At 39.8% G+C, this 111462-nt stretch overlaps 2 protein-coding genes across 2 annotated transcripts; both read right to left on the bottom strand.

Moving 5' to 3' along the window:
- Window positions 1–22438: 22438 nt before the first annotated feature.
- CLCA1 (chloride channel accessory 1) lies at window positions 22439–52529 on the bottom strand. Its single transcript, XM_010963309.3, has 14 exons — window positions 52318–52529; window positions 47972–48112; window positions 47505–47652; window positions 45058–45163; window positions 42712–42889; window positions 39410–39628; window positions 38625–38852; window positions 32511–32685; window positions 30588–30694; window positions 28411–28626; window positions 27543–27804; window positions 26269–26439; window positions 23794–24033; window positions 22439–22980 (listed from the first exon to the last, which is right to left on the bottom strand). The coding sequence occupies exons 1-14, from the start codon at window positions 52477–52479 to the stop codon at window positions 22604–22606; spliced, it is 2730 nt and encodes a 909-aa protein (XP_010961611.1). The 5' UTR covers window positions 52480–52529; the 3' UTR covers window positions 22439–22603.
- Window positions 52530–65763: 13234 nt separating this feature from the next.
- CLCA2 (chloride channel accessory 2) lies at window positions 65764–99427 on the bottom strand. Its single transcript, XM_010963310.3, has 14 exons — window positions 99114–99427; window positions 98088–98225; window positions 95084–95234; window positions 92357–92465; window positions 91186–91345; window positions 88943–89170; window positions 87112–87342; window positions 85585–85762; window positions 84610–84716; window positions 82510–82734; window positions 79612–79882; window positions 75973–76143; window positions 72457–72690; window positions 65764–66295 (listed from the first exon to the last, which is right to left on the bottom strand). The coding sequence occupies exons 1-14, from the start codon at window positions 99297–99299 to the stop codon at window positions 65853–65855; spliced, it is 2832 nt and encodes a 943-aa protein (XP_010961612.2). The 5' UTR covers window positions 99300–99427; the 3' UTR covers window positions 65764–65852.
- Between the last annotated feature and the right edge of the window lie 12035 nt (window positions 99428–111462).

Genomic DNA, 111462 nt, shown 5'->3' on the forward strand with positions numbered 1-111462 from the left:
CTGTTTGCTTTCTCTCCTCCCTTGCCATTTTTTAAGTCAAGAACTTCCTTAACAAATTGCTTGTACATAAATCCTTGTCTCAGGGTTTGCTTTTGGTGAATCCATTCTGAGATAGAATGTCATTTCTTAACTTCTCAAATAATAATATTTATTAAGCACTTACTATATGCCAAGCACTATGTGACATTCTTTAAATCTATTAACTTATTGAATCCTCACAAGAACCCCATGAGTAGATACCATTCCTCATTTTACAAATGAGAAAACTGAGCCTTAATAGCTTGCTCAAAATCACACAGACAGTAGGTGTCAAAACCAAGCTGAAACCCTGATCTGATTCCCAGTCCATATTCATAAACCTTATACTGTACTTCTTGAGGACATGTCACTTCTCCTGGTAAGAAGGCCACCTCATAGTCAACTTCTACATCTGTGGAAGAATACAGAAGCAAATGATGAAAATTCCAGAGCAAAACCCAAATTATCATATATTTTACAATTTTCTTTTCCTAATCCAGAAGATCTAGATTTTCATAATTGGGCAGAGCAAGAAATCTTGTCTGGGCAAAACATATTATATAACACACATATAGTCTGTAGACCAGTCCCTTGAATATTTATGGAGTATTTGCTTTGTGATAAGCTCAGAAGATAAGAAAGTGCTTGCTGTTAAAGAATCGAGCAATTTAGTGAAGAGATTGACCTACCAAGGTCTACAATACAATCTGATAAATGCTGTAATAAAAATATATGATAGGAAGGAGGAATGAGCAAAGAATTCCAAGTCAGGGCTAGCGATAGAATTAGGGAATGATATATTTAAGATGAGTCTTAAAGAATGAATAGGATTTTAATGGCTTATCTCATTTTAATTTAATTTAATTATTTAATTTAATTTAATTTTACTTTATTTTATTTTCTTGTTTTTTTAAAACATTTTTTATTGACTTATAATCATTTTACAATGGTGTGTCAAATCCCAATGTAAACCATAATTTTTCAGTTATACATGAACATATTCATTGTCACATTTTTTTTGCTATAAGCTACCAGAAGATCTTGTGTATATTTTCCTGTGCTATACAGTATACTCTTGTTTATCTATTCTACAATTTTGAAATCCCGTCTATACCTTCCCACCATCCGCCCCCTAGGCAACCACAAGTTTGTATTCTATGTCTATGAATCTGTTTCTGTCTTGTATTTATGCTTTGGGTTTTTTGTTTGTTTGTTTGTTTGTTTTTAGATTCCACATATGAGCAATCTCATATGGTATTTTTCTCTCTCTTTCTGGCTTACTTCACTTAGAATGACATTCTCCAGGAGCATCCATGTTGATGCAAATGGAATTATGTTGTCGGTTTTTATGGCTGAGTAGTATTCCATTGTATAAGTACACCACTTCTTCTTTATCCAGTCATCTGTTGATGGACATTTAGGCTGTTTCCATGTCTTGGCTATTGCAAATAGTGCTGCTATGAACATGCTGCTATGGGGTGCAGGTGTCATCCTGAAGTAGGGTTCCTTCTGGTTATATTCCCAGGAGCGGGATTCCTGGGTCAAATGGTAAGTCTATTCCTAGTGTTTTGAGGAATCTCCATACTGTTTTCCACAGTGCCTGCACCAAACTGCATTCCCACCAGCAGTGTAGGAGGGTTCCCTTTTCTCCACAGCCTCTCCAGCATTTGCCATTTCTGCACTTTTGAATGATGGCCATTCTGACTGATGTGAGGTGATACCTCATTGTAATTTTGATTTGCATTTCTCTGATAATTAGTGATATTGAGCATTTTTTCATGTGCCTATTGATCATTTCTATGTCTTCCTTGGAGAATTGCTTGTTTAGGTCTTCTGCCCATTTTTGGATTGGGTTGTTTGGTTGTTTCTTATTAAGTCGTATGAGCTACTTATATATTCTAGAGATCAAGCCTTTGTTGGTTTCATTTGCAAAAATGTTCTCCCATTCAATAAGTTGTCTTTTTGTTTTACTTATGGTTTCCTTTGCTTTGCAGAAGCTTGTAAGTTTCATTAGGTCCCATTTGTTTATTCTTGCTTTTATTTCTATTGTTTGAGTAGACTGTTCTAGGAGAATATTTTTGAGATGTATATCAGATAATGTTTTGCCTATATTTTCTTCTAGGAGGTTTATTGTATCTTGTCTTATGTTTAAGTCTTTGATCCATTTTGAGGGTTTTGTGTGTGTGTGTGTGTGTGTATGTTGTAAGGGAGTGTTCTAGCTTCATTGCTTTATATGCTGCTGTCCAGTTTTCCCAACACCATTTGCTGAAGAGACTGTCTTTATTCCATTGTATATTCTTGCCTCCTTTGTCAAAGATTAGTTGACCAAAAGTTTGTGGGTTCATTTCTGGGCTCTCTATTCTGTTCCATTGGTCCATATGTCTGTTTTTGTACCAATACCATCCTGTCTTGATGACTGTAGCTCTATAGTATTGTCTGAAGTCTGGGAGAGTTATTTCTCCAGCCTCTTTCTTTCTCTTCAGTAATGCTTTGGAAATTCTAGGTCTTTTGTGGTTCCCTATAAATTTTATTATGATTTGTTCTAGTTCTGTGAAATATGTCTTGGGTAATTTGATAGGGATTGCATCAAATCTGTAGATTGCCTTGGGCAGTGTGACCATTTTAACAATATGATTCTTCCAATCCAAGAGCATGGGATATCTTTCCATTTTTCAAAGTCTTCTTTAATTTCCTTCATCAATGGTTTATAGTTTTCTGTGTATAATTCTTTCATCTCCTTGGTTAGCTATATTCCTAGGTATTCTATTACTTTGGGTGGTATTTTAAAGGGGTTTGTTTCTTTTTTTCTTTTTCTATTGATTCATCGTTAGTGTAAAGAAATGCAACTGAGTTTTGAATGTTAATCTTGTAACCTGCTACCTTGCTGAATTCTTTGATTATTTCTGGTAGTTTTTGTGTGGATCTTTTAGGATTTTCTATATATAGTAACATGTCATCAGCATATAGTGACACTTTTACCTCTTCTTTTCCAATCTGGATCCCTTTGATGTCTCTCTCTTGTCTGATTGCTGTGGCTAGGACTTCCAAGACTATGTTGAATAGGAGTGGTGATAGTGGGCAGCCTTGTGTTGTCCCAGATTTTAGTGGGAAGCTTTTGAGTTTTTCACCATTGAGTACTATGCTGGCTGTAGGTTTGTCATATATAGCTTTTATGATGTTGAGATATGTTCCCTCTATACCCACTTTGGTGAGAGTTTTCATCATAAATGGGTGTTGAATTTTATCAAATGATTCTTCTGCATCTATTGAGATGATTATGTGGCTTTTGTCCTTTCTCTTGTTGATGTGATGTATTGCATTGATTGATTTGCATATGTTGAACCCCCCTTGTGTCCCTGGGATGAACCCCACTTGGTCATGATGTATAATCTTTTTTATGTGTTGTTGGATTCTACTTGCTAATATTTTGGTGAGGATTTTGGCGTCTATGTTCATCAGTGATATTGGCCTATAGTTCTCTTTTTTGGTAGTGTCTTTGCCTGGTTTTGGTATCAGGGTGATGGTGGCTTCATAGAATGAGTTTAGGAGTATTCCCTCCTTTTCAATCTTCTGGAAGAGTTTGAGAAGGACTGGTATGAGTTCTCCTTTGTGTGTTTGGTAGAATTCCCCAGTGAAGCCTTCCGGTCCTGGACTTTTATTTGTAGGACAGTCTTTTATTGCAATTTCGATTTCATTTCTAGTGATCGGTTTATTCAAGTGGTTAGTTTCTTCTTGATTCAGTCTTGGTGGACTGTATGTTTCCAGAAACTTGTCCATCTCTTCTAGGTTGTCCAGTTTGGTTCCATATAGTTTTTCATAATATTCTCATATGATGTTCTGTATTTCTATTTTATTTGTTGTAATTTCTCCATTTTCCTTTCTTATTTTGCTGATTTGTGCTCTCTTTGTTTTCTTCTTCGTGAGTTTGGCCAGAGGTTTGTCAATTTTATTTACTTTTTCCAAAAACCAGCTTTTGGTTTGATTGATTTCTTCTATGGTTTTTTAAATCTCTATTTTATTTATTTCCTCCCTGATCTTTATAATATCCTTCCTTCTGCTGCCTTTTGGGATTTTTTGTTCTTCTTTTTCTAGTTCTTTTAGTTGGTGTGTTAAATTGTTTGAGATTGTTCTTCTTTTTTGAAGAAGGCCTGTATCACTATAAACTTCCCTCTTATCACTGCCTTTGCTGTGTCCTATAAATTTTATGTGGTTGTGCTTTCATTTTCATTTGTCTCAAGGTATTTTTTAATTTCAGCTTTAATTTCCTCATTGACCCATTGGTTTTTTAATAGCATATTGTTTAATCTCCATGCTTTCCTTTTTTCTCCTTTGTTTCTTTGTTGTTGATTTGTAGTTTCATGGCATTGTGGTCAGTAAAGATGCTTGAGATAATTTCTATCTTCTTAAAATTGTTGAGGTTCCTTTTGTGCCCAAGTACATGATGAATCCTAGAAAATGTGCCACGTGCACTTGAAAAGAACGTATATCCTATTTTTGGGGGGTGTAATGCTCTGAAAATATCCACCAAATCTAATTTTTCTATTGTATCATTTAGTTTCTCTGTTGCCTTATTTATTTTCTGTCTGGAAGATCTGTCTAGTGATGTTAATGTGGTGTTAAAATCTCCAACTATGTTTGTATTCCCATCAATACTCCCCTTCATCTCTGTTAGTAATTGTTTTATGTACTTAGGTGCTCCTATATTGGGTGCATATATATTAACGAGGGTAATATCCTCATCTTGTATCACTCCTTTAATCATTATAAAATACCCTTCCTTATCTTTCTTTATGGCCTTTGTTTTAAAGTCTACTTTGTCTGAAATCAGTACTGCAACACCTGCTTTTTTTGGCTTTTGCATTTGCATGGAATATCCTTTTCCATCCTTTCACTCTCAATCTATGTGTCCTTCTCCCTAAAGTGGGTCTCTTGTATGCAGCATATTGAAGGTTCTTGCTTTATTATCCAGTATGCCACTCCATGTGTTTTGACTGGAGCATTTAGTCCATTAACATTTACAGTAATTAATGATAGATGTGTGTTTATTGCCATTTTGAACTTGTCTTTGCAGTTGATTTGGTATATCCTCTTTGTTCCTTTCTTCTTCCTTTTGTGGTTTGGTAATTTTCCTTCGTATTATCATGGATTTTACTTAGTTTTTGTGACTCCCTTGTAAGTTTTTGGCTTGTGGTTACCCTTTTCTGTAAGTCTGTTAGTCCATTACTATATCTCGAACCCTATTTTATTGTTTTACAATGAAAGAATACATACCAGAATTGTGTTTGAAATAGAGACCAAACTCACAGAGGTAGAAAATGGCCCATATATCTCTACTTCTAATTAAAAATCGAATACAAAGTCCTAGATCCCATGTATTTGTTCTGGTGGGCAGAATAGTAGTTCTTTTTCTCTGGTTGACTGGTAGAGTCTGTTTAAAATGACCCAGAATTATTTGACAACTAGAATGTTCACTTCCAAAGCAGTGATCTCTGATATTCATAGCTATTTATAGCTACACGTGATTCTAAGATTGAGGTTTTAAAATTTTAAATGTTTTTAATTTGGAGATGTGAACTTGGCCACATTAATGGCCGCACTGGATGATGGGGAGTGATTTCCAATCTGTGGATTAAGACCTTCAGGCGACTCAAGTTTATTGAGATGGATATTCAAGTCCATGTGCATATATACATTACTTTTCTAAGCTAGAGATACTAGAACTCTTACCGTGTGGGGCAGCAATAAGACAAAGTGGTTAAGAATTTAAGGGTTTGGAGTGGTACTGCCTGAATTCATATTCCACCTTTATTATTAAGGAACTGGATGAATTGGTTTAACTGCTTAACCTCTCTGTGCCTCAATTTCCTCATCAGTAGGGTGAGGATAATAATAAACCTGCCTTGAAGAATAGTTATAAGACTTAAGTGAATCAAATATATATACATATGGGGCACTTAGAGCTCCATCTGACACGTGGTAATAAATATCAGTTATTATTGTATATATGAGTTGGGAAAGCAGATCACTGACATTCTTTTGACATTAAAACAAATAATAATCCTTACTAGATTATTTCTGAATGAGCTGGAATTACTCATCTACAGTAGATCTTGCCTATTCAAAGAAGCTTATCTCAGTGAGTCACCAGGCACTTAGTACTTTGCTTCTCTTCCTACTTCTTCTTCTGCTAGCTTTTTTGTCCGTAGTTCACACATTAGTACTTCTAGCCTATGTGTATTCATTAGGAGTGTTTGCAGTTGTGAAATATATTTAATTAATAGTGGCTTAAGTGAATATGGTTTTATTTTCCTTACTAGCCAGTTCAGGGCTTGTGCAGTAGCTCACTGGTGGCATCAAGGACAGAGACTCTTTCTAAATTTCTTTTCCACCAAGCACTGATTTGTGACTTTTTACTCATGACTATGAGTGGCTGCTGCAGCCACAGGGCTCATATCCATACTGTAGTTAGATGAATGTGGTGGCCCCTGCAATGGCTGCTCTTTTATTAGAAAAGTAAAAGTTTTACCTAAAGTCCCAGAGATTTTAATTTCCATCTAGTTTACCAGATCTTCTGATTGTGTGATCATCATGCTATTAAAAATGTAGATTATGGCTCACCTGTATTGACATCTCCTGGGAGCTTGTGAGAAGTGCAAAATCTCAGGCATTAACCCATTCCAACTGAATCAGAATCTGTATTTTTAGTAAGATTCCCTGGAGATATATATGCACATTAAAATTTGAAAAGCACTAGTTTTCATCATATTAACCATAGTTAGCACATTTTGACTTTGTGGATACGACTTGGATGCAAATGCATCATTATTAATTACCTCTCTCATAAGGTAAAATAGGTTTCTGGTGTCAGCCCTGGCACCCACGTAATCCTTCATTCTTAACCTGGTTTCTTTGCTAGATATTTACATCTTTGCATTTCCTTGGTTGGCATTGTCTTCGTTCTTGGTGCAGAATCAGCTTGTGCCCTTAATGTCTTATTATGGCTTGTTAAATATTCTTGTAAAGTCTGCTCAGATGCTTCTCTTGTTCCTGGCTAATCCCTGCCAGCCAGTTTAGTGGTGGTTCAGAGGGGAGGTTCCTCTTTCAGTGAACTACTCGCTCAACTAATTATTGGTTGGGTTGCTTGCTTTTCTTCTTTTTTCACATAAATGCTTCACAGTAACCACGTTCAAAGTTATTATTAAGCTCCTTATTTAGTGAATAGTTTATTCACTAAACGTATTTAGTTTTGTGCATTGGGTTTTCCCTGTAGAGTATAAAAATTTAACCTGTTCCTGTATACTTTCAAACTTCTTATTCAGAAAATTGTCAAAGAACAGATCAATTTTAATTTTCTTTTAGGAAAAGTGCCTTTCACACATGAGTCAAAAGTATCTCTTCCATTCCTTTTTAAAAGCAAATTTCCTTGGGATGGTGATTAAAGGGAATAGATCTATAAGGGAGATGTCATAAAATTATAATGACAACAGCATAATACAAAATGTTTTAAACTTTGCCCCTATACTTTAAAAAAAAAAAACAATTTGTATGTAGTATGTTTCTTCACTAACATGCTGGTGACTCTTGAGTAGGGTTGCCTGAAGAGCTGGATAAATAGAATGAAGGTATAAACCAGGCTAGGTCAAAACGAACTCTACAATTGAAAAGAGGACAAAGACTACTTTAGGGTTAACACAGTAGGAAAAAACTGTGAATTTTGTATGTTAACCACAAGTCAGTATTTTAGCTCCTCTATATCATTATGCATAAATGATGAGAATATTATCCTACAGCATGTGTCCCTCATCCATATGATTTCAAAGAAATTTTCCTTCAATTTAAGAGGGATAAATTGGGAGTTTGGGATTTGCAGATACTAGCTACTATATATAAAATAGATAAACATCAAGGTCCCACTGTATAGCACAGGAAACTATATTCAATACTGTGTAATAGCCTATGATGAAAAAAATATGAAAAATAATATATATATATACATATACACACACATGCATAACTGAATCACTATGCTGTGCACCAGAAATTAGCACAACATTGTAAACCGACTATACTTCAATGAAGAAAAAATTTTTTAAGTAAAATAACAATTTAGGATTCAAGAATATTATGAGATGTATAGAGAGGGTTTATCATGACCAGAAAGATAACTGCTGGTCAAAAAACAAAGAACTTCACAGTGAGACATGATTTCACACCCATTGGGATAGCTTTTACCAAAAAAAATGGAAAATAACTGCTGGTGAGGATGTGGAGGAATTGAATCACTTGTGCATTGCTGGTGGGAATGTAAAATGGTGCAGTTGCTATGGAAAACAGTATGATGGTGCCTCAAAAAATTACACCCAGGATTATCATGTGATCCTGCAATTCTGCTTGTAGGTATATGCCCAAAAGAATTGAGAGCAGGGGCTGGAGCAGATGTTTGTAAGCCGATGATGATAGCAGCATTATTCATGATAGCCAAAGATGGAAGCAACTCAAGTGCCCATCAGTGGATGAATGGATAAACAAAATGTGATCTATACATTCAACAGACGAATATTATTCAGCTTTAAAAAAGAAAGTAATTCTGGCACCTGCTACAACAAGGATGATCCTTGAAAATATTACATTTAGTGATGTAAGCCAATCACAAAAGGACAAACACTGACAGAGTCCACTTATGTGAGGTACCCAGAAAAGTCAAATTCATGGAGACTGGAAGTAGAATGAATGGTGGTTGCCAAGGTCTGGGGGAGGGGAGGTGCAGAACTGTTGTTTATCAGGTGTGGAGCTTCAGTTTGGGAAGATAAAAAGTGCTGGGTATGGATAGTGGTGATAGTTGTACAACAATGTACATAATACGGCAGAGCCATACACCTAAAGTGCTTAAAATTGTAAATTTTGTGTTATGTCTATTTTACTACAGCAAGAAAAAACAGATACTTAAGAGGATGAAGGTTTAACTTTTTTTTTTTTTAATTATCTCACATGTTTAAGTGAATAACTTTAGAACATAGCACAGTGTTCTTTCCTTTATGACACTGGGGTTGCCAGTAATTCAATAAATATTTGTTGAGTCCCTACTGACTATAAACCCTCACTGTGGCAGACCTTAGGGGTGCAAAAACAAATTAAATATAGCCTTTGGCTTTAGTGAAGTCACAGATTAGCGTGGGAGAGAGACAGACATGGAAATCAATGATTGCAATTGAGTGCAGTGCTATACATCATGAAAATATATATGACATTGTGGCTGAGACTGTAGGTTCTAGAACCAGACTTCCTGAATTTGAATTCTGGATTGATCACTTTTACCAGTAGTGTGATCTTAAACAAGTTGCTAAATTTGTTTGTACCTCTGTTTCCTCATTTTTAAAGTAGGAATAATAACGATTCCTGCCTCATAGTTGTTGTGAAGATTTAATGAGTTTGTAAAGTGCTTAGAACAATGTCTAGAACATGGTGAATTCTCTATACATCTATCTGTCTGCGTTGGTTTCATGTATAGAGCAGGAGTAGTGGAATATAACGTAGAGATTATGTCTTTTTTAGCCACCGCTGAATCTGCAGTGCCCAGGAAGTTATCTGACACATAGCAAGTGCTTAAGAAATGTTTTTATTTTACAGATGAAGAAAATGAATTTCAGAAATAGTACAAAGAAAAGAGTTTGAGGCTGATTAGGTAGATGGTTAGAGAAAACTTCAAGAGGAAGAAGTGTCTCAGCAGAATTTTGATAGATGTGTATATTTCCCTTGTAACAGCGGGATGCGGTGGGATAGGCATTCCTGACAGAGGGGACAGTATTGTGGCCATGCAGGTGGAATAGCATCGACTATTTGGGAACAATGACAAGTCTGATGTTGTCAGGTTGTAAAGGATAAGGTAAGGAATGGCCTGCCAGGATGCTGGAAAAATAGAAAAGTTTACTCTAAAAACTGATTTAGTAATTACTGTACACCTGCCACTACGACAGGTGTCAGGACTGCATAGCAACATGGCACAGTTCTTGTCCCTAGGAGCTCATGCGAAGGACCCGAAATGCTGTGCAGCAAGGATTAGACTTTGTGGAGTCAACTGTGGAGTTGATCAAGAACCTGGAAAAGCTTTTAAGAAAAGATGTGACCTGACTGGAGTGTATAGATGGATAGCACTCTGGTAGCACGTGGAGGAGGAACTGGGCAGGGATTCGGGTGGGGGGTTCCTGCTGCTGGCGTGGCCTGGAAGACAACTAGTAATGAGGTTCTGCTCCAACCCAGACAAGAGAGTGTACGGCCCAAACTAAGGCGGTTCCAGCGGGAACAGAGAGGAGGGAAGTGAATTTAAGAGGTAACTGCAGGATACATTCTCTAGAACCTGGTGACTGAGGGTGAGAAGGGAGAGAAAATCAGATGACTCCCAGTGTTCTGACTTGGCTGTGTTGGTGAAGAGCTAGGAACTAAACGTCAGTAAATAGTTTAGTAAAATATCTTGTCTAAATAGGCAATGAACAACACAAAAACCTGTCAATTCACCATTTAAACCCTAGAAAAAATACCGACATGTGGGAGGTTGTTGCTGGAATCCAGAGGCAGACGAGGGCCTGCCAAGGCATTTCTGCTGGAAGTAAAGGGGAGAGGGGGGCTATAAATATTGCTCTCTTATTACTGTAAGAAATAAATACATAAATAATAAATATAAAAACGGGTCTTAACTTGTTGAGATAACCACTAGAACACTAAAATCATCATGTGTGATTTTCAAACCACCAGAGTAAAATTCAGTTTCTTTGGTGGAAGTTAGGAAAAGGAAATACATAATAGGAAATATGAAAGAAGGTGGCAAAAATAATTTCTAACAAATAAACCTACGTGAATTCATTAAACTCATTCTTAGCAAGATAGGGGCTCTCAGTTTAGATTTTGAAAAGATGCAATAATATACTATTCATAGAGATACACTTAAAATGGTAATATTACAATGATTCCAAAATTATCTATGTGTAAAAGAAAATGTAAGAAAGGTGGGATGTTTGTAACAGGTAATGGAAAAGACAAAGTCAGTTGACCCTGAAAGATTTTATTTTACCTCATTATTACTTTACACAATAGCTCACTAGCTCAAAGACTACAGTCTCTGCTCTCACAGAGCCCCTTGTCTTTACCCTGATCCTCCCAGTATATTCTCTAGTATGATCTTGCTAAATAAAACATCTTGCTGCAGCTTTTTAACTATCATTTCCCCATTGCCTGCAAGCTAAAGTTCAGGACCACTGGGATTTTATTCAAAGCCTTCTTTAATTTGTTAGCTTAGCTACTTCCTCATTACCTTCCTACTCCTCAGTCTCCTGCACTCTGCTCTTCTGGCTTTGGGTATACAGAAATGTTTACTTTTCTCCTTTATGCTCCTATAATTATTTAACACCATATCACATCACATTAAATTACTTTGTCTCTCTGACTAAATCGTAAACCCCTAGAAGAGCAGGAATGGGACCATGTAGTTCCAGACTCCAGCACAGTGCTGGTCACATGGTACAAATTGTACTCAATGAATAAATGAATCCAAGTCAACAGATATTATGTTCCAGATGTTAGGCTCAGGTGAATAGGTAAGAAACAAAAATTTAGAAAGTAGGCTCTTGTATAAAGGTTACAACAGATTTTAAAAACTTTTTAAATTATCTCAATTTATTTTTTGGTTAATGGAGGTACTGGGGATTGAACCCAGGACCTGATGCATGCTAAGCAAATGTGCTACCACTGAGCGCTACTACCCCCAAAATGAACTTTTTTTTCAGCTCAAAAAAGATAATTATTTTCTGAAATTTTAATTATATTGTATGACTATTTTAGACAGCATTCTGGGTGCATGAGACAGAGAAAACCAACTCACATAAGTTAGTTAAATATTCAGTTGTTTGTTTGCTTGAAGGAGGTTGGGCATATCTCACTCACATAGCATTGCAAAGGTGAAGAAGCCCTTTGAACTCAGGTTCAGAGGGAACTGAGAAACTAGAGCTGTAAATGTAGTCAGGTCTTTGCCCACTTCGCTTCGTCTAGTGGGCTAATCGTTTCATACCAGCTTTTCCCTTTAAGCAGGAAGTTGGACAGACAATGTTCCTAAACGTCCCAACACATTGTTTTGCTGCCAGAGAGACTCTGATCATTTTTCCTAGTTCTGGTTCCAAAAGTCCTGGAGAAGAGCTCTAAGTTTGTTTGAATCAGGTGCCCATCCTGAATCAGTTAACTCTAGCCAAGAGAAGACTTTCTGCCTGAGTCAGGCGCCCACCGTGGGTGAAGGAACGAGAGCAAGGAGGGCAGGGTCAGAGATAAAAGATATGAGAAGCGAGGCAATCTCAATCCTTGCCTCTCAAAGTGAGGTCCTCCAGCAGCATCTGGAGGTTGTTAGAAATGAAGGATCTGGAGCCCCTGAACCTACTGAACCAGAATCTATATTTTAACTACTTTCTCAAGAGATAACACTCACGTTTGAGAAGCACATTAACCAGGAATGGCTGTTCTCTATTTCTCCTGAGGCTGGAAAAATTAGCACTAGTTTCAAGTTGTAGCAGAAAGTGTTTCAAGGAAATGTTTAAATTTTTAATCATCCTAACTAACTGCAATGTTTTGAAAAGTTTTGTAAATTTCTTTTGGAGGAAATTTCACAGAGAAACATTTACTATTTTTCTCTGGGAAAGTGCAAAGAAATAGACATTTCAGCTTCCTTTGCTGTCCAATCATTTTTATAACAAATTTACTCACACTTATCTCATAATGCAAAGACTTAACTGGAGGTTCTTAGAAACCTCCATTTCTCTACCAGCGACCTATTTCCTCGGGCTCCACTCTCATTATGTTTTCCGTGGGTGATCTTGATTTAACAGTTGGACATTGACCGTAACAATTCCTAGAGTGGTCCTGTGGTGGTTTCAATACACTTTCTGAGCTTACTGTTCTTACATGGCCCGCAACCTCATTGACCTGGATGATTCCAGTGGTAGTGTAATTTTAAGGACTATGGCTTGTTAGGTTTATGTTGAAGCATTTCCCTTTTCATTTTCTGAACACATGGTTGTACTATTTTCAAAGCAGCAACTATCCATTTGAATTGTAATGAAACTAGAGTAGCCAAAGGCCCTCTCCATTTGGTCCAGAGATTTACTGGAGGCAGCTAATTGTTTCTCCTACAAGATGTAAGTCCCTGAGCGACCTCGGAATCAGTCCTACTACAGATTATCCGGGAAAAATACAGAGTCAGTTTTGCCAACAAATTTGTCTAACTAGGTCAGATTCTGAAACTATGTGGGAGATACTTCCTAAAGTCTGAGGCGATCCCGAGGTGAAAATGGCCTGGTTGCAGATGCATCAGGCTGCCATGCAGGCTGTTCTGGGAGACCAGTCTCCACCACTCTGACATTCCCTGTTATGACTTGTATGGGTGTTTGGTAACTAAGCTTGATTGTCTGGCATCAGTCAGGAATAAATAATGTCACAGAACTCTCCAGATAACTGAAGCCTATCTCATTTAGTTTGAAAACTTAATTTTAACTCTTTTCATGCCTATCTTTCTAAAAGTGAATATATTGAATGGAATGCACATTGACGATAACTTGGGTAATGTAACGAGACCTAAGAGTGAGTGCAGACGGCAAGAGTCTTTACGAATGCCCTCCAGTAGGCCTCAGGAGGATAATATACTCCAAATCTTTATCCAAAGGGACTCATTTTTGTTGAAACAACAAATATTTTCACAACAGGAAGTGCCAGAGTTCAAATTTTTTAGGTATCCATTTCAAATAAATTAATATGGTAAGGAGTTATGGAGAAAGGGGGAGAAGAAATTTCATTTACTCGTCATCCTCTGAGTGTTTCTTGGGCTTGCCTCTCTGGCATCTTCTATCTAATGTCAGAATTAGTTTAGTTGCAAACTCAGGATCATCATTCTGTAAATCAACTTCAGGATCTTTTCTGGAGACCAACACAATGTTCTTGGAGATTTGCTAATCTCTGTAGAGGTGTGAGGTGTCCCATGTGCACTCAGGGGACTGTGGCCCCAAAGGCACTGCTGAGATGTCGTCCATTTGCTGCAAAACCGTATATTCCCCATTTCCCTCATTTCTGGCTCTTTTCTGCCTTCTCAGGGCCCATTCTTTGTTGCCATTTTGAGTTTCTGGCATCACTTTTCTTTTTTTGTTTCTCAATATCTTTTGGCATTTGTACTATGTAGATTTTTGTTTCTAATATGTAAGAATCTTTGTTCTGATTACAAATAATTCATGTTTATTGTAAAAAATTGGAAAACTTTAATGGTTTAATGACCAGCAGTACCTGACCCTTAAAGAAGGAAATTTTAATGACCTATTTATTTATATATATGAATGACCATACTGTGTATTCAATTTTTCCATTTTGCAAACATTTAAAAACTGGCCATATTGTAAGCATTCTATGAAAAGTCTGTTTTGGAATGAGAATGAAGATGATGGAGGTGATGAGATAATTAATACTGACTTAGTGATTCCTCTGGGCCAGGCCTTTATCTTCATGCGTTAATCTTCACATCAATCCTATGATGCCTTCATGCTGTGCTACAGATAAAGAAGCTCTTGTACAGAGAGATAAGTAACTTGCCCAATGTTCCAAAACTACTGAGCAGATGTGTATTTTTAAAGCATTTTCTTTTATTAATAAATATTTCATAAGCACAAATGATTGACTAGAAATTCATCACATGAATATAACACAATTTACTATTATTGTTAGACACTGAGGTTGTTTCCAGTTTGGGTGCCTTTCAGATGCTGCTGCTGTAAATGTTGTCATTGGCAATTTTAGTTATTTCCTGGTGATAGATATCTGGACATAAACTGATGTGTTGACGGGTGAAGATTTTTATGGCCCTTGACATTGCCAGTTGCTTTCTGGAAAATCAGTGCCATTTACAGTCTATGAGCTGGAATTTGAGAGTATACACCTCATTACACTTTATAAGTATTTACATGTAATGATATCTTTTTGTTTGAAAAGTAAAGTCGTGTTACGTACTTTTTTAATTTGGTAACGAGGACTTTGATGTTGTTGTTGTTACCAGTCAATGCGGTTGCTCACAGCACTTCTCCACCCTCATTCTCAGATAAGGAAGTTCAGTGAACCAATCAGTCCTGGTGCCCAGGATCTTCTGTTTGTTACACTTGGTTACCTTTGTCACTGTTTGTTACACAGGACCACTGAATCACTGCTAGGTATGCATATTTGATATGTGAGTTTCCAGATAGATTCAATTCTATCCAGGAGTGAACAGAGCAACAAAACTAACTAGAAATTAGCCATGCTATCTTAGCAAATTTGATCCACATACTATTCAGCATTAAAACAGAAAAGCAAAACAAACAACCAAGCTAGGCAATAAATACTGTATTTTTATAGCAAAATTGATTGACAATTCCAAAGTTAATAGCTATGTTGGCACCAGTGCCTTGTAATATAGTTCTTTAGTCAGTGGGGGTTTCCCTTTGTTTCCTGGTTCCTGGCCTTACTATGAGTGTAGATAAGGAAGGTACACAGGACATTGAATTCAATGTAAAATGTTTCCTGCATATGGAACCTTGGCTACATGATTTTTAAAAATCAGATCTAAAATGAAAACTTTAAAAAAGTCTTTTCTGGAAAGTAAAATGTAAGAAAAACTGATAAATGTGAGATTTTAGTTATGTCTGATAAAAGAAAATGCTATTAAAGTTCCCTGTAATATTATTCTAGAACTATTTACTGTTCACCTTGCCTGGGTCAGTCGGCTTAGTTCCACCTGCCTGCAAGGGGACCTCATAGTAAAGGGACGGAGCTATACGTAGAGAGAGATGGTTCAAAGTAGCAAGACTTCCTGGGTTCAAAATACTGACTTTGTCACTAACCAACTGTGTGACCTTACTCAATTTGTTGGACCACCCTTAGCCTCTCAGATTTCTCATTTGTAAAATGTGAACAATAGTATCTCCAACCTCATAGTGTTTCTGTGAAATAAAAATGAGATAAAATAGCAGAAGCTCTCAGAGCAGTACCTGACCCTTAGTCAGTGCTAAGTAAATGTTAGCTATTTTTATTATTACTATTAAATAGTAATTTAATACTCTTGTTCTTATTAGAATGAATGTATTCTAATTATTCCTACTAAGAAAAGTTGCTTGCATCTTCTCTCTTCATCAGGCTAATATTTTATGAATAGCATTAGTATAATTGCAACTATGTTTCTGGAGTCAACTTACCAAAGAATCAACCTGGAAGTGCTTCTTGACTCTAGGGAAAAGAATACCTGAAAATCTGAGGCTTGTATGGTGTTGGTCCCATTTATGCAACTGGGCTTCTGTTTCAGGAGGAAGTATAAACAGATTGAAGAGATTGGCCTCCAGATTTTGACTAACTCTGGTTTAAATGCTGCTTATGTGACTTAACCAGCTGAGACAGATTGCAGATTGCAGACAGATTACTTAACTCTGAGCCTTAGTTGACCATCTATACCCGCTTTTGACACGACACCCTTTCCCTGCAGAGGGCCCTGCCCTTGCCCTCTGCTGGCTGTGCCTCTCCTCGGGCTAGCTTCACGGGTCTGAGACTTCTGTAGTCACAATCTGCCCTGCACTCCAAAGGTCCTGTGCTTGGTTTAATGCTCTGCTGCAGCTGTCTTGAAATTCTTAATAATTGTCTTTGAACTTATGTTTTGTAAGTGGAGTCTGATGAGACAATAGATCATACATTTAAGCAGAGAAGATACATGCAATATATGTATCTACCATTTCTTGCCACTCTGTGTGCTTGTAATAGTCATGGTGTCCATGGGCACAAATTTGAGTGAACCCACCAAGCGTTGGAGTTCAGTGAAACTCAAAGTGAGCACAAGGTAAACGTGTTGCGTCTATGACTGAGTAGATGATGGCCTGACAGCCCGAAGAGAATGTGCTTTCAGTTTAATCCAGAACTCTAAATGCAGAAACAAGGCAATGACATTCTAAGAAACACGAGCAACCAAGACGCTGTATTGTATCCTTTCGTATGCATGTTATTTTCCTTTGTTAGCCAACTACTTTTGCTGGGAAGGATGACATAGAAGGAAAGAGAAAAATAAGGCAACTCATAGTTCCTTTCCCTTTCAGTTCTTCCTTCCTCACCGGCGAGTCAGAGGGAGAGAGCATATGGCAAAATGTGAAATAAAAACACTTGAGCTAGTTCTGTGCAATGTTTTCACTATGTTGGCAAGAATGAAATACATTTGCATGTACAAGCTACACAATACAAATTATGTATTTCATATACAAGTTAAAAACTCTTATATGTGCACTTAGACCTAGCATTGCACAATGTAAAGATGAATGGTAAAAGTCATATAAATACTTTAAAATTGTAATTTTTAAAAAATTTGGAACAACTTTAACAAATTAATAAAACACCACGACAAGCCAAGAAGGACTATGGAAGAGAGGAGAAAGCTTTATATTTTAGTAGCTCTAATAACATTACTTTTTACTGCTGCTTAAACAAGGTGTCCTGCGTTTTTATTTTGAACTGAATCCTCCAAATAATGTATCTGCTCCTTTCTTCTTTCTATGGAGTAAGGAGTCCACAGGGCCAAGGGGTTGTACCCTCTTCTAGGACACACTATACATTATTGAAACCTGAAATTCCCTGAGAAGTAATTGATGCTTCTTCCGTGGTCTGCATGGGCCAGAACTAACTCGCATGCCAGGGTCAGTTCAATCCAGGGCAGATTGCATCAAAAGTGCATGAACTTCCAGGCTTGAGAGGTGGATGAAAGGCAGCTATTGATGTGCTGTGTGGGTTGACAGGGCCACACCCATGTACATGAGGTCCCTCAAGGTGAGGACTGGAGTTGGGGAGGGTAGGAAGGAAAAAGGGTGCTCTGTGGCCCATCTGCTCCTGAGCTGCCATGTCCGGGCATGACTCTGAGGGGGTTCAGAGGATTTTAAATTTGTATCTGGCTTTTCAAGTCACTATGAAAGTATACTTGTCAAGATAGGCGATAAACACATCTAAAAGCTTGTTAGACTGATTTATAGTATTTGCATATTTACAGACATGGTATGTGGATCTCCACTTATACTTTTGCCTCAGGCCTCTCAAATATTAGGGGAGGGTCTGGATGTGAGCATATAAGCACTCAGTGCCTGACATTTAGTAAAAACCCTGTAAATGGTGGCTATTATTAATATCAGATAACATAACAAATAATCATGGTAATGGCGTAGCACCATTCTCTTCTTGGACAAGGCCCTGAAACCCTGCTCCCCTCTTCCCGCCCCACACCTCTTCTTCACCGACTGTCCCCACCCCCGGTGGGTGGGGTGATAGTGGTAGTGGTAATATTCTGCTTTCCAACCCACGTATGCTAAGGCCTAGCTCTAAAGAGTCTGGTTACCTAGATCCTTCAAGTGCCGCCTTGGGCCCCACAGCCTCGCCCTGTAAGCAGGATTAGCTGAGGCCCAGTGCCTGTCTGAATCATGCATGAGCTTGGTTGCTATGCCCCCTGCAGTTTGAATTGTGCTGTCCATTATGCAACACATCATATGCTTTTTTTTTTCTTTCTAATGGATTTGGAATTACTTTGAAATTTAGGAAAATATTTATCTCTGTGATAGTTAAAATAGGCTAAGAAGAATCATCTAACATTTTCCTTTTCAAATTGGGTGCCAGGAACTAGGTAAATCAGAACTTCCTCAATTATAATAATTAGGCATTGCTTAAGCTTGCTAATTCAATGAATCTCCTGTCCTCATCATTCAGTTCTTAGCTGGATTGTCATCTTTGTTTCTGTGAAATTTTACTCTAAGCCTTCTTGAACACTGTTCTATTGATTTGTCTTCTCTTTCTTTGTTTTAGTGAATCGCACTAAACAACATGCTTTGGAAAGCATGTTCTTTGGAAATATTTTGGCATTTCTTCAAAAGTCTAAAATGTAGAATTGTTTGGGGGCAAGTGGAATCCATTGAGGATTTATCCATTTATCCATGAATCCATGTCGGGTAGTTTTTTATTTTTAAGAATAATTCTAAAAAAACACAGTGCTTATATTCTTTCTCTCTTTCTCTCTCTCACTATTTTGCTGGTTTTGATATCACCAGAAAATCATCGATTTTCCCTCCTTATTTTATACTTATAGGAAGACATCATGAAAGTGGAAGCATCACTTCCTCTGGCAGATACCACATGTGGATTAGCTGCCAAACCATCGGTTCTTAAAATAGATGTTTCCCCTAAAATAATGCCTGCATATTGTGCATTGTTAATTGCCTGTTTTCTTGTTTACATGCCAACTACCTATAAAACTTTTGAGAGCAGAAATCATACCTGGCTTGTTTACCCATTTTATCCTTGTCATCTAACAAAGAGCCTAGGATACAATGTACATACTTTAAAATATCTGTTGAATAGATAAATGAATGCCTCAAGCACACAGACATTATGCATAATGCAAAGCTCTGGATTTTCAGAGAAGGTGTGATGAGAAGATAAATCAATGAAGGAGCGAAGGGGTTGTGAAGGGAGGACTTGAAGTAACACACCAAGACATGGAGAGGCTGCACAGAGAAGGTGATGATGGACTGGGTGAAAAAGAGGCAATCAAATGATGAGAGGTCATCATGACCTTTCAGAACTGTCGGGTAGTAAGGAAACAGCTCAGAGGACATGACCAGAATAAGATAATGGATTTAAAGATTTCACAGGTAGAGCTGTTTTAGGTCTTTACTGTCTAGATTGTGGCCTTGAAAATATTAGGTCAAATCATATGGAATTGCCAGTATTCTCCCATTTTTAATTTAATAGTTTGCTAACATTTAGTGGAGATGGGGTGAAGATCAAGGAATTTTGATGCTAAGATAGTAATTGACTTATTCATGTAGATTCTGATATCAGGTGGAGTGATTTTAGAAGACAAAGGGGGAAAGAATGCTGTAACAGGTGCCTGTCTTGGGTGAAACTGGTAGATGACAGTGAAGAGAAGGGATGAAGGAGGGCGTGGATCATTGGAATAGAGTGGAGGCTTACACGGTGATACCATAGAGTAATGGTCTAGTCTGGAAGTTGTAAAGGCAGCTTGGAGAATACTTCTCTCATCCAGCCCCTGGTATTCGGATATTGAGAGACAGAGCAGCCTCTTCTAGAGAAATGGGAGTCTTTCAATAAGCATGCAGTCAAGTAAAGGAGGCAGAGAAGACGTTCACAGAGGAAGAAAGACAAAGCTGTGGCTCCAGCTGAGAAAGTCTAGGCAGGACACAGGCCTTTATCTGAAAACCCTAAGTTACCAATGCCTGGGATATATTCATCACATTTCTACACTCACTTAACTGACCTATCAGAAACTTAAAAAAAAAAAATGTCATTGTGGAGTAATGGTGGCATAAAGCAAAATTTTGGTTTATTTTTATCACATATGACAATCCAGATCTATTTTGCAACAAACTGCTTCATAATCCAGAGTGCATAAGAATGTCTTCCTTTACTGTTCTCTGCTTCGTCTTATCTACACTCTGACATTTACCTCTGTTCCCTGAAGTAGCTTCATATGTCCCCATGTAGCTCCCCCTCCATGTATCCCAAGGTGCATTCCATTAAAGTACCCAAACAGGAAATTACAATCTCAATGAATAACCTTTTAGAAATTTTCCCGGCAGCCGTATTCTGTGGGGCTGAGTTGGAGGCCCCAGACTCTGTCCACGTGGGGCAGGTGAGTGACCCTCTAGCCAAACATGTGCTGTAGTTTGGTTTTGTAACTTTTCAAAAAAGACTTCAATCTGACCCCCTGTCCAGGTGATTGGCAAAGTACCTGGATGTGCCCTCAGCAAACAATACTGAATTTTAGGACATCAGTATCTTCCTAGCCTCAGAACTCTTTGCTGTCTTCGAGCAAGAGCTACTTGCTAGTTTTGCATCATTGGGGCCGCTATATATAACTGTCTTTCCTGCATGATGCTGGGGCGTCCCTCTATTGTAACACCACAGTCAGGTGTGATTCCGGGAAGGACGTTGTGATCAGTGCTCTATTAAACGTGTTGTTGTGATTATTACATGCATGTGGCTGAGGCTGCTGCCCTGAACATCAAGGTACCCTACTTTATGGAGGATCTGTAGATGAAATTCCACATGGGTTTCAACAAAAAAGTCATGCTCCTCCTGGACCTATGGTTTGTTTTTCATTGCAGACTCTGTCAGTCTTTGTTCTGCCTCCTTGGAAGCTCAAAATAAATGTGCTACTTGGCCGTGGCAACCATACAAAATATTATATTAGGCCTTGTATGTACTGAGTCTTCCTCCAGTTTTTATTATATGTTCACTTCACTCCATTTCTTTATTCCCTTAGTTTTAAAATTATGTTTATTGGATGTATCTCTAAGGTACCTCAAATCCTGTTTTGAAATCTTTCAATCTTCCTTTAAGCAAGAGTCTCTATAAATAAAGAAATACATTTGCAGTCTACGTAGAAACAATCTTTTAGGTTTTTTTTTTTTTTTAATTCAATCAGAGAGTCACCCACATCTTGAACACATTGTACTAACGAAATGAGAACTTGGAATGCCTTTCACAAGAATATTTTCCCCTCGAGGCACTGAAATGTGTGATTAGTCCTTGATGGGAACTGCCATACTCCCAAGTCCATCTGTCCTTTTCCCCTTTTCTTCTCCTTCCCATCCGCCATCCCTCTAGCCTCTCCCACCTTTATTAAGTCCTTCGTGTGATCCTCAAAACCGCCTCCCCAGCTACTTCTCAAGCATGGCTCTGATAATATCTACCTCCTGATTTACCCTCAAGTGTTCTTTATGGCCTAGAAGAAAAAGGCCAAATCTTACTCATCTTTTTGTACTCAGGAGCTGGCATAAGCCTGGAGTATAGTAGGCAGCAGATGAACATTTGCTGAATGAACTGAACTGCATTACAGAAGTCAACGCGTACAAGGCATCAGTAGTGCGTAGGAAGCAAGGTACACAATAGATGTTTGTTTCTCATCACTTTCCTTCCCACGTGGCCTCAGCCTACCTCTCCTACTTCCTGCCGCACCACTGCGACTTGAAGCGTCATCGACTCTTGCAACTGCGTGTACACAGCGTACATTTCTGTGCTTATGGGTCTTTTACTATGCTGCTATTTCCTTCTTCAGTGCAGTTTCTTCATTAAATGCATCATCCTTGCCCAAATCTAGAGAAACTGATACATATTCCTGGTGATGTTGGTCCAAATCTCCTCTGTAATGAGCCATGGCTTTTATATTAAAATAGTTTGATCTTGTGGGGCATTTCTGGCACCTTTTATATGCAATCACTTTTTCTATCATAACTGGAAAAGCTCCTGAAAGTGAATTAAAACATACTTCCATTTACTGATGCAAGCACTCCTTTCTAATACTCAGAATCATTAGTAAATGAGCAAATGATTAAACTTTTGGATTTAAGTAGTTTTAATATATGTGTATCTGATTGTTTGGCATTTTATTTCATTACATCACCCGGTACAGTACAGGAAGTCTAGAAGACACTTTAGAAATTTTTTTATAATCAGAAGAAGGGTGGATGATTTGTTTATCTCAGGAAGACTCAGCCCTAGGCTACTGATATATGTGCAATTCTCCCAGCCACTTCCACACAATTTTAAAAACATGAATGCCGGGAATGGTACTATTGACAGTAATAGCAGGACAAGGAGTCTCTGGAGGAGTCTCTGAAGGAGTCTCTGGGGGAATAAACAAAGATACTTGTGCAATGTTGGAGATTTCTGACTTCAGATTGACCTTGTCAACAGCCTGTATAGCAATGAAGAGATCTGTGCCATTTGTAAAAGGGATGTTTTCTGGTTTGAACACAAAGACTTCCTCTGAGTTAGCCTCCTTTGGGATGAGATCAGTCGTGTTGACTTGAAGTGAATCGTTGAACTTATCTCTGAGATCAAGAATATCTGTGCTTATTCCAATGATGTATTTGTCAGCTAAAAAAAAAAGATGTGACTTGTCATCTTCAAGTCTTAAAGAAACCTAAGAAATCTGTTAGAAACAGTATCACCGTCCCATAAAATTCTAATGAATAAATATAATTGATGGTCCATTATTTACAAGAATTAGTATCTTTTTTTTCTTCTTGTTTTTGTATCCTGACAGAGTGATAAATGTAACACTGGATTAGGCTTGACTTACATAAAGCCTTAGTCTGCATTTCTGGGCATAGCACCTAGTTGAGAGAGGAGGTTGTTGAAATACTGCTTATTATTTTATTATTTGTAGAGTTTCTGGTACTGGTGCTTCTCAAACTTGAATTTATGTACACAGCATCCAGCTTTGGTAGGTCTGAAGTGAGGCCCAAGGTTCTACATCTCTAACAAGCATTCATGGGATGCCCACCCTGCTGTCCACAGACATTACTCTAAGAGGCAGAATCTGGAGGAACCTGAGGATTCTTCCAAAGGACAGCTCTGCACCATAGATATCTGTGCTTTATTCCCATCCTATCTAGGAGTCATCACAAAAATTGGGGTTTATCAAAGCACAGTTTGGCACTTTTTCAGGAAAAAAACTGAGGATTGCCTATTCTTGGTTGAAACATCTCATATCTAAAGTAGGCCAGTTTTTCAGATTCTAAACTTCTCATATTTAAAAATCTCTAGCTTTCATCTCAGAGAATGTTCAAGATCCCTCCTGCCTTCTGCCCTCCACATGCATCATAACGTGCCTGCCTGCCTCACACCCTCTGCCCCTCTGCTTGGCTGCTCAACTCTCTTACAGGGTCCACACCCCGCTCAGCTTACCTCTTCCATGGTCATAATCATCCCCAGGAGCTGTCCAAGTCAGATTAATGAGATTGTCCCCTTGGATTTTCGCCTTTAGGTCAGTGATTTTACAAGGTGGAAAGAGGTCAGGAATGGGAGCCTGTGGGACCTCGGAGGCCACAAATGAACCTCCCGAGGCTGTTCTGCTGAAATACACTTGGTTGCCTTGAAGATCGTCCTCATTAATTTCAGGTCTCGGTGGATTCCATTTTACTTCCCCTGCATTAAAAAATTTCTCAATGCACAGCAAACAACTCTGTGAAATGGCTGTCCTTCCCTTTGTTTTGTAACGGATTACCTTCTTCCTAGTCTTCCCATCCCCCTCTTTCCTCCCAAACACAAAATTTACTTTAGCTATTTGTTGTAAAGCTTCCAAATCAGGTTGCATCCGAGGGAAAAAAGCAAAGAGAGAATCACCGTTCTTTCTCTCACAGATATTTATTTCCTGAATATTTAGTGGAATGGCTTCTGCAATCGATTTTCATGTTCTGGAATTGTTCTTTTCTTATCTTTTGGCCTCTCCTGACCTTAATCTTCCACAAGGTCAGTTTAAATACTGCCTCTGTTTTAAACCTTTTCAGACCACCTCAAACCACCTAGGTAATACTGTGGGTTTCATTGTCTTTCTTATTTATTTGTTAATCAATTATATGGGCCTTCAAGAATTACCTTGATAATTTATTTGGTGTGTTTTTCTCTCTTTCTTTGTGTTTGTGTTTTATCTTTCTTATTAGATGGCAGTTTCTTACAAAATATTTTATATTAGGGGTTCTAAGTTGTATACTTTTGAAAAACTTGATTTTCTCAATGAGTGCATGAAAACCTAGTTCTTGTAGTAATTCCAATTTGCTTCATTTTCTTGTTGAAAGGTTGTATAAAAATCATTCTGGAATTCAAAAAAATACCCCCTCTTGCTCATCAGTGGGGTTCTCAGGCTCTTTTCAATAAAAAATATTCCATAATACTTAACATGACATTACTCAGGCTTTACTTTCTCATAAACTCTACTTCTATAGCCCTTAAAAATTTTTGTCTGTAAAGACAGATTGACAATCATACCCATTAATCTGATCTTGGGCAAAGATGAAGTGAATCCTTTAGCAGGTTTAAATTTAGTTCAATTCACCAGTAGAGACTGTCTCTCTTGGTATCAAGGCTCAACAGGGGGTGAAGGGAAGAACATGGCATCCCAGTGCCAATCCAGTTGCTATTGCTGTTAGTAATGTGGACCAATAACCTCTCTAGCCTCTATTTCCCCATCTGTAAAATGGGATAATTAAGAGAAAGAGATCTACTAATACAACACTGAACATAATGCTAGATGTAGCCACTATACCAGTCTCCTGCGACTTCTTTCCCTAACTCAAAAAGGAGGGCAGGTGAGAATAAAATAAGCTGAGATGTTTAAAAGAGCTTTGGAAGCAATGATGTCTTTTAAAGCATTTTTCTTCCTATGACCACCTTTGCATGAGGATGCATCACGTTTCAGAATCCTCCCTTTACTGAGCACAGCCCAAGTAAAGAGACAACTGGAGGTTTCTTGGAGGAGCTGTTCTTACTACACAACAGTGCTGGGGCAGGAGCTGTCCAGAGTAGAATGGAGACCGATGGAAAACACATCCCGAAACTTATCAGGACTCAATCTGAGTCCTGATTCCAGCTCTAGTCCAGGCAAAGTGTTTCTAACCAAGATGAGCATGGCACTATTTCTTGGAGTACAATTTTCCCACATGCTCACATGTGGGCGCAGCGTGCTGGCTGTGTCAGTTCACTTGCTGTTCTCCCTGGTCTGAGCAGGGAAGAGGAGGAAAAGGGGACAGTAGGGTTATGGTGATATTGATGTGGATAACAAGCCCCAAATTGCTATTTTTTGATTCTGTGGAAATGCCTTTATCAGTAGAAAAAGCTTCATTACAAAATACTTTAAAATTATTACAAGTAATAACATTTATTGAACACATTATTTACCAGCAACAGCTTACTCGATGTATTTTCTTTTTCGTTCCTCGTGTCTATCCCATGAGGCAGTTACCATTATTACCTATTTTATAATTGAGGCAAGTGAAGCACAAGAGATCACCTAGAACACTTTATTTGGTAGGGGCTGGGATTTGAACCAAGGCAGTCAAAATCTACATTCAACCTAGCAGTTTTCAACTAGGGGCTGTTTTGCCACCTAGAAGACAGTGGATCATGACTGGAGACATTTTTGATTGTCTTGACTGTGGGAGCTGCTTCAGATTTCTAGTGAATAGAAACCAGAAATGCTGCTAAATATGCTACAATCCACAGGACGGCCCTTCACAGCAAGGAATTATGTGGCCCAAAATGTCAACAGTGCCAAGGTTGAAAACCCCTGATTTAATTCTACATGATTTTCTCCATAAGTTTAATGGTTTCCTTTTGATTCCAAGCCTTTTACTCAAGCAAGGTGTGTTATCATAGATTACTTACCATTCTCAATCCAGCCAGGTATGTACATGACTCCACTCTGCTGAGGTGTCACCCTCTGAGATGCCGTATTCACTCCTCCCAGAGCCCACACTTTTACACTGTATCTACCATTTGTATCGTAAGTTGTAAAATACCTTGAATAGATACCATCATTCTTAGTAGCATCAGCACCTTGACAGGGAAATGAAGGAGTCAGTGAATATCCTAAAGGTAACTGGGCATTTGTATATTTCCAACTCATACGGGGGTTCAAATTTTTCACAGCAAACGTAATCTGGTATTATCTCCAAGAGAGTTTAGGATTTGACTATGTTAAGGACGAGGTATAATTCTTTTACCAGTGAGTTTGTGTGTGTGTGTGTGTGTGTGTGTGTGTGTGTGCAATTTCATATGTGTACATCCTGTCTTCCTGAGTTGTTGTCTTTTGTTTTGAAATTAGAGGTCAAGTCATGTGTCTCTGTTACATCCAACATAGTACAAGGTAACTACCCAGTAAGTATCTGTTGAACTGAATTGAATCACTGTATGTTACTGGTGAGAAAAAGCATTACATGATCATTTTTTAAAATGTATCAGTTTTCCCCAAGGTAGAATTAATTAGGAAATTTATTTACAGAATTTGTTCTATTAAGGTTACTTGCTTCACAGTAAATAGTCAAGTTCCTTCTAAAAGTAAATGTAGATTTTTCTTTCTCTCTCCCTGTTAGACATCTTACATACAAAAATAATAGGCAGAATTTTTACCTTGGGTGCAAGATCATATAGAAACCACATAGATATGAGTCACATATAACCATACTTGAATCCATCTCTGCTGCTTTCTAAATGTGAAAACCTGTTTCTTCATCTGTAATGTGGGGTTAATAATATATCAAAAGTGTGTGGTGAAGATAAAAAAAAAGATCTATTTATCTATGTCTCTATCCATCTATCTAATTTTCACACAAATTCCTAACACAAAATAGCTACTCATTCTTCTCCTCCCCTTTTGAGGGGTGTGGAATACCCACTGACAACTCCTCGGAGTCTCTGAGCCTGTTGAGTTTGAGCTACTGATGTGTCTGGTCTTTATAGAAGTGAAGGTTGGCCTGTTTCTGTTTTCCAATGTTTTGAAATATAGGAATTGTGGGGCAGCAGAGAGCTCCCCCAGCCAGAACCCCGGTGCTGGACTCCCTGCTTCTAACTGTCCTCATCACATCATGCCCTCCTGCTGTTCCCTGGTTGCCTTCTGGAAAAGAAAGGTATCTTCCTCAGTTCCTTGGGTAGTTGGTTACCTGCTCCATTGTCCAATAATTCCAATGTAACTGTTTTCCCATTCACTGATTCTATCAGGGCTGTGACCTTGGCCCTGAGAACTGGCAAGTCTCCTTGGCGAATCTTTGCATAAACTACCATTGGGTGAGGGAATTTGCCTGTGTCTTTGTTCATTTTAGAGGTCACTGTAACTGGAGGCAAGGTAGCACTTGATGCACGGGAGGTGACAGTCAAAGTCAGGGTTTGTGAGCTTGCTTGCAGGCTGTACTTCCAAGTGCCAACCTGTCCAAAACAAATGGAGACGTTTCCAGTTAACAACCTTAGGTAATACAGACCTGACTTCAGGGCCACCTACAGGAAGAGCCCATCCGATACAGGTACATGGCAAGCTTATCTAAGATACTTGATCCTCTCTCAGCCAAGGGAAACTCTGGTGAATTTGGACTAACTTAGTTCTTATTGTCAAGAAAATCCTAGTTGGGGTAAATGAGGTCTGAAAGCTGTGTCATTATCACAGCCCTGGCTTCTCAAGGGCAGGATTCAATTGACAGGTTCCTGAGACAGAGGAAATAGTTTTCATGGTGCCAAAGCGTCAAGGATCATTACGCATCTTGCCTGCTGTGTAATCAGAAGGTTCTCCTTTCACTACCTGGAGAAAATGTCACCAATGTTCTTCTTGACTTTTTCGTGATTTACCATCACACTGAGTGATTTCCATTGGATGGTGATTTTTCCTTGTTCTCTCTTTTATTCAGTACTGGCTCTTTTTTAGCAACCACCCTCATTTAAAAAGCTACAGAATATTTATTTATAATTATTACAGCTTATTCTGCAAAAGTTTTACTTTATCTTGTCAAATTGTGTGAAGGCAAAAAGCCGGGTCCATACCTTGGCAATGCCTGGGATTTGGAGGTAGGCCATTTTGGTTTGCTTGTCCACTACAAAGCCATCTTGTTTCTTTCCACTGGGATCCCAGAGAAGGATTTGAGGGGGAGCAGTTGTCCAGGTGATGAGAAACAAAGTGTCTTTTCCCACAGTGCTGTCCACAATCACTGTGCCGTTCATCCACTGACTGTTCTGGAGGGTTAATCCCTTACTCTCAAGCTGTTAAGAAAAACAACTCTTTACTTTCTAGAGAATATAGCTCCCATCACAGTCTCTTCCATTCTGCCTTCAGCTCTCAGTTGCCCCCATTAAAAAGGGTTCAGTGATGCCTGAGCTCTTGGTTTGATATTTAGGATCTATTATGATCCAATTCTAAATTACTATTCCAGCCTTAGCGTCCACAATGTTGATTCCTACATTGCTGATTCAAACCAGACCACTTCCCCAAATGATTCTCATGAACTCCTGTCTCTATGACTGTCACATTCTCTGCTTTTCCTGGAAGTCTGTACGTTCATCTCCATTTGTCTAAGCCTTACCTATCTTTCAAAATTCAGTTCAAAAGTCACTTTCTCCATGAAGCTCTCACTGATGTCCATCTCACCTACAGCTGAGAATAGTGTCTCCCTCCTTTCATCTCCATCAATCCTTTGTTTCTATCACTCCTTTGATGTCCTCACACTGCATCTTGCCTTATACCTACTGCTATACACAGCTCATCTTGTTACCAGATTATAAACTCTTATGGGGATTGAGTAGGACTTATTTTCGCCCACATATGAATTGTCTGAATTGCAATGAATGAATTGCTAGGTCAAGTATTACTGAAGTCCTTATGAAGATAAATGAAATAAGTCAGTGGCTGAGGCCGATTTGTTGTTTGGAGCAGAATGAAGGAGTGGTGGAGCAGAGGTAGAGGCAGAGAAAGTGTGATTTTGAGGATCATTTCCTAGATAATTATTAATGGTCCTTAAATTGAGATCCTTTAGAAGATAGGGTGGCCTGATCATGGAGCCAGCCCTTCTAGTTTTGTAGGTAGATTGTGATCTAGGGTGTGGAGAAAGTGAGGGGTCCTGAGAGCTGATTCTTATCAGGGGGGTAAATGAGTCCTGCCCATGTGTCTCTCTCTCTTTTGGATTTCTTAAATGCAAAAGTAATGGGCAGAAACTGCTTGACTGTGAACTTGCCATTTCACCAGTTTACTTGCTTTTCTAATACATGTTCCTCCCACTTCCAAACTGGGCTCTTGAGTTGATATTCCAAATCTGAGTTAGGATAACCCAAATGAGTATAATTGCTGTCTTCCTTGCCTGAACAAATGCTACATCGATAGACCAGAAAGCCTGTTGTTTTGAATTCTGTCATTATTTGGCTTTGACGTTACATTATTCCTTTACTTTTATTCACAATTAAAGTTACAACTCACACAGGTGTGGTGCTGATTGGTCACTCGCTCTAGCTTAAAATTCATGTGAATAATGTTTACTACTGTTAGAGAAGAGTCATTAAAATTACATTTGTCCTTTTTAAAAAATTGTCCCAAGACTTCTGAAATAAATTTGGTTTTCTTGAGATTTTAGAACGAGAAGGGCCCATGGAAGTTTCCTGGTTCATGTCTGACTGAGAAGCTGAGGTGCAGGGTAAAGTTCTTCGCCCACGGTCACGGCGTCAATGACAGACCCAGGAACAAGATGCAAGTTTCTGGGTTGACAACATGGACTCCTTCCAGTACAAATCACTTTCCATCCATTATATGAAAATCTTGGCCAATACCAGGGACTTGAGGTAATGGAAAATAGTTCAAGAAATCCCTGAACACTTGTCCCAGAAAATTCAAACTGACACGATCCCCTCTGAAGAAAATTCTGAGCCAATTATATTGCTGCGGGCGCTCCTTAACAGATGTTTAAAAAGACCCAGTCTTGGACCCATTCTGTTTTAACGTTTCTGATTTCTAAGAAGTTATCACTTAGTATTGTTCCCAGACAAATAAACACTAACTGCCTTCTTTAAGTGAGTAGCGTTGCATAGTAGGAATGTTTAGTATCAGGCTGAAACTTGTATTTTATTTTTAATTCGCTGCTAGAAGAATGTAGAACTTAAAACTTTTAAACATTAAACTCTCTGTCTTGGCTATGATTATTTGTAAACAAGAAAAACTAAAGAGGAAAGACTCTGACCTGGATGGAGCGCTGGGAGACAGCTTTGTTTCCTGACGAGAGGGCGCCAAATGCATCAATGAGGCCGTTGTTCTGAGCCTGATCTGAAGCATATGTCTGTAAACCACCTAAAATGCAGCGACATTATCAGAGGCTATATTCCAGAAAGCAAGTATTTGCAACATTTTAGCTATTGTAAACATAGCAGAATACACAAACATGAATGTCCTATTGTGTTATTAAAGTATTAACAGATCAACGGCAAATAAGAGTCCAGATTAGCTCAGAAGCTGATACTAAATTTTTAATCCCACTAAATAGTAGCTTTAGCATCATCTTAGTTATTGGACCACTTCAGCTCTCTGGAAGGCAGCCATGAACCTCTGACAGACCGAAACTGGTAACTGAAACCTCATGCAGTAAGGGTCCTGTACTTCCACATGAGAGACTCCATCAAGCCTGACTCTGAGCCTACTGATTTATTCTTATTTTAGACAAAATCTTAGCGAGTTTGACTTTCAAGTTTTCTCCCAAATCAGAAAAGATGTTATAACAGCAGGAAATAACAGCTGACTAGGGACAGTTATAGGAAAGTATCATCTGTAGTAAACATGAGATTATATACCAGGCCATGCAGTCTCGGGCTGTTTAGAGCAGGTGTAACTAAGATAGTTGACGTGAAAGCACTTTTAAATTGTTAATGTCATCCAAAGTCTAAGGAGAGTGTTTTGGTCATCCCGTTGGGGCCTCACCCAGATCTCTTTGTCTGGGCTGGTGCATCTCTCCCCAGCTGCTGTAGGCGTTAGTGACTAATGGCATGGAGCTGCCTTCTTTTCCAGAGAACTGCCTTACCAAATGGGGCCACCCTAGCTAGAGAAATTACATGGCCCCTCACCTCTGTCCTGCCCTGACAGTCCATAGCCATTGACTGATGGACGCCATGGTACAAAAGGTTAGCCCTTTTTCAAGATTGGACCAAGCATGTGATCCAACCGAATGAAGAGCCCGCTGTGGGATGAGGCTTCAGCTAGCCTCTAAGTTCACATCTGTGCTTAGCTCCTTCCCTTGCCCCATCCTGCTCCCCACTGTCCCTTTCTCCTCAGAGCTCTCCCTCTATGAATCATGTGCACCCAAACCCCTGTCTCAAGCTCTGCTTCTTGGAAACCAGCCTAAACCAGGAAGTGTTAGGGGCAAACAGTCCTGTCATTTCAGCTGGCTCAGAAGGCAACACAGCATAATAATTGACACCCATCATGCTGGCCCTAAGTGAAAAAAAGTTTTTTCATAAAAACCTACTCTGCTGAAGCAGCCAGATTCATATAGGACCCATTTTAACCACCTGTCTGTATGTAGAAAATAGAAGCACAGTAGTTTTACAAAGAAACTGCATTGTACTCTGCATCTTCGGAGTGCCCTTCTGTTTGATTCAGCAGGCCCTTTGCCCTTCCCTGCTACTTCTTGTTCAAGTCCCAATTCAGATATCATCTTCCTAGACACCTCCTTCCCCTGATAAAGTCTGGGCTCCCTTCTTGGTGCCTCATTGTACCCTCTGTCGCAAATAGAGCACTCGTATCATGGTATTATATAGTTAGTGGCTTGTCCTCTGTCTCTCCTGGGTCTCCCGGGAGCTGCCAACTGAAGGTGAGTGGTTGCTGGCTAACCTCCTAGATTCTTTCCAGTCCTTATAAAGTGTCTGGGAAGAGTCTTATGTTCTCTCTGGTGCTGGTGCCATCTTCTCCAGATGGCTTTAATCCTAGAACCAAGGCTTTAAAATAAATGTGTGCAGTCAGTTCTAAAGGTCATTTAGGGACAAGGGCAGCTAGCTGGTCAATAAGTTTGCTCTCCCATCTGTCCCTGACCCATCCTTCCCCTACTGCCCAGTGCACCGGATCTCACAGTCCAGTGGAAGAGAAAACACAGTGGACTCAGCAGAGCACCCTTCACCTGTCATTTTAGACAGCTCCTCTAGTTCCTTCGCTGCAGAGGGTCCTAGGGCGACTGTGTGGATGATGGCTCCACTTCGTTTCACATCATTAAGGCATGTGCTTATAGTGTTGTCCTCCCCATCGGTCAGTAACACGATTTCAGATCCGTCTGTTGGGTATTTCTTCTTAATCACCTAAGGACATAATTTAAGCATAAGTTATCAGACTCAGGGTGGCCAGTGTGTTTGGAAAAACTTCATTTAAAGGCAATGATCACTAGAAATGAAACTGAATTAGCAATTAAAAAAACCTCCCTACAAATAAAAATCCAGGACCAGATGGCTTCACTGGGGAATTCTACCAAACACACAAAAAAGAACTCATACCAGTCCTTCTCAAACTCTTCCAGAAGACTGAAAAGGAGGGAATACTCCCCAACTCATTCTATGAAGCCACCATCACCCTGATACCAAAACCAGGCAAAGACACTACCAAAAAGGAAAATTATAGGCCAATATCACTGATGAACATATATGCAAAAATCCTCACCAAAATACTAGCAAATAGAATCCAACAACACATAAAAAAGATTATACATCATGGTCAAGAGGGCTTCATCCCAGGGACACAAGGGGGGTTCAACATATGCAAATCAATCAATGCAATACATCACATCAACAAGAGAAAGGACAGAAACCAGATGATCATCTCAAAAGATGCAGAAAAAGCACTTGATGAAATTCAACAACCATTTATGATAAAAACTCTCACCAAAGTGGGTATAGAGGGAACACATCTCAACATTATAAAAGCTATATATGACAAATCTACAGCCAGTATAGTACTCAACAGTGAAAAACTCAAAAGCTTCCCAATAAAATCTGGGACAAGACAAGGATGCCCACTATCACCACTCCCATTCAACATAGTCTTGGAAGTCCTAGCCACAGCAATCAGGCAAGAGAGAGAAATAAAAGGGATCCAAACTGGAAAAGAAGAGGTCAAAGTGTCACTATATGCCAACGACATGTTACTATATATAGAAAACCCTAAAAGGTCCACACAAAAACTACTAGAAATAATCAAAGAGTTCAGCAAGGTAGCAGGTTACAAGATTAACATTCAAAAATCAGTTGCATTTCTTTACACTAATGATGAATCAACAGAAAAAGAAAGTAAAGAAACAATCCCCTTTAAAATAGCACCCAAAGTAATAAAATACCTAGGAGTAAATCTAACCAATGAGGTGAAAGAATTATACACAGAAAACTATAAAACACTGATTAAGGAAATTAAAGAAGACTTTAAAAAAATGGAATGATATCCCATGCTCTTGGATTGGAAGAATCATATTGTTAAAATGGTCACACTGCCCAAGGCAATCTACAGATTTGATGCAATCCCTATCAAATTACCCACGACATATTTCACAGAACTAGAACAAATCATAATAAAATTTATAGGGAACAACGAAAGAGCTAGAATTTCCAAAGCATTACTGAAGAGAAAGAAAGAGGCTGGAGAAATAACTCTCCCAGACTTCAGACAATACTATAGAGCTACAGTCATCAAGACAGCATGGTATTGGTACAAAAACAGACATATAGACCAATGGAACAGAACAGAGAGCCCAGAAATGAACCCACAAACTTTTGGTCAACTAATCTTCGACAAAGGAGGCAAGAATATACAATGGAATAAAGACAGTCTCTTCAGCAAATGGTGTTGGGAAAACAGGACAGCAGCATGTAAAGCAATGAAGCTAGAACACTCCCTTACACCATACACACACACACAAAAAAAACTCAAAATGGATCAAAGACTTAAACATAAGACAAGATACAATAAACTTCCTAGAAGAAAATATAGGCAAAACATTATCTGACATACATCTCAAAAATGTTCTCCTAGAACAGTCTACTCAAGCAATAGAAATAAAAGCAAGAATAAACAAATGGGACCTAATGAAACTTACAAGCTTCTGCACAGCAAAGGAAACCATAAGTAAAACAAAATGACAACCTACGGAATGGGAGAACATTTTTGCTGATGAAACCGACAAAGGCTTGATCTACAGAATATATAAGCAGCTCATACGATTTAATAAGAAAAAAAAAACCCAATCCAAAAAAGGGCAAAAGAACTAAACAAGCAATTCTCCAAGGAAGAAATACAAATGATCAATATGCACATGAAAAAATGCTCAATACCACTAATTATCAGAGAAATGCAAATCAAAACTGTGATGAGGTATCACCTCACACCAGTCAGAATGGCCATCATTCAAAAGTGCAGAAATGACAAATGCTGGAGAGGCTGTGGAGAAAGGGGAACCCTCCTACACTGTTGGTGGGAATGCAGTTTGGTGCAGCAACTGTGGAAAACAGTATGGAGATTCCTCAAACGACTAGGAATAGACTTACTGTATGACCCAGGAATCCCACTCCTGGGCATATATCCAGAAGGAACCCTACTTCAAAATGACACCTGCACCCCAATGTTCATAGCAGCACCATTTACAATAGCCAAGACATGGAAACAGCCTAAATGACCATCAACAGATGACTGGATAAAGAAGAAGTGGTATATTTATACAATGGAATACTATTCAGCCATATAAATGACAACATAATGCCATTTGCATCAACATGGATACTCCTGGAGAATGTCATTCTAAGTGAAGTAAGCCAGAAAGAGAAAGAAAAATACCATATGAGATTGCTCATATGCGGAATCTAAAAAATAAATAAATAAATAAATAAATAGAAAACAGAAACAGACTCATAGACATAGAATACAAATTTGTGGTTGCCAAGGGGGCCGGGGGTGGAAAGGGACAGATGGGGATTTCAAACTGTAGACTATATAAACAAGTTAACACTGTATAGCACAGGGAAATATATACAAGATCTTATGGTAGCTCACAGAGAAAATAATGTGACAATGAATATATATATGCTCATGTATAACTGAAAAATTGTGCTCTACACTGGAATTTGACACAACATTGGAAAATGACTATAACTCAATAAAAAAAATATTTAAAAAAAAAGGCAATGAGAAGAGAAATTCCGGGGGGGAATGAACAGAAGTGTCTGGGAATGGTCAGATCTCTGTCTCTCTCTCTTGAAATGGTACAATTTTAAATCTGCAACATTCATCAAGCTTGACAGTGGTCCTTTCTCTCTGTTATCCTGCTGCAGAGAAGGCTCTATAAGGTCAGATGCAGGGCAGTTCCAGGGACGCCCAGCACTGGAGAAGCAGAAGAGAAGGTTCTTCTAGTTTCCTTCCTGTGATCTCTCCTTGTCCAGCTTTCAGAGGTTCCCAGATGCCTTCAGAAACCACCCTCATGTAATGAGGGTAATACTGGGGGATATTAGACTCAGGGCAGATTTTAGCCTGTGTGATGTTCACCAGTCTGACCATACCAGCTGTTTATTGGTTCTGATTGGCCAGTACTCAGGTCACATGAATTATTAAAATTTGTAATATCCCCTCTGCTTAAAGCAAAGCATTTTGCTCATCTAAATCCCCAGTTCCTAGTTGTCCTACGACGTCTCTGTCTTAACTATTCCTGATTGACACAGATTACAATTTTTTACATGGTATAGTGAGACTACTGCTTCTCCCAATGTTGGGTAAGATTGTGTTAGAGGAAAAATTAGATGAAAGACTAGTGCTATCCATTTAAGAAGAGGAAGGCAAGAACTCACGCTCCCCTAAAGAGGGTGGAAAGAGGGACCCAGAAGTAGGGGAAACAGGCAATCAAACTTAAGTAACCCCCCTCTCTGGACTAGACTCTCAGAAAGAGCAGGCCCTCATCAGTAGGTTGGAAGGAAAGCTGGGCACAGAGGTGCCTCTGGCCCACTCCGAGGCAAGAGAGCAGAGCTGGGACTGCTGCCGTGGGAAGAAGCCTAGAGCCCAGGAGCCTGTCCAGGGTGGCTGTGGCCTCAGTCTGACCAAGCTGCAGGGCCTGGGAGGCCAGAGAACGGGCTCAGTTTGGATTCCCTTGTCCCCTTCCCCACCACTGCTACGTGCTGTGGAAAACAGGCAGAAGTTCCCACATACCCCAGAGGGGAAGTAGAAGGCAGCTGACTTGAGAGTCGGTGGGCAAGAGGACAGTTCATCTTGCCATGGAGGCCGAGGGCTGGACGTAGGGCGTGGGGATGCTCACAACTCTGCTCCAACAATGAGACCAGAGTGGGGCTGAGACAGCTGGGGAGACCAGTGGTCCATGATCAAGCTAAGAAAACAAGCAAAGTGGCCCCAGCTCAGCAGACCCACTGCCAGACTGACCAGGGTCCTGCACCAGGGGCCAGGGGACTTGAGACAGCACAGGATCCATGGCCCTTTATCTCATCACCCTGAAGTCACACACAAGCTCTTCCTGCTCCCACACCCAGACTCTACAAGGCAGGAGGACCATGTAAACCCCAGCTGTCTCTCTCACCCATTTGAGTGGGAAACGTAGAACCAGAAGTTCTTTCTTCACCACCAGGCCACCTGGCATTAGTCACTTCCCCTCAGGCTTTGCATGGCAGAAGTTTAGTATGCCCCGTCAGTGATTTCATTGTCAGTTTCCCTCCCTTATTTGCTTCTTTAATCAAAGCTTGGGTGAGTGACAGAGGCAAGAGAACGTAGACGTACACAGGCGTCTGGAGAGGGGTTTTGCAGCTGACTGTGTATGCCATAGAAACCACTTACAGGGAACTGACTTTCAAAGCATAATAAAAGGGCCAGAGGGACAGGCTGCATGTGAGGGAACGGCTGAGTCCGCTGTCAACATGAAACAATGTGAGCTGGAAACTAAATGTTCCTGCTTCTGCTTGGGAATCAGGAACAGCCCCCAATGACATGTTGTGCTCCACAGCAGGCAGGAGGGCAGACCGGGCCAAGACCTTAGACCAGCTAGCTTCTTTCGGCCTCTTATTCTTTATTTTATGGCCCTAAATAGCCTCTAAATAAATATAGAATATTCTCTTCGATATTTGGAGCAATTAAGCATCAATTGTGATCGAATAACTCAATTCAATTTTATTGACTGAGAACCTCCTGTATAAAAGATATCGTACCAGCAGCCTGGGAGGTCAAAAGATAAGTCCTATCTCTGAAGAAGTTTTGTTTGAGCAAAGAATATGATAAAAAATAAGACAGAAGAACCAAAAATCATAAGAGACATTAAAAAAAGAAAAAAAGTTCATAGGATTCAGAAAGAGAAATTCTACACAGTTAAAAAGACAAGGAAGGATGTCAAGAAGTAGGTAGTGTCTGCGATGGTTATCTCAAGGAGTGTGATTTGTACAAAGGAAAGAAGAGAAGTTAAGTGGGGAGCTGGGCTGGCAAAGGACAGGTGATCCAATTTGCTTAAACACTAAATACTTGGAAGAGAGTGCCAGGTACTTAAGCCTGAAAAGGTTAGGCAGAGGCTATATTGTAGAAATAACTTAAATATTAGACAGAGAAAATTTTACTTGATTTTTTTGAAAATGGGGGGACATTGACATCTAAGCAGAGGGGTGATGTGACTGGCTGGTCAGGTGGGGTCTTTGGATACACCTGCAATACAATTATAATTACAGTTCCTAAGGCCTCCTATTTCAATAAGCAAACCATTTGCTTGCCCAAAAGGAAGTCCTATATACTCAGAATTTTGGGGCGTTAGGCTGCCTCAAAACTTTACCATAACTCAGAGCTCCTTTTTTTCCTCACAGAAGATATCCTCTTAACATCCCTGTGTGCCCTTCTTCACAGCGCTCATTACAGTTCATGTTTATACAATCACTTGTGTGATGATGTAGTTAATGATTCTCCCCCACATAAGAGTATGGGCTCCACAGCAGCAGGTGTGGTGTCTTAATGCACAACACAGTGCCCCGCATGTAGCAGGCACACCATGCGTGTTTCAAATGCATGCAGAAAAGCATGAATGCATAGGTGCAGAAAAACACAAAAGCGTGAATGAACTTGTTAACAAAAGCTTCAGGGGCCGGTGTCGTTGCATCATTGGAACCATCGCTCTGCCCTTGGTTGCCTAATTCAAATAGACACTAGACTGTATGAAAACACTGGAAAGCGGACATAGGAGACATAGATTATAAACACTGGCAAACTATGGTAGGGGAACGTGTCTCACAGTAAATGCTGATCGAAGCCCGGAGCAGATGGACGTTCCTCCTGAGGCCACCATGGGTAAGCTTCTGGTCAGCATGTCTCTTTCAGTGCCACTGTTTATCTGTATGAGTTGACTTTTCACATAGGCAGCTCTGTCAAATGTCACCATCCCAACCCAGGACCCTTGTTCAACTGTCTGCAGAAGGAAAAGTTTGCCTGCTTGATTGAGTCGGTTAAGGCGGTCATCTGCCTGAATGGAGGAGCAGAAGAAAAGCAGTCAGGCTGGGTTTAGATGGGCAGACTCACAACAGAACAGGCTAGAGGGAATCTGGAAGTGACGGCCACAACGTAGAGTAAATGACAACAAGCTGACTCAAGATATATCCTTCTACAGAGGAAAACCCCTCCTTTATATTTTGTAGAACCTTCGGACAGGATTTTAGGGCTTTTGTATAAATAGCCCTAAAAGATAAGCTAGATTTGACTTCAGTTCAGTCATTAGTTCAACGCCCTGTAATAGCTCCATAGACCTACATGTTGTCAGGGAAACATACAAAAATGTTAATGCCATGTAATTCATCAGATCTGCTCACAGATTGAAAGATAATGTAATTTGGCAAATGAGACACCTGATGCTGAGTTTCTGCTGCATAAAACCAAGGTGGGTATTTCTGGAAGTGTTGTTGTTCTAACTGTTCTGACCCTTGGGGTCATGTTTATTTTCAGCCAGTTCCAAGTTGTGGTCCAGATCGTACTGTGTACAAATATGAGACCCGCATCCAGAGGACCAGGACTCGCGGAACGTACCACCATGCTTCCAGACTTATCGAGGACTAAACACACGACTCTTTGTCCGATCTGCAGCAGTGAGAAGGTGGGCTTGGGTGGCTCTGCTGTCATAGGAGCGGTTTTCTTAAAGTCCTCAGAACCTTGGATCACTTCCCACGTGCTTCGGAGATTGCATTTTTGGTTTTGCTGGTTTGGGGCTTCTTTGTTGTGGTTTTTTTTGGTACAGAATTCAACCACCTGAAATTGTCAATAAAATGGTAGAAAGAACAATGAACTACTTGTTAAAATCCTTTAATAATTTACATTTAATTTTAATTAATAAAACACATCTAAATTGACATTTAAAATATTTTAATTCCCTGTCCTCCTCCCCAGTCTGCTCTGTTAACCCATAACCTTGGCTCAATCTCAACACAGTCATTTCAGAGCACTGCTAGGGAAAATCAGTCATAATTCAGAGTTTCTATCTCAAACGTGTCTTCGACCTCATTGGACCCCTCGTGCTCCTCAGCAATCTATTTACCTGCTCTTGGCTTCCTTCCTGGTTCTCAAATTTGCTGTTTCAAGTAATCACCATGATCTGCAAGCCACTTGCTTCTCAAAATTTCTCTCCTGGTACCGTCTTCTCTCTCCATCCTTTCACTTGCTGCTCATTTCCTTACTTCCCACTCACCAACACCCTGCATTCCAACTTTCAACAGCCAACATCCCAGCTCTCTCCAGAATCCACGGGGAGGTCCCACAGGCTCCTCAAACTTCACGTGCTCATTGCTGAACTCACCACCTTTTCTCCAGCTCTGCTCCTCCCCATCATCAGGTGTTTCCTAACTTGATGTCGCCACTGTCAATTCAGTCAGGAATAAGTAGGAAACTGAGTTTTCCTACCTTCTTCCCTCTACGAAATAACCGAGACCAATACATTTCACTCTCTCCAGCTCAGCATCTTTTCTCCTTCTCCAAAGGAACCTCCACCATTCAAGCCCTCGTGGTCCTTCCCTCAGACTGCTGCAGTCTGCTGTCTGACTTTTCCATCTCACTCCTTCTTACTCCTGTACTTCTAATCGTTCTGTGGCTCACTGTTGCTCACACACTGCAGTCTGGACTACCCCGCACAGCAAACAGCAATCTCCACGGCTGGGACTTACCCTTCGCTCTCCATCCTCGCCCTGGCTATGAGCTCCAAGTCTCTAATTTCCCCCCACTGAAGCCTGTAAGTGCTCAGACTTGCCAGACAGTTTTATTATCTCTGTGTCTTTGCTCAGGATTCCCACTTGGTCAAGGAGCTCCTCCTCCTCTGTCTTCTGCGTTGTGAACTTTACCTTCATGTTTTCAAAATGTTTTCTCATTTCATATCCTTCCGCAGAAGAATTCCCACTCAACCCTCCGGGCTTGCAGGACCCCCCCAGAAACTTCAATGAGGCCCCTTTAACCCTGCAGTGCGCTTCTTGGGATGTGGATCCGTCTGTGACACATTAAATGTGTCTCATTAAATATTCCTTCCTCAAAATTTAGCCCTATGCCTGACACATAAATAAAGCTGAATATAAGTTTGTTGTTTTTTAGTAATCTTAACCGATCTGCATGTCAGTTTTTTAATCTAAAAAATGGCAATAGTTGTGCAAGAATTATATGTGAAAATATGCAATAGTGACAATACTAATACAGCCAATGATAGTGTCTACCCCTTTCTGAAGTTTTCTATCCCTGGCATTTGGGGGAACAAAGAAGGTATAGCCTAGCTCCTCCTCTCGGTGACTTTACAGTATTACCATTCAATTAAAAAGATTAAATATCTGGGATTCTAGGAATTTAAAGAGTAATCAGTAGCTGTAAAACACCTGTTTCTCTCTTTATTTGCATTTTTTCAGATTGTTTTGGTAGTGTTTCCATATTATCATTATGGCTACTTATAGCAAGGGAACCTGAAAAACTTCCATGTAAACCCCAAGCAGAGTTTCCCAAACTTGACTGTGCATCAAATTTAACTATGATTAATGTAAAACTATCCAGGCCCCCGTCTGGGAAGCTTCTGAGTAAGTCTGGAAATAACTGTGAAGCCGGACTGAAGGGCAGCCCTGGCGAACCATGCGCATTGCATTTTTAAAGCTTACGCTGCATTGTTACAAACAGACTCTTGCAAGTTATTTCGTTCTCTATTCCAAAAGGGAAACATAATTTTATGTAAGAGACTGGAAGATAAGAGGCACTCCTCACTGAAGTCAGTTAACTGATGCACTTATCTTAGTTTGTGCAAATTTGCTGATGTGTATGCTTGGCATTGGTAAAGAAAGATAATTTGTCAAGTCTATTTTATGGCCAGTCTGTCATTAAAATAATCATTGAGTACTGCAAATGGTCCCTGACTTATAATGGTTCAACTTATGATTTTTTGAATTTATGATGGTGCAAAAGCAATACACATTCAATAGAAACCACACCTGGAATTTTGAATTTTGATCTTTTCCTGGGCCAACGATATGTGGTAGGATACTGCCTGGTGATGCTGGGCAGTGAGCCACAGATCCTAGTCAGACACATGACCATGCAGGTACCAACCTATACACTCACAGCCATTCTATACCCATACAACCATTCTGTATTTTACTTCAGAACAGTAGTCAATAAATTACATGAGATATGCAACATTTTATTATACTACAGATTTTTACGTTAAATGATTCTGCCCAACTGTAGACTAATGTAGGTGTTCTGAACACACTCAAGGCTGGCTAGGCTAAGCTATGATGTTAGGTAGGTTAGGTATATTAACTGCATTTTCAACTTACAGTGTTTTCAACTTACTATGTTTCATAAGTGGAGGAAGATCTGTATTTTAAAGCTATTAAAACTAGGTACAAACTTCCTAAGGGCACCAATACTCTTAAAAAGATAGAAGATGTTACTTAACAACCGAAAGCAAATATGCAGGCTGAAGACAGATCTCCGAAAGTTAAATAAAAGGCTACTGATCATGTCCATATTAACCAATAAAGGGAAGCGCCTGACCCCCGGGTAAATTTCTTACTTAACTGATTTTTGTGCTTGTCTGTCTTTAAGGACATTTAAAGTAATTCTGAGCCCTTAAACTAAAAGCTAGTGGGAGGGAGATGATGCAGAAGCAAAAATGGACCTAAGAATGGGACCTGGGGAAGATACGACTTTATCTCCGATTTTGTATTTCCACCTTGTCCCACAGAGACTCAGCTGCTCACTGATAATTTCCTAACGTTAGACCCTGTCTTGTAGAATCTGGGATTAAAAACCTCTTTAAATTCATATGTCAAGAAAAAAAGGAAAATAAGAGCAAACAGGGTACTTACAGAACCAATACTTTGTGAAAACATTATGGAAGCCTTCTCCGTCTGGTCCCTACCAGGTATGAACTCACAGCCCTTTTCGTACAGTCCTGTTACTCTGTCACGTTTGCATGGTTTGGCGACACAGCTGCCTCCCTGACACAACGGTCGTGCGGTTTGACCAGTAATACCTGCCGAGCATCTGAAAATATATTAAGGTTAGATGTCTAGGTGACACGATAGTTTTGAAGGGTTGAACTCTGTGGTCACGTTCTACAGATGGCCTTGTCTATAATCTCCTTTCATAATTCAAGAAACCAATATATCCTCCTAAATAGAAAACTTACTAAATTCTCATTAATTTCCATTTGCCAGAAAGTATCTGAGCGCTTTCCAAAACGATATCAGAGTGTTTCTGTGTAGCAGAAAAGCTGAGGCTGGCTTACGGTTGCTGTTAAGAATTAAGAAGAATCAAAGTCCTAAAGCACTTTCTAATTTAGTCCCCTCTTTCCTGGAAAATCAGGAGCCCTCTGGTTTCCCTCAGAAGTCTTGCTGACATTGCTGTTTGTTGTTTTGATCTAATTAGTTTATGTCATATAATTTTTGCACACTTCTTATATGTTGATAGGTATTTTAGATTTTTCTTTATATGCTTAAGAGTTCTGTTGCTATTATAAATGGAATGCTTTTTACCCACATCTTATTTTTTTAATATATGAATAATATACGAACACTATAGAAAATTTGGGAAATAGCAAAAAAGTATAAAGAAGAAAAGAAAAAAATCATGTCCCACCATCAGTCAGAGATAAACTACTATTAACATACTGAAACGTTTCCTTCTCTGTATATCAGCATAATATTCTGCATACAGCTTTGCTTCCTGCTTTAAAGAAAACTTAGTATTTTAGTACATTTAAATTTTTAATGTATTGTTATGATTCATAATATTCTTTCAAAATAATATTCTTTCAAAACGGTCTTAATAATTTCATGTTTTGGTACTATAATATGACTTTAGCCTAATTTACTTAATTTGGTCCCCCCTTCCCATTTGTCAGTACTAAAAATAACATTTCCATGAATAAATAAAATTTCACATAAAATTTTGACTCTGTAGCCAAAAGCTGCCTACATGACTGATTCCCGGAGTGAATTAGCAGACCCCCAAATCTGAGCGTCTTCTAGCTTGTTGATGGAGCTCGTTCTGTCGCTTCCTTTAAGATAGATTGTCAAATGAGAAATGAAACTGGATCAAGAAATAGGAGTTTGAACGTAACCCAGAACTGGGAAGGGGGAGAGCAGTGATGCTCCCGCGGGAGAAGTGGGAAGCCAAGGCTGAGCTCCGAGCCCAGGGCAGCCTCCCTTGGAAACTGCCGAGTAAAGACAGTCACAAACGGAAGCTGAGCGCGGCTCCTTAAACGGCCATCAGGGGAGCAGAACTGGAGGCAAAAGTGAAGAGGGGCGTCGTGCCAGCTTCTAGTCTCTACAAAGAGGTTGTGGTTTTTAGTTCAGGCACAAATGTTCAAGGTTATCAAAGTCCTTTCGAGGACCTATTGGAATAATCACTGATCTTCCTTCTTTACTTGGTACGCCGTGTTATTACTTACCCAGTGTCACCGCACTTTCAGATTCCTGGAAGGCATCCTTCTTGGCCTCAGTGTGTTCGTTAATCCCTTAACTCTGCCAGGTGTAATTTACTATGCTTTTATTTAAAATCATTTTAGAAAGCTGTATCTACAGGATTCTTTCTCATGCCACCTGTCAGGTTTTAGTACCTGAATTATGCTAGCTCTTTAAAATAAATTGGGAATTTCCCTACCTTTTATGTTTGTACTAAAGTGGTATATATTCACTGAAACTTTTGGTTGCAGGAGCTTACCCATAAAATCATGGCAGCCAAGGTACTTTCTATGTGTTCAATTTGCTTTCTACTGACACCACTCAGGGTTTTATTCAAATTGGGAGGAGTTTTCTGTCTTGTTTCAATATTCCGGCTGTCTTTCAGCTAAGTTCCCGCCTCTCCCGGGCCCATTCATACTGACATAGTCCACAGAGACGGCGTTCTACCTTCCAGGCACTAAAGCTCTGCTCACGTCACTGATTATGATACAGGAGGATGGAGACGCTGAACATAGCACCTGTGGATTTCTTCTAGCCGTACACACACTAACTGCAGAGTAGAGAATTCAACTAATGGAAGCACTTGTAAAGTGAACAAAAGTGGCAGTTTTTGGGGAATTTGAAAAAGAAGGTACTAAGAGAATGAGAGCTAGAAAATGAGACACAAGATTGATATTTTAAAGTAGTCAAGACAAAATTGGTTGCAATTTAAAATAGTTTGGGAAGAGTTAATCAAAATATACACACATGACTGGTTTGATTCTCCTATTGGATAAGTAGAACTTCTGGTCAGTGTTGTACTCGTTAAATACTCCCCAGCGCAGATGAGCCCATTCGTGGACAAATGTCCTTCCTGTGAAAAAATATTTTAAACACCTGATTAGCAATAAAAATGGCAAAATTAGCCTCTTAAAAGGAGAAAAAAGTTCTTCTGAACGTTATTATGCTTTGCTATGTTTTTAAATTAAGAGTGTGATTTCCTTAGAAAGAACAATCTAATATGACAATTGCACGTTTCTGCAAAGTACAACTACTTATTTTGGGTTAGGAAGTGTTAATTAGGCTCCTAGGGAGTGCCGGGCAGCTATTCATACAAAGAAAACACAACTGCCCTGTCCTCACCTAGCTCCTGGTCTAGCAGATGACACACAGCATTTTAGATAATTAAAATCCTTGGCAGTGCAAGTGTAATGACGGAGGTCGGTGAAGGCTGCTGTGAGAGCCAGAGGCATGCACAGGGCAGCTGGGGAGGCACCCTCAGTAGGTCCTTCTTCCTAGTGGCTCATATATGGACAAACCTCAAGGCCTGCCTACTCCACATCTGCCTTTTTGCTTTGACCTCATCTTTCCAGTCTCATTGCCACTTAATCCGGAATTGCTGCAAGTCACCCATTGGCCTCCATGTCTCCAGTCTTCAATGGCTCCCCTGTGGTGCTCAGTATGCATACAAAGTCCCTGATGACTCAGGCCCTCCTCCTCTCTGCAGCCGTATTTCCTGCTGTTCTCCACCCACCTCTAAAACTCTATAGTGACAGTGAATTCCTGAGCTCCTTTTACTTTCTAGAGCCACACCATGCTCTTGCTCGTCTCTGCTCATTTTTACGTAACTTTCCTCTGCTTGGGATACTGTCTGCGTATCTTGACTGGGTGACTCCTACTCTTCTTTCAAAATTAAGCTTATACCCACCTAGACGTCTTCTCAGACATCCCCAGGCTGGTCCAGGTACCCCTCCTTTTCACTCTTACTATATGCCATGATGGCATTTATCATGTTCTACTGTCATTGCTCTTTATGTGCCCGTCTCTCTCTGCAGACACTTGTCTTCACAAGGACGAGTATCGTGACTAATTCATTGTCATGCCTTGGCACGTACTGTCTAGAACTTAATAGGTGCTCAGTGAGTATTTGCTAAATTTGGATGAATCTTTGTGACTAATGTACAGCTCAGTTTTTCTGGGCTGTAAATCCCTAGGTAGGCTGAATTTGGAGAGTTGAGAAAGGAGGTGCATCTTAAGTAAGCCCTATATCCTCACATTAAGGCTTTAGACCGTTCCAGGTGCTAGGGAACAGCTGATGGCCTTTTGAAGATAAGGAAAGATGGTGAGGGTCAGGCGTGGAGTCATCACACAGGAAGGAGAGAGTATAAAGGAATGATGTTATATACGGTGACCTTGATGGCCAGAGTGGGCTCAGGGGTGGGATGGCATAGTTAGGTAAAGCAATTCAACACAGGTTTTTTGAGCCATACGTTGGAAATTTTCTGTTCCTCTTATAAAGGTGTTGTTAAAATAGCAACAAAGAGTCTTTCTGATAAGGTCTGTAAGTTCTCTAGGGTATTTGGGGTGGGATAGGCGCCTGTGCTCTTTTGTTTGCTTGTTTGTTTTCTCTGCCTTGCCTATTTAAATCAAGAAAATCAATCTGGTTCTAATCTTTTCAAGCGAGTAAAGAAACCTAGTACTAATATTATTAGTTAATCTAATTAGTTAATGCTAATCACACTTGATTATACTTGGATAGTACATATTATATATACTCCATTGCTTGCTTCTTTTAATATTTCCTCCAAAGATTGCTCTATTTGTTTCATATGGGAATGATAAATGATATTTTTGTGAAGGAAATTTTGACTTTTTCTTTAGTCATCTTTCTGAGAGCTGAACAACAAAGGATATTCTGTCTGGTACTCAAAGTGTGGTCCATGGTTGGGCAGTATCAGCATCACCTGGGAGCCTGTTAAAAAATTCTGAGTCCCAACCCACACCTACTGAACCAGAATCTTCATTTTAAAAATCTGTTTATAATTTGAAAGCACATGAACGTCCGAAAACATTGTGCATCTCTGCCATCTGGTGGATACTATCTGAATTGCAGGCAGGGAGGGTCGATCTGTTCAGGGGTCTCCCCACAGAGCCATAGAAACCTAACACTACATACTAGACTATTTTACACTTATTATCTGACACTAATTCTCAAAATTAAAAAAATTACACATATATGCAAAATATGAAGAAAATAAATTTCTAACTGAGAAATGCACTATTCTGAATCTATTTTACGTGGAAAAAAGCGCTGTAGTAGTTTATTTGGTTTATATGTGCTTACTCAGAAAGATAATGCTATTGTTGACTTACTTGGAACATAAAATTTATTCAACTATGAGAAATATAGCAGAATAGCTCATCTCTACCCATACCTTGTGGTCCATACTGAGGCAACTTTTTTCCTGCTACAAAGTCAGGAGTGAAATAAATTCTTTCACCCTTTTCTCCACAGTTTCCCCACTGCTCAGTATAGGGTCCATCGTTACCTGGAGAATTAGGTTCAGCAACCAGAATATCAGCCTGAAATTTAAGAAAACATTTCTTTCATTACAAAATTTCAGCAAATGAAGTGACCTCATTCACACTACAGCATTTTGAATCAATTTTATTAGACTCTAGAATATTTAGATGAAAATATTCTGCTAACCTTTTTTTTTTTAAGGGGGCAGGTGATTACGTTTATTTTTTTAATGGAGGTACTGGGGGTTGAACCCAGGACCTTGTGCTTGCTAAGCACACACTTTACCACTGATCTGTACCCTCCCCCTAGATTTAAAAAAAAAAAAATTCTGAATCACTAAAGAAAACTGAATTTGAAAAAAGAACTTGATATTCTCACGTTTTTGTAGGTCTCAAGTTTGGGTTTCACATATTCAGGTTTTGTCTTCCAGTTTTCAGGAATCAAAATGGCAACACTTTTGAAATAGAACCTTTTTTCTGTAGCTTCAAACAGATATGGAGACGCCTGGGTCACCATATCCTGGAAAAAAAGAAAACATAGCAAGCACACTTACGACAGAACATAGATGAAAGTACAAACTTGCATTTGTATCTGAACATTTCCAAAAACTAGTTACTTATTAAAATGGGAAGAAGAGATTATTTTGTTAATAATAATGGCTAACCTTTTCTAAGGTTTTACCATACGCTCTGTGTCACAGTGTAATGGTTGACAACGAAGACTCCAGCAGCAGACACCAATCCTGGCTCTACCACTTATGGTGGAGCACCAGGAAATTTCCTTGAGCCTTCCTGAGCCTCGGTTTCCCCACATATAAAATGGAAACTACTACAGTGACCAGGCTGTAAAGTTGTTGTGACGATCATGTGAAGTCAAGAAAGCACTTGGAACCATGTTTACTCGCACAAGTGCTTATCAAGGATGAGCTGCTAGTTTCATTTCATTTGCTCCTTTGAGAATCAATAAACCTTTAAAGGAGAAATTGAGAGTTCGTTTCACATGAAGTAGTGGTAGGGGAGAAACTCAAAATGAGTATGACTTTAACACCTGCTGACTCCTGTGATAATTGGGGGGCCATCTAAATATTAGGATAGTATTTGTTTCCAGTATAGCACGAAGTGTTAGGTAGAAGAAAATGGCATAATTACATAATTTCTTTTCAAATTATACCTAACTCTAGGTCTTTGAAATGAAAGAGCTGTAGTGTTAAATTCTAAACGCCTCTGCAGATCCCCTGAGATGCATCATGACAAGATTGCAGAAAGGGTATTACACGGTATTTATTATAGAAGGGAAATTGGGTCTATGAGGGCTGAAAACCACTGAAAAACATAAAAATGAGTGTGGACAGAGGAAAGAAGAGGACTGAAGACTGAGCTCCAGGGGCCCCCAGCATTTAGAAGTGGGAAAAGGAAGAGCCGGCAGAGGAGACTCAGAGGGGGCAGCTGGTGCGCAGGAAGGAAATGAGAAGGCATGGGGTGAGAGCGTTTCAGGAAGCAGAGAGTGGTCATCAGAGTCACATGCTGCTGAGCAATCAAGTAAGAGGAGGACTGAGAACTGAGCGAAGGATTTGGCACCTGGAATGAGCTATTGCAGTGGAACGGAGATGACAGCTCCATGTGAGTGAACTGAAGAGAGCAGGAGGCGAGCAAGCAGAGACAGTGAAATCAGACGGCAGGTCGAGGAGTTTTACTGCAGATTAAAGGGGAATCAAGAAATGAAGCAGTAATGAGGGCAAGGGAGCTTCGTTTGATTTTTAAATGGAAACTATTATAACATATGTAGATGTTAATGGAAAAACAAAAAACCTGATAATGCAGGAGAGAAAGGGGATCATTGCTGGAGGGATCGTCTTAGGAGCAGAAACAGTTCCTCACTCTACGGGGCAAAATAGCACTTGGGTATTGACGCAAGGGTGAATCCTGCTCTGCCTCTTCCTAATGGGGTAAACTTGAGGAATTTGTTTGATTCTCTGAGCCTCAGTTTCCATCATTTCAAATGGTGATAAATATAGTTGCCTTGCTAGTTTTAAAAAAGTTCTCAAAATGATTTGCACTTTCTTCTTCCAAAAAAGAAGCTGAAGTTTTGACAATCACTAAGAGAATTTAACATTGTATCATTTAAAACAATACAAATACTGAGTCAGTCTCACCAAAAGCTGTAAAGTAGGTGTAAAACTTCCTATGTGAGAGTATTAGATTACAATTTGACTTGTGAAATGTAAATTTTCAGTGTCTCCTAGGAAGAAGAATAAACAGCATAAAATATCTTCTGTGTTTTAATAGAAACATTAGTAGGAATCTTTGCTTTGACGTTTCAGTTTCTGAGAAAGTGACCTCACACCCAGGTAGACACTTACACTTCTGAGATCTGAAGAATGTCAAGGATGAAGGTTATAGGATGGGTGGTAATTCCTTAAGGACAGGGATGGTGGGATGTGCACTGGATTCCTGCTAGCTGACATAATGTAAATGCTCTGGAAGTATTTGTGGGATTAATGAACAAATGAATGAATGAAGTGGTTACAGTGAGGGGCAAACTGTCCAGGAGAGCAGAGACAGGCAGTCCCTGGGCTCCCATGAATTGAGAAGACCCCAAACTACTCCCGTTGTGTATCTTTCTTTCATATGTGTGTGTGAGAAAGAGAGAGACAGACAGACAGAGAGCGCGCGCTCCTCCCCGACTCTCACTCCCTCGTCTAGTGAGGGGAGCTCCCACCGCTCCTGCGACACTGCCTGTCGAGCAGGTGCAGTGGGTGGAACCAGCGCAGCGCCGCCATCTGCGGTGCTGGAGGTGGGGAGACAGTGGGGGCCGCCCTGCTGAAGCGAGTAATTAAGAGCTGACTTGAAGGCTTCCACCTACACAGGGGCACCGGGAAGAGTCTCCCCGAGAAAGCAGAGGGAGGAACGGCCAGGAAAGTGGCACAGCCCACAGTGAGTGCCCTCGACCGCAAGTGTGGAACATCAAATAGGGAGGAACTCATTGTATTAACTACTCAGTCGGGGACTCTGAGCGCACTGTTGCCCTTCAGTGTTCCTGCGACAGAGAAGGAAATATGCAAACGACTGCTCTCATAGCCCGCTCACTTAGGACTCTTAGCAGAAAGCCAACTTAATAATTGTAGTGAAAAGTATGTTTCTCAGAAGGAAGCACCCCCTCCTGAAAGACAGTGAGGTGAAAGTCCTCTTGCTTTTGCTCTAAAGCACCGTATAAACATAAATCACCGTTGCCATTAGAGATAAGGCACCTACGTGCTCCCTCCAGCATGTTCCTGAGCCCCCGTGTCCAGCCAGGGACAGAAACATGGTGGCCGCATTTCCTCCCATGCTTTCCTTGCCTGTTGCTCCAAGTGGCTGCTTCATTTTTTTGCTGATGCCATCTCTAAGTTTAGAGGCGATCAAAGTTTCCCCAAGTCTTCTGACTGTTGAGAGGTTTCAAAGGTATGAACTTCTCTTTCACCAATGGCAGTAATAGCTGACGGTCTTCTGGTTAAACAGATGGACTCCCCGCCCACACCCCCAACTGCTACACTTGTCCAGCCCCAGACTCCTCTTGGTGGTGGAGATGGTTCTCTCTCCAAGCTCCATCTCTCTGGGTTCGCTTCTCTTTACAGCAAGGAATCTTTCGAAGCTGCCCTTGGGACCCTTGCACTACTAACTTCTGAGATCACACTGAGAAGTAAGTCTCAGTCCCTTTGGCTTGGACAGGAAGGATGAGCCCTTTCCATCTGGGATGAGAAGGGGGACTGGAGACTGAGGACCATGCCTACCATTTACTGAGCTCTTCCTGTGTACCCAGCACTCTGCATGCATTTTTAAAGTTTTTTTTTTTAGTGTCTGAGATAATTTTAGACTTATAGATGATATGCAGAAATTGTACAGAGTTCCCACACACCCTTCGCCCAGGTTCCTTTATATGCATGCATTTTCGATCCTCACAAAGTCCTGTGAGGAAGGTACTTACTACTATCCCCGTGTTACAGACCAGTACTCTAACTCATTATGCAATCCTGCCTCTGGGTGGGCTCCAGCCGCATTCCAGGCTGGTTTTTTAGAAGCTCGTTCCGTCTTATTCTAGCTGTTTGCAGTTGTACACAAGCTGTCTAGTCCCTCCATTTTACAGCAGGACAGGAAGCCTCTCCTCCCTAGTTCTTCCTTCCCCTGCAGAAGAACAGCAAGTGAGCCTGAGAGGACCCCTGGCACTGGGGCTGGCAAAATGCAGAGCTTCCTCCCACTGGAGGGGTCTGTCTTGTTCCTGAGTCAGAGATCTGTATCCTGAACTCCTACATTAGGATCACAGAGGAGGGTTACAATTAGGAAACTAAAAGGAGAATCTGACATGAGCCAATGGTAAAATCAGGCAAAGAAATTATCTTCTGTGCGTCTCACAGTATCTGCTAAATGTAGCTGCCTCGGCCTTAGTCTAGGACTAAATAATTTTCGATGAAATCATCCACAGCCAGTAAACGTGGGCATCATTTATTAAGCGCCAACAATGTATCAAAGTCTGAGTCATGTGCATTGCATTTATTATCTCATCCCTCGGAAGAATCATAATGGTCAAGTGTTATTATTTCCATTTTATAGCTGAAGAAATGAAGGCACAGATATAAAAATAACTTGCCAGTATCATGCAGCTGGAGTTAGGAATCTCATGTTTGCTTTTTCACATATTATGCTTAATTAAAAACAAAAAAGCACGGGTCATTACCATTTTGGACTTACCTTTATTTGTTGAATGAGTGTTTCATCCTCTGGCACATTAGGGTCGATGGCAATGACAATGCCTTCATAGCCATTGTTATTCAGCTGAATGAGCGACTCACTCAGGGCGCCTGCCAGAAGGTGAAGGACCAAGATGAAAACAGAACTCTTAGAAGACCCCATTGCTGTGCATCTCCCTTTGAGTGCTCTCTCTGTGGAGAAGTGTCGGTTATGGAGGCGCCTTTCCTTACTCCTATATATATGAATACATAGACACACAGTTTCCCAAGTTATCGGAGGCCGTTTATTACAGGAATTTAACCCCTTGACCCAAAATAGTCTCACTATTGCACTTGTCTCCACTATGAGGAACAGTAACCATAGCTTAGTCTCAAATTTTGTGTACTTTTAAATATTTTATTTTGAAAGGGTCATTTATCTTGCGTTTACCTTTGCCAGTAGCTGGGAACAAGGGTGGGGAGCTACATCCTGTTCCCTGGAAGGACTCACAGGTGACAAGCAGCTTTGCCATTGAAAGATGTTTACTTCTTAAAAATGTTTGCCCAGCCAGGGACACTGACCCACCCAACCCCACGCTCTCACCCCTGCCTGCCCCGTGGAGAACAAACTGTTCTGCGTTATGTGTGAACCAAATATCGGTTAGCCCTCACGGTGGACTTTATCTTTACCTCTTCAATCTCTGCGTAAGCTCAGCACCTCTTGTTACTCCCTTAGACAATCCACTTGCACCAAAACAATTAGCAAGCAACATAGATATTACTGAATATTTTATAATGAAGAGAAAAGATAAAATTTATTTCTCACTGTGCAAGGAAGACTCCCTCAGATTTCCTCATCAGACCTTCATTTCTCTATTCCATAGCTTCGATTGCCCAATAAAATTCCAAATTAAATTATTTTACTGAAATTAAATGCCTCTCAGAACGTGAATTGTGGACTGCCCACTGCTGTGTAGATTTTTTTGAGTCTGCCAAACCTCCGATGAAAACCCAAAGTGGTCCACTGCTTTCCTGTGTTTAAATTACTTGAAATATCCTTTCATCCCATGACTTCATTTGATCTCCACATGGTGGTAACCATCAATTTCATCTTGTCTTTTTTCTTTGACTTTGACTCATAAAAATTAAATTAGTACATGTTACTAAGAATTAGTACTTACGGCTTAAGTATATAATCTTTAATCCATCAAAAGGGAAGCATTGCACTAGAGGGGAAGTACTCAATTATAAAGTGGTTGTCCAGGTGATCCAAATGTGCTTGTAATATAAAAATAATTTATTCAATGCTTATTGAATAAATGTATGCATTTATTATACATATGTCATAAAAATTTAGATTCTGAAATATCTCAGACCACCAACTATATGTGTCTCTCCTGAGTTCCCTAGAAAAGAGAGCTAAATGCAAGCTTGTATGCTAATGATTTGCAGAACAGTGAGAGTGAGTGAAGGGGGAAATGAGTCAGGGAAGCCGGGAAGCAATGGAAGGTGCTGACTAAGCTGGCCACTGTGGTTCAGTGGAGACCCAGCAGCCCGCCCTGCCCTCCGGGATGTCTCCTAATGGGCTGTACAGAGACACTGCACCTTGGAAGAGGCCGCTATAGGGAGGAAGGGGAAGTGTCTGGCTCCTGCTCATCTCCTGCAGGTGCTCGGCTCCCCTGAACATTCTGCCCGTGTCATCCAGCCCCTTCACAGCAAGCTGGAAAGGAAACCCCATGCCCTGCGGCGCACAGGGGGTCAGAGCCTGACTGGCCTCTGGCAGTGGGACCCCGTGGGCTTGCAGGGAGCAGGCAGTGACTGAGGGGGACCAAGTGCCCGCGGGGCCACGTAGACAGCTGGGGCTGAGAAAACCTACAGAGGTTCCTTGAGGTGAGTGCAGTGCAATTTACTCGTTGGACTGCTCAGATCCACTCCTGTCCTTCCATCCTATCTGGCTCCCACAGTATAAGGTACGGCTGGAATTGGGGGGAGCACACGCTCTCTCAGGTCTTCCTGAGGGAAGGTATACACCTACTCACTCAGAGAATCTCTGCCGAGGTCGTGGGCACTTGCGATCTCCTCACCCCAAGCAAGAGAGTTACTGAAACAAACTGCCGTGCCGCTGCTACCGCTGGTCGCAAGGCCATCACAGGTACGTCGTTCCGCCTCCTCCCTTCGCCTCCAGCTTCTCTCACTTTCCGCCAGCATTTTGGCTGATCTGCGTCTTTGTTTACCTGTTAGCACAGCCCAATCCTCCATTCCTGAGGGGTCCGGGCCCTCAGTTGCCCTGCCCTTGCAGGGCTGTGCCTGGGGCTGGCACCCCCGCCGAGGGTCAGCTGGTGTGCCTCCCACTTTAGCTGCCTCTCCGGAGTTCGCTTGGCCTTCCCTGCTGCTGGGCCTCGGCTGCCTTTCCAGTGGAGCGAGTCCTTGCTGCTGCCCCAGTTTTCTCATCTCCTGGCACCGTTGGCTCTTCTCTGCATCCCCAGACAGAGGGCAGGGTTCAGCATGGCCTCCCCTGGGCAGGCTGTGGGGGCACCCCCACCCTCTCTGGCGCCCAGGTTCACCCTAAACATGTCCACAGAGGCTTCGGCTCACATAAAGCATCACACCAGGGAACCTGGGATCCGGCTTTGTCAGAGACAACCCAGATGGGCCCAGTGACACAGACCAGAGGCGCAGGGGGGTAACAGCTCAAGAGACACGCTTTCACCAAAGATGGAGTATTTCCAACATCCCAGAAGTTTCTTTTGTGTTCCTATCTAGTCAAAAACTTCCAAATGGTAATCACTATACTGACCTCCATCACCACACTGATTAATTTTACATTTGTGTACTTTATATAACCAGAAATATGTCCTCTAACATTTTCATTTTCACATAACATTTTCTGCATGAAATTCAGTCATGTTGCTGCATGTAGCAGTAATATGTTCTTTTTCCATTGCATTCCATTATAAAACTCTACCATGATTTACTTACTGACTTGTAAGGGCCTTGCCAAGTATCGGTATCAAGGCTATCTGGTCCCATAAAACAAGTTGGGAAATGTTTCCTTTTTTGTATTCCCTGGAATAGTTTGTTTAGAAAACATTGTTTCTTCTTTAAATTTCCTTCTGACTATTGCTTTAGCTTCATCATATAAGTTTTTCTATACCATATTTTAGTTATTATTCAGTTCTAAATATTCTAACTTTCATTTTGAGGGTTTTGGGGTTTTTTTTGGTTTTTTTTTTTTTTTTTAGCATATGGGCTATACAACAAGGAGTTACTTAACTTCCAGACATTTGGGGATTCTCTAGTTAATCTATTCTTGATTTCTAATTTAATTCCACTGAGGTCAGAAAGCATAGTCTAAGATTTAAATCATTTCAACTTTGTTGACACTTGCCTTTTTGCTTCAGCTTATGGTCTATTTTGGCAAAATGTTCCATGTGCTTTTAAGAAAAATGTGCATTCTGCAGATGTTGGGTATAATGTTCTATATATGTTAGGCCAAGCTGGTTAATCATGTTATCCAAATCTTTTCTTTTCTTACCAATTTCTTGTCTGCTTGTTCTCTCAGTTACTGAGAGAGCTGTGTTAAAATGTCCAATTATAATTGTGAATTTGTCTCTTTCTTTTTCTTTTTATTCAGTTCTACCAACTTTTGCTTTATATATTTTAAAGCTATATTTTTGTTGCACGCAAATTTAGGATTGTTATATAATTATCATTGCAAAATGTCTTCTCTATCTCTAATAACACCTCTTGCATCATATCTACTTTTAATGACATTAGTTATGATATACTGGTGTTATGAATATGGGAAAATTTAAAGCAAATACAGCATGGTTAGCACAATGCCTGGCACATGGAGTTTATTCAGTGAACTAAGTATCTTTGCATTTCTTCCTCACTCCTGTTTACCCAAACCTTAGCCTTGAAGGGAAAGGTGAGAGAGGAGCCAACAAGAAGGAGAAGGCTGGGACTTTGCATTAGATGGAATCAAGTAAGAATGACCAAAGTGTATTTTTAAGATATTGATGTTTAAGAGTCAGTGTTTAGCTGTTTGCCATGTAGTAGCTCAATATGACTCCTGCTTCCACTCCCCTGTCCAGTTCATTACCTCCTTTAGTAATGGTAATAAGGCAATGAGGAAATGGGTATTCATACATTATTTGATGGGAGAAAAATTGGTACAAATATTTTGGAAGGAAATATGCATCAAAAGTGTATCTTTCAACATAGCAATTCCATTCTAGAGATTTACCCTACAGATAGACTCACACAGCTGCACAAAATTGCATAGACCAAGGACAACTCACACAGGTGCATAAGATTATATGTACAAGAGTAATACTTGTTCCTCAAAACTCACTTTATAATAGTAAATAGTGGAATTACCCAAATGTCCATTAATGAAAGAATAAATAAGCTTATTTATTTGACATCCATTTTGTTAATCACACCTTACTTCACCATCTGTAGTTTTAACAATAGCACGTATTACTTTTGTAATTGAAATAAATTTATACATAAAATTACATACTGGACTAAAGACCATCATTTGGAAATCCTGGCATGCTAGCATAGGAGTGGTGGTGCGGTCTTCTTTAAATTTAATTTCCAGTTACATTTCCAGCCTGTTTCCTTCTTTACTCTTCCATTTCACTCACTTCTTCTCCTTTCGCCTTCTTCACACTCTTGCTTCCTCTTTCCTATATTCGTGTGAAATAAGCTATGCCGATTTTTGTAATGTTCCATTTGGATGTTTGTTAATTTACATTGCTTTTGTTCCACAAAGCCAGGGAGATGGATGTACTGGATAGCTTCCTCCTTCTTGTGCCCCTGAGATAAGTGTTCTCAGATAGATTTTTGATAAGATTTGGCAGCCTGTAGCTGAGAGGGAGGGGCACGTGAAGCTGGCCACCCACCATCTGGGGCACTCTCCACCCAGCTAGGGAATCACCTTGCTGATAAGAGCTCTGTGCTCTAAGTGCAGAAGAGGTTTATGGAGGGAGGCATTTCTTTTGAACTTTGAGGATAAGCTCTAATTACCTCCATGGGTGTGAGCACCTGTTTCTGTGCCCCTGAGTGCTTCTCTGTCATCGTGTGCCTGTAATTGTATCCCTCACTTTCATATCTCACGTTGTCTCTCTCTTAGTGCCTGGTCTGTGCGTTTTCTACTTCCTATGATACATACAAAATAAATCAGATTCTCATTCCCTCGGAGCCCACTGCTTACCTGACATCCCCTCTACTTCTGTTCCCTGTTTGCCTGTATTTTGCCTTCACAGATCACAACACAGATCTTAGCACATAACGCAGCATCTACTCAACTTTATATCCATTCCCCTTCTTTATTTTTTTTCGTCAGTTAGATTTCTACCAGCCTTATGAATTCAGTCCTCTCACATGGACCATCTTCACTTTATTTAAACCTTTTTATCTTCTTTTTGTCTTCTCTACTTCATTTAAATCTGGCTCACAGTTTTGTGCCCTTTTCCCCCTTCATTAAGGCCACTTTTTCTTAGATTCATGTGTCAAATTTGCTTGTAAATGATGCCTTTCCCTTCCCCCCTGTAAAGCAGGGTCTCTCAGTCTTGGCACCACTGACATTTTGGTCGGGTAGGTCTTTGTTGTGGGGGCTGTCCGGCGCGTTGTAGGGTGTTCAGCAGCATCCCTGGCCTCTACCTGCTAGATCACACCCCGAGCTGTGATGATCAAAAGAGTCTGCACACATCGCCAAGTGTCCCCTGAGAAACAAATCACTCCTGGTTGAGAATCGTTGCTATAATGCTTGATAAAAGGGAAGAATACAGTAAATCCATTCATATTGTTTCTTTTGAGGCAAAATGCATATACAATAAAATGCACAGAACAAGTGTAATTAGGTAAATGAATTTTGACAAACGTGTGCACACCCAGGCAATCACGATCCCGATAAATACCTATAACATTTTCATGGCTCTGGAAAGCTTTCTTGTGTCCTTTCCAGTGAGCCCTCACACTTGTGCTCTGAGACAACCACTGTTATGATTTCTATATCCAGAGTTTAGTACTGTTCTTGACGTTTTTATACATAGAATCATGCAGTCTGTGCTCTTTTGAGTCTGACTTACTTAGCTCATCATAACCCTTCTGAGATTCAGGTGTTTTGTTTGCATGTGTCACTTGTTTGTTTCTTTTTGTGGCTGAGTGGTGAATTCCATTGTGAATTCACACAAATAGCAACATTTGTTTTATCCATTTTTAATAGAAACTATTTTTTTTCCAGCTTGGGGCTGTTATGAATAAAGTGGCTGTACATTCTTGAGCAAGTCTTTTGGTGGATGTATCTTTTCATCTCTCTTGAAGTGGAATTGCTGGGTCAAGGTTTAGATACATGTGTAACTTTTAAGAAATGGCCAGGCAGTATTCCAAAGTGGTTGCTCACTCACCAATGTAGAAAAGTTACAATTGCTACACATCTTTGTCAACATTTCTTATTGCCAATCTTTATAATTTAATTGTTCTAGTTGTTCTGGGGAATGAAGATGTATTTCATGATAGTTACCATTTTCAATTTGTTGATAACTGATAGTGTTGATTATTGTCCATTTTTGATTGAAGTTATGATTGATTTACAATATTATGTCAGTTTCAGGTGTTGGTCGCCTTTGTGTGTGCTTATTGGCTATTTATATATCCTCTTTTGTCAAGTGTCTGTTTAAGTCTTTTGTTCATTTTATTGGGTTCTTTGTCTTTTTATTACTGATTTATAACATTTTTATGTATTCTGGATGTAACTTCTTTGTTAGATTTGTTGTGAATATTTTTTTCCACTCTAGCTTACATTTTTATTTATTAATGATGACGTTTGATGAGCACAGTTATTTAGTTTTGATGCAATCCAACTTATTATTTTTTTATGCTTAGTTTTTCTCTGTTCTGAGAAATTTTTCTACACTATAGTTGTGAAGATATTTTCTTATTTTTTTTCTAAAAGTTTATATCTTAACTCATATTTATATCTATGATTCATCGTGAATTCATATTTTTACAGGGTAGGAGTAAAGTTGTTTTCCCAAACATATGTCTAATTGTTCCAACATCATTTATTAAAAGAAATTCTTTTTTACCCATTGAGTTTCCTTGCCCCATTGATTTGCACATGCCTTTGTGGAAAATCTAGTGACAAATGTGTATAAGTCTATTTCTGGACTCTTTTCTGCGATGTGTTTTATGGCATAGCATATACATGAGCACTCAAAAAGAATATGTATTCTGCACTAGTTGCTTTTGGTACTTTATAAATGTCAAGGTCAGATTGGTTTATACTGTTGTTCAAATATTCTGTCTAGTTGTTCTATAGTTATTGACAGTGGGAGATTTAAATCTCCAAGTTTGATCATTGATCATTTGATCATCTCTCCCTTAGTTCTGGCAATTTTTGTTTCTGGTATTTTGAAGTTCTATTAGTAGGTTCATACACATTTAAGATTGCTGTACCTTTTTGATGAATTTTTTTATTACTTTGAAATGACTCATCTTTTTCTTTCCTTTTTCGAGTTCTGTTTTGTTCCATAATAATATACTAACGCCAGCTTTTTTATGCTTAGTGTTTGCATGATATACCATTTTCCTTTTTTTCACTTTCAATTTCCATATCTTTATATTTAAAATGCATCTGTTGTGAATTCCATATAGTTGGGTCTTGCTCTTTCGTCAAGTCTGAAAATCTCTTGTTTTTAGTTGAAGTTTTTAGTCTATTTATATTTAATATAATTATTAATTTAGCTGGTTTTAAGTCTACATCTTGCTGTATGCTTTTTTGTTATTCCCTTGTGTTCTTTTATTCTTGTTCTTTACTTGTCTTCTTTTGTGTTAATTGAGTAGTTTTAATGTTCCATTTTATCTTATTTATTAGCCTTTATTTTATGCCTTTTTCTATTATTAATAGGCACAAATGGGTTACAATAAGCATCCTTAATTTATCCCAGTCTACCTTGAATTAATATTGTATATGTGATATAAGTGCCTTTAAACAGTATAATTCCATTTATCACTTTTCTTTCCATTCTGCTCTTATCGTTTTATATCTCACTTCTTTATGTCATCTGTACCACAATACTATCTATTTTTGCTTTAAACTGCTAATTGTCTTTTAAAGGAATTAATTAAGTAAAGAAAATTAACAGTGTGTTATATTTACCTACCTATTTATCATTTCCGGTGATCTTTCTTTCATGCTGTAGACCTGTATATACACCAGATACCATTTTCCTTAATAGCTTAAATAAATTCCTGTTGTATTTCTTGCTGGTGAAAATCATTTCAGCTTTTAATTATCATTTTTAAAGATGTCTTCACTCAATACGGGGCTCTGCATTGACAGATTTGCTTTCAGCACTCTAAGATGTCCTTTGCTGTCTTCTATTCTCAGTTGTTCCTGATGAGTAGTCAGTCATCTTTCCTGTGGGTCGATAGTTTGGAAATTTGGAAACATTTCAGCCAATGTTTATTTGAATATTTTTATGCCCTATTTTCCCTCCCTCTATTTCTGGGACTCACTTACATGTATGTTACACTGCTGGATAATGTCACACAGGTCATCTGGGCTTTCTCTCTCTCTTTTTTTTCTTTAATGAAATGCTTCCATTTAGATGTTTTCTATTTTCCTATCTTCAAGTCATAGGATCCTGTCTTCTGCGGTAACAGTTGGTTGTTAATCCATTACAAATTGTTTTCTTTTTCTTTTTTTTGGGGGGGTGGTTTATTATTTATTTTTAGAGGAGGTACTGGGGATTGAACCAAGGACTTCATGCATGCTAAGTTTGCACGCTACTGCTTGCGCTGTACCCTCCCCCTGCACAATTTTTTTATATGTTTTATTTTTCAATCTTTGGGATTGTCATTTGCTTCTTTTCAAAGAGTTTTACATCTTTCCTAAAATTTCTCCCCTATTCATCACCTATATATATATCTTTTCCTATAATTTTGTTATCTTATTTATAATAGTTATTATAAACTCATTATCTGCTAATTCTAAGTGTGGATCATTTTTGGATCTTCTTTTATTGACAGATTTTTGTTCTTATTACTTATAGGACACATTTCCTCCTTGTTGGTGTGTCTATTAATGTTTTATTATACACTGGATGATATGTCGTAGAGACTCTGTATTATGTTATCTTCCTCTGAGTTATGTTACAGCTGTAGTTTAATCATTGGTGAATATAATTTTGATTCTATGGAGACTTGGTTTTAGATTTTGTCAGAGTGGATCTGTTTCAGTTCTGCCCTCTTTCCTAAGGCATAACTCTTAGTCTGGGAGTATGGTCCTTACTCCTAATGTGGCCCTGCTGGAGTTTTAATGGAAACACACATGCTTACCAACACCTCTAACTTGGGTGGGGTTGAACCTTTAACTTTTTCTCCTTAAGCTTGGGCAGTTGCTGAAATCTCTATTCAGCTATTTTAGCCTCAAAGTTCTTGTTTTCCATTAGAATTTTTGAAGCTTAGGACTCATTCAAGAATTGCGAGAATGCAGATTTGGGAACTTCTCCCTTGAAGCTGCTTTCTTTCTGAGATTTCCTCCCTCTTTGGTGACCCAGAACTCTTACTTCTGGCTTGTCAACCCAATAAGACTGCTGCTTTCTGCTGAGATCTATCCAGATGCTCTGAGCAAACTGGGAATGCCTTTGAGGGGAAAGTTGGTTAAATGTGGATCTCACCTATATTGCTTCCCTTTGTTCAAGGGTCATATCTCCTCCAGTTTCTGCCTGCTTTTTTTGGTGTCCAGTACCTTTGAAGAGTTGTGTTTCATATTTTTTAATAGTTTTAATTGTTACCAGCAAAAGGATTAGTTTGATGTGAGCAACACTGCCATTAATGCAGTTGGATTTGTCACATTGTTTTATTTACTTATTTTTTTAATTGAAGTATAGTTGATTTACAATGTTGTGTTATTTTCTGGTGTACAATACAGTAATTCAGTTATATATTTTTTTCTTTTTCAAATTTTTTTCATTATAGGTTATAACAAGCTATTGAATGTGCTGTGCTGTGGGCTAGGACCTAGTTGTTTATCTGTTTTGTATACAGTAGTTTATATCTGCTAATCCCAAACTCCTAATTTATCCCTTCCCCCTCCTTTCCCCTTTGGTAACTGTAAGTTTGTTTTCTGTCTATGAATCTCTTTCTGTTTTGTAAATAAGTTCCTTTGTGTCATTTTTGTTTAGATTCCACATATAAGTACTATCATATGATATTTGTCTTTCTCTTTTTGGCTTACTTCACTTAGTATGATAATCTCTAGGTCCATCCATGTTGCAGCAAATGGCATTTTATTCTTTTTTTATGACTGAGTAATATTCCACTATATATATATATGTATACACCACAACTTCTTTATTCAGTCATCTGCTGATGGACATTTAGGTTGCTTCCGTGTCTTGACTATTGTAAGCAGTGATGCTGTGAGCTTTGGGGTGCATGTATCTTTTCAAATTAGGGTTTTCTCCTGATACATGCCCAGAAGTGAGATTGCTGGATTATATGGTAACTCTATTTTTAGTTTTTTAAGGACTTGCCATACTGCTTTCCATAGAGCTGTACCAAATTACATTCCCACTAACAGTGTAGGAGGGTTTCCTTTTCTTCACACCCTCTCCAGCATTTATCATTTGCGGACTTTTTAATGATGGCCATTCTGTAAGGTGTAAGGTGACACTTCATTGTAGCTTTGATTTGCATTTCTTTGATAATTAGTGATATTGAGCATCTTTTCATGTGTCTGTTGGCCATCTGTATGTCTTCATTGGGAGTAAAGTTTATTTAGATCTTCTGCCCATTTTTTGATTGGGCTGCTTGTTTTATGCTGTTGAGTTGTACAAGCTGTTTGTGTATCCTAGATGTTAAGCCCTTGTCAGTCACACCATTTGTAAGTATTTTCTCCCATTCCTTAGGTTGTCTTTTCATTTTGTTTGTTTTCAATAAATGATATAGTTAAGGATCAACTCTTCCAAAAATAATTTCATTATAGCAGAAGGCAGAGCCTAAAGCAAACAAAATAATGTGGGGGTAGACTTTCTAATACAACCATGCAGATGCAAACGTACTTTTGGGGCAGTCAACATCTCACACATAAACAGCAATTGGCTTAGTGCATAGGCTATGTGAACTCATCTCCTAAAAATCTTCTCTCTCTCTCCCATTGAAATTTAGCCTTCTTTTACAATATGCCTAAAATAATAGAGTAAAAATGGAAGGCATATTGTCCTCAGCTTCCAGAACAAATGTCTACATACTGCATAGCAATTACCTTTGTGGCATGTGAAGATAATAATACCTGACTATGTCACCTTCAAACCTAGACGTCTCTTCCCTCTCCTGGATAACTGCGCATCTGGCCCACATTTTCTCGTCCTCTTGCAATCTTGGATCAAATCCTCAATGATGTCGCTATTCATATGATAGTCCACTAGTGATCAGTGCCTCACAGTTCCTCATTCTCTTTGGCCCAACTCTTGTCTGTTTCTGTTCCTTACCATTGGTCCAGGATCAGTGTCACCTCCTTTGCAGTGGCTCTGTCCTATTGGTGACTGCTGGGATCTCTAAATGAGTATCGTCCCACATTTACCACATCTTTATTGTCATCTGAGGCTTCACTCTCTCACAATCACTGGAGCTTGTTTACCTTGTTCATTTGTTGAGATCATCATTTCTACTCTGCTATAATATATTTCAGTTTATTGCCTTAACATCCTTAATGTATCTCGGTTTTGCTTCTTCTGATCCACTAATTTCTGGACTTACATCCATTTGTTCATTTCTGTACCCACAGGATGAAGAAAAAGAAAAAACACTGTTTCTTAAACATAGACCTGTTCTCCTGCTTATTGACCTTGAAGGTTTAAATATTTCCAGGCATAATCCCTGGCATCTTTCCTACCTTCTTCAATAGACACAAGCAGTATGAAGGAGCAGCATGTGACAGCCTGGCTCTCTGCCCATGTAGTGCTGCCATTAACCAGCACAGTGCTTTAGATTATTCCCTTACCCCTCCATTCTCTGGTCTATAAAATTAGGAGAACATCTGAGGACTTAAAACCCGCCACACACAGCATCTTAATATTTTACTAGCCCATTGAAGCTACAGAGATCCCAGGCTGTGAGGCATTTTTATGGCAATAGAGGGAAGAGGAACTGACTGCCAAGTGGGGACTTGAAGTTCCCATCCGTGAAAATTTAGACGTGGCATGTGACAGGTCTAAGGTGAGCTACCAGGAGCAGCCTCAGTGGAGATACTGGTTGGTCATTTTACTCCCCAGCACTGCTCTGAATCTTCTACTCAGCGTTTCATGCTCTGTGTGTCTTTTCATTCTTGTTCCAGTTCCTCGCAATTCCCTCCCCACCCCACCCCAAAACTTAATCTAATTTTCATTCTTAGTTGGTCCTGGTTATAAACAGCTCTGTTCCACATTATTGTCTGTATTTAGCCAATAAAGATCTAAGTTCTTTAATATGCAAAGCAAATGACTTCATTGCTCAATAATCTTTAAAAAGTAAAGAGAGTAAAATTAGATGAAACATAATTTCTATTTACTTGTGATCTGTGCTTCCCTCTCCATATTTGCCCTCCACCCCTGCAGGTAAATAATCCTCTATGGGGAAAGAACTCCTGGAGTCTTACTTAACTAACAAAAAAAAAAGGATCATTAATAATTTCCAAAGGTCAGTTCCTCCCTTGTGACTTCTTCCTTGGTTGAAATTGAATGAAAACTATACAGCCTATGTATGTATCAAAATAAGCTCAAAACTATGTCTTTCATTCTTTACTTAAAGGCTTACAAGAACTATAATCATTTTCACTGAATAACACCCGAGGCAATAACTTGGAAAGCTGCTTCGATGACAGTAAAAAGTTATATTAAAAAAAATAAATTCAATAGACCTCTGTTATAAAGCCAGTGTCAGGGGACAAGTATAATACCCACATTGTCAGGTTAATGCTTACGGTGAACCAAGATCTTTCTGAGCATGAGCAGTGGGATTTATCTGTAGTACAGTGAGCCAAATGGCAAGGGGCAAAGACCTTTACAATAGGGGCTTCACATATGAAATGAGCTTGATCTTTAGTCATAAACAAGCAACCCGTTCTGAACAGATAAGGGGAAATGAAAAATTCATCACAGCAACTGAACAGTTGCTTTGTAAAGACAGTTATACCACATCATTCAGATCTAACCTCCTTTTCTCTACTTAAAGCTATTTGTTCTCTTCAATAAAACAAGCTGTTCTTGACTCTGTGATTCAGTTTTGCCCTTGCCTTTGAACACATTACCTTAGAGAATATCTTTTATTATTTTGTCTATAGCCAAAGCTTAAAGGTTTTTTAACCGCTCCCCCCGCCCCAATTAGGGTTATGAAAGATTTTTTTTTTGTCTATTTACCACGTAAAGATCTGATCTGTATTATGCAAAAACTCAAAGCATTTGTAATAATCTGATGTTAATTTGATTTTATTGATACATTTTTGTAAAGTACAAAAGCCATGGGTCTTATGTTTAAGAAGGAAGGTACAGACATATTTGTTCATAGTAATTTTGTTTCATTCTTTTTCTTGTCTGCTCTCTTTTTCCTATTTAAAGTACAATGTGTTACAACTATAGTGAGGCAAATGACTCCTATGAATCCCACTGCTGTTAAAACTCCTTTCAATATAAGATCATCTCTGGCAAGTACAGGAGCAGAATTTGGGGGAATCAACAGAGATGCCTGGGCAATGTTAGATACAGCAGACTTTAAGGAGTTCCTATCGATTGCTCGCATTGCCACATAAATTCTGTGGCTTTTTTGTGTCTCTCCATTGGGTTGTTGTTCAGGTCCAGTTGTGAAAAGCTCTGGTGAGAATGTAAATATCTCCTTGGTACCAGCTTGCTGAGGATTTAGCTTTGATGTATTCACTAAAATGGCACTGTTAAAGTCATCTTGAATATTCTGTAGACTTTTACTTATTCTTATTTCATAGCTGTTAGCTGCAATTAAAAAATTTAAATGGGAAGTTAAGTGATTTTTGAGTAACTTTTCTAATTTATTAGAAATAGCTAATGACAATACAAACAAAAGTCAAAATACATAGGAATAAACAAAACAAGAAATATGCATATGAACAAAACTTTAAGATGCTGTATAAGAACTCACATTAAAACCTGAATAAGAGAAAAGTCACTATGTTTTTTTTTGAATAGCAAGATTCCATAGAATAAAGATATTATTTTCCCTAAGCTATTTTATAAATTTTACATGATTTTATTAAGTGTCCCTAGTTTCTATTTTAACAAGCTTATTGTAAAGTTCAAGCAAAAATAAGTCATCGAGTTTAAGCATATAAAGTCTAAAAAATAGCAATTTTTTAGTAGAAGGACTGACCTTATCAAATATAAAAACACTGTAATGCTTCAGTAATTAAAACACTGCAGTACTGGCCCATGAATAGATTCATGTCTAAAAGTAGGTCACAATACATCTAGGAATTTAGTACATGACAGAGATAGAATTCAGATTAATGGGTGAAAATACAAATTTCTTGATAATTGTGTTATGACAGTTGGGCAAAAACCTGGAAAAAATAGGATCCATACTGCAAACCTTTTCTTCAGGATGAGCTCCAAAGTAATTTAAAACTTTGATGTAAAAAATTAAAATATTAAAATATTAAGTATTTAGTAGGGAACAATGGATGAATTTCTTTATAAACTTGAAGTGGAAAAAGACCTTCTAATTAAGACTCAAAATTCATGAGCCATAAAAAAATGGATAAACTTGAATACATAAAATGAAAATTTCCTATGTGGGAAAAAGCCTCCTAGGCAAAATATAAATATGCACGTTAAGTGACAAAAATATTTATAACTCGAGTCAGAGGTAAAATTCCGTTCTGGTAATGGTTAAGTGGCTTCTGTTGGACTAAATGTACCAATAGGTAACAGGTATGAACTCTGAAGAAATAAAGGGGGGAAGAAGACTATTGAAGAATTGGAATCAGATAAAAACAGAAAGAAACCAGAGGAGATGCAGCCGGAGAAGGAAGGGAAACAGACTGGGACTGATTCCTGTTTATGCAGCTTTTCTCTGAGGACATTTCCACTCAGTACAGATTGCTGAAACTGATGCGGAAAGCCACTATCTTCTTGGTCTGCAAAATCAGGGGACTGAGTGTGCGGTTGCCATAGTGGTTGAAAATTGAGGGAGCCAGTGAGGGATGAGCCCCAAATCTGTGTGTTAGCTTCTCTCAAATCATTGAAAAACCTCTGAGTTGTGCACGTGTGGGTGAAACATCAAGGACTCAAGGGAAAACAACAGATGGCTGAAAAATGGAGCAGATTTTTACATTACAGTGTCCACCACAGGGGAAAGTAGAGTTTGGAGTGTGGGTCTTGCCACATTAGCGGAATTTGGTAAATACCTTGTGATGTCCATTGAAACCCTAGAAAAGCTGTGGTTTAGGAATAAAGATTGTGTCCCAGAATTAAAGGATATGTTCTAGGATTAAGTATAAAACTGAAACAAACCCTATCCAAAAGTAAAACCAAGTCTCAAATTCAAGGTGACCCTAGGATCTACTAGAAAAAAATTTCAAAACTCTTCAGGGGAATATAACAAACTCCAGAGTCTATAATTTACTACCTCATGTCTAATATACAATGAAGAAATTATTAGATGTGCGAAGAAACAGAAAATGTGACCTGTGGTCAAGAAAAATATCAGCAAATTAAAAAAAGAGTCACAAGTGACTGAGATTTGAAATTAATAGACAAGGACCTTAAAAATCTATGATGAATATATTGAAGGTCTGCAAGACAATTTGGATATACTGAATGAAGGGATGGGAAATTTGAGGTGAGATATGGAAACTAAAAAGGAAGAAAATGGAAATCCCAGAATTGAAAAAAAATTAATAAAAATTTCATTTGAGAGGATTAATAGCAGATTTTACATAAGAGAAGAAAGAATTTATCCTTGAAGACAGGTCCATTAAAATCATCCATACTTACAGGCAAAAAAAAAAAAAAAAAGAATAGAAAAATTGAACAGAATCTAAATGACCCATAAGATCCACTGATATATCACTATATGGATATATGTGTATATGATATAATGTAATATAATATATAATATAAAATAATTATAAATATATCCGGGAAGGAAAGAAGAAAAAGGACAGAGCAGAAATTTTCTGATGATGTAGCAGTTGAAAATATTCCAAATTTGATGAAAAGAACACTCCACAGACTCGGGGAGCTTAGCAATCCCGACAGAACAAGAATCAGAAAACTATGCTGAGTCACATCGTGGTCCATCTGCTAAACACCGAAGAAAAAGAAGAACAATATAAAGCAGCCAGAGAGAAAAGAAGATACTTTATACTCAGAAAAACAACAGTAAGAATGATGGCTGACTTATCAGAAAAAAATTGGGGCCAGATGACAATGAAATGAATATTAAAGTGCTGAAAGAAACGAACCCGTTTCTTCTAACTCTAAATCCCACGTGCTCTCTCCTGTGAGCAACTATTAAAAATGATGCAGGACAGCTGTGCAATAGCAAAGACTCAAAACTAACTCAGCGCATACATTCACGAAGGGTTTCCTTCCACGTGCAGCAGTTGTCCTCCCCGCTCCCTGTGAAGAAGAAAATGGTCTGGTCTTGCATCTTTGACCTCTTAGCTTTATTTCTAGTTTTGGCCTCTACCTCTGCATTCCCACGATATTCCAGCCTAGGAAAGCAGCGCTAAGGCCATGGGCAAGACACTTAACCTCTCAGGGCCATTCCCTTACATGTAAAATAAGGGGGCCAGACTAGTATATTTTTAAGACGCATTCAAGCTCCAAAACATTATAAATGCTGATATTTACTGAGCACTTAGTATGGACCAGACACTGTTTTAATCCCTCTTTGTGCCTTTTCTCATTCAATTCTCTCAACAGCCCTCCGAGATGGGTCCTCTTCTCATCTGCTTTTGCAGATTAGAAACCAGAAGTTTAGAGAAATTAAGCAACATGCCTAAGGTTACACAGATAAAAGGTGGTCTGTCTGATCCAGGAGCCCAATATCTTAACACTATGCTGTGTGCCCTTCCACGAGACTACAGTCTCCTAGTTCCTGTCTCCCAGTAATTGCTACTTTCCCAGTTACCAAGGCCTACACTTTCCTTAGCATCTTCACCAATAAATTCCTGTTATAAAAAGTCCTGGGCTAGGATTGAGGACACAGCCTCGTCTCCAAGGAGTTTACTTATACCAGTGGGAACAGTTCCCATTTTTTCTTTTCATTTGAAATCCAAGTCATGCTCTAAGGATTATTTCAGATTTCTCCTACATTGAGGCTTCTTCCACTGTAGAAGTGTAATTGAGGTCTGGAGGTGAGGGAAGTGGGAAAAAATTGCTGTCACTAAACAGTGTTTTCAGAAGCAGTGAATTTTCAACAACGTACAGTGTGTTCAATGACAGCTGCAGAAGAACATGAAGAAAAGATGTCAGAGGAAGCAGTGTGAAAGTCAGACTGCCAGACACATAGGGAAGCTAGTCGGTGCAGGGAGGGCGGTCCAAGACTGGTGCTTTTTGGGATCTGAACCTTGTCCAAAGGCTCTGCCCAGATCCCTGGCATTAGAACCTGGCCCTTGTTCTGCTTCCAGCCATGTTGATATCTCCGTTCTTTTAAAGCCTGTGTCTCCCAAAGTCTGAATTATACAAACAGCAGTGTGTTATACATAAGATGGCTTTCTGACCACGTTATGCCTTTCTCTCTTAATACAAGATTGTAAGTTCTTAGAGTACAATACCATCTTAAATTACTCTTATATAATGTCAGCCCTGTGCTGGGCATATTGTTGCTTAGCAGATAATATACTTCATTTTAATTTCTGGAGAAAACACAAAGGAAATTAACTTTATAGCAGAAATACGGATGATGCTTGGTACTTAGTATTTTACCCATATTTTTAATGAAAACCTAAGGAAATGACCCATTTCCATAGTGCCTGGTTTATATCCATTCCCAAACGTAGTAACGATCTGGTAATATTTTGCTTATTGCATGTAATTGGCCATCTTTTCCAGGATACTGTGTGTGGTGAAGTGTGGGTACTAGGCATATACGGATATGCCTGTGCATATGTGAGGTGTTCAGTTAGTGCTAATAAGGGTTTTAAAAGTAGTCAAATTTTCATAATTGTAAACCAGAGGCATATCCTTTTTGTTTCTAATTCTGGCCATAGGGGTGAGGATAACACCTTCCTAGACAACATATTGGGAGTTGGCGGGGAAGAAGCAATGAAAGCGCATGTTTATGAGTTAAAACAGGCACCTACTTGCTGGTTGGTATGCTCACGGCTAATTGATCAATTTTGCCATTGCTGGGTCATCAAACCAGTTATAACTGAGTGATCTCAACATATCCAGCCATTCCCCACCCTCACCACCTCCAACCTTTTGTGGCTTGAGTTTCTGACATGATAACAAGCTTGATCTGCTTCAATCATCCCGCTCATGTTTATGTGAAAGTACGATATTCTCTCTTCCCTTTAACGCCCTTTGTAATATCAATTATGAACTAAAGTTCCGTGGTTGTGTTTCTTCTTTTCAAGACATTCATAGCCACTAATACTGCACATTCACTTCCTTTCTACTCTTTTAGTTCAGTGGTGTAGTTGAAACCCCCAGGGCTCTTCAAAAGGACAGTTCGCAATGGTAAGGGGAGCCTGAGCTAATGTTTGTCTCTTTTAACATGTTACTATGCTTCTGAGGCAGTGAGGAAAGAGGACAATGCCGGATGGCAAGCACCACTCTTACTTCTATATAAAGATGGGCGTGAGTGTTGGTGGCTCCTTACTCCAAATAAGAAGCTAGAGACGTCTCTAGCAATGCAAACCAGGAGCCCAGGAGACTTACTGAGCCTGCTTTCTCTTCCATTTTTTAAATTTTATATGTCATCTCATTTCATCTTTACAATACTTTATGAAATAGATACTTTTAGTCCTAATTTCCATAGATGGAGACTGAGGCTAATAGAATTTAAGTAACCTGCCAAAGATTAAACAGCTGGACTTACAGCCAGAGTGAAAACTATTTTTTTCCCCTAAAGTTAGGTTAAAACTGTTTCCATTATACAAGGGATACGCCATCCCCCATTTTCAATCATTTCACATCTGCAGACTTTAAATTGGGAGAATCTTTAATTCAGAATGAAAAATTTTTCACTTCCTTCTTCTCTGGCAAGAAGAGACAGATTGTGATAACAGAATTTGAAGGCAAAACTACAATACTGACTTTCTCAACAGTGCAGAAATATTTGTAATTCAGATACATTCTGGAGAGAATAGTGAACAGAGAATTATAAGCCAAAAAAAGATGACCCAAGTTGAAAACAAGACTGGCGAAGGCCCAAGGTGGTCACTGTTATTGACTGATACAGAAATCTCAACCAGAAGCATTGGGAAATAAATCATTCAGTGTATAATCACAGACAGTTACTTTTTGGTAATGGCTAAGGTGTTAGAAAGATTATTCTTTCAACTTATTCTGTTGAGTTGCTCTGGGAATCAGGAGATGAGGTAGGAGGAAGCCTGAAGCCTGGCACAGGCTTTAGAAGTGGGGAAGCAGAAGAAGGAACTTGTCGATGTCCAGGCAAGGGTAAGAAAGCCTCAAGCCAGGGAGCCAGTCCCAGCCTCCCTAACAAAACTGATGGCCAGAAGTAGGAAATGAAAATGCACCCCGTTCTGCATGACTTACGGGAATTATTAAGCCTCACCTTGTACATCCTTGAATAAATATTCACCATCCAATCTTTAGAAAACTAATCACCTCCACTATTTGGAAGTCCATGCTCTGTAATGCAGAGCCCATTTCTGCTGACTAGGCCCCCGTTACACGTGGTGTTTATGTTTCCATCACAGGTTTCTGTATGATTAGCGTCAGTCAGTTTACCAGGGCCTCTTCAGCCCTGGGGGAGCTGACGTGCTCTCGATCCTAGACTCCGGGATACGTGGCCTTATCAGTAACTCAAAGCTTTTCATGACAGCCCTCTGCAGCTTTGTCAGCTCTAAGCTCCCAAAGCGATTTTTACCCAACTAACCCTTGACATGATTATTGGAAATGTCACCTTGTAGGAAAATAGGTAATGGAACCAAGAAACCTACCCTGGCCCTGATCAAAGTCGTCTCCAGGTGCCGTCCAAGATAAAGTCACCTCTTCTTCCACTTTTACAGCTTCCAGGTCAATAATTTTGCATGGTGGAAACACGTCAGGCTGTGGGCCGGCTGGAACGCCCAGCACGGAAAAGGCACCTCCTGAGCTTACTCGGCTAAAGCCCCACTTTTGCTCCTTCTCACTCCTGCCCACTGATTTGCTTGGGGCGTTCATCTGAATATTACCTGTGACACCAAAGAAAAGAACAGCCGAAACGACAAATTACAATCTCCTGAATAGCTTGTTTTTGCAGATTATTGAGAGGCATTTTAAGACCTTTTTTCCTTTGCTACATCTTTAGAATAACAGTTCGCTTATTCAGCAACCTGTTTATTCATTCACCTGCTCATTCATTCAGTAAATATTTTGAGGGCATATGCTATGCCAGTAGCCACAGATAAAACAGTATCCTTTACGGACTGTAGAGTCATATTTATAAACGTACATTTACAAATTGTAATAAACGTAAGAAGGAAAAAAGCCAGGGTGCGATGAAAGAAAATAACACAGGGATATAATTTAAAGTGGCATCAAGCAAGTAATGTTTAAAGATTTCCTAGAAGGTGAGTAGGAGTCAGCCAGGTAAAGAGTAGAGGTTTACAGCACCCCAGGCAGAGAGAACAGGTTGTGTAAAGACACTGAGGTGCAGAAGAGCTTGGCAAATTAGAAAAACTTAAAGCAAGGAGGAGAGTAGTTTGAAATGAGATGGGAGAGGGAAGTTCAGGCAGGACTTCACGGGCCACTGGAGTGATTTTAGAGTTTAATCTTACGTGCTGTGCGGAAGCAAGGCAGTGATATGATCATGGTTGCTCTCCAACAGGTGCCTCTGGCCGCTCTCAGTGGAGAATGTGTCCTAGCACGGCGAGCAGTGAGGCCACTGCACAGCCCAGACAGGAGAAGACGGGAGCTTGGGCTGGGTGGTAGCAGGGGAGAGGAGGCAAGTGAGCATTTCAAGATGTATTTTGGAGATAAAATCAGCAAAAGCTGGTGGTGGATGGAATGATGGAATCATTCATCATATGGAATGATGAAGGAGAGAAAGCTGGTGAACAAAAAAGAATAGCTCTCAGGTTTGTGAGATGAACAACATGGGAGGAGAAACAGGCTAAGGGGAGGAGACTAACCATTGAAGTTACAACATTTGTGATTCCCGTAAAACATCTAATTGACAATGTCAAGGAGCCAGTTAGGTATGGATTTTAAGATCAAAGAAGAGATTTTAGCTAGATTTATTCACTCTGAACCCATGAACTTGGAAGTTATGGATGTACAGATGTTATTAAGCCATATGGGTTAATGAAATTACCTAGTGAGAATTTCATCTGTAAAGATAAATAGCATTTACTGAGTTCCTGCTGTGTGCCAGGCACTTTAAGGACCTTACATAATCAAGTACTTAATTTTTCAGTAATGCCCTCGTTTTACAGATGACGAAACTGAAGCACAGAGAAGCTAAGTAACTGGCCCAAAGTCACACAGCTGGTAAATGGAGGAGCCAGGTTTCAAACCCAGGCAGTTCAACTCCAGATAGAAGAGTAAGAAGGTTAGGACTCAGCTCTGAGAACTGCCAACACTCAGAGGCTTGTTAGAGAAGGAGGAGCTGGACAAAGAACCTGAGGTTAAGAGGTAGCCAGGAGAGTGTGGTACCACAGAAACCAAGAAACGGCAAAGGAGCGATCAATCAGCCGTGTCAGACACGGCTGAGGTCAGATAACATGAGGACTGACGTGTGTCCTTTGGATTTAACCGCTGGGTGGTCATTGGTGACTAGAGCCAGAGCAATGCCAGTGAGTGATGAGGGCAGGGCTCACACTGTGGTGAGCAGAGTAGTAAACTGGATGTGAGAAGGTACAGTTAGCAGATTTAGATTTTATTTCAAGGAACTGGATGAAAAGGGGTAGAGAGGTGGACAGTAGCTGAAAGGGGAACAACAGATTTTTTTTTCATGTGAGAAGTAATAAATCATGCTTGAATATTGTTCAGAGAGATCAGTAGCATGGGAACATGCAAAGGAGAGCTCTCAAGGACCCTGGATGAGCAGACTGGATGGATCCAGAGCAGATTCAGCAGAGACACTGGAGAGGAGAGAGAGGGAATAGACGCTGCTGTGTCTGGAGAGTTGGTGGTGGGAAAACAGCAGCTCCTGTTTTTCAATGCAGCGCATGCTCAAGGGCATCACCTGAAAATGAGCTAATAAAGGGGACACAACTGCGTAACTGTGCAGTAGGCACGCCTAGGGAACCCGAACTTTTTCTTTCTGTGTTGTTAAGGGCCTATATGAAGTACTCAAATAAAAGCAGAGTCGAAAATTACTTTTCCAACCTCATTGTACACTAGGTGTTGATATTTGCATCCTTTAAATTCATGGGTTTAAAAAAAGATCCTAGACCAGTCAGGAGCCTGCAGGCTCCCTGATGGGCGTCAGGCCTTATTCTGCCTGGAGTCCCAAGTTCCTGGGCCTAGGTCTGTCTCCTCATAGGCCTTCAAAATGCTTGATGTATAAATAAGAGAGGCAATATCCATTTAGAAATGAAATATTACATCTAGATAAAAAAAATCACATCTTTGTGGTAAAACCGTGTTACCGTGCAAATTGGTTTGCATTGGTTTTGAAGTAATACAAATTATTTTAAATACAGTGAATTGTGTCCTAGTCAACACTAAGAATGTCAGGAGATGCAAATCCACTGTAGCATCTTAATTATTTTCTACTGAAAAGTACATATAGTACAAAAATATAGAATCTCATTATGGTCTAGTCCAAATGATTAGTTATAGCTGCTAACATGCATGAAAAGCATCATAAAGATTCTGCAGTTTTGCAAATAAGAATGATTCTAAATGTTTTTTCAGATTATTTTTAAAGATGATAGCGTAATTCTGTTTGTTATACTTTAACCACTGTTTCCTATCAGGAACTACTGTAATAATGGTGTTTAAAGATGTGTATCTTCTGTGTACTTAGCACTTTTATCTTGAAGGAAGACAGAAATATCTTTAGGAAGCTGTCAGTTGCCTGTAATATCCACATGTATTTTTTCAGGAACTCACTTCTTGTGTGGGTTGTTTGGGCTATTTGCTTTCTTCTTTAAAATGCTAGCAACTTTTTGCCCCTTCCTCTAGCCTAAAGCTCTGTAGAGGAAATACAGGAGCTGAAACTGGGAAAGCTGAATAAATCTCTTTGTTAGTAATTTTGATGAAACAGTCACAAGAAAGAGGTCAAAATAATGACTAAAGTGAAGGTAGGAGAAATCTGTGGGAATTACCTACTGCCTTCCTGGTGTCTGCTACCATGAGTCATTGAGGACTGAAGAGATAATCAACAAATTGTGCATTGACCTTTATGTAAAGAGTTTTGAAATTCCATTTCTCTCTCTCTCCTCCTCTCCCTCTAATACATGCACACACTCATCAGAAATACATACATTAAATGATGTTCTTCAAATAACAGTGCTAATGACTCTTACCGTTTGTTATGTAACCTGGTACGTACATGGCGTGACTTCCTGCAGCAGAGTGCGCTTGGGCACTTACGCTGGGAGAGTGACTAACATGCACCTTCAAGCTGTATCTACCATTTACAGCAAAGGAGAAAAAATACCTCGAGTAAATTCCATCATTTTTTATAACATCAGCACCTGTTTATATATTAAAAAAAAAAAACTCAATGTCAACACTTGTCATCACAGTTGATTACTAATATTTAATTAAATCATTAAAGATCAGATTTATCCCCCTGATTCTTCCCATTTTAGCATGTGCCGTTATGGTCACAGCTACTTTTGATATTATCAGGTGATTAAAATTCCAATAGCTCCATAATTTCTCCTAGTGATTCCTTAACCTCTGAAAAATTATTTTCTAAAGGTGAATGAGTTGTACCTGCTTCAGTGCTAACAAAGCATTTAATAATCACCTTTAGAGTGCTCCTTCCTATAGTTGAAAATGGTACTAGGTTTTCACAGAAACCAAGCACTGTTTATAGTCACAGACCCTTCTGAGAAAAACGCTGTTCTCCTGCGGGGAGGGCATAGCTCCGTGGCAGAGTGCTTGCTTAGTATGCAGGATGTCCTGGACTCAGTCCCCAGTGCCTCCACTAATTAACTAACCAACTAATTAACTAATCAAATAAATAAATAAACCTAATTACCGCCCCCCCACAACAAAAAATACCTTAAAGAAAAAAAAGCTAATCTCCTCCGAGGGAATAAATATGTATGCATATATACACATTTTCATTCAGTTTCAAGGGATTTAGAACACTGAAGCCCTGATGGAAAAAAATCTTTGGCATTTGATATAATAGTGTGAAATTATTTAATTTCCTCGTTAGAGGATACATGGAACTGTTGTTCTAGGTTCGTGGGGCTTGCTGACGCTGACTTGGGAGGTGGACAGGCTTTTGGTTCTGTCCACTTCAGGAGGACGGACGTGCCTTGCTTCAGGAGGCATTATGAAAGCCAGGGCTAGGCTTCTTTGGTTTTGCGTTGATCCTCACCCAACTGCAAACCAAGTCCGTGACTGAATGGCAGGCAGGCCTAGACTCCAGGGCAGCGGTGGGAGTAGAGGGGGCCACAGTGGGCAAGCAGCCTGCCTGATCCTGGAGTCAGTTCCGCTTGCACACAGCACACCCAGCCCTGTTCTCTGGCACTGCACTATCACTAAGGTGCTTCTAGACTGCCGCTAGCGAGGCAGGGCTGCTCCTTAACGTGAGGAAAACGGGAGTATATCTTATTAAAATAAAAAGTACTAAGCAACTTATGATGATAGTCGTTTTAGAAAACTTTTTTATTTACTGGAAAGAAATCAAATCTTGATATTTAGTGGTTTAATGATTAATCAGGTCTATCTTTGGTAAGAATTGATCAAGGAAAACCTCTTCCTCCAACAACTACCACTACCAGCGCTTTTAATCTCTGAGTCAGAAATAAAGGGGAAAGAATAAAATAATGCCATTTGCAGCAACACAGATGGATCTGGAGAATGTCATTCTAAGTGAAGTAAGCCAGAAAGAGAAAGAAAAATACCATATGATATCACTCATCTGTGGAATCTAAAAAAAGAAAAAAGAGGACACTAATGAATTCATCTACAAAACAGAAACAGACTTGCAGACTTAGTAAAGAATCTTATGGGTACTGAGGGAAAGCGAATGGGAAGGGATAAATTTGGGAGTTTGAGATTTGCATATACTAATTACTATATATAAAAATAAATAAAAAACAAATTTCTTCTGTATAGCACAGGGAACTATATTCATTATCTTGTAATAACCTTTAATGAAAAAGAATATGAAAATGAGTATATGTATATATGTATGACTGGGACATTATGCTGTATACCAGAAATTGACACATTGTAACTGACTATACTTCAATCGAAAAAAAGAAAAGAAAGAAAGGGGAAAGAACACTGGCTTGGATGTGAGGGGACTTGTTTTAAAGTCTGGATCTGCCACTTAGTAGCTGCAAAATAATCTCTCTGAGCCTCAGTCTTCTCATCTATATGGGGCTGATTTATCTCACAGGGTGATTGTGATGATTACTTGAGAGTGTGTGTGAAAAAGTACATTTAAAATTATGAAACATTTCACAAGTATAAATTTTATTATTGTTTGTTAATTTTATTAGCAGATAAATAGTACTTCCATTATAAAAATAAGTATTAGACAACTATGTGCAAGTATTAAGTACTGAGGAAAAAAATCTAAATTTATACTTCGATGTTTAAACAATCTTTTCACTGTTTCTTTCATCCGGGTATAAGTGTAGACATCAAATAAATGAAATGGTTCCAGGAAATAAATATAAAAGTCTATTGAGTCTATTGAAGAGATCTTCCCTAAGAAAGCAAGATCTGTTGTCCAAGCCAGCTCACAGGCTGGGGCAAGGGAGGCGCATTTTGCAAAGTATAGTCTTGGATTATACACAAAAAGTGAAAGGTGGGGCCAGGGAGACACAGCCAGAGCCTGGGAAGTTCCTTTGGATCCACTCCAACAGGAAAAACAAGAGGACTTCTCTAGAATCCTCTGATGTGGATTTGAACTAAACTCTTTAAACAAACTTTTGTTTCATAAATGTCACGCAAGATTGCCACGGTGAGAACCTAAAGGGTTGCCAAACCTAATACTCTTTAAAAATTTGATCTTTGAAACAGCAGAGGGAGGGAGTGTGATTTTACTGGTAGATCAAACACTGAGACTGCTAACTAGACTTTGAGGTCTATTCTCATTCTGAGGTTTTAATTTAGGAAAAGAACAGAACAGAAAAGATAAAAATAACAAAAGGGTTTGTTTTTAAAAGTCAAAAAAGTTAGCCAGAAAGAGCCCAGGTCCTGCTGTTTGCCCAGCCTGATGCTGTGTTGTCCGTGAACCCGAGGAAGCCCTGAACCCGAACCCTCTCTGTGCAGAATGAGAGCTTTGAAGGGGGGTTTTGTTTTGTTTTCAATTTGTTTTCCCAGTGGTGGGAAAGCTTTATCCAGAATCCTCTGGGCTTGCTGGTCTGGTCTTCTTGTGACCAGATCACACATGTAAAAGGCCCTGGCTGTGCTCTCTGATCAACCCAGCTACTTGGCTAAAGCACCGTCTAGGGTCGTCTCATAGGTCACAAGTTCAGTTTCCAATTTTCTCTTCACAACCAGGTCCAAGGAGAAAAAAATGGATTAACTGTCATTGCCTCTCCCTTACTGGGTTTTCATTTGCTATTTTAATTGTCCAATCTGATTATTTCAGTGAGTAGTAGAGCTGGTGAATCCTAGAGGAACGTGGGCATGCCTGTTCCCATGTGACCTTACTGAGAGTGGCCAGCGTCACTGGATACGTGGAGGCCAAGCCCTAGGGTTGGGCGACTTCTTCCCCCCACCCTGCCCACGCACAGCCACTCTAAGGGGCCTCGTGGAGATTGCGTTTTCCCAAGTTCACTTTTGCTTTCCTTGTGCAGATGGTGAACAGTGGCTACTCAGTGAGTCTGTGAGAATTCGAGAATCTCCTAAGACTAGGTGAGAAAAACAATTGAATTGGAAGAATTTTAAAGATAAGCTTAGTATTGATACTGTAGCATCAGAACAGCTCTTGAGAACATGAAAAATGACGCGACATCCTTTGTTACCTGCTCCATCATCAAAAAGTTCCAGTGTAACAGGATCTGCGGTCTCTGGCTCAATTGTAGCAGTTACAGTGGCGTTGAGTATGGGGTAAAACCCCTTCCTCACGATTGCATAAATCATCATGGGATGGGGAAAACGGGTGCTGTCTCCTTCCACAAAGGCTTCGACAGCGGCAGGAGGCACAGCTGAGCATGAGGTGCGAGAGGTCACTGTCACTTTCAAGGCTTGAAGAGAATGGTGCGTATTGTTCAGCGTGTAAGTCCAGAGCCCCGGCTGCCAAACAGAGACTTTTGTTTGTCAAGTGCGAAAAAATATTCAACCCTTAATTTTAAAGCCTAAACCTAAACTCCTAGGATTTTTTGTCCTTGATTTTTGATGCTGCATTTTCTAAAATATACAAAAAAAAAATGTTAGGAAGAGCGATATTGGTTAGGAGATAAGTCAGTTCCATATTTACATGGCTCTCACTGTACAACCCACTTTTATTGTTAGGTAACCCTTTAGGGAATTATACTGTGCATTTATTTGCAGGGAAGGATACACCTTGATTCACATTTTTATAAGATATGGTAACAATGTCCAGCTTTAAAGTACTTTACAAATATTAATCTGAGCTCCTTCACCCAAAAAGAGGTTCAATGTTTTTATTCCTTTTATACAATGGAGAAAATTATAGCAAATTAAGTGGACAATTATGATTTATGTGGAAAACCTGTACTAAAAGGCAACATTGCTATTCCTTCTTTTCTTTACCGCATGCCCAGAAATCTCAAGCAACAAAACCTACCTACACCATTAAGGACCAAGAAAAGGAACACTGTATTTTAACAGGTCAGGATTCCACAATGTCTATGATGAGGAATTTATAGAAAGATTGTTAAATGCCATTCTCTTTTGCCTGTCTGGGCTACCTGGGGGAAACCTGCCAAAGAATGCCTGAAAGAAAAAAAGCTTAGTGGGGGAGGGATAAATTTGGAATTTGGGATTAACAGATACGCACTACTATATATAAAGTAGATAAACAACAAGGACCTACTGTAAGCACAGGGAACTATATTCACTATCTTGTAATAACCTACAATGGAAAAGAATCTGAAAAAGAATACATATATGTATAACTGAATTACTTTGCTATATACACATGAAACATTGTAAATCAACTGTACTTCAATAAAAAATACTTTGGAAAAAAGTATTTTGCTTAAACTACAAGGTAGCAGAAATGTGTTCTTTTGATAAAATGATACATAAATATTCTTTTTTTCCTCATTTCTGCTGCTGCTCCTTCTTAGACTTTGGAATTAACAGGAAGAACACAGCTGAGCAGGAGGAAGAAGAGAGAAAACAATGGGTTACGGTTTAACTCTGGAAATTTAAGATGCCACCACACCCTGCCCAACCTTCTTCACTGGGATTCATATGGTTTTACTGTTTTCCACTGAAGTCACAATTCATGCATCAAAATCATCTATCTGTCTATTTTTTTTTTTTTGTCACAACAGGCACATGGCAGAAACCTCCACATGGAAAACTGCTCTTTGGGTGTAATAAGTGTGTTGATGCAGGGCACCTAATCCAGACAGAGGTCGGGCAAAAGCAGCAAGAAGAAGTAAAGTGTAGATCCTTGTGCCCAGATGTGAAAAGAACATGATGAGTGCGGAGAAAGGTGAGACAGGGGCAGAGATGAGAGAGTTTGGGGTCAGGGAGTGGGAGGTACAAACCATTGGGTATAAGCAGCCTCGAGGGTGTGTTGTACAGCATGGGGATATGGCCAATATTTTGTAATAACTAGAAATGGAAAGTTATCTTTAAAAATTGTGTAAAAAAATATTTTAAAATTTTTATTATTATCTGGCAGAAACCAGAATATGAAGGGCTTGGTATACGATAGTAACCACATGGATCTTATCCTGAGACCATCAGAGAGTTTCGAGTAGGAGACACGTTTGATCAGGTTTGTGCTTCAGAAGGATCGCTCTGACAGAGGTGACTGACAGGAAAGGTGCTAACCCAGAGGCAGGGAGGCCAAGCAGAGGCTGTTGACAGCGATCTGGGGGGAGGACGGACCAACAGTGCTGAGGAGGAACTGCGTTCAGGCAACGCGAGAATGGACTTGACCAATTCACCACCCTGCTTAGAACCTTTAGTGCTTCCTTGTACCTGTAAGATGCAAACTCCTGCTCCTTTTACTGACTCCCGCATAACTGTCTGGCCTCATCACCCCCTCCTTTTTTCTCCCCCTAAATCTCCACCTTGCATGACTGCACTCTGTAGTTCATCTGCGTCAAACTAGTACTCGTAGTTCTATGACAAGCTATATTCTTTTTCTCTGAGCCTTTCTACGTGCTGTTTCCTCTGCCTAGAATGTCATTCACACCTTCCGTCCCTTAATCCTCCATATTTCCATTCTGATGTCTTCACTTCCAGGAAGCGTTCTCCTCCTCCCACTGCCTGCATATGCCTCCTGTGTACGCTGAGTGCCCTGTTCTTATTCTTATTTTATTGTAAAGCACCTAGAACAAGACCTAGCACATAGTAGGTGCTCAAAAATTTGTATTACATATATTTATATTATAAACTCTAAGTAGGGTTTTTTTCTAAGCATATAAATAGGTATTCTAGTAAAGAAGTAAGCAAAAAGAAATTATTTATACTATGTAAATACTGATTTCCACTGTTGAAGTGAGAAGCCTTTGGTATCCATTATTTAAAGTTTTGACCACATCTCAGTTGTTCCTCTTAAATTTTGAATGTTCACAAAATGCCCTCATATACCTAATGTAAAATTTTGACATATCAGCCTAGGGTTTCCTTTATGTAATGCGTTTAATTACGCTATTCAATTGAAAGTCATGACCTTGAATAAATGTTGTCCTTATGAACAAGCTTACCACGCTTACCTTAGCAGTCCCTGGAATCCAGAGACGAGCAGTCCGAAAAGCTAGGTTGGTGATGAAATCATCTGTGTGGTATTTTCTCCCACTAGGATCATACAATACGATCTCAGGGGGACCACTGGTTTGCCACGTGACTAGGAAGGTGGTGTCATTGCCCACGCTGCTGTCCACAGTCACGGTGCTTTTCAGCTGATGTTGAGCTTTCACATTTTCACCCGTACTCTCAAGCTGCTCAAGAGAATATGTATGTGAAAGTTTCTAGCCTATGCATAATTGTTCCATCTTTTACTTTTATGACAAATAAAATGAACTGGCAAAAATGAAAACAATTTAATTCTGACATGTCCTCTATTTCCATCAATTATTTTTCATAGAAAATATCTGCAAGTACAGTAGATATAAAATACTTTGTTACAGCTAGTACACGTGTCACTTCATCGAGAGATTTTAGCTGTTCTCACATTTAATCTCTTACCCAAATCAACATTAGCCTCAGTGCAGCAATTCTAATAAGCTTTTTTTTAAATTTTTGTTTGTGAATGTGCTCTAATTAATTTGTATATAATCTGTCCAGATACTTTTCTGTATTTTAATAAGAAATCAAACATTGGCTTTTGGGTGGGTGGTACATTTAAAAAATCATTTAGTCATTCACAGGAAGCTATGTGCATAATTGCTTGTATACAGGTGCCAGGCACTGTGCCAAGTGCTTTACTTACATAATCTCTCTTAATCCTTATGAAAACCCCTTGAGATGAGTACTGTTTTTACCCACATTTAGCAGATGAAACGACTGAGGCTTAGAGAAGTAAGCTATCCAGTGTCACACAGTGAGGAGGTAAACGGGCGTCAAGCCCAGGCAGGCTGACACCAGAGACCCTGAATTTAGTCATTGTGTATCCACAAAGGATACAAGTCTATAAATAACTTCAAAAAATTATACTTATTAAACAAATACTTTAACAGCCCTTGGTGGGATTGCTCAGACTTGGAAAAAGGGTAAAATTTTATTGGTGGATGACAGCAAAGACGTCGTGGATTATTTGTTCAAATCAATTGAATGAGCGTTTGTGGCTGCAGACTACGGTGCCTCATTCTGTGCTGGGCTCGGGGCTGTGGAAGGGGGTCAGATGTAGTTTCTGGTCGCAGTCTAGCCAAGCTAATGGCATGCAAATAACCGGGGACAGGTGGCCAAGTTTGGGGACTAATTTGACTCATCTGGATAATGTTTTGTTAAATTTTTTCTTTTACTTTTTAAAACATTTGTTTTTATCCCATATTATTAAACAGAAAATCAAGGGTAGAAAGATTATTCAAAAGAACCAATTATTATCATTTATAATTCCCCTTTTTTCCACCTCTAATGATGGAAGTGTGGTTACTGCCTTTACTGTGTACATATAATCTTCACGTTAAATATTTTCTAAGAATAATTTACTGACTTCATTGTTCCCATCAAGCCATTAACTTGGCAAGTTCACTTACAATCTGCGAGGAAACAGCAGATGAAATTCTATTCAAAACATTATTTAGTTTTATTCAAATTATCTTTCAAGTACTTAGGGGAAAAAATTGGTCCTTTTTAAAAAAATGGCTTGAGTAAAGGAAGATTTTTGTGAGCAAAACCGAATTGCGGAAGTTGAAGACATCTTTAGGATCTTCTAGAATTTAATGAAGTAGATGATATTTTGCATATGAGGGAGGAGCTTCAAAGCAGGTTTTAAAGAATCAAGTAAAATGGATTCTGATTGATGGAAAGTTTGAGCTAAACTAAATCCACTGACTCTTACTTTTCTCTGGGCCTTACCTCCACCCCATGCCCCGCCCCCAGCCCCATTCTGAGCCGCAGGGAAGGAGTAGGCTCCACTATAGACCTTGAAATTATGGGAAATGACTCCTAGGGCTGAGAAGTGCAGACATCGGGTAGAAATCACGGGTGGCTCTGGGGATGTCAAGAAGCTCATTGAAAGTCTTCTCTTACTGTAACAAGGATTGCTGCATATTCAAATAAGGTTAATGAGACATTTAGCACAGTTCATCTGTTTTCCTTGCTTCCATCTCCCTCTCCCCCATTTGTAAATAGAATACTGAGGAAACTCTGACCTGTATATGTTGTTGAAAAATGTCTCCGGTTCCAGAGGAAATTCTACTGAAAGCGTCAATCATGCTACTGGAGCTGGGATTATCTGGGACAAAGAACTTCAAACCTCCTGAAATACACAGTTTGGGTGTTAGCTATTAAAATGCATAAAATAAAACAAAAATAAGATGATAGACTTTTTCTGACAAGCTTTCTTTGCATGAGAGGGTGAGTCTGGGGAGATGCAGGGGCTGCGCTGGACAAGCTTTGCACAGCAGCCTGCATGACCATGGGGTGCACGGCAAACCACACGGGGAGCAGGCAGCCGAGGGCAGGTCGTGCTGTCTGTTCTGTTCACGCCGGTAACTGCAGGGTCTAGAACTCTGCCCAAGACATGACAGCAATGCAACAAACACTTATTGAAGATGATCTAGGTTAATTGCTACCTATTTACATTGCTATATATTTACATTTACATTCTGAAAATATTACTGTCAAAAATAATTCAATAAAACCTAACTTTCAATTTTCAAGTTAGCAAACCCAGTTTTACTGAATATAGGAATATAAGGTAAAATTACTCTGTGCCTCATTTAGAACAACAACAACAAAATCCGTATCTTAAAATACCGTATGTATTCTTATTATAGAAGTTAGTGCATTTAGTCTTAAACCTACTTTTTTTTAGGTTTAAGGTTTAAAAAAACCTATGATTTTTACAGGCTCAGGCTGGTTTAACAAAGAAATAACAATAATGATATTTTCATTAGATGTATCTAGTTGGCATCTTCTAAGTTAAATATTAAAAATGTCAGCAAATTTTTGGCAGGTTTTTGCAATGAATTTTTGTGGGTTTTGTTTCTTTTTCCTAAGAGAATTGTTTATATTTTCTCAATTAAGCCGTGTATTCTGCTGACATAATCTAAGTTTCATGGTTGTTCTTTGAATATTCAAATTGAAAGGAAATGCTCTAAAGTATGTTTTAGAAATCTACTTACCTGTAAGACGTGAAACTTCCTCCAGGTTCTTAACGGCAGATGAGCCCAGGGCAATGGTGTGAATAGTTGACCCACTGCTGAGCACAGTGGGCAAGCAGTCAGCAGTACGCTCATCATCTCCACTGGTCACTAATATCATCACAGAGCCAAAGGCTTTTCCATTCAGCTTTTCAACCACCTGCACACAGGGTATCCGTCATTTGGAAGGAAATGTAATTCAGAATGCCAAACTGAGCAGAATTCACTCTCACTCCAAATTCCCCACCAGTGGGGCATGTGCCTCTTCCAGGTCCTCTGTAGCTCCCCACACTCCATGCCCTTCTCTACTCAGTCCTCACCTCACCCCGTCACAGCCCTTGTCACCCTACATGCCACTGCCCGCTTACCTGCGGGTGGGGACTCCTCCTGTTCAAATCACCACGCTCTGCCCCTAGTTTAGAATAGTGTCCATCACAGAAGGGGGAACATGATGATGTGAGATCCTTGCTTCTGAGGTCCAGTAAATGGCCAATAAGAGGACCTGGAGCAGGGGCTCTCGACCTTGGCTATACATTAGAGTCAGATGGGAACTTTAAATTTTTTAAAGGCCAGCTCACACCCAAGATCAGTTAAATCTCTGGGGGTGAGATCTAGGCATCAGAACTTTTTAATCCCCAGGTGATTTCAATGGGCAACCAAGGTTGAGAAACACTTGCCTGCAGGCAGCAACAATTGCAACTGTGTTTTTTTTTTTTTAATATATTTTTATTGAAGTATAGTTGGTTTACAATGTTGTGTCAATTTCTGGTGTACAGCACAATACTTTAGTCATATAGGAACATACATATATATTAGTTTTCATATTCCTTTTCACCATAAGCTACTACAAGATATTGAATATAGTTCCCTGTGCTATACAGTATGAACTTGTTGTTTATCTATTTTATATATAGCAGTTAGCATCTGCAAATCTTGAACTCCCAATTTATCCCTTTCCACCCCTTCCCCTGTGTTTTGCTTGCTGCCAGATGTTCAACACAGGGCTGCATCCCCAATGTTGAATCCAAACTTGTGCTGATTTAGGCAAATTCTGTTAATCTTGCAATATACTTCTGGCCTTAATTGATATTCATAGCTTAAGGTCTAGTATGACTATAGGCAGGAGCCAGACATGCAGATTTTGACTGGAAAATCAAAGGGTAACAACAGCCACAGACAGGAAAGTCCCAGAAATGATAGGGATAGTGTTAGAAATTGTTCAGATGATGCTTAAGTTTCCCAGCATTGTATTCATTAATTTATGCATTCCTTCAACAAACATTTATTAAGCAACTAACTATAGCATGCCAGCTATATTGCTAGGCACGAGGGGTTCAGTGGTGAACAAGACATGGTCCTGATCTTAAAGATAACCCATCCTTACTCTCCGATACTCGAGGCTCCTATGACCGCACTGTAACAGATGGCCCCAAATCAGAAGCAACCTCAGATACGAAATAAAGGAAAGGAAAGTGACGGTGATCCAAGGCTTGGGGTGCCCTACTGTACCTCAAAGCCCTTCTTCAGCCCTGCGCAGACGCTGGTTTCTGCATCGGCTGACGCAGTGGCAGGCAGGTATGAAATCAGCAGCTTTCGGTCCTCATCATTGTTCACTTGGTGTAGCTGGGCTCGGATCTCTCCTTTGCTGTTAAAGCTGGCAATGCCCACAAAGGTATGAATTTCAACAATCTGCATCAAGTAAAATTCTGCTGCTTGTTGCAGTTGAAGGAGTCTATCAGCCTATGTTGCAAAAAACGAAAAAAGGAAGGTAACAACAATTGATTGGTAGACAAAAGTATGACTGAGTAACTCCATTAGCAAGTGTCCCTGCTAATTCTTTGGAGATGTCAGATTGTGATTTTATTTTTTTGTGTTGTAAAGAGTGACAATGCTAGAATAGTGTTTGATTATCTGCAGTCTCAAGGATGAATGCTTTTCAGGGAGGATGGTGTCGTTTGGAACTCTGCCCCCTGACAAGCTGTTCATAACTTACCAATCCCTAAGAACACTTAATATCCACTATTTCTCTGCAACTCACAATTCAAAGATTGTAGAACCAACAGAGACTAGATTTGCAACTGCTTCTTTTAAAACTCAGCCTGGGTAAGGGGAAGCATTGCAAAGACCTGATGGTAGAGAGAGAGGAGCTGCAGTCAGAGCATCTGTCCCGACACTGCCCTCTGTTATCACGGTCATCTTAGGCTGAGCATTTCATCTGCAAAGTGGGGGTAGTAATAATTCTTCTAATCAATGCAGAATTACTGTGAGGATCAATTGAGATATGTATATGACAATAGTTGTACCTTGAAGTACTAAGTATAAGGTAATATTTATGTCCACGTTTGGGCAGGTGACAACATTGATGCAGTCACTAGGGTCCCTTGTTCTGAAGGCTGTGGGAGCTGCCAGCTGAACCACATGAACACCTGTGCAGTGGTGGCTGCGGTCTCCATCTCCAGCCTACACATATCTGGACCTGCATTTCACACAGATTAGGAAGCACCACCAATTTAATACCCCGCAGGTCTCTCAGAGTCTACACCCTTTGTATTTTTGTAATGTTTCCATGTGCTGTATTGCTTTAAATTATTTTAATTAAAATCTGAGGAAAGAATATTTATAAAGTCAAGCTTTCAATGGTCATGGACTAGCAATATTAAAAAATGAGGAGGGTGGGCCCAACCTAGGGTTTGTCATTTTTAAAATGTACTTCACAATATAAATACTATCATCCTAATATCATAAAGAGAATAGTATTTTTATCTTGCACCAAGAGGGCTCTATAATTAAAATAAAGGACAGAACTTTACATCGGAAGAAAGTTGGCAGTATTCTAAGGTATGTGAAATAAAAGTAATATTTTATGGCAAAAAAAAAATCTTTTGGGTTACAACATTTGTTGATAGTCTTAACATTATATATTCTCCCTAAGAATGGAGAAGGAGATAAGAAATGAGCTGTTACTAATTCTGAATTTTGGATCTGGATACAATAGTATATAAATGGGAAATAAGGCCGTTATTTGATGTCTGCCTATGAGTGGAATGTGGCCAGAAAAGAGCCTTTCATTACATGTCAGAGTTTTGGAAAGGATTTTGGTTGCAAAGGTTGCAATTAGAAGCAGAAATGAGAGTTAGGAATTATCTGTGGATTTCATTTATCTGCAGTATCTCCATTTCTGGGCCACATTCTCTCTCCTCTCCAAGGAAAGATGGCAGCCTTGACTCTTCCAAGCCTTTGGCTTCACCCATCCTTGCTTTTACCCCCTGAAAAGAGAAAGAATTAAAACCTGACAGAAAAAATAATCAACGGTTTATGACTATTTTGGCTCAAACGTTACCTCCGCCATCTTGCTGGACACGTCCAGCACTAAGCAGACCGTTCTGTTACCCGCCTGTATGAGGGAGAACACGGGGGGAGGTGGAAGCTCAGCCCCCTGCAGAGGCAAACTGTGATTGAAGTCGTCAGAGTCTGCGATTACATCCCACGCACTTCTGAGGCTGCACATTTGGTTCTGCAGGTTTGGAGCTTCTTGGTTGTGGGTACTTGCATTGCAGAACTCAACCACCTGGAGAGAGAATAAAGCCTATCAGAAAATAAAAGTACTCTTCTCCTATTAGACATACTTCTCGTTCTCAACTAAAGGTGAAAAGGAAAAATGAGCTGAAACTTGAGAAATCAGAAGTACTACAGCAATATCCGTCTTTACTTCAAGAATTTGCTTCCATTTGCAAATAAACCTTGGCACCCTTTGCTTGAAACACTGGCACCCTTGCCAAGGTCAACCTCTACTGAAGTTTATTTGCACTTAGACAACTGAGAATAGACCATGTATGATATCTTAGTCTTAAAAAAATAAACAACTCACCTTTCTTATCATGATAATCTGCTAAAGAAAACACTGCAGGAAATGTTATTTTGGTCAGCCTATTCCTTGGAATAATATTTAATAACCACTGCACCTTTATTGATCAGTCAGCATATACTGAGCTAGTTCAAATACTGATCTCTATAAGAACAAGATAAGGAAAAAAACAAACTAAATCTACTTCCCGATCTCCCACTACCCCCAATCTGGAAATAGAGCTATAATTCATTTGATAATGTGAAACCTAGGCCAGCATCCCCTTAAAGGCATGATTTGCACTGCAAAGTAATGTGTTGTCATCTATTTCCCGGTGGCTGCATTCCTACAAAGAGTGGATGCTTCCTGCCATCAGATTCATGGAAGCTTAGAGCTAAAAGAAATCTTACAGACTCTCTAGTCCCAACTCAAATTTCTCAGAAAAGAAAGCTGAACTTCAAAAAGTGAGTAATTGCACAAGGACATGAGTTTCTTAGAAGGACGGGGAGATGAGGTAGAACCTGTTTTGTTCTTGTTGTTTGTTTTTAACTCTTTTCTTTATAGTTCATGACTATGGTTAGGGAATTGTGAAACTTTTCTGACTGGATATTAATGAGTAGGTCTTTCAGATGATCACAAAGACAGTACCAAGTCACAAACAATGTAGATGAAATACATGGAATTAACTTGGCTTCAGATAGTAAAGCTGTAAATTAAAAACATAATGCATTGGACAAAAAATATTAAAAATCATCTTAAAGTTACAGAATGAGTCTTAGCCTTGACTCAAACTGAACTGAATAAAAAAATTATCTTAAAAAAATAGAATTTGTCAATCTAAGGGACATTGATCAACCGTAGGAACAGAAAACTTCAGATGGGCACTGCCCAAGTGCTCCCAGCCCCACAGAGAGGAAGTGCCCCACTGACGGGAAGAAGTTGGTAAATACATCGGGTTATGAGGGCTGATACCACTAAATCTCTGCGTCTCCTAACTCCCTCCTTTCCTGTTCCACACGTTCAGAGCAGGTCTCTGGGAGGAACGTGGCTAGTCTATGCTGATTCTTTCAGAGAGGAAATGAGCTGGCCAGAGGATGTGAGTGTCAGAGCTTCATGACAGTTAAGAGTATTCTTTTTAAATAATAATTTTTAAATTGTGTTCTGGATTCCTACACTAGTCTCTTGTCAGGTAGTTAGCGTGGAAGACTGACAAGATTGAGTTTCTGAACCTGCGAAGCTAAGGGTTAGTTGACTTCCCTTGGTAACACCTGACTTTTCTTTTTTAAGGTCTAGACTATGTGAAACAAGGGAAAGAGAATCGGGAAATTCCATTCAAACAAGAATGGTATGCTACCTCAAATGACAGAAATATAATCATGTGTTACATCACTCTCATTAACCCAATGAACTTTCCTATCAAAGATACAGGAGCACCACCACATGAACCATTTATTTAGACTGCTCCAGGATTTTTCTTGTTAAATCACTTTCCCTGGAAAGCAAATAATCACTTTCTAAAGGAATCAATTTTTACTGATCATCTTGGGCAGTGAGCGGGGAGAGCGTGGTGCTGAGGTTTTTTTTTCAATCTATAAAGTAAAAATTAGATGAACTTAAGGTCCCTCAAGCTCTAAAATGTAGTGAATCTTAATTGTCCCTTTGTTTACTTAAAACATATCAGCCTATATTGGGAAGAGATGGAATCTTATGGGCGTTTGTTACTCTAAGATCATACTTACAGAAGATAAACTTTGCATGAACATTATTGATGCAGTTGCATTTTGGGTGCTATTGTATATAAACATGCATCCTTCTTTGAAAAGCTTGCTAATAATACAGTTTTCTTGGGGGCAAGGTCCTTTTTCACACACAAAAATGCCTGTGATGTCAGATGAACACCTAAAATGGGAAGAAAAATTGGATCTGTTTTAGAAGTACTTAATATTTCTTTTTCGTTGGCTCATAAAATCATTTCTTTCAAGGACTGTAGATTGCTAGATACACATAAAACATTTTAAAAATGATTAAGGCAGATCAATAGAAATGCACTACACTCTATTTTAAAGCATTTGATTTGAATGAGCAGCTCTGCAATGCCAAGGGCTTTACCAGCTAACCAGGGTCCAAGCAAAAGCTTCCAGGACAACAACATGAACTTTTGGAGGCCCAAGGAAAGGCAAAAGTGGTGGTATCCTGAATCAGGGCTCTTTTGAGCTCATTACCATTGAATATCAGAGGAAGAAGAGAATGAACACATAATGATGGTATTTAAAAGGATTCCTTCCTATATAAGTAGTCTCAAATGCTATCAGTGGGAAGAAAAAACAATACAACTTTTAGGGGAAGAATCAGTCAATATTTACCAAAATTACAGCTAAAGGTACCCTATGACCCAATAATTCTTGGGAGTGATTCGATAGATAAACAGATCTTCCTACGTGTAATGGAAATGACTTCTGTATAGCATTAGAACCTGTAGTAATGACCGAATATTGGGAACAACCCATTTGCTCAACAACAGAGGACTGGCTGAAAAATTCTGGTATATCCATGCAATGGACCACTATGCAATTAAAGTTAAAAAGAGTGAGTAAAAATACATATTCATATTTATTTGAACTTTCCTGAAGAAACAAGAAGAAGAAACAAGAAAAATATACAAGAAACGAATAAAAATCGTTACATAGAGGGGATGGACGGGAACAGGGAAAAGAGAGTAGTGGGAACATGATACATGAGTGTAACTTTTTATATTGTTTTGATATTTGAATAACATAAATATTTACCAATTTTTAAAATGTATTAAAATAAAAATTGAAAATTGTTAATTAAGCTTCAGCTGCCACTATAAGTTCAATTTTAGGGTCAAAAAATAAACAGTGAATTTTAAACATGTGAAAAAGTACTAACCTTGTTACTTTAACTTGATTTTGCCCGTTTATGTAGAAAGGTTTCTCACTGTTATATTCGTCAAACACACCCCAGCGGAGGTGGGCCCATTCATGAACAAACACTCTGCCTGTGGAAGAGAGACCTTTGCTTTGAGTTCCTTAAATTTCAACAGTGGACCTTGCTAATCAGGGAAGGTGTAACATCACTTGATGATATATACTCGTTTCAAAGGGTTGACGTGCAATTCTTCCTCCCGCTTTCCTCTTTCCCACCCCACTCCCATAATGTTCCGCTTTATTGCCCACCATCATAAAAGAGGCAGTGTGGAAATATGGTTAGTTCTGTAAGTGCAAACCAGTGATTTACGTGTTGAAATCAGTGAGGAGTCCCACGTCCTCTCACGTCCCCAGGGAAGCTGCTTAACAGGTTTCTATTTAGCTTCAAACATGCCCGTAGGTTCAGGATTCTGGGAAAGGAAGAGAAGCCTACGGACTGAATGAAGCGTCTCCCCAAGATGCACGTGTTGAAATCCTCATCCCCAGTGTGAGTGTGGTAGGAGATAGGCCTCTGGGGTGACTAAGGCATGAGGGTGGAGCCCTCATGAATGGGATTAGTGCTTTTATAAAAGAAAGTGCACAGAGCTCCCTTCCTCTTTCTGCCATGACAGGACACCCGAGAGGACACCGTCTGTGAACCAGGAAGTGGGCCTTCATAGACGTCAGTTGTGCCAGTGCTTAGATCCTGGACGTCAGCCCCCAGAACCGTGAGAAAGACGTTTCTGTTGTGCATAAGCCTCCCAACCTACAATACTTCTTTATGGCAGCCCAGATGGACTAAGACATCAAAGAAGCAAATAAAGCCTTGCTACTCCTCAGTGTGTGACGTCCAAGCATGCCTGCTGCTTGTTTCCTTGTAGGTAATTCTCTGTCTGGGGCAGTGATTGCAACCCTAGGGCCAGGGCGGGAAGAAGGAGCAAGAAAGATGATAGAACCTCCTCTCCAGCTTGGACGGTCCTTTCTCTTTCATTTTATCCCTGATTCTCTGTGTGTATATTAACTAACTCTTAGCTCGTGGAAGTCCTCATCCTCGGCATCCGATCATTGATAGGTTTATCTCTCCCTCTCTAAATCTTGCATTTCCTTCCATGTTTAGATAAAAACTGGCTTATCCCTAATACAAGCTTTCCAGATTAACGCCCCTCCCAAAGTATACTTTTTTTTTTTTCCCCTTGAATTCTTTTAAGCTCTGGGAACCCAAGAAGTGTTTGCTGAGTTGACTTAGGCTCTGGTATATTATGCAATTTTGGGACCTGGGGCCAAAGGAAGGGCGGGGAACCATCTAAGCTGAGAGTGTTAAGGACAAGCCTGTGCTAAATCATGGGAGTTAGAAGAGTTGGTGAAGTCACATATTTGTGCAAAGATTATCAGCACCTCACACAGTTACCAAGAAGAAACCCTATTTTTATAAAGTTTTATAAAGTGTGTTTGATAGAATGTGTGGCTAGTTGTACAGAGGATAATAAAATCTGGTTAGACTTAAACGGGGGTAACAGTGAAAACATCACTTGAAAGGCACTGCTGTATGTTAAAATCCAAAACGGAAAACTGAGAATTGGATAGTTTGCCCTTCACCTGTGACTCTTCCTCACCACAGTTTCTTTCTCAGATGTCGTCCACGGAATGCCAGTCTCCAAACCCTGATGTCTCTGTCAAACTCCGGTCATCCTTGTCCAACCATGGGCCAGGTCTTCCCACCAGCAGAGTCCACTGCTCCTCACAATCACTCGCCTAAATTCAGACTTCAGTGGATTTCCCCTTTAAACTGGTCCCTTCTATCTCTAATAAAAAACCCGGTGCTTTCCTTAATGCTGCCCCCCGCCCCAAATCCTTGCCTTTCACTCCAAAGCAGTGCTGACCTCTATTCCATTTTTCCCCTCTGGAAGATCTCTCACTACTTAGAGTTGTTAGCATTGGATAAGATAATGTATGAAAAGCAAATAACACAGCACTTGGCACATAGGAAATTCTCTTGTCCTTACTGCCATCTTTCCTGCCCTTCCCATCCCACTGCCTCCGATCTTACTCAAGTCTCATGGTCTCACACCTGGACTTGAGCTTATTCTCCAGATGGCCAGTTTCTCCCTCTTTGACTTGAGGGACCCAGATCATCTGTGCAGCCAGATTCATCTTCTGAATGCTCCACTTTGATGTTTTCACTCCTACGCTAGAACCTTCAGCGGTGACTCACTAATGTGGGTCTTAGAGGCTCTCCATCACCTATTCCCATGTGCGCTGTAGCATCTTGTCCCACTGCTCACTACCCACAGTCTCTCTGCACCATCAGTGGGGTCTGCTGCTCCCCTCTCTCCAGTGTGCCCTGGATTCTTAAGTTGCCTCGGTTATATTCAGACTCTTCTACTATTCTCTCCCTTCTTTCCGTTTATCAAAATGACACTTGACCTTGAAGGGCCTCTCCTGTGTGAAGCCTTTTCCCACCACCTTTAGCTCAACATGTTCTCTCTCTTCCTGGAATTCTTGTAGCACTCCCTGTCTGGGCCACTCATCTGGTACTTAACCCTTTCTGGCTCACTTGGTCCCTCATCTTTTCATGGGCATGTGGTCTGTCTTCTCATCCAGACGGTAAGTCCTTGGCTGATTTCAAGTCCTCTGAGTGCCTTTCAGCACTAAGCACAGAAGAGTGTAAGTAGTGCTGTCCGAGGTCTATTTCTTGACTGGTCACACTTACCCCGCGATCCGTAGCCAGCTGTTAAGTCATCATTTAGTAGAAAGTCAGGGGTGAGATGAATGAATTTTCCTTCTTTTCCACACCCTCTGTATTGCAGGGTGGATGGATCATTGCCACGTGCCCCATACCAGTCAGTCACTATGACATTTGCCTAAATTAAAAGAAATACCTTGTAATACTCTGTATCTTGACTGTGATGTTGGTGACACAAACATTTACATTTGTTTAAATACTTTGAACTGTGCACTTAAGATATATGCATTTTACTGTAGGAATTATATCCCAATTTAAAAACAGATTTTTAAAAAATAAATTCCTTTAGATGGAATTTAAAATGCATTCGCAACTACCTGTCAACAGATTGTCACTTTCAAAAAAGTATATATTTTAAAAACTTACCAGATTCCCATGGAACAGCATTATCCCTTCCAGATGACCCTTCCATTTTCCAGATTAAAATTTACTTAGAAGTTAACACTGTACAATTCTGACATTATAAAGCGCTATAACATAAAGAAGTTTTAAGAGCATTTACACGTCATTCAGAACTGTACTGTAAAATGTCAGCGTTTTGTGAAGAGCTTTCTGTGGGTACTTTCATCAGTGCCAGACAATAGGATATGTTTCTTTTAAACCTTATGCTTTTATTCCCATAACCAATTAGATCAGCAAAACAATCACTCTATTGAAGTTATAGTTCACATTGCACCCTGACCATTTCAATTTCTATTGCTAAAACACAGTATTTTAAGTCCAAATCTAAAGTAAAGTATCTTTTCAAATAACCATCAGGAGAACATGATTTTATATACAACACTGTTTCTTTTATTTGTAGTAAGGCAGATAATATGTTGTCTTGGGAATTGCCTTAGAAACTACGTATGTTGTTAAGTACTTTTTTTAAAGCTGATTTGTGAACAAGAGACCTAATATGATCCTAGAAATATATACGTATAAAATAATCACTGTATGTGCACTCGTGTGTGTGCACACCACTGAGGAACAGAGGATATGTTCGTTGTTATAATATTTACCATACATTTACATAATATTTTCATTTCTATTTTCCATATTTCTAAACTGTTTTTTACAAGAAGCATGAATTATTATTATAGTAACATCTATTTTTAGAAAGATAAGAATTCAAGCCCCAGACTTTGCAAGGCAGCACCTAGGAAAAGGCCAGAGGTGCCATGCCCTTGGAGAGTCTTCACTTCACCCATTTCTGTGTCTGGAAATCTGTCCTGAAGCAAAAAGGAGAGAGTGCTCTGCAAGGGGTGGAATACTCAGGTTGTTTGGGGCTCTATTCTACCTTATAGGTCGTAGTAAGAGAGCTCTTACCTACTTTTTCTAAGCCTCTCCGCATCCCCTGATTCCCCCTACATTAGACTTCAGATTCCCAAGGACAGGAGCTATCTTGCTTGTCCCTTCGGGCTCTGCCATGCCTAGCCCGGCTCCTGCGTATCACAATCACTCACTAAGTGTTTGCTTGATTGACATTATGAGGTTAAAAGAATTTCTATCTAGCAGATATGTGAACAGCCTTCAATGCCCCTTTCCTTTAATCTTTCTGTTCAGCCATTTTCACTTTAGTTATTTATTTCTCTCTTCTCCATTAGGATGAGGAGTGCTACCTGGTTTTGGTGTGGTTATCTCCAATGTTTCTTTGTTCCACTAAAGGCCAAACTGATTAATGACATCTATATAAGGTAGCTAGAGGCAGCACAGCTTGGCGCAAAGAGCGCGGGCTTTGGAATCAAATAGGTATCGATTCAAATTGCTCTTTAATTTAACAGCTGCTCGATGTGGGATCAAATCCTTACCTTATCTGAGCCTCAGTTTCCTAATTTGTGATAACAGCAACTAATTTTAGGGTGTGTGAGAATTAGGCAATACCTGTAGAATGCCTGGCACTTACTTGAAGTTTCCTAAACAATAGCTCTCTCCCCAGTTTATCCCAGTTCCTCTAGCTCTCCTATCTCCGTGCCGAAGCATCACATGCTTTCACCTGGCCACAAATCAAATCGTTTTAAGAGTCCTTTCAACTTCTCGGGACACTGGATGCCTATCGAGATTGCTGTACCATTCAATCACTGAGGGAGTAATTTCCAAGGAGAACTAAGAATTAAAACAATTCTAGAAAATTCATACCAAGTGACACAAGTAAGGAAAAGGGGAAACTACACAATCCCAGCCCTTCTGTTTGAGCTGTGATTACAGATCTCAAACCCACTCCATCGCTGAAGCCCTCAGCTACATTCTCAGTGAGCCTCTGCACCTACTCCTTTCGGTAACTACTAGGGCTCTCATTCACAGTCATTTCAAAATATAATTAACGTTTACAGCATGGATACCAGTATATGCCAGACATTATCATGGATGTGTAACTATAAGCTATAGCTTATGGGACTCCTTTGAAGACTAAGTTCTTTGTTTGGAAAAAATAAGTAGCCAGGCCTCCCTTCCTCGCTTTCTGTCTTCCTTCTTATCAACATACTTCTTGAAAATAGTATCCTAGACTTGGGCTCGTGTGAAATTCTGCTAATTGGAGCTCTTGCAGGAGAAGACGGTCATATTTTTAAATGCATGGGTGGCTTAGGTTTCTGTCTGGACGTGGATGCTGACTGCCCCTGACAGGGTGGTAAATGAGAAAATCATAATTGGAATTGTTTCCTTCACAGTTTATACTCAATAGAATAAATCTGGTTCTTGGTCCTTAACCAAAAATTTCAGAAAGGACCCACTAAGTTACAAAGTAAAGAGATCTGAGAGGCTATTTGGGCAATGGCATTCTGCTTATTTTTCACTCCATGATTTCCACTTGTTTATCGTATTTCCACACATTTTGTGCATAACCACCTTTCCAATAATATTATTTGTGTATTAATATCAATGATTTGTTTTTTACATCAGTTCTCATTTTTGAAGTTTGAGCACATTATATTTTGGCTGCTTTTTTTTTTCCCTGGAGTTAAGCTCATTGAATGAAATCCTGAATTCTTACCTTTTCATATGATTCTTGTTTAATTTTGCTGTAATTATTAGCTTTCCACGTAGCAGGTATTAAAATCTTTATGTTTCTAAAAAACACTCTTCTCTTGGTGGCGTTGAATAGGTAAGAAGAAGCTTCAGTTATCATTTCCTACAACCAAATGACAGGAAAGCTTATTTCATCACTTGTAAATGCTTTATGTTTTGGTTTTCTGGTTACACTTGAGTAAGTAGTAATAAAAACAGTGAAAATATTTTGAAAGAGTCCATTTATTATAGGACAACATTGGACTCTGGGAAAACTTAGGAGCAAAATAAATAAACTTCAGATGGTTATCTGGAAGAGATTTTTGGGCAGTAATTCTGTCTGGGCTTGCCTATATAATTTTCCAGTTTTGTTAAAGGCTTTTATGCTTTTACCGAACAAATCCTTTTCATGTCACACCTGCAGGCATGTCCAAGGCCACACCTTATTACGACACTGATCTCACTGAAGCAATACCAAAGGGAGGCTCTTAAGCAATGGAGCTATTAGCCTGCCTTACCATATTAAGGTGAAAATAGCTAATTACTTTATAGGACATTCAGGTGGAAAGAAAGCATTCCATCTTTGGCACTCCATCCCGACTCTCATGCTTTCTGGCTGAGAATTCTAACCCTCAGGATGGAATCCAACAACACGATCTTAATGAGCACAATCATTCTTATTCACCAGTCAAACATCTGGTCTTTGTTGACACAAAGGGGTTATTTTTTAGGTTGCTACCCCAAAAGCAGTCCTATAGGAAAACATGAAAGCTAAAATTAGCAGTAAACAACAGCAAATAAAAGAGGGCTAGGTCAGCACTGTGAGCTGAGATGACACAGGACTAGGTGAGCAAACCAGTGTGGCTGTAATTGTCATTTTTGTTGTTATCTTTGCGAAACAGCACTTTCTCTATGGCTCAAATACAAACCAGGCAGGATTGTTAGCTTTTAAAAGAAGGCTACGGGCCTATTCGACTCGGATAATGGTTTTGACTTCATATTTGCCACTCACCTTAATGTTGGCGATGAGGTTCTGGTCCTCGGATACCTGAGGATTGATTGCAACAAGCAATCCATCATACCCATTGTCTCGAAGTTGCACTCCGGCTCCCAGGAATAGCAGTTCAGGACTCAGGGCCACCAGGAGAGCCACAAACTTCAGGCTGCAAACAGGACCCACATTGTCCCTGTGGATCATGTTGCAGAGAAGCCTCCGGTTTACTCACACTGGTCCTGCTGGGTACATTGTACCAAGTTGTCAACGGGAAAGCAGATGGTTTCTTCCTTAACTTGGAAGCTCTTAGAACTTGGCATGAAGGAGGTGTCTCCTTTGCAAAATCTGGGGTGGATCCATCTGAGACCTGTCTCCACAAGTCCTTCTTCTCCGGGCAATGTCAGCCTTGCCTGCTCTGTGGCTATGCTCCTCCTGAATCATGGTTGGGCAAGAAATCTTCCACCTTTTACTCATTTTATGTCTTCTCAGAAGGAATGGGGAAATAAGACAAAACTTGAAAGAGGGAGGCCTGGCTGGCTGGGCTGAAAATCAGAGAATCTGGATTGTTCCATCTAACACAGAAGTCTACAGTGGTTTTCCTCTCCTCGTCCTTGCCAACCTCTTCCATCAGTTGGAGCAAATGCACTCAAGTCATTTTTTGTTCCATGTAAGATTCCTTTGTCTGCTCATTTTGAGGAGTTGGCAATCCATCCCGCAGCCCTGCCCCCGGGGCCCTAGGGTCGGGTAGTCTGGGCAGGCGCTCAGATGATGGCGGAGGGGGAGACATCAGATATCCCCCAGGGAGGCCCAGGGCCGGGAACTCGGGGGCCTGCAGTGCACAGAGGCCTGTCCTTCTGGCCTTGCTGTCTTTTCTCTCTGGACCAGGAAAGGAATGAATTTCTCTTTCAGTGACTCCCTCCCAAGGGCAAGGCTAGGCCTCAGCGAACCTTCCACTCCTGCAGTAACTGTTACAGGATCTGGAATACGGAAGGCCGCATAAACATTTCACGACTGATTAGTGATACTGCCTGATAATTATGTAACACTTCAGCGTTGAGACATGAACCCACTTAAAAGTCAGTTCCCTGATATAGGGTTCTCCTTCTTTTTTTTCCAATGAAGACACTGAGTCTCAAAAGGTTATGAATATTAGCCAGTGGGGGAAGGAACTAACTTTCACTGTGGGCTGGGCTTTATCATGCCTGTTTTATGGGTGACCAGACTACGGCTAGGAAACCTAAGTTGTCTGTTCAGGGCTGCGCACATATTGTCCTAGTGCTGGAATGAGACCGACTGACCCCAAACTGTGTTGTTTTTAAATGTACCATGTTTTCTCAGGTTCTCAGGAAACTAGAAGTGAAATGTTAAGAGCTGAAATGTTGAGGGGCAGGGAGGGAATTTCTCCGGCTGTCCCTCTGTTTGTAACATTTTCTCCCACTGCTTCTCACCTGCTTTTCCTTCCAATTCCAGTCCTGGCCGAGCTGAGCTCCCAAACTAGCTCAAGTGCCCTCTTTCATGCTTTCCGTGCATCCGCTACATCTCCTTTGAAGCACGATCATGACTACATTCATATTGTGGAATTGGCACATGCTTAGCATGCATGAGGTCCTGGGTTCAATCCCCGGTACCTCCATTAACAGAAAAACAAAACAAAACAAAACGAAAAACTCCTTTATTAAATTGTGGAATTGATTGCTCCCCACTGTCTGTTTTTATTCCTACCTCCTCAGCACCTGGATCAGTAAACACTCAATAAATACGTATTGAGTGAACGACTGAATGGAGTCAGAGGAGTAAATTAAAGCCGGATTATGAAGAAGCCCTGGATTTTAGCGGGAAAATGCTCTCCCCAACTTTGAAAGTATCTCTTCTGCTCTGGAGCAGTTTGCCTCTTGATCCCTCCTTAAGGATGGTGCTTGGGGCTTGGTGCTCCCTGTGGTGTGTCAGGAATGGAATGTCGCTGGTCACCGTGTGGTGGCCAGAGCTGCTCACTCTAGAGCTCAGGGGGCAGCTTCACTGTCCTGTTTTCCAGGGTCGAGAGTTTTTCCCCTCACTCACTGTTGTCTACAGAGCGGGAGCCCCAAGGCGTGGCACCTCCGGAGGCTTTGCCTGGAACTGTGACTCACTGAGCTGAACCATGCACTTTGTTTTCAACTTTCTTCAGTCGTTTATTTTCTTATGCCAATCTCTTGTGCTTTTAAGGAAAACATTATTCCCACTGACAAAGCAACATACTCAAAAATGAAACTCGCAAGCCACACCACAAGAGCAGTTTTTCACCACAGTCAGAAAGGAGTTTCTTCTTGCCACCTCGCAAGTTGCTCACTGTCGAGGGGGCCACTGAGGGCGGACACCCAGCCCTTTCCTTACTTGTTCTTGTGAACAATTATGACGACTCCCTTAGATTGCAGGGGTGGGGAGTGTTGGCTAGGGAGTGCAGGCAGCTTTATAAAGAACAGCCATAGTGAACAATCTCGTCCAACCTCAGCGGGGTTAAAACCTGAGCAAGCACAATCAGGCTCTGCTCACCCTGGGCTGAGAGTCCAGGCGTGACTTCCATTCCTGCCATCTGCATTTTGCTTTTTTGGTTCTGGAACCTAATCCTCAGATCTGGCCACTTGGCTGGACTCCACTTCCATCCCACGTCTCATCAGATTCCTGGTCACGGCCCATTCTTTCTTCCTGTCTTGGAAGTTGTATTCACTTTCGAAAGCCTTTTCCCGCCACCTCCGTTCTGACCTACCCTCAGAACCCTTTCTGTCCTCAGCAACCAGGCCTGGGGTCAGGCCAGTGGAGGATCTGTTCTTTCTGAACTTTTCCTCTGACCTGGCTGACTCTACCACAGGCAAAACTAAAAAGCTGGCAAAAACTGACTTGACCAAATGACTTAAAGTCATTCCTGAGCAGAGTGTCCACTTCTGATACAGCGCAACATTGTCAACAACAACAAAAATAACTTATCCTTTCAATCAAAATAATTCACTGCTTCTATTTATAGATTTCATGATATCTGAGAAATGGAATATACCTGAAGCAAAGAAAAATGGGAATACAATGTTCCAGCATTTATTTCAATGTTACATAAATACTAGGAATCTGCTTTTGTCTGCTTTCAAGAAAATGAGAGTTATTCAGTTTCAGTAATTGAAGAATCTAAAGCACATCTTTGTTCATTGTCTGAATCTACAGTTCACTTGACCCCAGAAGGCTTCTTTGTCCATTTCTTGTCCTGGATTCTGCAGGTGGAGGCCCACAATCAAAGTGAGTGAAATGCGCAGTTGGTGTCAAAGAAGTCAGGAGACTTGACATCTTGAGGAGTCCATGGTTTATTTCCTCTTTGTTTCAACTCTTCAGCAATTCCGTTTAGAAGAGGAAAGCACAGTCCACAGTGTGTGGCTGGGCTATGAAGCTGATCAGCCACTTTCGTTTTGCAACATTTATGAAATAAATCAAAATAGAAGTGAAACAAATGGTTAAGACGAAGAATTTGAATGAAACATGGAGCTGGCTAAGACTGAGACGGTACATGTCATACTTCCCTTATCCCGTTTTCTTTAAAGTTATACTCATTTTCAAGGCAAAGGAGTGAAGTGGATGGTCCAGGGTCTGGGAGGTCATTTGTGTTTGTTGAGTCCCCACCATGGCAAAGCAGGGAGCTCTTACCTTTCGTTTCTAGTTTCTTGAATTCTCCCCATGCAGTCTTTCGCCTCTGGGGTTTTGCTAGTAAGCCTCGTCCCCACCCTCACTGGGGCAATAACTCCGCAGATGACTTTGTGCACCAAACACACTTCCAACATTTGCTGAAATAAATGGAAAATGAGAGCTATTTTAAATAATCCAATAAGGAAAAGGGGAGAACAGTGTGGAATATTTTCCATTTGCAAAGCAGGCATAAAATTGCATTCTATAAAATATTGTTCTATTACATACCAGATAGTGTATAGTATCATGTTATATATAAGATCTTATCATTATCACTATCATTATTTTCCAAAGAAGAAAAAAAAGACAAAGCAGAAATGTAGGGGAAATGTTTTAAAGAGATGGAAAACAACCAGAGAGACTTAGAGAACAATAAACAGAAGTAGAAGCACAAAATCTTGACTCTGTGTTTCTCTAGTCTCCTCTCTGTTTTTTCCTGCTCTGATTTTGTCCTGAACAGTCTCTGAAGATTCAGGGCTCAGCCAGATTCCCCTGCAGCTCCCAACACCCCCAGCAGGGGGCAGCAGGTCTTCCGGTTTTCCTTTCTCTCCGTCTGCTAATCCTACTGTTCCATTTCACCCCTGCAAAGAACAGGGAGCAACTCCAACCAGATCTGGCAGCTGGGGGATTAGGGCTCCCCCTTCTATTTGGGGGTACAGGTACCTGAGGCTCAGAATCTCCAGATAAACCTCTCAGCAAACAGAATCAGCCTACACAGACATCCTTCTAGAGTACCAAAAAGGCCACTTAGAATAGTGCTTTTCAAACTTCAGTGTTCCTAAGAATCACCTGTTCAATGCAGCCCTTGGCTCTGTAGGTCGAGGGGAGGCCACGATTCTGCACATGTACCAAATTCCCAGATGGCGCTGCAATTGCTGGTCCTCGACCACACTTGGAGTAGTCTCTACATCCAAAGAGCCCCCAGTGAAGATCCAGAGATTTACTTTGTGACTATGGCGCTTACACCAGAAAAAAAGCAGTCTATGTGGACTTTAAATATATTTTTTAATCTTCTTATGGGAAAGGCCGGTCTTCTTAAGAACGCAAGAGAAAAACATTGCATTAATTATGGATTTTTATGATGACACCATTGTTTATTCGTTGTAAAGAAACTACTACAGAGTGCAGAGTTAAAGAAAAAATATGTGGGTTTTAGATTCTTGAAAGTCACAATTACCTCTCTATTATTCTCTATGCAATCTCTCTCTATTATTCTCTATGCAATCTCTCTCTATTTTCTTACTGATAATTATGTGAGCCATGATATAGTTGTTCTAATGATCTCCAACATGTAGCCTCAAGCAAGTAATTCTCAAGGATGTACCTTATTCAAACAGGAGGCTGCTTCCTTAACTTTTATGTTTCTTTTTTTTTCATTCACTCATTTATTCATTCATTCAGCCATTCAAAATGATACAGTTGTGTCAACTGTACCTGAATAAAGCTATTAAAAACATGAAAGTGTCTCTACTAGACGCCAGGCACTGCTCTGAAGTGCTGGATGTGAGAGTGGATGGAATGGGCCACATTCCTCTCCTGATGGAGTTTACATTCTGCAGGAGGGAGAGAGACAACAAGCAAACATAACGTGACATCTAGTGAAAGTGTTCTGGAGAATCAGAGATCAGGTAGCAGGGAGGAGGCAATGAGAGATTGAAGTTGAGGTTTGCTAGGTTGTATCAGGTGGTCGGGGAAGGCCCCACAGGTAAGATGATCGGGAGAGAGGGAAGAACCACTCGACCATCCGAGAGAGAAACAGCACAGGGCGGGAAGGGCAAGTGGGAAGGCCCTGAGGCTGGAGGGTGCCTGGAGCGAAGTGAGTCCTGGGAAGGGCAGTGAGGGGTGCTGTGAAGAGGTCCCTGGGACTGGTGGCAGCTGTGGCATGGAGGCTGTGTCTAGAGCCCAGACCCCAGAGGGCTTGAAGCCGGAACAAATTCGGGAACAGAAACCTCAATTAAATAAAGTCGGGAGACCAGAAGGGGGAGCTCTCGCATCCTGCCAGGATAGCCCAGCCCAGCAGGAAGAGGTCTCTTCTTTCCAGGTTAGGACTCGGCCAACGAAAAGCCATGATTCCATTTACTAAAGCCCTGCCAGCTCCCTCATCCCCTCCATAGATGGCGTCTCCTTTCCTTACTCTGGGGGACTTGCACGTGGCAAGCCATGGCTGCAGATCCTGAATTGCAATTCTCTGCTGATCCCAAACAAACCCATATCTGGTGGAGAAATATCTGGCAGTCTACTTCTTTTAGGTCAGCACAGCTCCTGGGGAAGACTAGAGTTTACCTGTGAAATCAGAACTCAGCGGTGGCTGTGGAAGAGTGTCATGATCTGACTTTGAGAATTCCCTTTCGTGAAGAAGCAGAAGGGGTTACTGCTGAATGCAGGTGAGACTGGAGATGGACAGAGCTCAGACACAGTTTTGGTTCCCTTCTTTATCCTTCCTTCAGCTTTCTAGGACTCTCCTTTCCCCTCTCCATTGAATATTTTAGCTGTGAAGGTGAAATAAAAGCCCTTTGGCTTGTAATCTTATGAAGAAAGGAATCAAAGAATACTTCTTTGTGTGGCATAATGCTGGCTGACAACAGAAGAGAAATGAAGGTGAAGTCTGCAGTCGTCTATAGTCAAACGACATAAAAATGTAGCCCATGTTTATAACTTAAGGCCACGGTTCTTGAGGCCTAGTCCGTAAGTGCTTTGTAAATGGTAGCCATAGATACCATTACCAATATAATTATCAGTTATTGTCAGCCGGTGTCCCCTTGCTCCTCAGAGACCTACAAATAATTGGCTTTTGTCTATGTCAATTCCATGGCTTGTAGAAGACCGAGCCCCCTTCCTAGATTTCTGCACCTGCCTGCACATTTGACTTCACACCCACTAAAACAGCTAAAATAAAAAAGTGGCTGTAATAAATGTTGACAAGAGGGTGAAGCAATTAGAACTCTAACACATTGCTGGTACAACCACTTTGAAGATGGATACAACATTTTCTTATAAAGTTAAAGATACGTATCCCATGACCCAGTGATACCACTCCTAGGTGAACAAATGAAAACAAATGTTCATAACATGCCTCTTACAAGAATGTTCATCACAGCCTTATTCATAATAATCCCAAACTGCAAACTCCCTACATACCTACCATCAGGAGAACTGATAAACAAATTGGGACATATTCGTTTAACTGAATGCTCCTCAGGAATAAAAGGGAGCAAACAACTAAACTGTGCAACAACATGAGTGAATCTAAAACATGTATATACTGAGCGAAAGAGGCCAGACACAAGTAATACAGACTGTATGACTGCATCTACATGAAGACTAAGAACTGGCAAAAATCAACCTCCCGTGACAGAAATGAGAGAGTGGTGGTCTCAGTGCGTGCGTGTGTGAGAGTGGGTGAAGGTAGTTTTGGTTGATGGACTGAGAAGGAATACAAATACACTTTCTAGGTGGATATAATTGTCAAAACTTATATTCTGAACATTTAATATTGATGTACTTTATTGAATGTAAATTGTAATTCAATTTGAAAGTGGCCTGTAGTGATCAGAAATTAAGCGGTTATTGAAGGCAAGCCTTTGACGGGAATGGCAGAAGTGGAGAATACAAAGATTGTGGGGTGGGTTTGCTCTTTACAGATGCATTAAGAGGCTTAAAGAAAAATGTGATCAGCTCAGAGGTCAGGCTTCTATGGTTGCCTTAAAAACGTAACTTTATCAGTTGCTGAGATAATATATCTAAATCAAACATCAATGCTGTGAAGAGCTGACTTACAAGGTGAGTTGAGTAAACAGATTTACTAGGAGTAAAATTAAGGCAATGACTGAGAATGTGTTGGAGCTTGAGAACTGCAGTGATGCTGTTTGAGTAGACTTAGATCATTCTGTCATCTTGATAGACAGATCTTACAGCGCTTTTTGCTTTTTGAAAAACTCCTCCTTCCCTGTCGTATAAGGCTGGCCATTTCTTTTTTGAAAATTTTGAAATAACTTTATTTGAGGAATTTGCCTTCTCCTGACTCACTATTATCACTTCTTTATACATCTAGGCCAGCACCGTCCAGTAGAAATCTAATGTGAGCCAAATATGTAATTTTAAATTTTTTAGTAGCCACATTAAAAATGGTAAATAGAAATAGTTAAATTAAATTTTAATGATATATTTTATTTAACACAATATATTCAAAATACTATCATTTCAACATGTAATCGATATAAAAATTATTAATATATTCTGTATTCCTTTTTCATATGCAATATCAGTGTGTATTTTGCACTTATAGCATGTTTCAATTCAGAATAGTCACATTTTTAAATGTTCAATAGCCATAGTTGTCGATTGGCCTCTATATTCTCCATGTAGGATGAGGGTTTCCTAACATCATCACTGTTGACATTTAGACTAAAGTTTTTAAATTTTTGATGTGGGGGCTGTCCTGTGCATTGTACGATGTTGAGCAGCACCCCTGGCCTCTACCCACAAATACTGGTAGTACCCAAACCCACACCTCCAGTTCTGACTGAAAAAAACTTTAGAGAACCATTGGTATAGATCTACAGAGTTGGATCTTGGTATATTCCTGGGAATAAGTAAAAAGTCTGACTTATGAGAAGGCTTTCACACTTTAAAATATGCAAGATTTTGCTTATTTATATTGGCAGCAACCTATGCAATATGATAATAAATTCCAAGGGTGTTAGACCAGGCATGAAGGAATATGGGTTTTGATGAGACCAAAATTATTAATAATGAATCCAGAGACCATGGATTCATTGTACTTTCCTGAGCACCTGGAAATAGTTCTAAAGGTGTTCTTTTTATTCCCTTTTTTTTAAATATATATTTTTATTGAAGTATAGTCAGTTTACAAGTTGTGTCAATTTCTGGTGTACAGCACAATACTTTAGTCATATAGGAACATACATATATTCGTTTTCATATTCTTTTTCACCATAAGTTACTACAAGATATTGAATATGGTTCCCTGTGCTATACAGTAAAAACTTGTTGTTTATCTATTTTATATATAGTAGTTAGTATCTGCAAATCTCAAACTTCCAACTTATCCCTTCCCACCCCTTTCCCCCACTGGTAACCGTAAGTTTGTTTTCTATGTCTGTGAGTCTGTTTCTCTAAAGGTGTTCTTAGTCGGTTGGTTGAATCCTGGACTCACTGTGGCCTGCACTAAATAAAGTTGAGATGCTAGATCTTTTGATATATTTTAGAGGATTTATTTAAAAGATTTAGGGAGACAGAATGGTTGGAATGGATTTAGCATGTGTGACCCAGTCATCTAGCTCCAAATATGTCCTGAGAGGGCCCAGAGAACCTTCTCTTCACTAATGCATTGAGAAAATAGTGCAGAGGAAAATGCTAAAATCCTTTGAAAGTACTGTAGCTATGTCCTCTAAGCCCAGGGTGAAGTCAGGAGGTTATGCCACTAAACAGGATCCCTAATTCCCTAATGGAAATAATAGGATCCAAAAGTGCCAGAGGCCAAACGACAGCACTTAACCCTGGAAATGAGATCGCGGTGGTTACCACATCAGGCAGCAGGGCCAGAGCAGTGAGCACAGTCATTTGCCTAAGAGGGATCTTTAGCAGTGGACAACTGATCATGGCCTCCCTGCAGTGAAACGATGTCCCTACTAGGACCCTATTTGATCTGTATAATGAAAAATTGACAGATCTGATGAAGAGACCCGAACTTCATCACTTTCATGGAGATTTACAACATCTTGTCATTGGCTTCTTAACTCATGGCTATTAAAATATGAAAACCAACTGGTAACCCCTGAAACTGCCTTTTCTACAGAAAGAGTAAACCAAAAGTAATACCATATACCTGGGGAAATTTTAGTGATTAGTGTCACCATCAATGATTTGAAAAATGCAGGGTGATGATTCTCACCATGCTCCCATTTAACCTGCCCTTTGGCCTGTGTAGAAGATGACTGGGTCATCTAAAATGTTAATCCTGATGTGGTCTTTTTATTGGGTGAGTGAGCCCAATTCTGAACACCTAATATGCAACTATCATTCTAACAGATGTCTTTTATTCATCCTAATATAGATGGAACAACTGAAGTTATTCACTTTCATTTGGAAGCTAGAGAATGGGGAGAATTTATTGCTTTATGTAAGGACTTTGTCAATTCTTAAGCTCTCTGTCATAATTTACGCAGGAACCATGATGATTCAATCACCTAATGGGACATCACCTTTGTCTACTATATTGATATTATACTGATAAGACCTGATGATCAGGAAATAGCACATACCGTAGATGCCTTGTGTAGTAAATTGTCCTCCCATAGATGCTATGGACCTTGGCACTATCCTATTAAGAGGTGGAATGTTTTTCTCTTTCCTTCAAATCCGGGCTGACCCTCTGATATATTTTAGATAACACAGTGCAGCAGAAGTGACTCTGTGTGACTCCTGTGGCCACAGATCTGCAGCCTCAGCCTTTGTTGCTTGGGATGCTTGCTCTTGGGATGCAGCTACCATGAGAAAAAGCTCAGGTTGGTCACATGGAGAACCACACAGATGGAGCAGAAGAGGTCCTGGCCTCTCAACTGAGCCCACCAAGTCATCAGACACATAAATAAAGTCATCTTGGATTTCTCAGCAACAATTTGGCTGCACTTTGATGAGAGACCCCAGCTATTGCCACATGAAGGGAAAAACCACCCAGCTGAACCCTGCCTGAACTTTGAAGTTCAGAACAAATAAAACAGTTGTTGTTTCAAACCCCTAAGTTCAATAAAACAACAAAAGGAAAACAAAATATGTTGGAAAGAATACATGCAATTCAGAGTGGCGGATAAACTCTGACATTTCAGGGTTCTGCTACCTCATTGAAATGTCTTGGGTCCAGTGGTCTGGGATATATTAGGTTATTCCCTCAAAATGAAAGTTGTCTCACCTTGCATCCTCTTGGATCATGGCTGGGTCACCCATACAGGAACATTCACCTGGGAAGAAGGCTGAGCCTTGAAAGTCAATTGGCTGACACGTCTGGTACCTCAGGTGAGTGACTGAAATGCTAGGATCTGGTTGGGTTTCCCTCTACAGCAGGGTAATTGGATTTCTTATATGGTAGTTGGTTTCTAAGAGAGGAAAGCAGAACCTGCTAGATCTCTCAAGGCCTAGGTCTGGAACTGGTCTGGGATCACTCACTCCATTCTACTGTTCAGATTCAAGAGGAGGGGAAATAGACTCCACTTGTGATGTGTGTACAGAGATTAGAAGAATTGTTTGGAGGTCATCTTTAGAAATAGTTTATTACACTACCAAATTATTCTTTAAGTTGCTTTTTTATTTTGTTAAATGTTTCTATTCATTGAAAATCTTATTTCATTGTTACCAATTCTTACATTACAGTATACACATGTTGCCATGAGGAAGAACACTAATGTTCTGCTAGTAAATTTATTAGGCACTTGACATTTTAAATGCTTTATATCAGAGGTTTGCACACTATCCCCTGTGGGCCAAATCCATCTTGGTACTTATTTTTGTAAATAAAGTTTTATTGGAACACAGCCAAACCATATGTTTATGTGTCCTCTATGGTATCTTTTATGCCACAGTGGTAGAGTTAAGTATGACAGAGGCTGTATAACCCATGAAATCTGAAATATTTACTATGTGTCCCTGTACAGAAAAAGTGTGCTGGCCTCTGCTTTAAATTACACAGAAATCCTTGGTGAATTGTTTCATAGGTGGCCAAGTGTTTAATGATGTTTGGGGAAATTAAAGTTTTTTGGATGGCTGAAATGAATTATTTTTTCCCATTTATTTAAAAATGGAATAAGGGATCTTTCTATCCAAAAGCTCACGATCCAACCAGATTTCAGTAACCGGTTAGATTTAGAGGATGAAGGATGCCATATTTACTTTACCTGGACAACTCAATTAAAATAGTCAATTTGAGAATCTTATCATTTTGAGATTTTTGTGAATGTTACCTTTTGAATGTCTTATAAAGGTTGCTACTTCTAATATCAATGTAATTTAATTAAAATCAGTATTTTTCATAACAGGAGTTCAACTTCTGTGTACAATTATTTTTCTAATTATGGTAAGTTAACAAGATTAGCTGGAATTCTAGCTTAGTGCTGGAAATAGCTCCAGAATTATGTTCCTTGCTTTCAACTCCACCTGTCTTCCTTTTTTTTTTTTTTTTTTTTTTTGCAGATGAGACTAGCCCAGAGAATTTATTGGCTTGCCAAAGGTCATGATTCATCTGTGAGAAAGCAGGTACGTAAACCTCTAGTTCCCTGTTCTTTTTAACATTTGCACATATGGAAGTTAATGTGTTATGAGCTATTAAGTCTCCTTAACTTTTTACTAGAGAATCACAGTATGGGGGATGGAGGATGGGGGTCGGGGGTGGAGAGCATTGCTGAACTCGTGAATGGGAAATATTCTTTAATGAAATCAATAATGAGGAATGCCATGGTTAGATTAGTTGATAATTGCCCTATTCGTAAACCTAATGTGATAGTCTACAATGTTAAACATTAGGTTGAAGCACTGGATAATTTAACTTTTCCAAATAGAACCTGCCCTTGTTCACTTTATAAAGAATACCATTTGTCGCACAGATACAAAGAATTTGAGACCTGAAAGGTGCCTTGGAGATCACAGTCCGGCT

The sequence above is a fragment of the Camelus bactrianus genome, chromosome 13, assembly GCF_048773025.1.
Source record: "Camelus bactrianus isolate YW-2024 breed Bactrian camel chromosome 13, ASM4877302v1, whole genome shotgun sequence".
Taxonomy (NCBI): domain Eukaryota; kingdom Metazoa; phylum Chordata; class Mammalia; order Artiodactyla; family Camelidae; genus Camelus; species Camelus bactrianus.

What these genes read in the sequence shown, in the direction of transcription:
- CLCA1 (XM_010963309.3), bottom strand. Translation starts at nt 52,479, where the DNA reads ATGGGGTCTTCTAAGAGTTCTGTTTTCATCTTGGTCCTTCACCTTCTG. An exon ending in TCTCCCAGCGCTCCATCCAG is followed by an intron (nt 28,627 to 30,587) that starts GTCAGAGTCTTT and finishes TTTTCTTAACAG; the next exon opens with CTTGAGAGTAAGGGATTAAC. An exon ending in ACCTGGCTGGATTGAGAATG is followed by an intron (nt 24,034 to 26,268) that starts GTAAGTAATCTA and finishes TTTTTAATGCAG; the next exon opens with GGGAAGTAAAATGGAATCCA.
- CLCA2 (XM_010963310.3), bottom strand. Translation starts at nt 99,299, where the DNA reads ATGATCCACAGGGACAATGTGGGTCCTGTTTGCAGCCTGAAGTTTGTG. An exon ending in AACAAGAATCATATGAAAAG is followed by an intron (nt 95,235 to 98,087) that starts GTAAGAATTCAG and finishes CTTTTAATTTAG; the next exon opens with GCAAATGTCATAGTGACTGA. An exon ending in ACTTTTTGATGATGGAGCAG is followed by an intron (nt 76,144 to 79,611) that starts GTAACAAAGGAT and finishes ATATATAAACAG; the next exon opens with GTGCTGATGTTATAAAAAAT.